Source organism: Thalia democratica, chromosome 3 (genome assembly GCF_965202585.1).
Source record: "Thalia democratica chromosome 3, ktThaDemo2.hap1.1, whole genome shotgun sequence".
NCBI classification, from domain to species: Eukaryota; Metazoa; Chordata; class Thaliacea; order Salpida; family Salpidae; genus Thalia; species Thalia democratica.
The window spans coordinates 25,633,463-25,777,641 of NC_139167.1; the positions used below are offsets into that span (position 1 = coordinate 25,633,463).

The 144,179-nt window shown below is 26.3% G+C and overlaps 4 protein-coding genes across 10 annotated transcripts in view; 3 read left to right on the forward strand and 1 right to left on the reverse strand.

Moving 5' to 3' along the window:
- LOC145832135 (uncharacterized) overlaps window positions 1–2,625 on the forward strand; it is a 3,980-nt gene extending 1,355 nt beyond the window's left edge. The window contains exons 4-5 of the mRNA XM_082939492.1: window positions 86–396; window positions 2,476–2,625. Of these exons, the coding sequence (XP_082795618.1) occupies window positions 86–396; window positions 2,476–2,625 (461 nt within the window). The remainder of the gene's footprint in view (window positions 1–85; window positions 397–2,475) is intronic.
- A 9,439-nt stretch (window positions 2,626–12,064) lies between these two features.
- On the forward strand, window positions 12,065–19,345 carry LOC145832136 (uncharacterized). Its single transcript, XM_082939493.1, has 11 exons — window positions 12,065–12,152; window positions 12,210–12,623; window positions 12,941–13,126; window positions 15,940–16,082; window positions 16,266–16,407; window positions 16,609–16,728; window positions 16,787–16,881; window positions 17,213–17,459; window positions 18,016–18,063; window positions 18,268–18,312; window positions 18,870–19,345. The coding sequence occupies exons 1-11, from the start codon at window positions 12,074–12,076 to the stop codon at window positions 19,343–19,345; spliced, it is 1,995 nt and encodes a 664-aa protein (XP_082795619.1). The 5' UTR covers window positions 12,065–12,073.
- A 2,111-nt stretch (window positions 19,346–21,456) lies between these two features.
- On the reverse strand, window positions 21,457–118,798 carry LOC145831733 (protein lap4-like). 6 transcript variants are annotated; one of them, XM_082939051.1, is made up of 38 exons: window positions 118,653–118,798; window positions 116,308–116,431; window positions 114,512–114,629; window positions 111,832–111,910; window positions 111,495–111,584; window positions 109,123–109,318; window positions 104,211–104,355; window positions 99,239–99,441; window positions 96,586–96,745; window positions 93,691–93,807; window positions 93,289–93,425; window positions 91,934–92,057; window positions 91,330–91,476; window positions 90,107–90,213; window positions 89,412–89,533; window positions 88,745–88,815; window positions 87,386–87,426; window positions 85,309–85,479; window positions 80,564–80,683; window positions 78,871–79,032; window positions 75,793–75,966; window positions 75,285–75,439; window positions 74,806–75,103; window positions 70,936–71,046; window positions 67,921–68,100; window positions 67,468–67,584; window positions 63,929–64,013; window positions 63,574–63,704; window positions 33,395–33,475; window positions 32,980–33,060; window positions 31,820–32,026; window positions 27,515–27,784; window positions 26,705–27,211; window positions 25,556–25,714; window positions 25,009–25,186; window positions 24,587–24,674; window positions 23,911–24,021; window positions 21,457–22,237 (listed from the first exon to the last, which is right to left on the reverse strand). In XM_082939051.1, exons 1-38 carry the CDS (start codon window positions 118,697–118,699, stop codon window positions 22,117–22,119), a joined length of 5,535 nt encoding a protein of 1,844 aa, XP_082795177.1. In that variant the 5' UTR covers window positions 118,700–118,798; the 3' UTR covers window positions 21,457–22,116. The 6 variants fall into 6 exon arrangements, with proteins under 6 accessions (XP_082795177.1, XP_082795176.1, XP_082795178.1 ...); XM_082939050.1 differs by having other exon boundaries at window positions 33,389–33,475; XM_082939052.1 differs by having other exon boundaries at window positions 23,852–24,021; window positions 33,389–33,475.
- A 22,853-nt stretch (window positions 118,799–141,651) lies between these two features.
- Window positions 141,652–144,179, forward strand: part of LOC145831381 (nucleolysin TIAR-like) — an 8,949-nt gene continuing 6,421 nt past the window's right edge. Inside the window, exons 1-5 of one of the 2 annotated variants that reach the window (XM_082938627.1) lie at window positions 141,652–141,789; window positions 142,071–142,186; window positions 142,529–142,647; window positions 143,015–143,213; window positions 144,162–144,179. The exon at window positions 144,162–144,179 is cut by the window's right edge and continues 6 nt beyond it. In XM_082938627.1, coding sequence (XP_082794753.1) covers window positions 141,683–141,789; window positions 142,071–142,186; window positions 142,529–142,647; window positions 143,015–143,213; window positions 144,162–144,179 — 559 coding nt within the window. In that variant the 5' untranslated portion in view covers window positions 141,652–141,682. The remainder of the gene's footprint in view (window positions 141,790–142,070; window positions 142,187–142,528; window positions 142,648–143,014; window positions 143,214–144,161) is intronic. The other variant, XM_082938628.1, reaches the window with a different exon arrangement.

Consider the following 144,179-nt stretch of genomic DNA (forward strand, 5'->3'; position numbering starts at 1 on the left):
AACATACAAAATATCTGACAAAGTGTATTTTAAAAAATATAAGATTTTTACTTTAATAAAAAGCACAAACAAATGTTCATTTCAGTTTTCGAAACCACTAAAGAAAAGAAAATCCAGAAAAATAGTAAAAACAACTATTACGAATTAGACAACGAAAATCAGAAAACCAAAATATCAATAAATGAAACTTATGCAACTGTTGATAAAAGCAACAAAGAAGGCCAGTCGGTACCAGAAACATATGCAGTAGTAAATAAAAACAACAAAAAAGAACATAATGATGTAACTAACAAGGAAACGTATTCAGTAGTCAATAAGAGCGACAAAATGATTAAACCATCAGATAGTGTTTATACCGTAGTTGAAAAAAATAAAAGTGAACCGGAAGTGTATGCCGTTGTTAACAAACAAAAATAAAATGAAAACACTTTTCATGATTTGTAAATTATTTAAACTTGTTTTAAGGTTTTTAACAAATTTTTTACATGATAAAGTTTAAGATTTAAACTGAAGCAAATACTCTTATTTTTTTTCATTTCTAATCCTTTTAGTTCACTGTTTATAATAAACATTATAAACTTGTAGACTTTTGTGTTAAAAGTTTTAATTTAAAAATTTAAGCATATTTTTTTTAACAAGCTTAGAATATTTTTTTTAATTGTTATTTTCTTAGATTAAATACTTTTGTTAAATATAAAATTGTAGCTTTCAAAGAATAAAATATTTTATAAAATGTTTGTAGCTTGCGTTTCAAGTTTCTGTTTGAATTAATACAGATTAATTCAAACTTAACCCTTATTTTGTCTATTTTCGATTGCTAAATGCAAAAATTAAGTTGATATTTACCTTAACTTCAAACTAGATATCTGAGTAAAAAAATATGCATAGTAAACTGATTTTTTATTTACATCACTAATGTTTTGTCAGTTTAGTAAAATAATAAAAAGTGCAATATTTCCTTTTTTTTTCACTTAAATGTAAAAACTTTCGACATCAAGTAAAAGTCGTTTAGTAAAAAAGTAAAACGTTTTGTTTTTGTGTTGAAACAACGTTACTATTTTTTGCGAGATTAGAATTCTTTAAAGTTTATTTTAAATTTTGATGTGTTTTAGAATGATTGCTTTTTTACAAACTTTAAAACAGTAATATGAATAAAATGTTCAAATTGAATATGTTTTTAACGTAGATTAATATAACTTTTTCAAAAAACAAAAAGTTTTAAAAATATTTTTGGTTTCTAGAACTGTGAAAATTCTAAATGGTAAAACCATGTGTATTCATTATTTAATTACTATTTTTTGCGATGTAAAAACTCTTTAAAGTTTATTTTTAACTTCTTTATTTTTAAGAATGATTGCTTGTTTTTAAACTTCGATACGGAAATAAGTAGTAAATGTTCAATTTGAACAAGTATTTTAACGTAGGTTAATATTTATTTTTCGATACAACATTTTTTTTTAATTTTTGGTTAATAGAGCTGTAACGATTCTTAATGGTATTACCATGTATATTCAATGTTTTTTTAAAATGTATTATTGTTATTTATATATTATTAATGTGATATGTTTAAAGTACTTTAAATAATAGTAACAATAATCATAATAAAAAAAAAAGTATTGTTGTTTTATAATATGAACGGTATGATAAATTTCATGTAGTTTAATTAATAGTAAAAATGTTTAAGTATCTACCGTTAAGTGTAATTTGTTTATGAAATTAAAAGAAAAAAATAGCACAGTTTTTTAATATGCTCGTTAAGCGTGTACTTATTTGAACAATAAAATCAACTTTTTCAATAAAATGCTTTGTTCTTTAAAACTCTTCAGTTATGAAAAATTCCAAAAGAATTTCAACAAAAATATACGATGAAATTTAGCTTTAAATTAATATATAAATATATTTTTAAATAACAAAAAAAGCTAATATTAGATCAGCAAAACTTAAAACTACTTTTAATAAAATTTTGAAATAATTTTTGTTTATAAATTACTTTAAAGACATCAAAATGCGTTATTTTAAAAGATTTATTAAGTATAAAATTTATAGAAAAAATTTGTTAATTAAGATCACAAAACTCGTTAATAAAGTAGAACACAGAATGTCTGAGAACTAATAAACATTTTAAGTATACTTTGAATTAAACTGTAAAAAAAATGTGTAAGTTAATTATACGAAGTTAAAAGTTTTTTAAATCAGTTTAAAAAACATCAACATTTTAATAAGATAATATTAAGCACAAGAAAAATGCAACAACTTATCTAAATTACGTATACTGATCTGAACTTCATTTTTACTTTATAAAAAATTATTGGTTTAATAAACCAGGATCAAACGTTTCCCTTTGCAAGGATAAACGTTTTCAAAAAACAAGTGTGTTACATCATGTGTAACTTTAAAAGTACCATTAATATTTGTCTTTTAATTATTCAAAAAAAATAAATAAAGATCAATACTGTTTAAAAAAAAAAACATCAGGTGGTACTCCATTTGGGGAACTTTCCCAAGTCTGAAACCTCACAACAACACATCGTGTGGGAAAATCATGAAGCTGAAATCTGCAAGCAAGTGTTCACCAGAGCTACAACAACAAATCAACAAACCCAGTCACGTGATCACAGTCACTAGAAAGAACCCGCTGTCTGTTGTTGATAAAACGCATTAGACAAATACTTAAAATAAATAAAAATTAATAAATAAATAGATAAAGTTTTAAATACTCTCTTAGTAAAGTATATTTTACTTTGAACAGCAATTACACAATCTGATCTTACCAGCAAACAGTAGCTTTGTTGAGAAATATTATAAGCGTTTGAAGATCACAGCTTTCTTTACTAACGACAAACTGACTGAATGTGAATAAATCTTGGGTCTCTGTTTGTCGAGAGCTAGTGGTCTGATGCTTAAGAGGAAGTCAAAAATTGTTGAGTTTTCTGAGCTAAATTAAAGTATTTGTAAAGTTTAACAAACAAAATGTTGTAAAACTAGTAAAACTACAGTAAATTTTTTTTGAAAAATCTTGGAGTTTGATTCCTGTAGCTGTAACCATTTAATATACTGCTTTTGATATTTAAAAACAACAAAAACAGTTTTATAGACTGTGGTTTAAATCAAAGTTTTTAATAATTCTCATAGTATCTGAGCTATTAAAAAAATAAACTGTTTGTATCCTATTTTAAAACTAACATAAGTATGATTCGACGAAGTATGTGTCTAAATTATTCTAAAGCCTCTGTTTTAAATATCACACAAACAATGTCTTATAATAGAACTTGAGCTACATTTCTTTCAATTGGTAAAATATAGTTTACTCCAGCAGTAACAAAAATAAAACTTGCTTTGTTTTCAGGTAGACTAATTCAAAAACACTTACAAAATTAATTCAATTAAATATTGTTTTTGAGTAATTATTGTTTTTAATTTTATAACAAACCTATAACTAATTTCAAACATTTAAAGGTTTATATTAGTCTACAAAGTCTAGTATACAAAGTCGTATTCATTACTTTCTCAACTTCTTTCTTTGCGTTCTCAAAGTGGGTTTGAGTACACACAACTATTTTTTTTTAATTTTATAAAATTATCTGCGTGAAACAATGTTTAGCAGGCCGCGTAAATTAAAAATAAGCGTGATAAAACTGAACATAACTTTTTTTAGTAAACTTTTTATAAAGCAGATTTTGATAAACACCTTTGCATAATAAAGCATATCGAAATTATACTCTTAATTATTTTCGGTTAGCATAAGATGTTTCTTATTTTTTTTTGAAAACAACTTACAGGCCAATTATTTTCTGTTTGCAGGCTCAAATAGCTCACTCATTCTTTATTAAGTTATTGCAAAGCTTAAAGAAAATATTGCTAAACACTACAAACTGCTATAAAAATTACTTAATTTCCATGAATGGATTCATTTAATAAAAGAACTAAATGACTTTTGAACAAATAAATGATTTGTTTTATTACATTAAAAAAAAATTCTAATAAAAATTTACATAGCAAAGTAAACAAGTAAACATGTACCTAAAAAATTAGTACTACACGAAATATAGAAAAAACTTAGTTAGTGATTTACTTTATATAAGTAACTAGAAAAAAGTGAGGTTTTAAAACAATCGCGAAAACTTTGATAAGATATTGAGTATATAAAATAGAAAACAGATCAATTTTGTAGTTTTTTTTATAAAGCGAAATTTTAGAGACAACCAAAATGTTATTTTTTTTTATATTGTAAAACGCATTATTTATAATAAAAATTAACTCTAAAACTTTTGTTTTCTATTTCTATGTTTTAATTAAAAAACAAACTAAATAAAATAGTAGAAACTTAAATAAAGGTTTTCAAAATATGTAGTAAAAGTGCATTTTAATAATAGCATTAAGTGGTACTTAATTTTATTAATTTATTAAAATTTAGAGTAAAAAACATAGCTAAACAAAATATATATCAACTATTTTAGATTTTAATCTAGGTATCTTTTTTTCACAGGTCTAAAATCTAGGTAAGAACATTATTTTTTTAATGAGCTTTCGAAAATGAAGTAAATACAAATAAAGTAATAGCGAACAAATGTTTTAAATTTCTAAAAAAGTACAAAGTTTTGCTTAAAGTAGACTACTATTGTTTTAAACTATCAAAGTCTTGCTTATTTTTTTTACTTCAGCTTATTATTACAAAATAAAACCAGCTTTAAAAAAAGTTTTAATTTCATAAGGATTTTTTGATTCATGTTATTACTTCGATTTTTTAAACTTCATTTTATACAGCATCAGATATTTTACTTTATCAAATATAGTGTAAGTGTTTTGATATTCTTCATAAGATAATAAATTTGTATCTTTTTTTGTTTATCAAGGCACGATTTTCAGCTAGGTTTTTCTTTTGTTAAACAATTGAAAATGTTTCACTTTCGGTTTTTGAGGTTTAACTTTTCTTGCATTCAGGAGTCGTTTTTATTCTTTTTATAGTTTTCACTGCTTTTGAAATCTAAAATACTTTTTGTTTGTAATAATCATAATTTTATATAGCATTATACAACACAGCAGTTTAGGATTTTCTAAGTAAAAGAGTTTATATAAGCTTTTTTTTTATAACTTTGCATTTTCGAACGAAAAATAGTGTTTTAAACGTGTATTATGAGCAGTTTATTTAAAATATAAATTAGTTCTACAAAAATCAAAAATTTAAAATTTAACTATTGTCTAGTAATTTCGTTGTTTTGTGATTCAAAACACTGCTATCTTTAGCAACGTTAATGTAACTATGTTGCTAACTTAAATATCTATTTAAGAGCTTTAATTGTCTATTGCGTGCTTAAAATATCCGGCTTCAGTCATGACGGAACTTATTGCTTAAATATTTAGATTCTTGTTTTTTACACTAGTTTAAACATATAAGCTTAATTTATTGAACAACTTATTATTGTAACAATAAGTTTTGTTTAAACTTAGTGAAATTTTATTTTGCCATATATCTTTATTGCACAATAAAAAAAAGCGTTCAAAAATTTAACAAATAAAGAAATTTTGTACAATTAAACAGATATAGAAATGTATTTTTGTAGAGAATTTTGTGTTTTACATTAGTTGAAATGCAAAATTCTAACTTTTTAAACAGTTCATTATCATAAAATTAGAATTTAATTAAATTTAATAAAAAGTTTATTTTGTTTTATATTGTTTACTTAACGATAAAAAAAGCTCAAAAAGTTTGGTCTAAGAGCATAGTGTACGAAAAAACCTTATGGTTATCGAGTTGTACACCACATATACATTCGTACACCACTTAACATCGAGTCTATGATATTTACCATGTAAATTTAGTACTAATAATTAAAATTTAAAACAACTTACCTGCTTCCTGATAAATATTTTTATGAGCTGTTTCCGAAACTTGGCTTTCTGTTTGTAAATATTAACAACTAAGTTTAAAAAAAAACTTTTAATTTAAAACTATAGTTACTATATTTATAAGGTTTTAAAAAAAATAAGTTTAGAACTAAGTATCAGTTTTGTAAAATTGATAAAAATGAATAGAAAATAAACTCAGGACAATAAGTATGGTATTTTTTAAGTTTCCTTAAAATTATTTAGATTAAGAATTAACCCTTTTATAAATTATTTAAATGTTATTAAAATTATCTTATTACCTTCATAATAAGTTTTATAAGCTTCGTTTGTTTTTTCAACTGGTTCGTCTAAAAGTAAATGTTCACATAGTTATTAACAGTAATAAAAGCTATAAAAACCTTAAAAAAAAACTAATCAAAGTATTAGCTTAAACTCTTACAACGAATAGCAACTAATAAGTATCATAAAAATTAGTTTTAATAAAATTTTCAGGTAATTTTAAATTAAAATTCAACGTATAACACGTTTAAAACGAATAAAATAATTAAGCTTGAAAACATAAACGTTACCTTCATCATAGTTTTGATAAACTTCATTTATTTGTTCAACTGCTTCGTCTAAATATAATAGTTAAGATAAATTAATAAAATAATTAAGCTTATAAAAGATCCACCGATTGAATAGTTACAAAAAGCAGCCGCTTAAAAATATGCTTAAAAGTATCAAGAATTATTATAAAAGGATTAGAATATTTTTATCATAAGTTTTAATTAAGCTTATACATCATTAAAAATTTTAAGAACTTTTGAATTAGGAAATATTTGCCCATAACAACAATTGACCTTTTATACCAGATTTTGTGCAAATATAATGTTTTACACTATTTAAAATAAACCTTAATGTTTTAATTTTGATTTCCACTAGATTTTTGCCTTTAATACAAAATTTTTTTCAGCTTGAAAACACTATTAACTAGCTGAAGATTAAATTGTTTATTGAATTATAAAAATAATTAACAATCTTTGTTTTTCTTATAAAATTTCAGCTTCCAGACTAAAGCAACGATGGCAGCAATTACTAGCAAAGACACAATTGTTCCAACTGCAACTGAACTATTATCACTTGTTATTTTGAGCGGTTTGTAATTATAAGGCACTGTGATCCTGATTTTTAAAGGAATTTCTAGCGGTTCGTTTGCAAATTTTTCTTTTTCTTTTACTTGTATTGTTGCGTCAAATGTCATGTTTTTGGTTATTGAATCCTGGAAATAGAAAACCAACTAGATGAACTACAAAATTGTTGTTGAGTTTTTACGTATTTTAATTCTTATTTGTGGTTTTAAAAACTAAAGAAACACTAGCAACAAACTAACTTCTACAAAATAAATAGAAATCAACTGAGGGTAACTTAGATCGTTTTTATTTTCAACTGTCACTTCTGTTTTGATTTCTTCTGATTGCGAATTGAAACTTAAACTTGAGTTACTATATTGTACTTGTAATATTGTCGCATCGGTTGCCACTGGTTTCGACTGTATTTCAAAAGTACAACTATTGTATATAGAACCTGCTGTCCAATTACAACTAACTGTTGTTATGTTTTGATCAGAGAGCCTTGGGGGAACTAAAAAAAAAGTGTAATGTTTGATAAACTACCGCATTTACACAATTATAGTTGTAATTATTTTTTTAATAAGATATAAACCTTTAATTTATTTTACGTGTTCTTGCAAAAAGTATCGATTTTTAGAGAAAATTCTTCTTTAATGTGTATAGTTTTAGAGTTATTTAACTTTTTTGATGTATCATTTTAATTATGCTTTGATTGCGCCTTTTCAAAAGCATTAAAAAATAAGCTTTAGTTTTCCTTAAATAAAACTCACATATAACATAGAGTTTTTGCTTTGGTGATATTCCTTTATTTGAATTACCACTTAAGTAAGAATAATCGGAAATTGCCTGACAGGTTATACTCTTACCATCATCTTCAAGTAGAACAGGTTTATCATAGTATGTATAACTCTGTAAAAAAATTGTTAAAATGATTCGATTATCAATACAAAATATTACGTTTTTCTTTTGATTTACTATTATAAATTATTCAGTTTAGAGTAAAATAAAAACATTAGAACTTTAATCTAAAGCTAATAAAAGAAAAAATGAATAATTTTTTGAAGAGTATTTCTAAGACTAGAATTTTTTTAATTTTCCAAAAGTAAATCTTTGTTTAGAATACGTCTTAATGTTTTTTTAGTGTTTTTGAAATATAAGTAAAAAAAATTAACTAATATTTAAGTCATTTTTTATTAGTGTTGCTAGTTGTAATTAAGCTAGTAATGACACCAAAAACACACAAATCCTATATCAAATAGACAAACAATAATACTTTAAAATCAGACTTGTACGACTAAACAGTTTAGCAATAAAAAATGCTCTGTTTCATCTTAAAGTCAAATGTTCGACTAATTTTTGACCATTTATTTTACCAAGTGAGCAAATAGTTCTTATAGTTATAACAAATGTAAAAACGTATAAACTAACTGCAGACTGTGTAATGCATTCGTCACCAATGCAAAACTTTAAAAGTTTAACAACAGGTACATATGCATCGTACACACAAGTAATATTCAGTTCCTTTCCTTCTATGACGTCATAATTTCCAGTTACTCTTACATTTGTCGGTGCTGTAAAAAGTTGTTATAAATATAAGCTACCAGCACAGAAAAGAAAAACAAAAGATTTATATATACTTTATTGTTTATAATTTCTTTATACTTATACATATATATGGATTTCATTGTACACAAATAAAGAAATTTAGTCCTAAATACAAAAACTTAATTATTTTAAGTTAGACACAACCTTAAATAAGTAAAATATATTTAATTAGATGGTAAGTAAACTGTACAATGATATAAACCTGTCGTTTTTAAAATAAATAAGTACTTTTTGTAGGCACTTTAATAGATATACTGTAAGCACTAGATTACAATTGTTATGAAATTTCAAAGCTTTTGTTTAAAACAAATTTAAACAAGTGATCTTATTTAAAGCCTATCACGTATTTAATGAAAAAAAATTAAAATTATTTTTATGTTGACTAGACTATTTAAACTACCTCCCCAACATTCAAATAAGTATTCGTTGCTCCATGAAGCGTTTCTTAAACATTCAGTATCAAAGTCAGATATATTATCTTGAGTATGATTCAAATCATACCCATCTTCATAACTAAATACTCCGGTGTCTTTATAATTAGCAGAAAATGAAGCGACTTTTAAAAATGGAACATTTGTTTTGCACTCTGTAAAACAATAATCTTTTCATTAGTTGATTGAATACTAAAGCTATGTGGTTATTTAATTTTGTGTGCTTCTATAGATTTTCAACGTTTTTAACTTCATATAAACTTTTGTAGTTTTATTATTTGATAGGTTAAGTTAAAAAAAGGAAATAGCTTTACAAAACTTTTTTTTTTTTTCGGTTATTTTAAAATAACCTGAGTATTTTTGAACCTACTTTGCTATAAACCTTCGGTATAAAAATTTTTATTTTTATAATTTTTTGTTAATAATGAAAACTAATTTTTTAAAAGACTATTGTAATGTTTTTGCTTACCTAAGAAATTGAAATCGTTTATTGTACAGCTTTTGGTCGTAGTGTAATCGTTCAAGGAAAACTCCAAGTCGAAAGTTGTGTTCAAAGTGGCTTTTTCAATCAGATGAAAATAAGAAAATATATAGTTTCGACCAACGTCGATGTTATCAACTTTAAAATGTTCCGAACTTTTCGTTTCATAATTCGAGTTGGTGAAGCTGAACTCTGTGTTTTTGTTTTCTTGCTTAACTGTCCACTTGAAGCTCTTAACAATCGATTTGTCCGGCATGAATGCATACAACAGGAGACCTTCGAAGCCGCTCGCGTACAAGTTATCAACCTCGTTGGAAATTATTTCTAAACTGAACTTGTCTTTAGACCAGTTGTTTCCACAGCCATCTAAAAAAACAAAATAATTAACTAATAAACATACAAATCATAATAAACAATAAACAAAAACATACAAAAACATAAATAATTTTAACAAATTTACTTTAACCTGGAGTCCTAGTAGATACTGCTGCAAATGTGCAACTAGCTGCAACAAATATCAAAACAAAACTTTTTAAACTCATGTTTTAACTTATGTAAAAAAAAGTGAATTGTAGACAGTTAAAGTTAAAATGTTAAGTTAAGTAAGAATGAGTCACTGCATTTTTGACGTAAATGTATTAGATGGCTTACAAAAAACGTTTATTCAGATTCAAAAATAAATTTATAAAGTCATCATTGAGAAATAAAAAGGGTACTCACAATTTTTGTAATCTTAAGTATACTATAATCTAAATTATAAAATTGAATTATCCACTTTTTTAAGGTTATTTTCTGAAGCACAAGACCGAACTTGAGGACCTATCGAATGAAAAATGCCAATGTAGTTATGTTTTTAGAGCAACTTAAGTTTAATAGTTTGCATTATAAAGAATTATAAAAAAAAAAAATATTTGAGCAAGGCTAAATTTGGATCAAACTATACATAAACAATTTAGTTTTTGAACTTATTACCAGAAAATATTATTATAGTTCAATTTTTTGTATGAAGATTCAAAATGTAACAAAATAAATGATGATTCTAAAAACAATCAAGACTTATACAAACGTAAAGTTTAGAAGTATGAAATTTAATTACAACAAAATAACAGTTTAAGAGAAAATGTTTACATTTTTAGTGTTAAGATGCAGTTTAATATTTTATTTTACTTGAAGTAGTCGCAACTTTTTCGCACCGAAAGCGGGTCAAAAATAAAATATTTATTTTGCACACCTCTATTTAAGTTTTTAGAACAAAAAAAAAACAGATTTTTGGGAAATCTTTTATATTTTCTAATTAAAAACTATAACTGATACAAAAAATAAACAGATTTTAAAAACAAATTTTAAAGACAAGTTATGAGTACGAATTGGCTTTAAGTTTATTTAAAAAGCTTTATTAAAATAAAACAATTAAAGTAACAAAAAGTAGCAACTGTTTTCGTAATGATAAGTAACATTAGAAACATTTTTCACGTCTTAAAATTACGTTGCCATTTTACTTAAAAAAAAGGGTAACTAAAAATGAGGTTTACAAATATTTGTCGTTATAATTAAAAACTTTACTTTTTAATATTGAAAAAAGGACTGCTTTTTAAGTTTGGTCATGCTTTTAAATTCTAAGATAAAACAAAAACTTTATAAACAGTTTAGGTATAAAGATACAAGTGAAAACATCTTAAGCATAAATAACTATAGTTTTGATGTAATTGAACCTACTTGAATTACTAGAAAAATAAGATTATACTTATTAGACTCGAAAAGCGGCCTGTTTGGTTTTAATGTCGAATTTGAAAACCCGTTCGTTCAAAATTGACACCCAGCGGTCGACACGCACAAAAAAACATCTACAACAACATTTAGGACTTAAATAGCGTGTTATTGTACCAAAACACTTGAACTGGTTTAAAAAGTGTCAAGTGTAGTTTTTATAACCTTTTTAGGAATTTAGCTAGATAAAAAAATTATTTCTAAGTTTACTTGTTTTAGAATAAGTTATATTTATGTAGCTTATTTCCTCATAATTTAATAGATTTACAGTTTGGTTCCTTAAGTCACAAATAACTTTTTACAAACAAAGTTATAAGATCCTTTTATGTACTTAAATTATAAGTTTAAACATGAAGCTTTTATCAAAGTCATACGGTTTTATAGTTTTATGCAACTTGAGGAGTTGCAATAAAACTCAATAAAGAATTTATAGGCTTAAGCTTTAATATTCTATTAGTGAAATTTGTTATGCTGTTGGTTTAAAAATAGATAAAGGTAAAATTACAAATACAAACACATACATATATAATAGATAGTTCAAGTAGCAATATTTAATTTAATAACAGTTTTTAGATTGTATGGTAAAAGTAAATTTGTTATTACTTGTGTTAGCATTTTTTTTTTGTCACAGATTTAAAAAATGCAATAATTTATTTTAAGCAATCATGTTTTAAAAGTTTGCGCAACATTCAAAATGCAAATCATCAACAGTCAGTTTCTCTTAATTTTTTAAACGTAAATGATACGGTGACTCATTCTAAGCTTAACTTTGCTTGCTTAAGCCTAAGTTCGACGTTTATTTCATGTTTTTTGTTTTTAATCATTACAGTATGAGATTGAAACTTAAGTGTTTTTTGTTTTTATTTGTAGCTGCATGCACAGTGCCAACAGACTGCATCAGAGTCCCAGGTTAGTTTTAATTTTATTGTTTTATTTAGTTTTATTGTACCATTTTTTATTTTTTAGAAAATTGTGGAAAGAGTTCAGGAATCGATGGATACCTCATACAAGGACACGATGGTTACGACGAAACGGTTTGGGCCAGTGGGTTAAAAGGAGGGTTTTATCACGCGTTCATGCCACAAAAGTTAAAAGTTAGACAGTACAAATGGAACATTTATCAAAATGGAAGTAAAGAGGAATTTTTCTTTGAAAGTCAATACAATTCTCCAAATAATAAATGGTCGTGGAAAAAAGGAACAAAGTCTACATCGTTGTACAAAGTTGAAAATTATGCTGACGACGATCAAAACTTTATATATTCTTATGTAGAATTAGTTAAAAAGTCATCTGAAAGTACGAAAATAGATATTGAGTTCATTATTATAGACGATAAGTTAGTAGAAAAAAGTTGTGTAATAAGCAACATTACGTTTAGAGGTGAGATAGCTTTAATATAAGATAATAATTTCAAAACAAAAATACTTATAGTAAAATAAAGCATGATTTTACGAAACTAAGTCTAAATTTATATACTTATATTTTTATTGGTAATAATAACAATTAAATCAGTATAAATATCAAAACCATAAACTGTAGTTAATATTTAAATTTTTATTAAAACCTAATTTTATTCCCAAAAACTTGTTTTAACAAGACTTACAACTAAATCGATTCAGTATAACTAAAGTAATTGTTTACTAGTATTGGTTTACAAGTTATTCAAAGTTGCATACTTATTTATACTTTTTTTACAGACTGCACAACAACAGTTCCTTTTCTCAAAGTAGACTCTGTCTCTACCGATTTTCAATCCACCGGGTATATTGTTTGCGAAAAGGGTCGTTTTATCAAGAACAAAGTTCAAAACTTCAACAACCACAGAACTGAATGTTTAAGAAACGCTTCATGGAGCAACGAAAATATGTTCGAGTGTTGGGGAGGTAAACGTTATTTTTTTTTTTTTTGGTTTTATAAGTTATAGTTAGTTTATTGGTATATTATTAGTTAATTATTGTTGATATAGTTGTTGAAACTCAGACTTAACTATAAATTAACAAATGACCAGAATAAGTTTTAAAAATAACGATTTAGATGGTTTGCATTTCTAAACTATATAATATAGGTAACATAAAAACATAAAACTTTGTTTCACTTTTGTTTATTGTTTATAATAACTACAAAAAGATTGTTTGATGTTCTAACTAGTGTTAGAAGAAAAATTTATCTGGCTAATATCAATAATGAAAGCTCGAAAAAACTTTAACCAAGTTTTTTTTTTTTTTAAGTAATAAAAGTGATTTTTTAGGTTTTTTTTTAATAAATATTTTCAGTTTTATTTAATCTCTAGTTTAATTAGTACTTTTCTTGTTAAATGGTTTGACTTATATTTTTAATATTCTAGCCTCAATTTTTTTTCAAGTTTAAAATATCACTTTTATTTAGTGATGTACCGGACTCTGATTCAACCTTTTTTTTTCAAATTAGAATCCGGCCGTAACCGGATACGGATTTTTTTTCTAATTAAGATCCGGCCGGAACTGGACCCGGATATTTTTTTCAAATTGCAATCCGGCCAGATCCGGAACCGGATTCTTAATACTCTAAGTTATTTGTAATGTAAGTAGTATAAAAACTACTATGTACGATAATGTAATTTTATATAACTAACTACCAACTAAGTATAATTGTGTGAAGTTTATCTATTATGTGTTATATCTGACTATATACTTTTGAATTTTAAAAACTTATGGTTTAAAAAAAATTTAGACTAAAAGTACTAATGTGCTGCTAAAATAATTAAATAATAAGAAAGTTTATGATATGTTATTAAGGTCTAGTTAAGATTAACAGTTAACAATAATAGCTGGTATGTATGCTAATTTTCTGAACAATATTTACATTTAAATTTTATTAAAATTGAAAGAACAAAAGAAAAACTTGAAATTGAAAGAACAGCAAAAAACTTCAGATTGAAAGAACAAAAAAAAACACTAAAATATCTTTTTTGCTAAACTTATAAACTTTTCATGGTTTTTGGCAACCAGAATATCACCTAACTTTAGCTAATATCAGGGTTGCCACTCTTTGATTCAAAAAACTAACCTGAGTGATTATAAACTTTCCTGAGTCAGAATGAGGTTTTGGAAAACCTAAAAAATAATTACTTTAAGCTAATAATCAGTAGAACAGCTAGCCACAAGGTTGAACATTTTAAGTAATGTTTACATTTAAGGCTATAGGGGATTAAACACTTTTTTTACAATTTGAATTTATTTTTTAGAATACTATCTTAGCTACCAGATGCTTTTTAAAGCTTTACAAAATTCAAAGTAGTTTTTGAGATATAAACGGTCAAAGCCGGAGAGAGTTCCATAGGGACCTAATGGAAGGCGCAAGTTGAAAACGCGGAAATATCCATTTCACTAAAAACATATTTCCTAAAACATATTTTAGGTTTTTTAAGATAGGTACCTCAATTTAAAAAAAAAAACTTTCCTTACACAGTTTAAAAGCTTTCGAGTGTTGGAATTTCAAATAATTAAAGTTTACAAATTTAAGGTCTAAAATTCAAAAAAAACACGTTTTTTTGAAAAATTCTCAAAATTAAAAAAATTTCTTACACTTAAATGATTTAAAATTTAGTAAAGAGTAAACTGTGAAATTTTAAACAAGATTTCTTAAAAAATGTAGGAGGAGATAGATTTTTAATGAAATGGTTTTTTTTTTCGTCTTTTTAGTTTGCACCTTCTATAAGAAAGCTATTGAGCTGGCTGGCTTTGACCCCTTGTATCTCGAAAACTACTTTGAATTTTGTTAAGCTGTAAAAACTATCTGATAGCTAAGATTAAAATCTATCAAACAATATCAACTTGTAAAAATCAAGGACCCCCCTACAGCTTTACCAATCTAAAATCAATTGAAATCAAGTTCTTCAACAAAACTAACTAGAAAATTACAAAATTTTGAAAACTGGATCATCTCAAACTCATTGAAAATCTAAAAGAAAACTAGCCTGAGTTTTTCAAAAAATCTTAAAACTAGCCTGAGTTTTTATAAAAACTAAACTAGCCTGAGGCAACCTTAGATTTTCGAAAATTCCCAAAAATTTTAAAACTAGCAGGGTTGCCACTGTTTAAGTCAAAAAAAAACTAGCTAGAGTGAGTATAAACTAGCCTGAGTTTAAAATTACTTTAATCTAATAATCAGTAGAACAGCTAGCCATAAGGTTGACAATTTGGTAGTAAAGTTTTTAATTTTACAACATAGGTAAAGAGTTGCATTTCTGAAATGTTTGTTTCATAGTTCAAATGTAAACAAATGTAAATTAGTTACGTGTATAAAATGAGCCAATCACGGTAGGTGTTTAATTTTCGAACGTATTTTCTGACAAAAATGACTCTTTTTAATTTACATAGGGTTTTTTTTTGAAAAAATACTTTTCTGTATGCTCTTTTTTACTAACTAGATCCGAAACGGCCGGATCTCTGTTAGGATACGGCCGGACCCGGATTTTTTTTCATTTCAAGATCCGGCCGGATCCGGATATCAGACAAAAATGGCAATATCCGGCCGGATCCGGACCTGGATAGTGAGTTCGGTACATCACTACATTTATTTGACTTATAAGAAATAGAATGAGGCAGTTAAAATAGAATATTTTTTCAATTTTAAAAATAATAGGTCGTTTTTTCTCTTACTTGTTAAAATTTTAACAAATTTATATACTTTATTAATTTTTTCTTAATTTTGATAGCTCCGAGCGACGTAACTGTAGTAGGAGATTTAGACGTAAGAAAAGGAAACACGTTTGAAATATCTTGTTCCTATGGTCTCGCTATTCCAGAAATTACACATCTTAAATATTGCGTTGATGAATTTTGTTCAACACAGCCCATTGTAAGTTTGCTAACTTCAATTTCTAAAATACAAATAAAGTTTTTCGTATTCTCAATACTATAGACACTATTATTTATTTCAGATTTATTAAAAATAAAGCTTTGAGAAAGTGTTAAATAGTTGTACAATAAGAGTATCTAAACTAAGTATTAAAAAGAACGTTTTTACTTTTTTTATCAACAGAAAACTATGCCAAACTATTTAATGTCGGTTGATCTTAAAGATGACGACAAAAATGTTACGTGCCAGCCTCTATCCATGTTTACCAACTTAGATGGATATCTAAACGAAGGAATATCACCAGTGCGAAGACTAAATGTTATATGTGAGTTTTGTTAGACTTTTTGTGCTGACCTTGAATTAGAGCTTTTCCTACAAAAAAAAATAAGCTGAAAAACAGCTAGTACTTTTTTCTATCTGTTTTTTTTTCTTACAAAATACAATGTTGTTTTTAGTTCGTTCGAACAAAATAAAACTTATACAAAATTTTTATAATAATCTTTTTTTCTTGAAATTTTCTATACAGTGCCTCCCACTTCTAGCCTGACAATGATCAAATGCAGTTGGAACGTGGGTTTGAATAACAACAAATGCATCTTTGAAGTTCAATCAAAACCAGAAGTAAATGATGTTACAGTTGAAATAAGTGAGTTGTTCAGTAAAACAAAATAATTAAACATTGTTCACTTTTTTTTGGTTTACAGGTGACACCAGTATCAAAAATATTAGAACAGAAGTGATAATGGGATATAAAAACTTGTCAAATTACGCACAATTAGTCGCTATCTCGTTTATAAAAGTAAGATACCTGAACTCTTTGTAGCTAATTTTAATAAAATAGAACAATTTTATTTATTTACTAAAAAACACAATATTTCGGTGAGTCTAGTTTAAAAACCCGTTTTTGAAAAAATATATAACTACTCAAACTAAAGTTATTGTGACTTTCGTCTATTAGTCAAAAACTTATAATAAAACTAAGTAGATTCCTGAGCTTAGCACCACAGAACTATCTAAAATCTTGTTTCATTACTTTCTTAGAAAGCGTTGTTCATAGATCTAAACTACTGATATTTTGTTAGATAATAGACATTTTTAGTTGTTAAGAAAAACTTAAAATATAAAAACAGGACACGATCACCAACAATTTAACGTTCAACGCGACTGTTAGGGTCAGGGAAACCACAAAGTTCCCAGGAGAACCCCTGTACATTCCTGCCCAGTTTGTTATAACTGTACCTGATAACTACGCTCCTCTTAAGTCATCTAACAATCAAACACCACTGGCAGTAGGAATAACTGCATCTATACTGGTAGTACTAGTTGTCGTTGTTCTGTTGGTATGGAAGCTTAAGAAAAAAAAGAAAACAGGCTCAGGTGATTCTTAGATTTTTTATGATTTAAATTTCATTGAAACTATGTTTAATAAATAACTACTACTGTTACTATTAATAAAAAAAATTTTAAAGTACTTTTTTAAACTTGTTAAATATATATTTTTTAATTTGTATTCGTAAATTTAAAAAGTTTTGTATTGCTGATCACAATATCATTTTTTTAGAAATTGAGTAAAACTTTTTGTAGTTTGCTTTTAGTAAATTCAACTTAAACTTATAGTACTAGCAATTACTAGTAATAATAAATTAATATATACTTAATTATGCTTTTACTTAGGAAAAAAAAGCTTATTAAATTTATAACATTTCTTTTGTTTTAAATAACTCGTATTGTTAAAACGTTTGTACTGCATGTTGTTATATTACACTAAAAAAACAAAATTTTGATAAATAGTTATGATATCGTTATACGTCACTATTTCCAAAACATCATAGTATGATTTTTTTATTTTGCATTAACTTTGATACTACACATTTTTTCAACACTGTTAGCATGTTATAACAAATTTTAGAAAGTAATATATAATTTTTTTAAGATGATGCACTAGAAAAAACGAATGAGTTCTATATGAGTTATGGCGAAGGTTTTGAATTTTGTTATCTAAAAATTAATAGATAATGTCTTCTTTTTACTAAATTAAATTTTGTAGAACGTCATCAAATATGATTTGATCATGTTTATGTTCAGTGTTTAAAAAGTTTTTAAGTTGTCGTGTTTTATTACAGATAACAAACAAAAATGTTCATTAAAAGAACTTAACATAATTATTTTTTATTCAAACAAACAGATATACACGTAGCTGAATCGAAAGAAAACATCTTGTACGAAACAAGTGAGTTATGAGTCATTGCTTCTACTTTGTTTTTAAAAATTTAAAGCACTGTTATTTTCTTGACTATTGATAAAGAAACAATAAAAAAGTGTAATACAACTGACAAATAAAAGGAAGTGCTTCTATTAAAATATAAATCAGTTTTTTGTTTTTAGCACAGTAGAACTTTTTTAAAGTTGCTTTAACTAAAAATAAAATAGTTTAAACTAGTAAAAGGTTAAAATGTTAACTAATTTCTTAACTTGCTTAAACTGTAAACTTAAATAATTTTATAACAAAAATTTTTGCTTAGTAAACTAATTTGTTGTTATTTAAATAAGTAATGTGTATAAAAAAACATTTTGTAAATAATTTTTTATTGTCATCTATAGGACAAAAGACAACTAAAAAAGTGAATTATAATTGGCCATTTAGATTTTCAAAAACTTTTTTGTTTTTTAAAAGCTTTCTGTTCTAATATTTAAACTTTCTTACAAAAATATAAAGCAGAAATCTGTTTAAAAAAATTTAATCTTTTACATAAATTAAATTTCATAATCAAATATTATTTACTTTAGCATTCGATGGACCAAACCCCAAGACCAAGTCCTACCGAAAGAGCAAAGCGAAGAAAAAAGAAGCGCCTCCAAAAAAAGATCAACCTCTAAACAAAGATCAACCAGTTCAAGATGAAACATACGCGGTGATAGAACCAGAAAGTGGAAAGCAACCGGCAGTCGTTGAAGAAACTTATGCTGAGGTGTTCGACAGCTTGAATAAGACTGAGCAGCCGAAGAAGAAATTCAGCACAGTAGTTGAGGAAGTGGGAGTTAACATGCCAGTTGAAGAAGAGGCATATGCCGTAGTTGAGAAGAACACTAAACTAGTGCCATCCAAGTCGAAAAAGCAAGCTGCTGGGGCTGTAGAAGATGAGACTTACGCTGTTGTTGATAAGAACACCAAACTGGTACCGACTAAATCGAAAAGAGAGGCAAAGAATGATGTTGTTGTTGAAAGAGAGCCGGAGGTGTATGCGACTGTTAAAAAGGACTAAGTTTATTTCTTCTTTTTATATTTGTTTTACATATAAAAGGAAAATTTATAATTTAACTGTTGCTTTTTGATTTTTGTATTTTTACATTTTCGCTTTAAAAATCTGTTTTTTAGCGAAATCTGTAAAATACATATTTTCAATTCTTTTATGATTTTTTTACATTAAACTCATAACTAAAATAGAAGGTTATAAGTATTGCTGTTTTATAAAATTTTATTAATAAAGTCTTATCAACGTTTATTTTATGAATTTACCTTTAATTACTATAACTAGTTGTTAGTTGGTTTCGTCGTATAGTATTTATTACAAATTTCTAAATGTGTTTGTGTTTTTCAGTCTTTTTAATTTATAAACCTCAGCTTGTTATCATCAATATTTGATCGAAAAAAAAGTATTTACAATATGAAATTTTTACTTTACTATACTCTGTTTGTATACTCCCCTATGTTTAAAGTTTTTGATACAGATATAAATATATAAACAATGATTTAATTTTTTTAACATTCCAAAACAATTTAACTGAATTTTTGCTTCTTCATCCATTTTTGAAAATTGTTGAATGCTACAGTAAAATTTAAAATTTAATTATTTTAAGTAATGTGTGAGTGATTTTCCAATGTTTTTGTTTACCGGTTTTAGCTGTGTGATTGTTTTAAAAACAAATGTTTAACATCTAAATAATGTATTATTTTTAAACAGTACTATAGACAATAAAAAATAAAATAGTTGCTTCTTTCATTTTTATACTATATTCAATACTCTAACAAAACTTAAACTTGATTATTTGAATACTTGAAAGCTGTTACTTAATTTTTTTTCACCACATATTTGTATTTAAATTGTTCTGTTTCGCTCTACAAACAGTAAGATTTTAATTCTATATATTTTTAAAAATATAAAAATATCTTTCCAGTTATTTTTTTGTAACTTTTTTTTATCTTTTTTGTTGATTATTTTATTTTTAATCATTCTAATTATGTTTACAAATTAAATGATAATCAAATATTTTTTGCAAGAAGCTTAAAAACTGAATTAACTTTAAAAACTTAAACTTAATCTATACTCGTCATTTGTTTGTATATGTACAATTAAATCAGAATAAATATTGCATTTATAATTTTTCTTTTATCTAACTTGGATGCAAATTATAATACTTAACCGGAAGTAAAATACTTAGAGTATAATTAATTGTTTTTTAATATAACTATAAGTTAGTAAGTTACAATGCAAGTTTTCCATTGAAAGTAAAACTAGTTCACAAACATGTATGTTCTGTAACTTTGTGTATGACCATAAATAAAACAATTTCTATTGAAAGAGTTCAACAACTTGGACTAAAATTAACCAACATTATGACACAATTACAACTTGCAAACAATTTTACAGCAAATTTAGACTTGCAGTAACCAATTGTGTCGCTAGTACAACCATACACTTAAAGTTTCTCAATGCGTGTTTAGTTTTACTAAACTATCAAGTGAAACAGAGCTGTTTTAACCTGGTAATTATATGGTTAAAAGCAAATAAACCAAAACTAATATCGATGATTATATGAAAACCAATTTTTAAGTTCTTACTAATAAATTTTGTTTTAGATTCTAGTAACAGTTTGAAAACTTTTTTAGCCGTCATAGTTATTTACATTTTCTAAAAGTAATGTCATTAAACTGAGTTGAAACCTTCTTTAAATCTATTAATTACTCAAATTTGAGTTGAAGTTCGATTTTAATTGCTTTTGTTTAAAAACTTTACAAGAGAGCGTCTGTTAAAACAATATCGATAGTTTTAAAACAAAACTTGCATTATAAATTAAAAGATCGTGAATCTTCTTACTCAATAAATTGTTTGAAGTCAACAAAGAATACAACTCTATTGAAACTAAAATTTACACGACGTACAAAAAAGTTGGTTCTAACAGTTTTAAGAATCAACTTAATATCCTGCTTTGTTTTAGTCATAACGTTGAATTGAACCAACAGTTTTATATACCTCTCTGTTAGTAAAAGTTTTGTTTTATTTAAAAAATTTCTTTTTCGTTTAATCAATTAAAAACTTTATTAAAAAGCAATAGAATTGTTAAATTAGAAAAAACGCAATTAACAATCATAAAATGAAAAAGAAAAGTATTTCAATAAGTTTTATATGAAAGATATAGCTGTTTTAGCAAATACAAATTAGCTCAAAGAAAAACTATTTAAAAAAGAAAGTACAACTAAAATGGTGAAAATACTATCTAAAAGTGAAAACAAAAAAATTAAAACTTTGAAATAATATATAGGCGCAAGAGAAAAAATATTAAAATAATAAAGAACAAACAAAAAAGGTACTAAATCTATCCCAGCACCTTCTAAACTAGATCAGGTAAAATAAAAATAAAAGTTTTTAAATTTCAATATAAGTAAATCAAAAGTTGAAGATTTAAAAAAAAAAGCTATTATCTAAAAAGATTTAAAAAAAGCAAAAATATTTTTTTTCAAAAAAACTGTTTAAAAATTCAAAACTTTTAAAATAAACTTTTTTATTCAAAAAAAAACAAAATCAAGGTGAAACATATTTTTGCACATCTTTCCTTTTTAGTATTATTTATTTTAGCTGCAACAAAAATATTTATTAATAAAAAAACGAAGCAGCAAAAACGAAAGCACATTATGACGTCAGAATAAACCCTCAAAAATTTCCCTCTGATGTAACAATGGCGGATGCTAAGGAGTTTTGAGGTTGCCAGTGGACCCCATATAAACTCCCGTTTGATGTCGGTTGCCGGGAAACGTTTAGGGGTTGTTCAGGGATGTAATCGTGACGTCACTTGACTGACTGTGACGTTGCTGCATCATCTTCTCCTTGGTGATGACCATCTGCGCCTGAAGGGCCTCCGCCTCCAATGACTTGAATCTGCGAGACAATAAAGTTTAACCATCTAAAATTATTCTAACTTATACAAAAATTGATGACAAATTTAGATGTTTCTGGAATATAAAAATGTTTAATTACTTAAAAAAACAAATTTAATTACAAATAAACTGTTTTATTTCTTAAATATTTATCAAGTTTTAACTAAAGAAAATTTTAGTCAAGATTTAAACTAATTTAGTGCAAACAGTTTTTTTAAATTTTAAAAAGCAAAATGAGAAAAAATTTAAACATTTTTTGGTTTATTGGTTTCTGTATGAGAGAATAATCAGCTTTAATTAGAAGACTTTTATAACACAAAAGTTTCAAAAAAAATCTTTGGTTTTAATATTTAGTCAGTTGTTTGTATATTATTCTTAGGTTTTCGCGATGTTTAATTCCATGTAATTTTTTTTACTAAAGTTTATAATTAAAGACAATACAGACAAAATTAATTAATCTTCAGACTTTTTAATTGATTATTATGAAATAAGAGCATGTCTCGAAAGTAGTTGTCTGCTAGGATAAAGTGATTAAGTTTTTATGTGTATTAACTTTTCACTTCTGCTAATTGAAAGTTGGATTAGCACATGAAACTGCAACTTAATACACTATTTTATCAAAAACAAGTAAAGAAAGTGTATAAAGTATTTAGGTAAACTGTATAGAAAGTAGCCTGCAAAGATAAAAAGCAACATTTAATTACGCGGTTATAGTTCGATATATAGCATATTCGATAGATGTATAGCAAATTTGCTTATATTTGTTTGCAATAAACAAATTTTCAGTATACAAACGATGATTTTTAAAACGAAACAGAAAGCAAGTGAAATAGCCAAAAAGGCTGAGCGTAAAGGTCAGTTGCTACGTAACAAAAAGTAGAAACTTGGCCTTGGAACAAATACTATTTAACAAAACTTAAAAGTTATATGATCTGGTACCATATGGGTTCACTGAGGAAACAAGGTGCTAAAGCATGTCAAAAAATACACTAGTTTCAACTTGTGTGTAACCCTTTCTTTTATTACAACAGATTGCTATTAGTAGTAGTACAATACTTATTCATTTATCCGGTAGCTTTATTATCCAGACAGTTTAAGTCGAGAAAAAAATTCAAAAAAATTTCAATATTAAACACAGACATTTTTGTTTGACACCAATATATTAGCTAAATATATCCGGTAAAATGCTTATCCGGACATGTTTATAGAAAAGTCTATCCTAGCATGTTCGGATAAGTGAATAAGCACTGTAGTAGCAAAAGGAAAATCACGCATGAAATTTACACTATCAAATTGTAAATTTGTAAATCTCAAGTATTCCTTTTATCAAAAAAAAATTCTATGATCAAAGCTTGAAAAATGGCCTAAAAATGAAACTGTAAGCGAATGAGTGTCACAACAAAAAAAAAACCGCTAGCCCTTTTTATTAATCCCGTTTAACGTTTTTACGGAAAGTCGCTCTCGGTAGTAGTATAATGCTCTTTAAACAAAAACAGTGAAAATATAAGTTTTCAATAAATGTCATAAATTTCATGTATGATGTCATAAATGGAACTCATTGAGAAAACATGGCGTCAAAGCACGACGAAGATGACCCTAAACTTTACACATTAACCCCATTTTATTAGATTTTACAGAAAGTCGCTCTCGGTAGCAGTATAAAGCTCTTTAAACTTTGCCATCCTCTGCTGCTTCCTCTTCTCAGCCTCCATTGCTCTTCTCTCGGAAGGCGACAGAGCTCTCTCGATGTTGTCCGCCGATGTGGAGGAGTGGAGTCTCGATGATCTGTAGAGTTCAAATATTTTATATAAAAAAACTTTTTCGCACATTCAAAAAAATTACAAAACGTTTTACAACTAAATTTGACACTTAGTAAGCAAATGATAGTCTGCGAAGTTGGTTAACACTGATAAATCTTATTATGAAGTACAATTAAACAGATAATTTCTTTTTATTTTTTTTATAAACGTAATGTGTAACTAATTATTAAAACAGGGCCATTAAAGAGTATTAAAGAATCAAACGTTTTATCTTTATGACAGATTATAGCTACGACAAAAATACTGTTTCACAGGTGCTGACTAACTTTTAGGCATTAAAAACTCACACGTGGCTGGTAGACAGGTTTTCTACGTATAAAACAATTAACATGTATTTAAAAAAAAGTTACCTCAAATAAATATAGTTAGTAGTAATGGTAAAACTCTTATTGTTAGAATTTAAAAACTCACCCTTGGCTGGTAAACAGGTTTTTTACGTATAAAATAAATATCGTGTATTTAAAAAAATCTCAAAGTAATATAGAAAGTAATAGTTGTAATATTCTTATTAACAGAATTTAAAAACTCACGCTTGGCTGGTAGCGTCTTCGTTGTCGTCTTCGTCGTTGATCACTGATTTTCTCAACTCGTCACGTGATATCGTGTTCAGCTTCTTCGCTGTTAAATGAAATTACTTTTCAACAAAGAGCTTTGATCGTATAGAATAATATTACGTTTTGTTTTGCTTTGTATAATTTTAGTTTAAAACTTTTAATACGTTGTAAAAAAAGAAGAGCACAAGTACTTAATATAAAAAAATCACTGATTTACATGTGTTTAGGACTTGATCTTTCATATCTGGATTTCCCAAAATGGGCAATACCACCCCCTAGTGGTGATTTTAACTGCCAGGGTTGTTAATTAGTAAAGCGGTAAAATTTAAATTTTTAGAAGCAAATGGGGGCAATCAACAACAAACTTTTTAAACTTAACAAAAACATCGAAAACGAACCTTCTTCCTGCCTCATCGAGTTCAGGTCCTGATCGCTCACCAGGCTCACCTTCTTTCTGTTGAGGGAATTACCTGAATTTCTGTTGAGGGAATTACCCGTGATCGACACGGACGAGCTGCCGTTGCTCGTAACAGACATGACGTCACTGCTTCCCCTCCGTGAGCTCAATTTTCTTTGCTAACAAAATATTAAAGGTCAATTGCTAAAGTCTATTTAATATTAAAACAGTGAACATTTTTAGAGCTGTAAATTAAAGTATAAAAGTTCACAATAGGGAGACAAAAGGGATATTAATTACAAAATTTAAGCAAATACTTAAATTTAAAATGGAAACTGTCCAAGTTTTACAGCAAATATAAACTGACAAGTATTAACTTTATTTTAGTTGATAATCCAAAAGACCATTAATTGATATTTTTAATAAATTTGTACAACAGCAATTAGGCAATATGTACTTGATGGTGAATCAAAAAACTTTACAACTGCAAAAACAACCAAAAGTACACACACGAGTTTAATTGTTTTGTTAATGTACTATGTATAAACCTGATTCTGCTGCTGAATTTCCTGCTCAAAGTACTTCTGCCTGTCCTTGAAAGACATCCTCTGCACGTTCACGATGGCCGGTTGTTCCACCTGCGGTGAGGTGGGCGATTGGACGGTTGGTGAGGTTGGAGTGGTTGGCAGGTCGGACTGAGAGTTCTTCTGTTTGGTAGTTAAAGTTAGCGTGGTTAATGAAGCGTGTTAATATTGTGGTTGGAAATCAGTACTTGAATACTTTTGTTGAATAATTTAGTTTTTATTTGAGTATTTTATTGGTATATATTGAGTTTATGTACATAAGTGATTTTAGTTTAATATATAAACATAATTAAACTTTAAGTTAAATGTTGTAACTTTCATTTCACACTTTGAAAAATGGTTTTTTGTTTTATTCTTAAAACAAAGTTGTTTTAGTTAGATCATTAAAAATAATTTTTTAAACATTATACAAAGCTGAAATTAGCCTTCATTACTGAAGTTAACATGCAATTAGTTAAGTAAGTTAAAACAAATGATAAATTAGATAAAGCTTGAAGTATTTTGATACCTAATGACTCATGCTAACCGAAATAGCATATAACTTTGAATTCACACGTATGACTAAATGATTTAGTTAATCAACTTATTTTCAATTTTAAAACTTTACGTCATAGCTTTGTTGCTTTTACAAGTTTTTTAGAAATAGTTTGAAACACTATGGACTTTTTATAATATATGCCATAAAATTAAATATTGAATAATTAACATTTATCAAATGTTAAAAAGAAAAAATATTCAAAAAATAAAACAATAAAAAGAAAGCAGCAAAAAGTTATAAGTTTTTTTTTCCAATTGTATCAAAATCTAATGCCAGTCGTTTAGTCTAATTTAATTAAAAGAGTTAAAATAAAAAAAAATGACCAAACTGATTATAAACACAAAAAATCAAGTAAAAGGGAAAAAATATTTCTGTGACCCAAAAAGGAACAAAAGCAGAGCAAATTAAAAACATTCACATAACAAAATTAATTTACAGAAAAGAAATATTGCGTCAAATACAATGTAAATTGTGAACAACTTTAAAACTATATATTATAAAGTATAAAGTAGAGTAAAAAAGCATCAAACGCTTTCGTGTCAAAGGATGAACATTATACTTTTTTTATTAACAACCTCATCATCAAACACGTCATCCACTGCACCTCCTACGCAATCCGTCTTCCAACTCATCACGAACGAAGACACAGAGTGCGCTGGTGACATCTTCGAATGCTGGAACTTCTCCGATTTCTCCTTAACGCTTTCGAACTGATCAGTGTTGACGACCACTTGCTTTTCAGGCTCGCTCGGTGGTTTTTCCTGGTGCCGGATGTAATTTGCCGACTTCTCCTTGACTGACGCGAACTGATCCGGTTGGACGTCCAGAGGTTGCTTCTCAGGTTCACTTGATGGTTTTTGCGAATGTTGAATGTACGTCACTGACTTTTCCTTGACGCTTTCAAACTGGTCTTTACTGACGTCCACTTGTTTCTCAGGCTCGCTCGGCGGCTTCTGTTGATGCTGGATGTACTTTATGGACTTTTGTTTGACCGATTCGTCGAGGTCGACATCTAAAGGGGGTCTTTCTGTTTCGCTGCATAAACTTGATGTGGCAAAGTCCTCTTCGGTTATCGTTGAGATCTAAAGGAGAGTTTAAAGAAAAAAAAGTTAAATGAATAAAATAATAAAGACAGAATAAAAGTCTAACAGGTAAAGATAAAAACAAACTGCAAGAAAAACAACTATGAGATTAAAAAACCTCATAAAAGATTATGTTTCAAATGTTGTATAGCTTTAAAAATTTTTGACATCAAACAAAAAAAAAATTTGTCAAAAAATCTAAGGAAAGAGTATATTTGAAAGATTAAAGCAATTTAGTAAAGGTTAAAACGGTGTAGAAGTAAAGATAGCAGAAAGATAAAAAACATAAAGTAATCCTCTAACTTTGTTCGACTTTACTTTGGGCACCGCCGCGAAGTCCTTGTACCCTATGCCCAGCTTCAGCTTCCGTTTCGGATGAGTGACTTTTGCGCACTTTGCGCCGTTTGCGCCATTTTCAACCTCGGCTTGGGCTGGCACGAACTTCTGCGCCGCGGTGGGCTGCTTGATCCTCCTGAGGAAGAGATCTTCCGCTTCCTTCCTGCTTTCCTCCACGTCCTCCTCTTCCGACTCGCTTGATGAGGAAGAGTTTTGGACGGGAGGCCACGCCGGCAGCTTGAGAGTGCAAAATTCAGAAATGAGAAAAAAAGTAGGATGAAAATATAAGTGATTAGAGTTAGAAACAAGAAAAAATTTAAAAAGTTAAATATTAGAATACAAGAAAAAGGAGGCCACACTAGCAGCTTAAGGGTGCAAAAGTATAAATAAGAAAAGGTATGCATAAAGTTGAAACTTTTTTTGAAGATCAGTTGATAGGAGAAAATTGCAGAGGAGTGTATCCACCTACCAAAGTTGCATACTTAAATATAGAAGCCACTAAATTACTAAAAACTACTGGTTAGATCAATAAGGGGAAAAATAAGTAAAGATAAACAAGAGCATGTTAAATAAATATACAAAAAATTAAAACGAGGTTGGAACAAAAAAAAGTAAGAAAAGAGCTTTGGTAAGAAAAGTATTTAATAGCTAAAAAAATATATTTAAATCTAATACGCACATTAAAATATAGGCGTAAAAATTGAATAAGCCTTAAACTTAACTTAAAAAGCTAATTACCAGAAAGTTGGCAAAAAAATAATTCTTATAAAATTGAACATTAAAAATAAAATACTAATACATAAGAGAACAACAAATTAGCAAGGCAGGAGTAAAAGGAAGAAAGTTTGAAAATTAGTAAAGATTCTCAAATTAAATGTGCACGCTAGAACGTAGTTAAGCCATAAGTATAAAAAGCTTAGACTAACTAATTACTAGAACTAGAGAAAAAATGTTTCTTTAAAAACTATGCATAAAATATCGAAAAGGTTGCGTTGAACGTGTGAACAATTATCCTTGCTGCATGATGATTGCCGACCGCAAGTTTTCAAAACCAGTTAGACCAGTTAATTACATCAGAGAGCAGCTACAAACATTAACTAACAGACACCGTAGGGTGCTAGTCAACTTGTAGTAATACGTTTCAAGCATATATATATATAATCATAGCAACTGCGACGGTGCTAGTCAACTTGTAGGAACATGTTTTAAATTGCAGCAACTGCGACGGTCGTTAGAAACAAATGAATAGGTAGAGAATGTTAGCAAAGGTGTTGTGACTGTTTTGTTTTATTACAAACGCTTGTACTTTGCAAAACGTTGAAAACTTTGTTGCATGTACTTACATTTTAAAGCAAATACAAACCGTTAAAAAGCATTTGTGAGCAACTACCTACAAATGTATAAATCATATAAAAAAGTAAAGCATCTTTAAGTGTAGTTAATTTTAAACTTTACTTAAAATATGTTAAAAAACAAGGTTTCAGATATCATAAAGGCAGCACAATCAATCAATCAGTGTTTACTAAAGTTGGTAATACGTATAAAAACACAACCACTTTTAAACATTTCAATCAAGACAAAGGCTTGTTGTAAAAGTTACAGTATTGTTAAAGTAAAAGTAGGATTTGAAAGAGATGTTGTAAGTATGTTTTTAAATATTATAATCCATTAAACGATGTTACATGTTTTCAATAAAAAACGATAAAAACAATAAAAAATTAAGCAGTTATTTGCACAAAATTAGACTTTTTATCAAATTAGTACAACAAACTCTCAGGATTAATTAAAACTCAAGTAAAACAATCACCAAGGTAGAATAATAAAAAAATTATACTTTTCTAGACATTAGACAAAATCGTAAAATATCAATTGTAAAAAAAGCAAGCTGACTACATCTCACGGTAAGTAGTAGAGCTTAGTTTATTTAATAATAACAACTAAAAGTGTTTCAATCAAAAATTGTAACAAAGTTTCAAGGTAAATCTGAATAGCAAAGTAATTACACAAATGATACAAAAAATATATATTATTTACAAATTAGACAGACAAGAAACGTAGAATATTAACTGTAACTGCAGCAAACCAACTAAACTAAAGTGGCTGAGTTATTTTAATTAGAACAACTGCGCTTAACTGCAGCATATAACTACTGCATAATAACACAAAGGTGTGTTGCGAATTCAAACTATGCGGATATGTTCTCTCATGAAAAGCTGTTGAAAAATCGCATTGTTTTTCATATATGAGTTCATCAAATAACTTTGCATGCGACAGAAGTTTATTGAATATTTATAGTTTTTCAAGTAACGCTGATCGAACAATGTTAAATTCAAGTTGAATTCTTTATTTACTTGAAATAGTTTTTATTCTTTTTATTTCCTTGTGATTTCTTTTCATTATACCACTTTTATAATATTTCTCAACTATAACAGTGTGTTAATGTTATTTATTTTATAATTTTCAAGCACTAAAAAACTAAATTGTGTCATAACTTATAACTAGTAAAAAAATTGAATTTAAAAATATAAACTAAAAATTTTTATTCATTAAAACACGCTAATTAAATTTTATGTATGTTTTGAAACATTCTTAAAAATCAAACTTAAAGTTAGTTTAAAAAAAGACTGTTTCAATAAACAGAAAAGTGAAAGAATTATGATCATTAACTACTAATTTATTCTGTTTATTACTTGTTTCAAAACGTTTAATTATAACTTTTGATTACATGTAGGTATTTTAAAACAAAATATGATTAATTAATTTTCTAGCCAATTGGTTTTATGTATCAGTTTTTTTTTTTTTCAAGCTTAATAAGTTCTTTTTAAATGAATGTTACATAGAAAAAAGTAATATTTTTACTAAATCAAAAGATGATAAATTAGTCTTCCAGTCCAGTTAATTGTACTGTTAGTTTTTTCTGTCAACCTTACAGTAGTGTTTTAAAGATTAAAATAACTCCTCTAAAAAGTTGGTTTAATTACACAAAACAAATGACAAAGTATTTTTTAATCTAATTAGTCTCTTTATACATGTAAAATACATACATTTATACATGTATATATGCAAAATCTTTTACCTCACAAAAACAGAAAAATTTTAAATATTAAAGAAAGAGATGACAAATTAGTTGTTTCAATCAAGTTAGTTTAATGCTGTCATCGTTACAGTAGTATTTTCTCAAAAATACATAAAAACGAGTGCATTCTCAACCGAAACAGAATGGATGACAAATTAACTGTTTCAATCCAATAAAGCTCATGTTAGTTTAAGGGGTTTATGAAGTCCATTCATATGTAAAGACATATAAACAAAAAGTGACAAATTAATCGTTTCAATCCAATTAGTCTCATGTCAGCATACAAATGGGACCCAAAACCTTGTGTCTGTCGGGAGACTTGGACTGGTTCCTCGACCGCCTTCTGGTCCTCGTGGGTTTCGGGGCCACGGGCGGAGGGGGGCCAGCCGGGGGACTTATGCTAATTTTGATGGCGCTGACGTGGGTCACCGGCTCCTCCTTTTGGTGGGATGTTTGAAAAAATAAAACATCAGTTTTGAATTTTTTTAATAAACGTTATATTTTTTTACAAAAGTCTTATATTAGCAAAACAAACAAAAGTAGTGCAAAAAAATATTTTTTAAATATTCTAAAGCTTTACAGCCACTTCTAAATTAAAAGCACATGTGTAAAAACAAAAGTTATACTTTTTTATTAATTATGTTTGAAATCTGCTTTATTCTGCTAGTCTAGAGAAGTTTTTTGATACAAGATAATGTGATATTGCGAAACTAAAGCTAACTATTATCAGTAACTACAGTTAGTATAAATCAATCAAGTTTGTAATTTTATAACCTTGTTTAAACTACGTACATAATGTTTCAAAACAATTTGCACAAAATTAGTTTACGTAAACTGATAAGAAAAAAAAGCTGTTTAGTCAGTATAAAATAAGTTAAGATACATATATCGTGCTTCATTGTTTACAAATAAACAACTATCAAACATAAATCAAAAACTACATTAACTAGTTTTAGTAAGTCAATAATATGTTTAGAAATTCTTTGCAAAAACCTATACTTTATTGGAAAAGTTAGACTTATAGTTTTTACGGCTAACAAAAATAAAAACTTTCAAAATAAAACAACAACTAAAACAATAATCTGCTAAATAGAAACAAAATTTATATTTTTCTATGGCTAAAACTTCTTTTATATACTCCATTATTTTTATACTATAAAAATAAATTAAAATTCTTAATAAAAAATAAAACAAACTTGTGAGGCCCTCGAAGGAGTCGCCGACAGCTGCTTGTACGTCAGAGGCTTGACGTCATCGTCAAATGGGGAGAAAATCTCCTTCTTCACGAACTTCTTGGTGGGCGTTACATTTTCCTCCTTGGGTGGCGATGGTGGTTCCTCGGACGCTTCTTCCTTGGGCGGTTCCGGAGCTGATTCTTCGGCTGGTGCCGCTTCTTTTGTTATCTGTTGTTTATGATTGTTTTTTTTAATTTATTATCTAATTGTACTTATATATTTTATTTTTAATTGTTAATTGTTTTTTATAACTTGGTTTCTTAATTTTGTTTATTTATTAATCTCATGCTGAGGAATTGTTAATCTTTAGCTTTGTTTTACAGAGAAATTGTTATTAAAACTTTCATAAAACGTTGAATAAGTATTAGAAAGCTCATGTAGAGTCGAAAACTTAAAGAAACATACACTGATGGTACTTATTTGACATATGAAACTTGTATGTAAATTAATCATGTAACAATTTTCAGCAATAAAAGTGCAAATATTTGCAGCAATTAAAAAAAGTCAAAAGGTTAATTTTTTAAAGGCTAAAAGTACGTCTTAAAAAAATGCATGTTTCATGTCAGGCTGTATAAACTTGTACTGGTATTTTCTAGAACAAAGTTATAAATAAAACATAATTAATATAACAGTGTGTTTTAAAACCTGTAAGTTCTACCTTTGTTTTGAATTAAAGCTCTTAATGACATCTAGAGGTGTAATAGTATTCTTTACATTAATTTTTAAACTAGTAATTCTTAAATAGTTAAAATAACATGTTTCTTTGTTGTTGTTAAACTTAAGCGTTTTAACAAATTCAAGTACAAAATAAAAAAGGTTGCAAATAAAGATTGTATTTGTTAAACTACAACAGCATTTAAAGTATAAACAAATATTACAACTTATATTTTTTTTATAGTCATGGTTCTGCTTTTTTATAAAAATGTTTTTAAACAAGCTTAACAAAGTAACCTTCTACTAAAAAACAATGTCAGTTTAAACCAACTATTTTTTAGTTATAGGTCTTTTATTTACAATAAATAAATATAAAAATAAATTTTAATGCAAAAATAAAAAAATAATACTTTATAAGTTTGAGCAAAGAAATAAGAACACTTTAAAAAAATATGTTCTAAACGTACATTATCTTCAGCAACGGGTTGTTTTTCAACTTCAACATTTGCAACTTCTTTTTCCGCTTTTGCTAGTTTCTCATCCAATTCCTGTTGTTTTGTTAAGCAAATTCAAAAACCATTGCATAAAAATCAGGTACCCCAGATAGTTATTAGTAATCAACAAATTTTGTAGTAGTTGAAATAACATTTTATATATTGTTAATGTCAGCCTTGAGTTATTACAATTGTAGTAATGAAAACCTTAAAGCTTTAAAAAAATTTAAAAATTGTTTAAAATCAAAGCAAAAAACAAATAAAACTCGACTAAAAAGTTTCCATAGTTGAAAAATGAAATGACATAAACAAATACAAAGCATTTTAGTTTTAGTTTAACTGTACTATTAGTATTTGTTTTATTAGCAATCATGAGACAAACGTTTACTTGATCAGCATCGTCTTGATCTTGTTGTGACGTAACAGTGTCTTGTTGTGACGTGACGCTGACGTCATTTTCCTCGGCGGGCTGTTAGCAAGCGAACAAGCGTTTAATAACAAGCAGTTGTAGTATTTATAAATAAACAAGCAAAAAAAAAAACACTGGAGCTTTATAACTCTATGCAAGATGTTATTTTGCTACATAGTTAAAAACCAATAAAAAAATTTCAGGTTAACTTTTTGTTTGATTATTTGCATGTTTGTAATTTAAAAATCATAAAACTGTAAGTGTAATAAACATTTATGTAAAAGATCAATATTCAATATTTAAATCCACGTTTTGTCAAGTAGGTATTAAAAAAAAACAATTAAGACATAAAGTTTTTAACACAAAGACTTACATAAGACTTGCTTACAAGTAAGCAAGAAATTTATGTTGATGTAATTTTTGGGATCATGTTATGGTTTGTTAGTCATGTTTCGTAAAACAAACGACCACTTGGAATAAAATGTCAAAAACATTCTAAAAAAACGCTTAGCATAAACATTCGATGAATTTTTAAAGCAAAAATAACCGAATGTTTTTGACATTTCGATTATACTTTCCTGAAAATGCATTACAGATGAGCAAGGAAAAAACCAAAACAATTCATGAATAATGAAAGAAAAAGTGTATTTATGTTTATGTGGATGAAGAGTGTACTTAAACTCTGGTCTAATGGACAAGCTGATATCCCCATGTTTTAATGGGTAGGGAAATAAGTAAGTTTACTGGCGGAACACTGATTAATAATAAAAACAGTTTGTTTTCTATTTACCAAAACAATTTATGAATAATTCAGGCATAGAGTATATATGCCTTCATATCGTTTAATGTGTAGAAAATTTTACATTATAAACTTTGTTTTAAGAGTTTAGTTTTAAACAGATTACTGGTTTTTATAAAACTTTTGCAAATTTTTAACCAATAGTTAAGATGTTTACACAAAGATGTGTTGAAATAAACATATCTAAAATAGTTAAAAAAAAAATTAAGTCACTATAGTGTTAATCAAGTAAAAGACTTGAAAAAAAAAAATAGATTAAATCATTTGATAATAAAAATACATCAAAAGTACTTAGAAAAATTTATAAATGCAAAAATTTAAGTACCTGAAATTTTCGTTGTAATACTGTTTTACTTATAAAACAGATTTTTGAATAATTAGCAAAATAAAAATCGATTTAAAACTTTTAGTTTTCAAAATGATAATGTGTTAATGTCATATATATATATAAAGAGTATGGAAACGTAAAACTCTTCGAAAGTAACTTCTAGTATAGCGAATAAAAGTAGCATAAGCAATAGTTAAAAAGAAAAACTTAACCAGTTATAAAGCAATAAATTTGTTGAGTAACCGAAATAAGGGCCAAAATTTCGTTCAAGTAGGGTAAAAGCTAAAAGAAAACTTTAAAAAAGATGCTAGTTCAAGCAAGGTCAAGCTTGATAAAACTCAGAACAACAAATCGGTGGTTTATTATGAAAACTTTTTTTTAGCCTCAAAAGATTTCATTATGCATTTTTGTGTTATACTTGGAACACGGATCACGACTTGTAGCATTAATTTGAAACAAATACGTTTGAAGGCTAAAATATTTTTTTAATCTGCAAGAAAAGAGTGGCAAAACAAAAGTTTTAGCTTGTTTTTTGCCTTCGAAGCGTTCTTTAAAAAACATAAAAATTTGCAACGTGAAACTTAAACAAAATTCGTTTGAAAACGGTTTAAAACATTTGTCCTCAAAATAACCCGGGGTTTCGATGAAATTTTTGCAACAACTTCCGCGGCTTCTTTTCAAAGCAAGAAAAACGCAATCAAAATGCAAAAAAAAAATATTTTTCTTAAAGCGTGGCTGAAAAGAGCTATAACAAAATTTTTGAAATAATTTCTGCGATTACAAAGAGCTTTTTGCTTTTTCAAAGCAGCAAAATCGAAACGCAGCAGTTGCAAATCACGCGCGATTCTTGAAAAAAAAAAACCAGCTGAAAGTTTGAACAAAAAAAAAACGAAACCCGGATCTGAGCGTACGGAATACGAAACAAAAAAATCGATAATCATTTTCGTTGCAGCCTCTCGCGCGATTCGAGTCTTTGTAAAAAAACGACGCAAAAAATAAAATCGCAAAAAATAAAACGCAGACGCGATGGATTGAAAGCGCGATCACGGTACGAACTGGAATGGTGCAACAAACAAAAAACAATGAAACATGAATAATTCAATTAGAGCTTTGTATGCGACGGCGCATTGATTTTTTCGCGCAACTTTTATTTTTCGTTTTGAGCGCGCGCGCGCGTTTTGAAAGATGAATTTCCAAGACTGAAGGCCACCTAAGTTTGCAAAATAATAAAAGCAACAAAACTCTTTTTCAGTTAATGTTCGTGCAAAAATCTTAAAGTTACGGACCAATGACCTATTTCATGAAAATCGTGGATTCGACCACCTCGTACTTTAGTATTTATTTTTCAACCCCGTACGTTTGAAAAGGTTGAAGGCCACCTAAGCTGGCCTAAACAACAAACAATTTTGATTACAAAATAATTAACCTGATTGGTGCTTTGTAGCTAACGACTTATTATATGATTTTTCCCACTTTGCATTCTTGATACACAGAAAAAAATCATTTAAACACTAAGGTTGGTTAGTATAACTTTCAACAAGTAATTTTCAAATTGTGATTGGTGCTGTGTAGCTAATGACTTATTTCTGATTTTTCCCACCTACTTCCGTGATATCAAAAAAAAAATATTTTAAATATCAAAGTTGATTAGTATAACTTTCAACAGTTATTCTTATAAAGTTAAACAAAAACTAATTACGTCTATTTCTGACTTAAAGCCAAAGTTATAAACACTAATTCAAAATAGACTTTTATTTTGGAGCTTGTAACGCACTAATTTAATTTTTTGTTAAAGAACGCGAAACCAAACAATACAAATAAAGAATCCAAATACAGACAAATCAAGAGTTATAAACCAATTAAAAAGAAAAGAAAAAAAAAACTAATTAATTAACTTAAAAATTAGTGAGCAATTTACGTCATAACTAGAAAATTCCAAGTTTTTTGCTCTTGAATACAAAAGTTAGTTTATTTCAGTTGAGTTGTATACTAACAAATTTAACTCTGAACTTAAATTTATATGGGTTTTTTTACTGCTGAACAAGACTAATACTTGTTTAAAACATTGAATTTCTGAACATTCAACTAACTATAATATAAATCACCCTAACGATTGTTCAAATGGTTAATTTACTGAATTTACTGAACATGAACACAATTATTTTAGCTTTAAATGGTCTCAAGTGGATGAAATTATTCGCGCTAAAAATTTTTAGAAACAGTTCAAACTTGAACTTGATTTTCTGTATTTTTTACCGCTAAACAAGCCTAATCCTTGCACAAAACACGAAATTTCTTCTTATCTCATTCTAATGGGATTCATGAAAATAACAAGACAATTTTACTTGCATTACCAGTCTGCTAATTACATTAGCTAATTAGGCTTGCATTTAAACATTTAATTTTTAAGTTTTTCTGTTAAACAACTTGTAATTGCCTTAAGCCAGCTTGAAAAAGTCTCACATCAACTTGTTTTTATAGTAATTAAATTACAGTTTGTTTGTTGGGTAATTAAGTAAAACAACGTTTAAAATGTTTAATACGCTTGGAACTTTCGTAACACACTAATAGAATATTAAAAAAAATATTCACAGTTCTCTCTTAATTGTAAATAAATTTGAAGGGGAACACCAAACTAAACAACTCGAAATCCTGACTCTAAAATTTTCTTTGTTCTCTAAAACTAAATCAATTAAAAACTTAAGTTTTTAGGAACTCCCTTACAATGATTTCAACAACATACCAACAAATAAATTTTTTAATTAAAAACAGTTTTTGTAGTTTTAGTTTAGTAAAAAAGTAGGTTTTGTTTGTTGGGCTAGTTCCATAAAAACGTCGTTTGTGAGTTATTTGCTGAGTGATTTTTCACAAAAGAGCTCATTTCGCATAACAGGTCGATTTGCGCATAAAAAGCAGCAAAAAGTTAATCGAATTTTTATTGCTGCAATTTGGTTAAAATCACCGAATGAGCCAATATGTTTAAATTTTTTTCAAGCTCTTTGTGTACAGAGTTTAACATTTTTTTCGTAGAGTGATTTGATAAAAAATTTTAAGGTTTTATCATGATATAGTTAGTCCAAACACAATTAAGTTAGTTTACATATCAAAATTAGTTTACACGTTAAAGTCTGAATTAAATTAAATATTGGTTTATTTAATTTAGGTTAATATCTAAGCACAGTTCTAACTTATAACAAAACGTTATTTAGTCTTTTTTTAAGTTCTTACTTTAATGTACATCACTGATTTTTCGCTAGTACAATGGTAGTTTGAAGGTTCTTTTGAAAAAATTACAAGCAATTACCAATCTCAGTTTCAATCATGACATTTACAGAGAAACAAAACTAAAGGTTGTGCGGAAAACTTAGAAACATGATCTTTTCAATTATCTTAATTATTACGCTACGCAAAAGGACAATTTATGGTACAAACAGATATCAAGATCAAACTTAAGCTTTGACATTTAACAGCAAAAGTAAAACCACACTGAAAATAGCTAGTTTGGTGAAAAAAGTCATAAACCTTTACTACTTAATTTCCTCATTTTTCCTCTAAAGTAATTACTTCCCATTATCAGCAAGAATCAGTACTTACAAGAGCCTTTTATTGAAAATAAGAAAAAAATACCGCATCTACTAAGCTTAAATTTAAATAAAGACATTTAAAGAACTTAAAAATTTTTTTTTTGAAAAACTTTTGTTTTGACGAAAACACTCACAAATTTAACTACTTAATTATTATGACGTCATAAAATTTACCTCTTTCTCCTGGTTAGTCATGCCGTCGTTTTCAAGCACCTCGCTTGCCACATTCACTGTGAACTCCAGCTGCGAGATGATGTCGTCCACGTAAATGAAGTCTTTTTTCTTTCTCCTTTCAAAACTGGAAGACTGGGACATTTGCCCGTTGTAGTTGTTTTCCATTTCTTCTGCTTTTCCTTGAGAGCCGTCGTTTATTTCAACTTCATTTGCCTCGCCCTGAGAGACAGTGTCTGATGCCCCGTCTTGGAACTTAACTTCTTCGGCCTCGATTTCTTTCATCACTTTTTCCACTTGCGCCATCTGTTCTGCAGTGACCCCATGTTCACCTTTGCGCACGTGTTTCTTCTTCTCCCGACCAATGTCAGCTTTACTTTCAGTCATGCCAATGCACACTTCTTTGGGTGCTGTTTCCTGCGCATTGTTTTCTTCAACGGTTTCTTGTTTCACTACAGTTGCGTCTGCAGAACATTCTTTGCTTTCAGCATCAACTTGAGCTGTATCGTTATTTTCTACTTCATCTTGTGAGACTTTAACTGCATCGTCTGTAACTTCGACTTTGTTTTCTTCGGCCAGGCATTTTTCTTCGGCCTCGATTTCTTTCATCACTTCTTCCACTTGCGCCATCTGTTCCGCGGTCACCCCGTGGTGCTCGCCGTTGAGCACGTGCTTCTTCCTCTCCCGGCCAATGTCGGCTTCGCTCTCAGTCATGCCGATGCAAACCGTGCTCTCAACAAACTTGACTTTAGAGTCGAATATCGACTGCTTCAGCGTGGAAGCCAGGTTGCCCGCTTCGGTGCTCTGAACAATGGTGGCGTCTGAGTCGACGAGGAGATTAGATTTCTTGTCCTGATCGTCTTCAACTACCGACTCTACCAGCAGTTTGGACTCTGCATTCAAACTCTCGTGGACTTCTACCACAGGGGAGCTTACTGACGAGCTGCCGGCTTTGTTGTTTTCCGCAAAGTCTGAGAGGCTTGATTCCAGAACTATTTGCTCGCTTGCTGCCTTTACTGCGTCCACTGCAAGAGCTTCCGGTTCGGTTTCGGTCTTTTCCTCCAAGCTGTCCGTTTCGACTTTAGTTTCGTCTTCCACTGAGCTTTCAGAAGAGATTTGGATTTCCGGAGTTGCAACTTCTTCATTGGTTTCAGGAGCAACATCGTTGTTCTCAACAGCTTCGGTAACAGGTTCTTTTTCCTCTACGGCCTCAGTTGTAACCTCATTTTCTTCAGGAACTTCAGGAGCTTCTTTTACTTCATCGCAAGTTTCGTCAACTGTTTCATCTGCTGGCGCAACAAGGCTTTCCACCGTCACGTCGGCAGGAACCTCTTGGTTATCAACGGCTTCGGGGCTGACCACAACCTGCACGGGTGACTCTCGAGCATCAGCAGCTTTATCATCAGATACTTCTGTGGTTTCAGAGGAGGCTTCGTTCACTTTGTCGGAAGATGATTCAGCAGCGTCGTCAGTTGAAACTTCATCCACATTCTCCTTGATCTCGGCATCAAAGTTCTCCAACACCTCGTTGACCTCTTCTGATTGGTCGTTGGTGATCGTGACGTCACTGTTCACGCTCGACCGATCGCCGCTCGACGGCGTCGGAACTTCCATTGTGACGTCACCGCAGACGGTCGACGCGACCTCCGACTCGGCTACCACGACGTCATCATTTACGCCCTCAGATTGTGGAGCGTCTCCTTCCTTTGGACAGTTTCCGTTCGTCTCTACGATTATGACGTCACCGTCGTCAACTTTCTCCTCGACCTGAGGGGAGTTTTCCCCCTTGTTGTTGCCGAGGGTGACCTCGGAAGGAGAGGTGATTACGATCCTGGGAGGTTCGAGGTTGTTTCCCTCTTTGTTTTCTCCTTTCTTGCTCCCCTGCTTCTTCTTCTTTTTGCTCCCCTTGAAAGATCCCCTTTTGACCGACCTGAACCCTTTCAGAAGCCCCTTCTTTTTCGGTTTTTCCCCTTGAGCGGGGTAGGCCTCCCCGTTTTCGATCGCGGGGCTTTCCTGGGGTTTCACCTCCTTTTTACTCTCAGATGAAGATTTGTTTCCCATTTTTGTGATTTTAATAAAACAACTAATTAATAATAAACTGTAAAAAGGTTTACAGTAAATATGAATTCTTTGATAATTTTTAAAATACAATATAAGCTTAACTAACCAAAGTAGCTTAGGGCACGAATTAATCGATAAGTAGATCAATTGATCAAAACAAGAGTCTTGTAGGCAAGCTGCCAAAACAACTCACTGAACAGATTACAAGGATATATGATCATTTAATAAAACAAACAAGTTAATCTAATAACAAGTGATAGTTTATAATTAGCTTGGCTGGGATACCAAATTACAAAAAGAAACAAACAAGTTGGTGTAGTAACAAACTTAACAAGTGTACGATTGTTGACTTGGCAGCATTCGAACAAAGTAAGACTTTTAATTAAATGCACAAGTCATAAAAGCACTGTGGTTGAGTTACAACAATACTTGTTTAAACAAAGCGAGCATTCAGCTTAATTAATGCCATGAGAGCTGGTCTTGAACAACAATTGTCAAGTTAGTTATCTCATCTTAAGTTAGAGTTAATTTACTAAGTCATGTTCAAATTGTATGAACATATAAAAACTCTTATTCAACAAAAACCATCCTAGCTAAACTTAAATGTAAAGTTAGCACTCAATGACGTTTTAATGGAATATAAGTCTAATTTCGTACACAAAGCTTTAAACAATCATCTTCAATTTACTTAGTTAGTTTATCATATACTTTTATAAATATAACAACATGTAAAAACTGTCAAAGTATGAAATTCCAAAAACAGTTTATTAAAACTTCCTATCAACAAAATTATTATATCAATATAAAGTACAAGCTAGTGTTGTCCAAAATTTATTAACGGTTTAAAATTTTCAAGCCGCTTTTAAAACAATAAAACAAGTTCTGTACACTTAATCTCTATCAATCTATGTAAAAATCTCATATTGTGTGTATATATTTAAAAACTCAATTGCAACATAGTATATGTGGTTTCCGCTCCGTTTCACTACACAAAAAAGCTCATTTATTTCAATAATGAAAACCCAAACCGCTCAAACTTCCTCGGTTAACCGAAAACTTTCAGCCTTTTTTATTGTCTTATCTGCCTAATCTTTTTTTTGCTCTACTGTCGTGTATTCCGAAAATAACTTTTTGAAGCGAGCAGTGTTTAAGCGTATCGATTTATGAGGCGCATATACGTGAGTGCGTGTATATTGAAACAATTAAAACTTTTGCTGTGTCTAGCTCGGATCACAGCTTGTATGTTAAAGTAATTTTACGCAGTGAGTCTTACGTGAACAAAGAGCATTAAATGCAAATTGAAGTACTATTTTTTGTCAATTACGCATGAAAATATTCTTTTTTTGTCATAATATAGGTAGTTTTTGTTCCACTTACGTAAAAATGTTTCTAAAGTATAACAAAAACAAAATCAATAAAGTTTAGCATACTTTTTAGTTATTGTTTAACCTCGCTTTGTACTGTAAAACAGTAAACCTTATCGTATTGCTTCAAAAAAAAAACAACAACTAAATACATAAAAATTCTAATTTTTTAGCTTTTATTAAACTTTAGCAGCAACTAAAGGTTGCCTTAAACAAGTAACATTTACAAACGCTGATGATAAAATCAAGCCCTGAGAGAATGACCTTTAACAAGATATAATTCACTTTGAAAATATCATTGCAGTTAACTTTCAAAACCTAACTTTTACCCAGTTTGATATGTGTTTATTATTTATTCATGGCTAAACAAGTACTGTCCTCGCATATTCCAAGTAAATAAATGTCAAAGTTTTTTTTTAACTTCTAAAATCAATATTTTATACTCCTTAGTAACGTAAAACCACAAATAAACAATAGTTTATTTTTTCTTTATCAAAAACTTTTGTTTACGGTTTTAAATCTAACCTACAAGCTAAAATCTATAATCTAACAATGAAAATAAAAACTATTTTCTTTAAAAATAACACTTTATTTAAGCGAATAATTTTCCAGTCGGCTTAAAGTTATTACCCTGTCTGCACATTCAACATAAAATTTATTCGATGTCCTCAAGGAAAATAATCGTGTTGCCGGCTGAAGTTAAGACTTACTCTAGTGACGTCATAATGAAAAGTACCGCGTGACGTCATAATAAGGGAAGACAATGAAGTTCGAGGCTTGTTTGTTGGGGCGCAGCAGCTTTTTGCTACCGCTGCTGCGAAAACACTTGTTGCCGTTCAAGTTGTGATAAGGGATAGTGGAAAGAAAAATTCATTTGTTGTTTGGTGGTTATTCTTAAGGAAAATGTGAGCCAGCTGTCAAAACTCTTACTTATCGGTTTTAATGAAGTTTTTTAATGAACTAGTTAGTAAAATTTTCACATTATCTTTAGTTATTATTACATAGATTTGTACACTAAAACAAAAACTATATTACTTGTAAAAGTTGTAGCTTATTACTTACAAAAATCATTAAAGAGCTAGTTTGTAAGTGTTTCACATGATCTTTAAGTGGTTTTAACCTGGTTTGTATTGCAAAAAGTTGAGTAAGAACTTTATCACGTATATGAACTTGGGATAACAAGCTGCTATTCGAGTTTCTATTGCAAGTTTGCTATAAAAAATTTTACTTTTAAGAATGTTTAAGTGTTGTCGGCTGTCATAACTATAACACATTCAAAAACTTCTAAAAATTCTCAATAAAGATAATTAACAACTTGTTTCAGTTCATAACCTTAAATTTTATAGTTCTAGAGTTGTAGTAATTATGTCTTTACAACTTTTCATAACATATGTACAACTCCAATCACAGGTTTACATTATAAAATTTTCCATTGTCATTAGTGTTGTTACTTTTTAAAATATAATTTAAAGACGAAACAAAGGCTAGTAAGTAAATATGTACAATGTTGTATTTGAAACATAGTACTTGAATAAAACAAGTTAAGCAATAAAGCTTTCATCGTAACGTCAATAAAAAGTATATTAAAGCTGTCAAAACTGAACTTAAAAGTGGCAATTAAACATTGAACCGTGAAAAAAAGGGTCGTTAGTTTAAGTGATTAGTGGTCAGTTTTTTGCTAGTTTAAAAATTGCTGTAAAATTTTTGTTTTAAAGTTTAGAAGGTTTTAAAATTCATAAGAAAATTCAAATATGTCAATAAAAAATGCGAACAGCTGCTATGTAATTTTTCATTCTAAAATATAAATTTCACGTGTGAAATAAATAACCTAACTAGTCATAAAAAACTAGAACGCAGTAAAATTTTATGAGAATAATGTCTTCAGTTACAGTATTTCGTTCATAAAAGAAAGCTGCGATATAAGTGTCATGTTTTAAGAAAATATAAAATTATAACTAATATTTATTGTAGAAATATAAACCAGACACTAGAATTTTTATCTCTTTACACTTCTGTTTTTAATTTTTAAAAGGTTTTATAAATAAAAACTAATCTGACTAAAACAAAACTTCAAATAAGTCTGTGAGTTTTTTATTAAAAATGTGACTACCTAAAGTACAAAACTAACAGTAAGACAAACTTAAAAAACACAATAGATCATTGTTACTTCTAATTATATATTTTGCTAAAGGTTTTCTGAGACTTAAACAAAAACATTAGAAACTTTCTACATTAAAGTTACCAAACAGCCATAAACAAACTAGTACTTGTGAACGTGACTCTAACTTGCCGAAATTAAATTAATTTAAAATAATCTTTCTTTATATACTTTATTTTACATTATATAAATTAAATTTAGAAATATAATGTAAAAAAACTATAATAAAACTAGCTGACACAAAGCTTTCAAACAGTTACCTAGACAAATTAATACTTGTGAACGAGAATCTTGCCAAACTAGCTCTCTCAACTATCTCGCGCCTTCCTCGCATGATTCCCAGCTTGTCTTGTGACGTCACAGTTAGAAGTGCGCTATGACGTCACAATGCGAAAATAACCGCGAAATGATTAAACTATGTCTTGTCTGCTGTCTGAAGAATCTGTTCTTTTATTATCTCATGATTCAGTTGTTTTTATTTGTTGTGTTTTTGAAAAAAAGTTGTTATGATTAATTTAAATTAAAGATTTTTTAATTGATTGCAAAGCATCTTCAAGATCTTTGTTTTTATTAATCTAGCAAAATATCAAATAAAAATAACAGAATGTTCAAAATTTTGTGAAATTGTGTTTGAACGACACATGCAAAATTAATTATGTTTTTTGTGAGCATATGTTTATTTTTTCTTAACAAAAAATGCTTTTTTTTTTTTTAAACTTTAATTATTTTTTGATGGCAAATTAATTACAAACGTTTTGTGCAATCTTTAATAGTTCTCATTGTTTTATTCAAAAAAGATTGCACGTAAATCGATTAACAGTTAGATATAACCATGTTTTAAACTTTCATTTGAGCTTCTTAACAGTAAAATTTAAAAAAAAAACCTTTAATAGGTTGAAATTTTCTTTATGAATGTCAGTTAATAGTATTCTAATTAAAAAAGACTAACACTGATATTTGTTTAATTAGTTTAATTAAACAACAAAGTAAATCAATATAGTAGCTTTTTTTAGGTTAACTAGTAGGGTCAACAAATAATTACATAACTTTGTTGCATTTGTTTAAATATATAAAGCAAACGAGTTTACGACACAAGTTCAATTAAAAGTAGCCAAAAGTAAAAGCTTATGTCAGTTACAAAACACAAAGCTTGTATATATATTTTTAAACTAAATAAAACTAAAACATATAAGGAAGCTATGCAGTAATTTTTGACCCTGTAATTTAGCTAAGTAATGGCTGTGTGTTTTTATTAAATCAAACAGAAATTTTGTTATTGAACTGTTTTTTTTTCTGCTTTGTATAGTTTTACTACAAAACACTTCACACACTTCAAATTTAAACATTCAAAGTTTTAATAAAAAAAATTATACTACTCACATATGAAACAAACTTAGTACAACTTTAGGCATTCACAAAAAGACCTAAAAATAGCGTTTAGCATTTAACAAACAATTACATGGACTACTTCATTGTAGTGCAACCATTTAGAATAATAACTGACCACACACGCAACATAAAACTTATTGAAAGTTACTTGAGCACAACTTTTCTACGAAAACTTTGGTGACAACTGTGATAAAGTAAAGAGAAAAGCGAAGAGTTTAGAAAGATTATTTTTTCCCAAAATATGGAAGTATCTTGTTAACTTTTCAAGTATTTTCACGGTTTATAAGTGATCATTGTCATAAAAGGAAAAAAGTTCATTCAAAACAAGCTTCTTCGAAGTAATTTTTTAGCTGAGCTATTTAAAGTATTTGTTTAAAATAGTTAGTGTAATTAAAAAGAAGAAGTTTATAACTAAAAAATTTGTATTTTGTTATTTGACCTCTTTTGAATCTCAAAGCATTATTTTTTGCTTACCTAGATTATTTATTTTTGATACAACCGCATAAAGTTAAATGAAGACTAATATGCTTTCTTTAAATTTCTACTCAGCATTAAGATGTTTCAAATGACCTATTTTATCTTCAACCTAATTTGCATACTAAATTTTAATTCACATTTCATTTAAAACCAATCTCGCTAAACACCAGGCCTGTTTATGACTCTAACAAAAAACAAAAATAAAGTCTAGAAACGTTTAACAGAAGGCCTGAAACAATTTTGTTTTAATATAGCATATTACGAAAATTTAAATCTAAACAGTGGTTACATATTAGTTTTTGAAGATACTTTCATACCAATTTGGCTAAAAAAATTGTATCTAAATAATATACACAAGCAAATGTTACTTTGAAAAGATAACATCATATAAAATATGCATTAAGCCAAAGATATTGATCAATATGTTTTATAATATGCACATTAAAATTACTACATTTGATAATGAATTTCTTAATTAATAATATCAGACCTCTATAAAATTTTGTACCCTAAAGTAAATTTTTTGCATATAACGAAAAAAGCTTTGCAGAAAAGTCATTTCAATAACTAATTCAAACGCAAAACCACATGAAAATACATGACACAAAATCATTAGTCTGATGGTGGCCAGGTCATCTTGGCAACAAGCTCATTGTGTTGCAACTTGATTAATTATTCAGATATTTTGATAGATTTTACATGAAATTTGTTGTGTGCGGTGAAAGTTTATCGATTTGGTTTTTGTTGATTTTTGTAAAGTTTGTCCGTCATAACTAATTCATTTAAATTTTGTTAAGTTTGTAATTTTGTTTTTTTATTTTTATAAACTGTGAAGTTTTTGGCTGAAATTGGACTGCATACATTAAACAACTGTTGTAATACTAACTTTATTGTTTTTTAATGTATTATACTTTATCGCTGACTGGTTTCTTTAAGATACTTAAGTTATTTTACTACAAGTGTACAAAAAATGCTAACAAAGAGATATTTTTAATAAAGTTTAAAGTCTTAAGTTATAAATAAGATAGTTAAGTAATAAGTAGATGTGTTTTTGAACTTTTAATTTATTTTGGTATAAGCTTGTTATAAAACTTTTTATTCATTAAGTAAAGGTGTAGTTTTTATTTTCATAAACTTATAAGAACTTATCATAGTTTTGTTTAAAACAGATTATAAATATATCATTTTACATAGAGTAATGTTTATGTTAATACTTTTACTTAACACAATGGTTCTAGCCATTGTTTAAACAAACATAAAAAATTAAAATTTTTAAAACAAAAGTACTATACACATTCATAAAAATAAAATATTTTAAAATATAATACATATCTGTCACTTGTATTATTTTTTACCAACGTAACACTAGAGTATTATATTGTATACACAAGCGGTTTGCCGTGAATAGAAAGAAAATGTTTTAAAATAACAAAGCTGTAGATGGCCATTGTAATTTTTGGTAATTTCTGTTTACATTAAAATTTAAAACTTATATCTCTACTTACATCAGTATTAGGGCTGAAGCTACTCTAATAATCAATCTATTCTCTAACAACTCATTTTTTATAGTTAGTACCAAATTAGAACAAAAGTATACTTTTATAAGCTGTAATAAAATACTAAAAACATTTTAGAACATTTATTTTTTAATTTTATTGTCAAGCAAAATACACCCATTAACTCATTATCTTACAGAACTAATAAAAAGGTGAAACAAAAAAGAATGTTTATAGTAAATTATTTTCTTATAAGTATTCAAGTAAGTTATAGGCCTAGTTTCAAACAATACACCATAATTTCATTTTAAACAAAATAACATTAGAAAATAATTCAATTTTTTCAAAATTATATCTCAAATTACATCAAGTTTGTGGTAAAAGTTTTGTTGTAGCCTAAGTTTTTTTCCCATAACGAAAAAAAGCTTCTTTTTTTAGTTTTCGACAAACCACAGTCAAATATTACATGGAAATAAAATCTGAATACAGCTTAATATTAATTTACTTGTAAGTATTTTTAAATTAATATTGACAATTTAAAACTCTTAAAGAATATATCAGCAAAATTCTAGTTAATCTTTAAGAAACAAAAACAGTTAAACATGCTCAGTTAAACAACTTCAAAAAATAACAACACAGAAACATTTCTGCTTTATTAAACTTAACTTTCAAAATAAAAACTATACAAAGCTTTCAGCTTTTAATCTTTATAAACTAACAGTCTAAATCTTTTGTTTTTCTTATATAGTATTGTTTTTGTGTTCAGTATAAACACAGTGTTTTAATCATTATGCAACTTTAGTAGAGCACATATTTAAACTGACGCAAGTTTGAAAAAGTATTATCTAACTAACTTCAAAGAAAAGATTGCATGTTTCAAATATCATTGTGATTAATTTGTGTTTAAAATTTAAACTATAACCTATAAGCTGGTTATATTCAACTGTTGCAAGGCTTTAACACAAACTAATTGTTTTATAGCTAATTAGCAATTTTTAAAAAAGCTTATTCTGCTAATTTGTGTAAAACTGTAAAGTGTGAAATTAACAAAATTTCTGCAAACTCAAAAAGCTAAGATTGTATAATCCCAAGTTTATTTTTATTAAGTTGGCATACCAAATATAGTAAATAAAACACTAGAAACTTTTTGACTTAAGAAATCATAAACTTAGTGTTTTTAATATTTTGATTTTTTAATTAAACAACATAGTTTTAAAATAAATTTTTATAAACTGAAACTTAAGTTTTATAAAAATAAACGAAACTGTTTTAATAAACCTTATATAAACTTGTTTCATAAAGCTAACAAATTACCAAGACTTATTTTTTCAATTTTCTTTTAAAACTCAAAATATAACTCTTTTAGTACAAAATGTTTTTAAATGCATTACAACTAACTTTAATAACTTTTCTATTTAACAAATCTAATTTACAACTACCTATTTTTCAACAAAAAGATCCACTATAAAATTTTACCAGTTTAAAACTAAAAAATGAGACAAACGAAAGAGTCGTCTCACTCTTACGCGTTCGTTTCAAACTAAAAAAAAATATTGCAGCGCGCACCAATTTTTTACAAACTTTTTTCCTTTTCCACCGCGCGCTTTTTTCTTGTTATTACAACTTTTCATACTGAAACGTAAAACCTCGAGTCTTGGGTTACGGAACAAAAGAAAAAGCAAGTCGCTTCAAGTGTGTTTGTAAATAAATGTTTTTTTTTTTGGTGAACGCTTTTAAAATGTTATTTTTCTTTTGATATTTTCCCTCATTTTGACAGGATGCAATTTTTAAACAAGTTGTAAAAAAACTGGCATTTTTTAAATGTATTTTTGGTATTGAGTTTTTTTGGAAGGCTTGTTTCGACTAACTTTTGACTATCTATTTTAAATTGACATTGACTTTTGCACATTTTCCTTTTTTATAAAGTTTCATTTTTAAACAAGGTCAAACTTTATTTTTGGCATAAAAGATATAAATAATCTTGACATTCGATTATTTTAATTATTGCCAGAAAAAGCTTTTATTTAATAAAAAATACTAAACTTGAGCATAGTAACTTCTGGAAACTTAACAAGGTTAAAAAAGTTTTCAAAACATAAAAACAACTACTGTTTGAAATTATATATAGTTTTTTATACACTTGGAAGACTTAAAGTTTCTCATAAAGACAAAAAGTCACAAAAAAGCTATTGTATCTAAAATAATTTTTGGTGGTAAAAAACTGAAAAGTAATTTTATTTAACAAGATTTTGATATTAAACAAATATTTCAGTTTTATTCAATGTTTCAAACGAAATTAAATAAAGTAAAATTTTTGACTAAACTAAATATTTTTTAAAACAAAAGCTTAGTTTATAAGTACTCCAGTAAATACATAAATATAACTTAAAATAGTTTTTTGCCAATTATTTTTGTACATTTATATGTTTAGATAAAATAAGGATACGACAAATATTTTAATCAAACGGAATATTTAACTTAAAGTTATGCAATATTTAAGCAAGCACTTTTTGTAACGAAATTAGTAAGTTATACAACGCTTCCAAAACTTTGATGTACTTTGAAGCGTTGTTAACTTTAAAGTACAAGTTATATGACAAGTTTTTTTCTTTTGGCCTTTTCGTAGCTTAACTTTTGAGTTTTAACAAATAACTGAAATAGTTAATAAGCAAGTATTTATAGAAAAGTTTATAGAGTCTAAAGACTTGCACTTTGTTTAATAAGTTTAAATCACAAAGGAAGTAACTAAAAGTAAAATGACAAGTTATTCTTCCTTGGCTTTTCAGGGGCTTAACTTTTAAGATTTTTACATTTTTTTAAGTATTGCTACATTAGGGTAATTACTGTGATGTACATTTCCTTTGTTTTAAGTTTTTATCAATTTTTAAACAAAACTACTCAAAAAATGTCTTTTATTAGAACTGTTAAGTAAGTAAAGTTAGAATAAACTAAAAGATGGTATTTCTAATTAAACTAGTTAGTTTTAAAGTTATGAACCACCTTATCGAAAAACTTATTCATCTAACTTTTTTTAAACTTAAAACCAAATGAGAACACAAGTAGTCATCAAACAGTGAGAAACTTGCTTTACAGCACTTAAAAGACGTGGGACTTTTTATTAACTTGAAACGACAATAGGAAGCTTGTCAGATGAAGTGACAAGCAGTTATCAAGTTCACACACTACTTGCATTTGTATAAGTACATATGAGCGCTCATTTATTACTGCCATGACATGCTCATTACTATCTCATGCATATGTTGTTTACGGTGGTGAGTATTATAAAATTTTAAGTGTTTTGATAGTGTGAAAGTTTTGTAACTTTTTAGTTGCTGATAGTAAATTAACTAATTAAAAATATTTTGATCGCTCCTGAAAATGACAACAGGTTAGTAAACTGAACATGTATCTAAGGGTTTTATTGTTGCAATTTTTAAAGAGTTTTATAGTTTTGAAAGTAAAAGTACATGTAAACGTGCAAAAATTTAGTTATTAAAAAAACTTAGTAAACTAATTATACCAGTTTGAATTTGTTCAAACAAAAGGTTTAATTAGTTTTTTAGTTTATGATATGATTAATTCTTGTTTTTTTCAGTACAAGCTTAATTCATCTTGCAAATTAATACAATTCACTCATCAATTATCTCATAAAGTTATGATAATGATAGGGGTATTGTATGGGAGAGGCTTCATTTTTATGACAGTGAGTTTAAACTCGGTAAAGTTGATTATTTATGAGAAATGAAAATTTTAGATAAATGTATTAAACTTGTCTTTTTTTATGTATAGATATAATATGTAGCTTTTGTGGTTAAAAGTATTTTTTATTTCAACTTTAATGAATTGTTAGCTAAAAGTATTTAAAAAACAACTCTGTAAGTGTTTGCACATACTTGAAGTTCTTAAATTTTACTAAATAATGAATAAATTTGCTAGCAAATAGAAAACTAATTGCAATTAATTAACTTATAAGGTGTGTGAAAAACAAACACAAATGTTTTGAGTATTTTGACAAATATAAACAAACTCTGCTGATTATTTTACGTAAATGTAGTGATTGAGTGTAAAATCGTTACTAGTTAAATTCTTAACTTTAAATAAGTGTTTAAATATTGTCTACTAAACTTAAATTATTTGAAAAAAATATTGTTTAATTTATTTTTCATTTTCTTGTATATGTAAAAACAAATCAGTTTATTTTTCTTTTTTAAACAAACTTAACTATGTTTTCGTTCTTAACCCATTTTTCTGTGAACCTCAAAAAAGAATTAAATTTTTTTAAAATAAATCTAAAAATAGATTAATTTGTTTATATTCTTAACCAAATATTAACTTTTGCTTCAAATGATAAAGTAAAAATACTTTAGCTTTATTCTGTTTTAATTTTTGTCACACATCCTGCATTTAAAATACAGCTGAAATAAACTAAATAAAACTTGAACCTAAAATAACTCTAGACTATTTTTCGTTATCTGCTTTTCTTCCTTGATAAAAAACAATAAAAATAAATTTAAAAACTTTTTATCTAAGTAGCTGTCTGAAGCACATGCTTTTACCAGTTGTTGCTTTCTAATATTAGACGAATCTATTTGCAACAGTTACTTATGTACTTCTAAATAAATTCAAAGAATTCAAGGAGAATGGCATTATAAGTTTCTACCACCATATTTAATTTGATTATTATTCAATATGAGAGAGTTTTAACCTAAACTATGCAGTGATAGTGAATTAACTGAATTACAAAGTGTTTTTAGGAGTATAGCTTGCTTACTAGTATACCTTAAAATAGTTTCTAATCAAAATTAGATATAAATTAATAAAAGTTTAAATGCATTTAAAAAAAGCATGTTACCGTATTTTATACTTATTAATTTTAAAACATTGTTGTAGTATAATAAATTTGTAGTGTTCGAAACGAAAAAAGAAACTTTACCCGAGTTGAAATTATTAAGCTTAAAAATTTAAATTAACAAATTTGAATAATTGTCAGGCTGGAAACACAATCTAAAGACGTAAAAATCCTAACAGCTGAAAATAGATAATTTTTACGCCAACTTTCAAGTTAACAACTACGCATTCAGTATAGATTTACCTATAAGCTCTTGGCTCAACTTTGCAAAAATAATTGCCTATTCTGCCTAACAAAACAACATTTACAGTCGCTTTAAAAAGAAATAATTTGACTAGTATTTTCCTTCTTTTATTATTTATCTAAATGTTTTTTGTACCACTACTTAATACCACAATGAACTTATGTTCTGTGGCTACATGATTGGACTTTTAAACATCTCATGATGTTTGTAAACAAAATAAGAAAAATGTATGCTTTGTACACTAAATTAACCTTTGAACTTTAGAACAAAGGTCTTTCGACTGGTATACTTGAGTAATTAAGAAAATTATTAGATAACAACAAACCGTTTATTTATATAATGAACGAGTTTATTTTATTTTAGATAAGTAAGTATTTGTGCTTATTTTGTTTGAAAGTTAGTTAAGGATAAATTCTTGTTTAACTTATTGATTATACAAGATTAAAAAACTGTTATCTGAAAAATTTAATCCGAGCAATCCTAAAAAACCTAACAACTACTTTTATGGGTTAAATCAAAATATTTAGATTGTAAATAATAAACAAAGGGTTTTTGAAGTCAAACTGTATTATAAAGAAGTTTTATATACAATTAGTTATAAAACATAAAAGTTTTACATTTCTTTGTATCTTACTAATGTTGCAAAATATTTCAAGTATAATAAAATAATCCTGTATAACACAATAATGTCACGTATATTGAACAAATGTCATTTAGATATTCATATAAACCACGTATGAAATGCATTTGTTTTAGATTAACCTTAAGCTTGAAGAACACACATCTACCGCAGTAATCTCAAAAACATTTAAGCAATATAAAGTAGCTTAATTCCTTACAGCTATAGACATAACATACTAACAAAAGTTTTTGAATAAGTTTGCTTTTCAAGATGCATTATTATTAAATTTTAAATAGTATTGACTTTAATTAGTTTGGGTTTTAATTTAATAAAAATTTAAAGTCACATGTTGTTTAGTTAAAAGATAGAATAAAACACTTCAAGTTAATATAACTTCGAGTACTTAGAATAAAACTAATTTAAGAAAATGTATATATAACTGCTTAAAATAAAATCTTCAATTAAAGCAGGATAAAATGCTTAAACAATTTAGTAAACAAAACTAAAACGTAACGAAAAAGCAAATACCGTACGCTCTCAATTTTCTTTGGAAATAACAAAAACAAATTAATCCTAACAACAAACAAATATTACTCAAACAGGCCACTTACACAAAAAGGTCCCTCTTTTACGAAAAAAAAAACGCAGGTTAAAAGGAAAGCTTTTCAAGTGAGCTATAAATAGAACGTGTATCGATTTTTCACTTTTCCTTTGTAAAATCACGTCTGAATTGCAAATTAGCTGCGGTTTATCTGATTTTCCAATGCGAAAATTAACCTAGCTGATTCTTTAGTATAATAACGTTTTGAAATTTTGTAATTTTTATTACGTTTTTCTACTAAACCTTTACTTACAACAAGTTAGGTTTTTTATTTGTAGCTGTTTTAGACTCTTTGAATGCTGATACTTTGGTCTATACGCGATTAGACTTGATAGATTAAGTGAAAAAAATTGTATGTTAAGTGAGTGATTTGAAATTCTAACCAACTGCGGTCAAAAGACATATTTTCCTGAACTTAATTCGAAAGTTCTTCAGTCAATTTGATTTAATTTTGTCAAAGCATGGATAAAAGTTTTACTTTAGTAGAAATTAAGGTCAGATGTTTATAATAGCAAACTTTTAGTAATCCAAAGATAACGTTTTGTGTGTTGTAAGTAAACTTCGTTAAAGTATTAAAAAGTTTTAAATTTTTAAAATTAGAACTATAAAGTTTTGAAAATCAATCACGTTTATTTTTTATTTTAAATTTTTTTTATGCTAAATTTTGTTTCATTTTAAACTAGGATAAAGTAAACAAATTTGATTAAAATGCTCTTATACTTTGTATATATAAAAGCTTCATTTTACTCATTAGTCATCTACTAATAACACAATTTTTAACATGAATAAAACAAAGTGTATACTCAATTTTTTTACGATTAAAGTACTAAACATTTCAAAAAAAAGATAACAAATTCAGTATTTTGATATTACTCAAATCAATAAAGTTTACTGTTTTATAACTTTAAACTAAACACTTCAAAGAAATACTTTTGAAACCACTAAAACTCATTAGGAACATATGGTGGAATATTTTGTAAACTAATTAGTCAACTTTATCAAGGAAAAATAAAATTTTCGATCAATAAACTTGAATGTTTCAAATCATGAGCAAATTCTAAACGAGCGACAACAATTATAATTCAATCAAGCCCGTATGTTGGGCTAATTTGTAGGTTAATAATTTAATTTAAACTCATGAACAAATAGATTTGCAGCGATATTTAAGAGTGAGTTAAAGTGAACTGTAGTACTATTAAATAAAACACATATTCATGGTTTAATAAAGACAATTTAAAGCATAAATGATCTTAAAATGTCATAATATAGAATAAATCCTATAAAAAATTTTATGTTTTGTAGTATACTTTGAAAAAAAAAAGTTTATAAAAAAGTTTTTTTCATATTAAAATACTACTACTTAACCTATACTTTAAGATATTGCTTATAAAAAAATATCAAGAACAAAAGTATAACAAGAGCAAAAATAATGATTGCTCATTAATATCCTATGCTTGGTAGATTTTAAGTTGAATCAGACATATTAATCACAATATTTTTATCTACCTAAATCACATAAAAATAAATCAAAAAATAAATAAAAGTTTTGATAAAAATAAAAGCCCTGGTGTATTAGATAAAGCATGGTGAATATAGACATAAAAAATTACTTTAATTTACTGTTTTTTTCATTAACCTTTGTCTAAAACTAACTTGATAAAAAAACAAATAAATATTAGTGTTTTATAAGTAATCCATTTTGTTTTCAATTATCATATGTTGTTAAAGACTAACAACATTTAAATTTTAAAAAAGACAACAAGCAAAAAAGACTTGAGATATTTTTCACTAATTTAGAACAAACAAACTATTTTAAATTTGTAAAGTATTACGTTCTAATAAAAACATATTGGTAAATAACTAATGTATTCGCTACATATGGATGAATTTACAAGTTAACAAGTAATCTATCTCTAAAAAAAACACAAAAAAACGAGTCTTTTTTTTTATCCTTAGTTTATTTCATCCATAATTAATTTTGCGTTTCTTTGACGTAGGTAACAAATGACATTCAAATAAGTAAATCCTTTATAACAAAATAAAAAAAGCAATGTAATTGAAATCAATAAAACAAACTTTAATAGTCAAATCATAGTTGTATATTAAGTATTAGGAAAATGTTTATTGATTTAAAGAAACAGCATGATAATTTTCAGCTATAATACTAATGTGATTCTGAAAACAGTAAAATGGGAATATTTTATGTTTCATCAATAATTTACGTTCCAATGTGCACATATGCGCGTGCTATGACGTATATTCGAAATATCATTTTAATGACTCAACCTCAAAAAGCTTTTGTTCTTTCATTAAGACGAATTGATGCATTGTGACTAACAATAACGTTTTGTTTTATTTGCTTAAACTTGAAAGCATTAGCTTATTAGGAAATTGTCTCTTGGGGGATTAAAAAAGTCTGTTAATTTATTTTAATCATTATATTCTCTGTGATGAATTAAAATATTTTCCTATTGTTTTGAGTTTATGATGGGTCTAAATCAATTTATGTTCTTCTTAGTTTATACAATAAGTTTTTCAAGACACACAATTTCAAAAAAGCTAGATATATTTCGAGCATAACCGTTTGATTTAAAACTAACATAACTAAAGAACAAAATGCTCAAGTAATAACGAAATTACTTAAATCTGTTTGCTTCTAGCAAAATTAATAGACTTTTACAGTTTTTTTTTTAGTATACGAATTATCATATGAAGCTTAACACGCGCTTTGTACTTTTTCGACTGAGGAAAAAAGCAGAAGTAGAATAAGTAAGTTCATATTTTAAATTATTTATAAGCCGTAGTAGAAAATCGCTTTGAAAAAGCCACAAGTTTTGAATTTATGCCTAGGTTTCAGTTTAGCATCAGCTTTTAACAGTTGCTTTAGCGGCTTTTCATCTCACTACAACTGAGCGTACAAAAGTAATAAAAACTTGTTTTCAAAGCTTAAATAAATCATTAGCAATAATGAGAACCAGTTTATAAAATAACTTGGTGTCTTTAACCGGTAACAAAGGTACTTTAAACTTTTTGAAAATGTTCTATGTAACTAAAATTGGTTCTTTTTAATCAAATTATCAAAGCTAGGAACAAAAAAATTAAAACAGTAAGTTTATATATTTAGTAATTCATAAAGCCGTACTACAAAACCGCGCACAAAAAAAAAACTTTAATTTCCACCAGTTTCATTTCAAACTTCACCGCTGCATTTAGCTATACTAAAATTCATAAGATTATTTAATTTTTTAAACTAGTAACAATACAAACAAAATATATATATCAAATATTTCATACTACAAAACCAATATCAAAAGCAACAGTTTACAGTACCATTTCAAGTTTGACTATTACTTTTAATTTTATTAAAGTTTATTTGTTTATTGAAATTTTTCAATCTACCAATAAATACACAACAAAAATAATAAGTTTATATATTAAACATTTTATACTACAAAACAACTATCAAAACAAAAATTTTATTTATTTTTCGTCATTTAAATTTTAATCATTACTTTTAGTCAAACGAAAATAAAGTAAAGTGGATACAAAAGTACATAATAAAAATTATAACAAAATAAAACTAAAACTACAAAAAAAAAATATTTAACATTCGTATATTCTACAACAAAACTAGTAGTAACTTTTGTTTCAAACAGTATCATTTCAATTTTGACCATTACTTTTAGTTTTTATTGATTAAGGCCATCTGGTACACAGAGAAACTAGTTTCCTTTTGTCTGCTTGACTTGTACTTTTGTTTGACATACAAGCTACTTTCGTGTTTTCTTTACTAAAAACTTACCTTGGACGAAAATCTCATGTTGTTTTTATATGAAATAATGGATTGAAAGAAGTATTGACAGCTTAGTAAATACAATGTGTTCCATTATGGAACGTAGATAAATCTATAAGTTGTGTTTTTGTAATGATAAGTATTACAACAAAAAATATTAGTAATAGATATGTAACATAAATAAAATGTTGTTATAACTAGTTTTATCAAAATAAAAAAGTCTTTTCTAACAAATTAACGCATTTTCAGTAAAAATACAATGCACTTTAAATATGTTTTCATTCGAGTAGTATTGTTATACTTTTTTATTAACTAACTTGACAAAAATAAGTTATCTAATAATAAAAAAAGCAATTTTTTGTGTAAACAATCAAAGTCTTTGTTAAAATTAAATTTAGAGTTCATACTACAAACCAAACAAAGAATAAACCATAAAGCGACAAACTTCATTTAAAAATACCTACTTTTAGCGTATTATAAGCCCTTACAAAGACTTTAAAAAGAAAAAACTACATAATAAAAAGTTATAAAACTATAAGCTTACAAACACTAACAATAAAATTAGAGCTGACAAACTCAACAATGAAACTTTCATTTTGTACATACATATCAACATTAAACTACAAAAGCAAAAGTATAAAAACATACAAACAAAAGTACATGTACTTGCAAATGTAAACACCAGTAAAAGTAATTATCTAAATAATAGAACAAATTATATTTAAAATTTAAACAAACAAAAACTGCTACAAATTAATACCTGATGCAACATATAAACATCTACAACAACATTTTTGCTTCAATATTAAAACTTCTGCTGTCTAAACACACTTAACAAAAGTACAAGTGGCACTTGTACACTTCTAAACAAACTTTTCTCTCTATATATCTACATTCACACATTCACAAATGAATGATAACAAAAACCGGAATCTTGCAAAGTGTAAAAACTTCAATCAAAAGAGAAGCGATGTACCAAAAAAAAAAAGCGAGAAAAAAAGAAAAAGTCACCTCACAAATTCCAAGCTTCTCATTGGTCCATTTTCCAGGGTCCACACTTGACTCCTGACTATCAAGGTTCCTGAACAAGTAATCAGGAAAGTTTCTGTCGGGGTGACGGGTCCTGGTCGAGATGTTTCCCATGACAACGTTGTTGTGGTGACGCAATAGCAAAAAAGAATTGTTGCTAAGCAAATCGTGATAGATGGAAGAGAAGTTTTGAATGAAGTAGTAATTACTATGATGTCATAAGCAGTCTTGTGTATGACCTTCGAAATCGATAAATATATATATATATATGCATACTTGCGAATATACTGACTGTACTGCAATAATGGAAGCGCATATCAAAGTCTGTAGTCTTTTCAGACTGATTTAGACAAATTACTTTGCTATGAACATTTTAAAGCTCGAACTTTTTTTTTAAACAAAAGTTGTGAAGTAGTATAAAAAATGTCATTTAAGTATATATATGAAGTAGTAAAGTATTTATACTTTTATAATATTTCTACGTTTACTCTGTATTTAACAAAAGTTTGAGGATTTCGTATAAAAATTTTTTTAAACTTGTCAAGCTTAAAATCCAAAATGTATTTTGATTAGTTTTCTGAAGTCATATGTATATAATAAAGGTAAATATAAAAATCTGAGTGTTTACATGCCGATAAAGTCAGTGTTTTAACACAGATTTATACAGATGACTTTATACTTTCGAACTATCAACTAAAACTTGAACTTTCGATATTTCTAAGCTATTTTCATTTAAATAGCAGTTTTGCATATTGCTTTTGAAGTGTCCTTATGTGTTGTACTCTACTGAGTAATTATAAAAAACATAGTGTCGATATTTCCACTATAAATTGTTTATATACTGTCAGTTTCAATTTGAGCTTTACATACTCAAAAACTATTCTTGCAAACAAATCTGACCTAAAAATTTCATTTAGTCTACTTGAATATATTTACTTATACACTATACTTGGCAAACCTGGCACAAAATAAAATCAATACACGTTTGTTAGAGGTGTCAGTGTTTTCACACTTAACTTAACAACGTTTTACGCATGAACTGCTTGAACTTTTCAACTTTGCAAATTGAATCGCTACGTCATTATGTGTATCCTGTTCTTGTTAGCTAGCTGCATGGCGTTTAAAAAACTCTTTGTTGTTTTTACGCAAATAAACTTACCAACTGAGCTGTACCTTATGAACACATTTACTTTGTAGTAGTTAAACTCATAACTTGAACTATAGTTGTTTCTGATTGGAACTTTTCCGTTTTTTCAATTTTTTAATTCTTAAGTATTATTTGTTTACATGTTTATCTTGATAAAAATGTTTAGCTAGTTATTTAAAAATTGCTAAAAGGTTAAAAATTTTACGTGTTGATAGTATTTTGTTTGTACAATAGATAAGAAAGTTTCATAGTTAATCTTTAACATGTTATAATCGGTTCAACTACTCACGAACAACCTTTAATAGCCAATTTTGTTAGAAAATCGCAAAAAAATCACTTTGAATTAAAAATGCTTTGAGTTTCTACATAAACAATTTTTTTGAGTGTATAGCTTTATTTATCTATAGTAATTGTAAACTCATTCTTTACTGATTGTATCTTTTTGTTAGTTATGATAAAGCTGTTTGATAACAAATTAAAATGTTTTCAAAGCTTTTGTGGAGCACGATTTTTTTTCGACAAAGCCTTAAATGTTTGCATTTGATAAAGTTTATTTACAAAATTTTATCAACATTTTCATCACGTTTTTACCAAAAGCTGCAAATAAGCTGGGTTTATAACACAACATTGAAGAAAATAATGTTTTATCAAAAAGATCATTCTAAAGCTTATCAATTTTTTTTTAAGCGAGTAAAAGTTTAATAAAACTCATTACCTTAGTATAACTAAACAAAGCAACAAAAAAGCATAACCCCAAATTAAATTCACATCATAAAAGATAAAATAGAACCGCAAAGCTATAAACATCAAATAAAACAAAAAAGTAAATGAAAAATAAACCAACAGGCTGACCGTAAGAGTTGTAAATGGTCAAGAAGAAAATTTCTGAAAAAAAAGTAATCAGATTAATAAGAATTATTTATTCTACGCTATTCATACTTAGTACTTACTTGTTCTACTTTTTGTACAAATATAGTGATACATTTTGCGTGTATACCTAAGAGGGTTCAATCTAAGTGAGCAGAATTTTTCAACTAAACTTTACTACAAAGCGTTTAAAAGTTATTGACTAGCTTTGGCACGACTTCAAAAGCTGCTAAAGTCTAGCGAAGTTTAGCCGATTTAAAAGTGCAATATTGAAGTTTTACGTTAAAAAGAGAGCATGTAGGTACGAAACACCAACGTAAAAAGTGCTGGATCGTAAAGCGCGTGAAATTTCCTTATAAAATATTGATGAAGTTTTGAATATAATCTATAAATAGCATGAGTGCGTACGCCGTTGTATAACTATAAAAGGTATGCTGTAGACTTTTTACAGATTGTATTTTAAAAAATAAACTATAGACTTTTATTAAATATTTATTGAAAGACGTGTCTACTAAACGTAAACGGATTTGAAACAGATTTTGCTGCTTTAAACTTCTATAGTGTAGTAAATAGTACAATCTACATAAAAGAGAAGAGTTATACCTGTACTCACTGCTTAACTCTGATATGTAAATTAGTAAAACTTTTTTGTTGTTTTTAGTCGTTATCAAAAATAGTAACACCGTTTATAATATGTCGCCAACATTAAGAGATTTCAATAAAACACTATTTTGAAAGTTTAGTGACGTATTGAATGTTTCACAGCGTAAGTTCTTGCTCATTAAATATTGTTAAATACTTCCAAAAACTATCAGTTACATGGAGTAAAGGTAAATTGCATGATAGTTTATGCCGTTGTATAAGTCTTAAAGGTATGCTATAGACTTTTATACACTATTTATAAAATATATACTGTAGACTTTTATGAAATATTAATTACATGGCACGTCTTCAAGAGTAAAAGCTTTTGTAAAACGGTTTATTACAGCATTATATGTACACAATGAAGTAATAGACATATATTTCACATAAAACAGTGTTACCTTTAATTTGCATGTGGCTTTTTTACATAAGTCGGTGATACTCTGGTATTGCTTTTAGTTATCTATCAAAATAAAACTTTATATTCTTCCGCCAACAAATGGGGATTAAATAAAACGCTACTTTGGAAGTTTAATGGCACTGTATGAATATTTTAGAACGTAAACGGCATGAAATTTTTATTATCAAATATTGATGAAAATATTATTGCTAAAATAAGCTGGGAAACTTTGGTATTGTAGACTGATGATCTCCTAAATACAGTCTTTTTTGGTGAGAGTTTTTTTTGGTGAACTAATACAGGGTTCGTGCGCGAAATTTTTTTCATTTAGCCTGACTGAGACCAATTTAGCCTGACATTTTTTCAAAGTAAGAAAAATCCCCTTTAGAAGTCATTTTAGGTATTGGGGGTCTTGATTAGTATTATTGTAGTCTCTAACTTCAACCAGCTTTATCTCAAAAATATTTTAAGCTTAAAAAACTGCAAAAAGCAACTCATAGCCTAGTTACAACTCAATAAAATAAGACTAAATTGTGAAAAAGGTGATTGACCTCCCTATGACCTTAACATAACAAATTCAGTGATAAGTTTTAAAATAAGTGTTATATCTAATCTATTACTAGTGTAAAAATTCAGTGTATTTTACTAAACACAATTTTTCAATTTAATTAAGCACTAAGTAAAAACATTATAACCAGAAGATTTATAATAAAACAACGTGCATTGTGGTGTTTTAATAAAATTTAAAATAAAACGGATACACGAGTGTTAAAGTAAGTAAAAAATGTTTATAATAGTATTTTGACTAATAGTTATAATTGATACATAATTATAAATCCTAAACTCTAAATTAATACAGTGATTGTTGATGTCGTATCAAATTTAAAAAGGTTACACTTAAGTTAAAAAAAACCTTTAATATTTTGTTCTTGTAAAGAAAAATGATTTATACCTAAAACTTGTACTCCCACAAAACTTAGTACTTATGTCTTAAAGCTAAGTTTTAGTGTTGTGAATATCTCTAATAACTTTAAATAAACAGTAAAATATATATGAATAAACTGCTAAGAGTTTTAATCTAAAAAGTGTTTGGTATAAAGCCTTTAAATTAGAAATTAAAACAGTTCAACCAACTAAGCTCTGAAAAACATAGCTGATGTAAACAAATTCAAACAAACAGTTAAGTTGTTGAACTAAGCTGTAATGTTTAAACTGTTTTTTTTTTTTTTTGGAATTTTCATAACTATGATGTATATAATCTACTCAAAACAAAATAATGAAAATTCTTATTAATTTAAAGAGATTCAACAAAAGGTTTTAAGCATTTATTTTTACAAATACTGACTGATTTTGTCTTTGATAACTAAATCTTTATTTAGAAATAAATTCACATCTCAATTTAATCTTAAAAAGATTTCTCAACTTTTTTCAATCAAAATTTTTCAAGCATTTGAACTGAGAAAAACTGAGATTTTCAAATTTTTAAATAAAAAAACTGATTTAGCCTGACGTTTTTCAACTTTTTTCAAAAAAACTTATTTAGCCTGACTTAGCCTGATTTAGCCTGACGCGCACGAACCCTGTAAAAACAAAAGCATATTTAAAAAGCAGTAAAGTTTTTAAAATGTTACTCATAGAAAAACAAAATTTGAAATTTCACAAACCTTATAAAGGTATTTCCTCGGTAGCATTAAATTAAATGTTTACAAAAAAAAATAATTGAATTAACGAATTTTACTGAGTATGGTAACATTTACAGAAGGTGTCTTTGGTTTACCAAATTAAATAAACAAAAAAAATTGTATAAATTGCAAAACATCACGAGTTAATGTTTTTTTTTGCGGTGTACCTTCAGATAAGCTTCAAAAAGGATAATAAAGTTTAGATAAATTGTTTTCGAAAAAATTTTCAATATATATTTTCTTTTTTTTATTCTTATTTTTTTCTTTTCTTTCTTCTTGGTCCAATCAGCTCAGGTTTTGAAGCATCCAAAACCAAAGTACAATAAACACGATAAGTATTAATTGTTCACAAACTCAAGAAATTTTTTTTGCAACACGAAGATAGAAAAAATAAAATTCAAAATTAAATAAAGTACAGTAATTTAAATTTATAGTACAACAAAACATCAACAAACCTTGTTGTCTTGAAGTTTCTTCGCATCCGGTGATTCCCCTTCAGCAGTGACGTCATAACCCCGGCAAACGACAAACGTGACGTCACTCTTCACCCCCCTCAAAACGTTGACCGCTTCCCTGTGGCTTAGTCCTGACATTTAACAATAGATTGTTGGTTTGTTATGTATTTGTTATACAAATTAGTGTATGTTGTAACATAAACAATAAAAACATCAAAAAAAAAATTAATAAAAAAAATAAATTTTGGGTTTTAAATTAAATGCAGAGTTATATATATTAATTCAAATCAATATTAAGTTTTTCATTCATAAACTTATACTAGTATAACAGTTATTATTGTTCTTAAAAGCTCACCCAATAATGATTTGTTGTCAACTTCCAAGATTCGGTTTCCAACTTTTAATTGTTGCGACTTGTACGCAGCCCCTTCCGGTTTCAACTGTACAAAATTATTACTTGTTTTGTATTTAGTTTTTCTATGACAACTTTTAGAATAGGTAAAATAGATTTTGAATTCAAATTGTTTTTTCCTTTTTATTTGACATTTACAATATTTGACGTTCACTTTTCTGTTAAACTGGGTAATATTGTTTTTTTTTCTCTTAGTTCAAATAATTTTACTTGAGTAAATGTCATAAAAATTTTACTTGTAATTAGAAAAATAATAAATTATATAATGTTAGACAACTATAAAAGTATTATTTTTTAAATGCTTTTTCAGGTATGTTTTTTTATTTTAACATTATAATTGTTTTACAGTATTATTTGATGAAGTAAAGTCAATACTCAAATAATAAGCTAATATGTTGAAGAGTAAGAAATAGTTATAAATTACCTGTAGAAAATATAAAACTTTTATTATACTTTTAAGTTAACACATAAACTTTTTAATTATTCACAGTTTAAGTTTCTTTAACGTTAAAGAATTTAAACAGAATGCTACTAACAAAACTTTCAAAATTTCAATATATGACACAAGAAAAAGAATAAGTAAATTTTAAAATGTGTTTTATTTACATTTACCAAAATAACCCATTTTGTTTTATGAAATCGTGCGATGAAAAATGTCTATAATGTTTATTAGATTTTTGAGTTTACTCAAACCTACTATAACGCACATTATAAATAATTTTAAATTTCCAAAATAAATAGCTAAAATAAAGCTTTCAAAAAACAATTTGGTTGAAAGCTTGTAAAATAAATTAAATTAAACTGTAAGTACTTTTAAGCGTTGTTTTATTTCCATTATACACAATCAAAATTTAATTTAAATCACGTTTGAACTTTATATCGTTTCTCAGTTCACTTGAACCTATTTCCGTTAAGAAAAACTTACACGAGCCAAAACCGATAGAAGTTGACGGAAAAATTGTATAAAGTTTAGCCCATCGCGTAAATTAAAACTAAGGTGTTTTTGAATACGCCTCCGAAAATTTAGTTTGTTTTATTTAATAATGTAAGTACTAAATAAGAAAATAATTAACAGTAGTGAAAACTGATTAGGAAAACCTATCTTAGTTTGAATATCCAATAAAAGTTTAAATCAGTTAAAGTAAGAATACTTGACGAAAATTATTTATCAATAACTATTTAAACAGTTTAATTTTTTATAAGTATATAAAAATTCTACATACGTACATTAAGACTTGATCGTCATAAAAATTTCATAGAAAAATAAACAAAAGAGCATTAAAATTGTGATTTAAAACAGTTTGTTCGACGTTTTATTAAGTAGTTTAAAACAGTTTGAAAATTTACCACGTTTCTTATAAAAACTTTTTTTTCTTAGTGTACATTTGTAATTTTTTTTTATTTAAAGCTTGTGTAAAATAAAAACTAGGTATTTTTTCTCTAAACAGATTTAGATGTGTTTACAGTTATATTTAAAAATCTTTAACTATTAATGCCATATAACTTTTTATGAATCATTATTTTTTGTTTGTATCAAATTCACTAAAAGAATAAAAAAATGCTATTACTTTATTAAATAAATTTCAATTTGCTGTTTTCTGTGGCTGATTAGTTTAAATATTTAAAGTGTAATCATCAAACTTGATAATTAGTGCAGACTTATTATGTGGGACTTAATAAAGTTTGGTAATTTTGAAAACGGATAAAAAGTTTGTAAAGATTTAAATGAAACATTTTTCTTCAGCTATACAAACAAACACAGTTTGTAAAAAAAAACACAACATTTGCATTAAATAAAACGTCAGCCAATTAAAGTGCAACTTTAAACTCTGCATAAAGCTAATGACATGTTATTACGGTCTGTGCTTGCAATAAAAAACTTCAAATTAAATGTTTGTCAACAAAATGGCAAAAACGTCACAATTAGATATTACAATCTGTAATTTACTTGCAATTTAATATCAATTACATTAAAAAGGCCTCTGTTTCGAATATAACATAAGCTCGTTTGTTTATTTAAATGACCATAAAACCAAACAAATTGGTTCATACATCGCGATATATAAAAATATGCACGTTTCCGCTTGAATTTTGATCAATAAACGTTATTTAATTTGTCCGGAACATGTTTTTGTTTTATTACTTCATTAGATCATAAATGTATTTTGATACAAAATTATTTTGACAAAGTGAGCTCAGTATGTTCCTGCAAAATTCCGTAAAACGAAACAAATTGTCATAGGATAATAAAAATAAACAATATTATGTTCGGGTAAATTGTTTTTAAAAAATTTTATTTAAAACTTCTAAACTGTACTTTTGTTTCATTGTGTGACGTACAATTTCTTTTTTCTTGCTTTATTTTTAACCGTAAAACTTACAACTTTACATAAAACGTAAAATAAAAACACATAAACTTCTCTGATAAAAATTGCCACCACTTTTTGGAATTTTTTAAAACAAAACTTAAAGACAACCGTGAAATCATTGAACATTTAAATATAAATAAAAGTCTTCCGTTACATATTTTGATCATTAAAACAATTAAATTTAGCGTAAAACCTCAAAATCTAATTTACGTTATGAAAATGTTTAATATTAGCTATGTATTGAAGTTTGTAGAACATTTTTTAGCTGATAAAAAATTAAAGTCGTACCTAGTTAGTTTTTCTAACTATTATGTATACTTCTTTAAAAATACTGAGTCCTATTTTTTTAAAAAAAGTATAAACAAATAGTAAACACCTATTTAACTTAGTTTTAGATTTTCAATTTATTTAATGCTTAGTTTTTATTTTTAGTAAGGTTTTTGCAAGGTAGGCATGTTCAAATACATTTTCGCTCGTATTCTGAATTTCTGTTTCGTTTTGTTTACAAAACCTTACAAAATTGAAAAAAGTAAGGTAAATTTAGTCTTAAATTCATTCTGACAAATACTGATAACAATATAAAATATAACCCTTTTTTTAGCTCAAAATTATTATATATAAATTATTGTGCTTGTAGTTGTTTTTTTCATAAGCATATATTACCATAACAAAAAATCGTGACATGTATACATTTTTAAAATAAAGATTCAAAAGAGTTAAAAATTATAGTTATAAAGTTAAATAAATGTATCTCATTAAAATAAAAACAACAAAAATTCTTACACGAAATGAATTGATTTTATAAAACTTTTATGTTACTCTATTTACTTACTTCAGTAAAGATTAACATACGAATTTTTAAGTAGCTTCGTTTTTGTAAATACTTTTGTGTTGTACATAGTTTATTAAACAATAATAAGACCTCAAAACATTTGATTTCTAGGACTATAGTTACTTAAAGAAACTTAATTCTTTTAAAATTCGGGTAAACTTTCATAAAACAGTCGTAAACTGCAGAGCAAAAATTTTTATATTTTGCTGTTAGTTTAAAAATCGAGATTTTGTATTTTAGTAGTAAAGATAATATTTAAGATACACAAATAATAAACTAACGTTAGAGATGAATATTCCCATGTCTTTACTGTTGTCAGGGTTACCGGGAAATCCCCCCAAACCTCCCCTGATGCTGAGACCCAATTTCTCACCAGGTTCGCGAACAATGTGCACTTCCTGTATGAATTACTTAAAGATAAGATAAAGTTTAGATGTAAAATTTACAAAATTTACAGTTCAGCCTTGAAACTAACTTAATTTTTTTTTACTACGAATTTGTGTTACCAACAAAAAAATTGTTTAATTCAGAAGTACTTCTATACATTTTTAAATACAAAAAAATTACTTTTTTTTTTTTAAATGAGTTAATTTAAACCAAATAAGAAAACATTTCAAAATTATTTAATTTTTTTTAGAATAAGACTACGTTTTAGTTCAACCATCGTATCAAATTTAAAATACAAAAAAACGTTTATTAAACCCTACAGAATAAAAACGCAAATACAACCAAACCTTCATGTCGGGGGGCGGGGGGTCGTGGCGGACCAGCATGACCATGTTGTCGTTGTTACCGCTCAGCAGCGCCTCCACCGCAACGTGGTGGGTCGCGTGCCTGAGGTCCACGTTGTCGCACGTGAGGATCCGGTCGCCCACCCGCAGGTTTGAGCTCGATGCTGCTCCGTGCGGTTGGATCTGAATAAATTTGTTAAAAATTTAAAGTTGTTTTTAAACTAAAATAAACAATTAAAAAATGTAAAAAAATTAACTTATTTCTTAGATATAAATTAATCATGTTTTTATTTTCTATTTAACATTCTGTCTCCTCAGGAAAGAATATCTGAAGTATTATTTTTTAAATAATTGAAATTTAAAAGTTTTTATTAACATCAACATTTAAATATTAAAAATTAACTTGATTCCGAGATATAAACTGTTAATGTTTTCTTTTTTTATTTGAATCTGGATCTGAGTGTATCATATTTTTTGAAAAAGTTTAAAAATAATCGTTGTGTATTTGTTTATAAAACTGTTGTTTAACTTATTTATTGACTTTATACAATTTATAAGTACATGATTTTGTATTTATTTATTAGTCTGCCGCCTACGCGAAGGTCGGAATTTGATTCTGCACTGTGCGGTTGAAATTGTTGGTAATATGAGAAACAACTAGATATGTTAGTTAAACTATTCATAAAGTACTTTGTGTGTCGAGTTAGCTGTTAGTGTGTGTTAATGATGTGTTCGATTTGTTTGTTTTATCTGCTTCTTAATTGCTGGGTTTAATAAAAACATTTTAATACACATTAGAAACAGTCGCGGGAAGCAAACTTAATTTGAAATGTGTCATTAATATTTCTTTTTACTTTCACAAATTGTTATACAACCCAATGCTATAAAAAACAGTGTTGGGTAACAGAGTCAAGAAAGCAGTATAATGGTGATAAAAACTTTATAAAATAAACATTAAAATCTTCTAAAACTTCCCACGTCAATATAACTACGTTTTACTGCCCCATAAAAACTTTAAACATTTTTACCGAATAAAACTTCATGCATTTAACGTAAAAACATATTAATTTCCCCTAACTAGATGGATCCATAAAGTTCATTTAATTATGTTGCAGCTAATTAATTTTGATTACTAAACTGTTTAAATTTTCAACTTTGTATATTGTTTATAAACTAATACAAATAAAACTTATAATTTTAACTTTATATACTTCCAAAAGTTTTAAAAATTTTACTCTACCACATGCTAAGTATTATAATTTCAATTTTATTAAAGTTTTTAAAATTGATAAGTTGAATTATATTAATGGTTTTATGATTTACTATTGTAAAAGTATATATTCTAATTTTATTACAAAACACTTTAAGACAAAAATTATATTATTACGATTTTATACAGCAATAAAAATCACTTATATAATGTGAGAATTAATTTTCATGTTTTATAGACTACATTTTACAATATTTAAATTTTTATTAGATATTTATTCAATCAATTTATTGCTTTATAAACTGATTTATCGTTTTATTATTTAAGTTCTACTTTGCATGTAGCTTTGAAATAGATAAAAGAATATCAGCCGAAAACTTAAAAAATAAAAGATTTTTTTGTTATAAACATAAACCAAACTTAGTTGAAAATGTTATTTCGTTTCTATAAAAGTATTAACTACAAAATATGTTTCAAACGGCTATATCAATAATACAAAAAAGTTAAATTAAAATTTTTAAAGAATCTTAAGAAATTCATGTTATAAAACTATACAAAGTTTGGTGCTAATGTTTAAAATGTTTTTTTTAATTTTAATTTAATTTAATTGACTTATTACTTTACAGACTAAGTTATCGATTTTTTATTTAAATTACATGTAGCTTTATTGTAGATAATAATAAATCTGCTTTCGACTTAATAAACAAGTGATTTTCAAAAACATAAACCAACTTAGTTAAAAACTGTAAAAAACTAAACACACTTTAAACCGTATTATCAATAACACAAATGATATAATTTTGAGTTTCAATTTTTTATTTCTCGTCTTATAACTATAGAAAGTTTAAAACTAGTATTTTGAAAACTTGTTTAAATTTAAACATGTTTTCTATGACATGTTTAAATTTAAATAAATTAGGTCAAAGTTTATAATTATATATGTTTCCGATGTACAAGAATAGTCTGAATATTATTAAATTCAAAAAATCTATATCTTTCGAATCTAGGGCAAAAGTGAAACTTGTAGGAATAGACAACTAAAGTTTAAATTTATGTCTTGATAACAGTCATGGTAAAATAAAAATGACTGCTACTAAAACAAATTAAAATAAAATAATACAACTTAATCTAATTACTTTGAATTTTTCTTTGAAGTATGCACCTGTAATCAATTAGTTTGCACAACTTTTGTTTACTGTAAACAAAAGTTAATTAAATTATAGTTTATTTAATAGATTTTTAAATGGGTACAGTTCAATTAACATTTATTTAAAAAACTTCGGAAATTTCGGCTTTAGTAAACCAAATTAATGGTTATTTGCTTCAGAAATGTTTTAAAATTGATCTAATTCATGAGCTTAGTAAAGAAGTAAAGTGTACGATTTTCAAAAATTTATCCATTAACAATATTATAAAGTATACATTAGTACTTTATACTTGTATTAAGCTCATACCAAGTTTGTTGCCTTGGAAACAATGATTGCGGATTCACCAAAGGGGTGACAATCGTGTTAATAAAATTATAATTAACTAATATTTACTTAAACATATTAATTATACGTTGATATTTTTTCTAATATAATATTACACAAATGAAACTGAGTGTTAAATTTATAATTTGTAGTCACCTTGGAAACGATAATTCAGGGTTCATTAGGACCAAAGGGGTGACAATCGTGTTCATAATACCAAAATTAATTAATATTTACTTAAAGATGTTAGTTTTATGTTGTTTTTTTTTACTTTTAATAACAAAAAAGCCAATCTAACCGAATACAAATGAAACTGAGTGTTAAATTTATAGTTACCTTAGAAACGATGATTCCGGGTTCGTTAGCGCCAAAGGGGTGACAGTCGTGGTCCGACCCCCCAACAATGGACATTCCGAGCTGACCCACCGTCCTGTCCAAGATGACCTCCTGTTTGGAAAAATTAATTTATTATTAAAAAATAATTTGAATCGACCAAAACTTTCAAGTAATAGATATACAAATATATTTTAAGATTATTTGTTCTGTCTAACATAACCTTCCGCTTGAAAAGATTTTGTTAACAAAGTTTGTCAGTTTTTCTGATTGATAATAGGATTACGTTATTTGTTCTGTTTATAACGACCTCCTTTTTAGAAAAATATTTTAATTTAAACAGTATACTTTAAGTTGCAAACATAAACAAAAAGCAAAAGACTTTTGTGAGTAAACTTATAAATAGTTAAGTGCTTTTGTGCTTACTAGTTTGAAAACTGTAAAAATCCCTTGTTGTATGCAGTAATTCTAAAACTAAAATAACAACCTATTAAGATTATTTTTGAAACATTTTATTTATTATTAGTCATTAAGGTTGTATTCTAAAACAACATTTCCTTATTTTTTTATTTATTTAATTTTTAAACTTTAGTTGTTTTTTGCCTTTTTGTCTGTTTGGAAATTTTATACTTTTTTAGTCACGTATTTTAGAATGAAATATTTGTTTCAAAACAAAAAGTAACAGCTTTTTAGAAATTTGTTTTTTAATTTAACAACTAGTAATTAAGTTAATATCGGTAATTTTTGTTTTAAGGTTATAAAAATAACACTTATTTTTGGTATGAAATTATTTAGTTTTGCATTTAGTATAAAGAAAGTTGTTTCCCATATTTTTGATTACTGTTGATTTACTCGAAATCTAAGTATGTAAACACTTTTGGTAAGTAGATTTATTTTAGTACTGAATTAATATGTAAGTTACAATATTTTTACATTACAATGAGTCTTTATAATAATTTAAAACAATACTACTTTTCTCAGCATTTTGTTAAGTATTATTTTATACAGAAGTTTTAAAAATTACGAAAAGTACAGTGAAACAATTTAAGTGATGAAATTAAAAGATATTTTCATTCAGGTACTTTTTAAATGAAACAAATTTCATCTAACGAAATGAATAAGTTTCAATTTTTTACTTTGTTTTTTGTTAAAGATTGCTTTAAACGTTTACTTAAGTTTTAGTTTTTACAGCTCACTACCAATGTTTTAGTCTGGCGTTTTAAGAAGTTAAATATATTAAGTGTTAGTAATCTTTCATAGGTTTCTTTGTAAAAGGTTTAATGGTGCTTAAAATATTCTCATGCTCTTGTAAAATTTAATGCAAAAACTTTTTTTAAGAAAGTCTTTTTTACAAAAAAAAAACACAAATACGTATTTACCAAAAATTTAAAATTTATCTTAAAACTTTACACAAAATTAAGCCAACATAACTAATGGGCGCATAGTTACAACTAAGAATTAATATAGTTGCTTGTTTTATTAGCTAATAACCTTTTCTAAGCTATATAAAGTTTGATATAAAATATTGGTGCGAATAAATTAAACAAAGTAAAAACTGGAAATAACGTTTTAAATTCAGCAAAGCTTGGTTAAAAAAATCGATTATAAACTTGCATATTGTCAGTTTATCAACAAAAAACTTTCAACAGTTTTTATATAACGTTTTGTGACACAAATGTAGGTTCAAGTGTATTTTCAAAAAAATTCGAAATACTTTTGTAATTCCACTTGTGTCTAGCGGTAAAGTATTTATTATTCTACCATTTATGGATTATATTCAATCCGTTTTGGTGAAACTGTATAAAGTTTCAAATCATATATGAGACTAAGTTATTATAGTTGATACTGTTATAGTTGATACTGTTATAGTTTTTTTAAGATAAAAACACAGCCATTGTAGACATAACATGTTGTAAAGTTTTTTTTTTTTTTTTGCATGTGTATATTATACAGTATTAGCCCGTTGAAATTAAAGTAAACATAAAGTTAGGTTGTGACTGGTTTCGAGTTGTACGTTACGTTTATCAGTTTTATGCTATTATACCGGTAGATTGTTTTTTAGTTCAGATTTTTTAAATCAGTCAATAATACTAAAAACTTACAAAACTTTTATTAAACATCATGTAATGATGAGTTGATATATTTTTTCTTATTTATCTAATGTACGTAAAATTTAGCGTGATTCTGTTGATACCTCCTACATTAACAGCTCAAAAATTAAAATTGTCAAAGTTGTTAAAACTACAACAAATTTCGGATCAGCCAATGTTAACACACACTTCATGTTTATAAAAGTTTGGAAAAGTTTCATAACACCTCTCACTCTAACGTATATGTAATTATAAGTTAATAATGAACTATTGCAGAAAATGTTAAATATAAGATTTGTTCATATTATTTCTAGTTCATATTATCACATATTACTAATACTACTTGTTTGAAAATATTTTGAATTAAGTTTCAAAATTAGTGTCTGTCAAAAATGAGAAAAACTACAAAGTTCATTATGAACTACATAAAAGTTTGGAAGAGTTTCATAATTCTCTCATTCATGTCTGGGTAATAATCATGTCTGGAATCACCTATAGACGGCAGCTATCGATTTTATAATCTTTTTACAAAACAATGAACAACTTGACTCAACGCACGCGTCTAAGGGTTTGGAATGAAAATATTTTGTGTAAAAAGTCAGTTTAACACATGTATGTGTAACGAAATTTAAATACTGAGTTCAGAATTTTTGAGCTAAAACTTGGTATTCTATAACTGTTGGTAGATTTTACAAGTAAGCTCTTTGTTTTAAGGAAATATAATTTCGTGAATAATTTGTTAGATAAAAATAAAATTCCGCAGTGAACCTCAAATAAATCTCGTAAATTTGTAACGAAAATTTACATATTATGCCAGGTGAAATAAGTTTTCCGGTTTATGATTATGGATTAAATAAAACTTTTTGAAAATCTCTCGATATATCAAAAGATAATTTACAAGCTAAACATATTTTTGATGATACAAGCGCGGTAAAAGCTTTAGCAGAATAACTGCTTTGAGAAACTGCTGAGCAAGATGATCATCACACATATAAGATTATGAAAAGTATAGCTTATTTTAAGATTCAACATAAGTTGTATGTGTCGTTATTCAGGAAAAGAAAACTGTTCTTGCGAATTAAATCGATATTATTTACATACTAAATATGGTTCTTCTGCTAGAAGTTTATGAGCACTAAGACAAAAATTCACTTTTCCAGGTGAAAGGTGTCACAGAAAACTTTTACACCACGTTTTCAAAATCAATTTACATGCAAACATTATTTTTCCATACTTGTGTGATTGTACGTTATAACTGCTTGTTTTCCTACAGCTTAAAAAATGACTTGTTTGAAAGGTTTAAAACGTTATGTATGTCAGTAAGGCAAAATAAATTGTAAGTTGAAATTAAATACAGACAGTTTGTAAAACAACTCGCATAACCAAGTGGAAACTTTAATTTCTAGTTTTCTTTAGCTGCTTTATAACTTAAAGACAAGAATTCTGCTTGGTTTGTAGTTTATTTTTGTCGGGTTATTTAAAGTTTTCAGTATTTACTTGACAAAACACGCAGTTGTTTGTATGGTTAAAGTAAGTATTTAAAACGTTTTCTTACCTGTAGATATATATGTGTGTACAGCAGCTTACTCAGAAACTTTCTATTTAGTTTTGATAGTTCAGTTTAATGTATTTTGCTTTAATATACACAAAAAAAAAATCTCACACACACTTAGAATATATTTGTCAATAAAAACTTAGCTTAATTAAAGATGTTTCTGTTTTGAGTAATGTAAAATTTTCCTGAGAACATCAAGTACGATTTGTTTTTAAACAAATGACAAACCTCCAACATTCCGCACCCACTCGGGCTCACCAATCTGGGGTTTTCCAGCAACAAGGAACCCCCTTGGAAACTTGAACCCCTCGATACCGAGTTTGAGTTGTTGCAGTTTCCCGATTGGCTGATCAATGAGGTCCTCTTTTCCGGTTGGCTGATTATCAGAGAGTTTCTGTTGTCCGATTGGCTTATAATGGAGGTCCTCTTTGCCGCCACCGGTGGCGATTCAAGTGCGGTTTTAACGGGACATTTGGGTGCCGGTTGGTCGGGTTCATCTTGCGACGGATCTTCGAGTTTGACGTCGCTGTAAGATGGTGTTATAATAGTTTTACTCATAGCTCTTTTTCGATTTCAATATTTTTTACCAGTCTATGCTCACAGGTAAACTAATTTATTAAATTCTTACATTTTTAAATTTTAAAAAGTATTTAACTATGTTTTCAAACAATGTTTGTTGAAGTTTCACAAAACATGCTAACACCAACCTCGGTTTGACCGGACTTTCAGGCTTGCCGGGACTCTCTTCTTCGTCAGGTCGATTGTGACGTCTGACGACAATGACGATTTCTCCTTCAATGTGACGCAGGAAGGTGGCCGCTTCCTCGTGCGTCAGCGATGACGTCATGTCTACTCCGTTGATCTGTAGAAGTTGTGATTAAAATATATATAGTATAATATAAGTTGTTTAAATGCATCCCTTAGATGACAGTTTTTAAATAAAAACCAAAGTCAGTTTTGTATATATTGAAGTGTTTTTCTTACGCTGTGTATTTGAATAACTAAATATATTTATGTCTTCTTTTTTGACTGATTAGTTAATTTATGCTTTCTCCTAAATTTTTACGACAACTTTTCTGATAAAAGTCTTCTATGACTTCTTTTATGTGAGAACAAATTGAGAAGCTTGAACTCACATTAAAAAATCTCAAGCAGATTTAACAAACGAAGCTGTAAAAATTTCAAGTTGATCTAAAAGTTAAAAATTAAACGAACCGACAAAAGCTCATCCTTCACCCTCAGCCCGCTCACTTCGGCCATCCCTCCTTCCACGACCCTGCTGACGAAAATGGCCTCGCAGTTGTTCGGATTGAGGGGGTTTCCCTTTCCGCCCGCCACGCTGAGACCCAGGTCCTCGTCATCGCGCTTCGTCATGTTGCACGTGAGGATCTGAGAGGATGTTGAATCAGTTGAATTAATGATTAGATTGTAACTAATTTTGTTGATGTACGTATTTTATTTTAAACAGCGTGATTTTTTTCGTGTTTTTTTTTCGCCTCTTTTTCATGTGTGTTTTAGAATAAGTTTCCCAGGTCAGTGTGGGACGACAAACTTGCAGTAATAATAATTATTAAATAAATTGTTCTCAGAACGCAAATCGCTAGTTTTTGGTGTCAGTTTCTTTTTTTTACTTATGACTTTTTTCAGTGCACAACGTAAGATTTTGTCTTTTTTTTTACTTTTTGGTCCATGATTTTTATTTCGAATAAATACAAGTATTACAATTATTAACTTATTTTTTTACTTGACTTTTTAGTACAGTTCTATTTGCAGATGTTCAATTTTTTTTCCTATCTGAAATTACCAAAATTAAGAATTTATTAATTACAATAAAATATATTATAGTAGACAATTTTTTTAGTTTTTGTAGTGTTCTAGTTAGTCAGAGTAGTTAAAGTATTTTATTGAAAAAGCTTTCAGTGCTTTACGTTAAGCTTTAGTTTTTATATTTTAATATTAATTTTCTTATGAAAGCAGTGTTTTTTCAGCTCATCCAGTTAATAAAATTTTTCTTAATCTTAAATAATAAATAAAAACTTTAAAAACTGAAAATATATATATATGTAGGTATAAAATTATTTAATTTTCTAATTTAAATTTTTTACACCAAACCAAAGCTTAATTCGTGTTACAAACAAATAAAAAACCTTGTAAAGTTAATAATTCAAGTTTCAAGGTAGTGCAAAAAATACATATTTTAAGTTTAATAAAGATAAAATGAAAGTAGAATTTACAAACGATAAATAAAAACTGAAATTTCGACAAAAGTTTTCAAAGTAAAATGAGTTTTTCAAAACCCAAGTTTTGCTTAAAGATAACAAAAAAAAATATTCAAAATTAAAAAAGGTCTGTTTATTTACCAACAAAACTAATTTATTTTTTGAATATTTTAGAAAGTTCGTTTGAATACAAGTTTGAAAAATACTATTAAAATCTTAGTTTACATAGAATCTACAAAAATAATTATTTACGGTAGAACTCCAGTTTAACTTAAAGATTAAAAAATATTTAATTAAAAAACTTTTTTTTTTCTTTATTATTTAACACACCACATTTTTTTAATTTTTGTTTTTGAAGAAAAACTTTTGTTAAAAAGAGTTCTTATCAAACTTTATTAGTTATTTATTTTTTTTTTTAATTTGTAAAAATAATTTAAATAAAAAAACGGTGTGTATTTATCCAGATTCAGAAAGCTTGAAATTTTAATTAGATTAATACTTATATTGTATTTTAAAAGAGACTAAAATAAAACCACCGTAAACCAGACCAGTAAACAAAAGAATGAAGAAAAGTTTATACATTCTAAAAACAGTTACACCAATGTTAATTAAGTTACGAAAAAATCGAAACACTAATTCAATTTCAATATGTTTGTATTTCTACTTTTTTGCGAAATACAGCTTGAAACTTCTAATGGCCAAATGAAAGCTCGACAGCATCTTTATGCGGAAAAAGCTTTAAGACTTTCTTGATGATTTTTTTTATTTTAACTATTTTTCTAATAATTTACCAGCTTAACTATACTTGCTTTATTTTGTATAACTTTTTATTTAAAAGTTATTTTTACTAAACATTAAATAACAATATTTTTTTAAAGTTTATTTAAAATAATTTTAAATACTGACTATACATATTTTTCTGGTACACTTTTTTCAGTAGTCTAAGAAACTGCGATAATTTTAGCTATAACTTTTTCTAATGAACTACAAAGTAAGTTGGTTGATATTATAAATTTTACCTTTGGTTAAGTCATATTTTTTAGTTTATTTCTATCAATTTATGTATATTTTATTGGTAAAAAAGGCTTTAGTTTTTCTTGCTCTTGAAAACACTTTTAAACTATCTACTAGATTTTTTCTCCTAGTATACAAGTTTATAAATACTTATACAATTAATATTAATATTAAGGTTAGAATTTCTTTTTTTATTTAACTTAGCAGATCTAGTTGGTTGAGTTACAGTAAATTCATATAGTTATTACATATAACATTATTTTTTTTTAATGTTAGTTTATTGTTTTAGTTTTGAATGATTAAACTTTAAACAAGGGACGGTTTTCTCTGACTTTAAATAAGAAGTTTTACACAGTTCTTACTGTTAGACTTAATTGCATCATCAACCAACTCTAGTGGTGGGCTCAAGTAATGAGAACACGTATTTTTATTTATTGCCTACTTACTTTCATTTGTCTATAAGTTAATAAGTGTTGTTTTCATTATTTTGATGTTTAGTTTTACATGTTTGTCACTAACACCTTTTAATTCAAAAACGCTATTGTACAAAATTTGCAAACCTTATTTCCGGTATCACTTCACTATTAATTCACTATTAATTACTTACTTTTACTCGGTAAACTACTACTCTTTACTGTTATTTTCAATTACGTCACCAACCTTTCCTCTAGTGCAGGGTTACCTAAAAACTTTTTAAATGGCCCCCTTTAAAAAAATTAAAGCTGTGGCCCCCTTCAAAAGGATTGCTCAAAAAACTACTATCAAAAACACCCAGGACCTTTTTTGCTTTTCATCAAAAACTCAAGAATACATAGTGTAAGTTTCAAATTATGACCTCATGGCCCTCCTGTGGCTCCTTTACTGCCCATTGGCCCACTTTGGGAAGCCCTGCTCTAGTGTCACTGCTAGGTTCAGGTGATGAATACACGTTTTTTGTATTTAATACTCTTATATACTTAATTTAACATGTTTAACTAATATACTACAGTTATATTTCACAAGGCTGTTTACAAGACTTTCAATACTGTTAATTACTAAAACAACTTGTTACGTCACCCACCTTCCCTCTAGTGTCGCTGCTGGGTTCGGGTGACGAGAACACGTCTTTCTGCTTGGCTTCGCTCGCGTGTTCTGCTTGGCTGACCTCGTTCGTCACTGATGACGCCACCGATGACGTCACCGACTCCCCCACCGAGTTCTCCATACCTTCTTCGTTGGTTTGCTGTTAAAATGTATATTCGACCATTGACTTAAAAACAAATTTGACAGAGTGATCTATCCAAGAGGGATAATAAAAATTAAAGTTTTATTATTTTAAGAAACACAATGTTTCACTGAACAGCGGATTTTCCTTTTTTTTTTTCGTTGGTTTTCTATTATTTGTATATTGAAATTTTTTTGTTAGTTTAATGAAAAGTTTACAGTTTCGACTTCGATACTTGTTTGCTGTAAATTTTTAACTAGAATAATTAAAAAAAAACAAGTATATTGGTTTACTTGTTAAGTTTACACATTAAGCAACTTTTAGAGCAACTTTAAAAAGTAACAGCCCACAGAGTCTTTATTAATTTGCTGCATGTTGTTTACAACTTAATACTTGTCTAGAAAATAAATAAAATTTTCAATGTTTTTGAATTTGACACTAGTTTTGTTCATGTAAACCACGTATACACGTTGATGCTGGCAAGTTTTTTGAAAATTAGTGCAAATTTAAACAACCTTACTTGTTCTAAATTGATTGTATAATAATTTCAAAACTTTTGTGTTTGTTATTTTTAAGTTTAATTACGTTGAAACTTTAGTAAACTATTTTGTTTTGAGTTTTGAGATAATTGCTTTATGTTACTTGGTTTTTAATCGACCAATGACATTAACATAATACAAAAATATTCAAAAAAAAAAAAATTTACTTATTTGCTTCAGTTAACTTTAAAAAATATATATATTTGCTAAAAACAATTAGCTTTAATATACGTTTGTTCCAAGTTTGTTTACTTTGAATGTTAATTATGTAATTATAAACCTTGAAACAGTTTTTAATTTTTTATATACCAAAAAGTTAAACAAAATTACAGAAACCAATCTAGCTTCAAAAACACTTTGAACTTTACAGAGTGTAAACAAAAGTACAAGTATAAAAGTACAAGTGCTCTTATCTCTGCTCGTTTGAGATTGTTCCCAACATTGCACACTTATCTGCTGCAAACAATTGGAGCTTACAACCTATATCAATGTTCGAAAAAGATGCAAGATATTTTTTTGAAAAAAATCTAAGCACTATGAGCCCTAACCCGGTCTGAGCTATGACGTCAGATGACGACAGAAACTTCTAATCTTATAGTTTTAATGCCTTGATATTATTTGTTTAATTATAATTATACAACAAGTAGTTATTATATTTGAACCATCACATCTTGTTGATTGATCAGTTATTTTTTAAATACTTAGTTTATTATATTTACTTTATTGATTTCATTTCTACAAAAAATTACCTATTCTTCAACACCCCTCCTACTCAACCTTTTAATCAACAATTTGATTATTATGTTAATATCATTGCTATAACTATATATTTTACACTTTTATAATTTATTATACTATTATTTTTATCATAAATACGTCACCTATTCTTCAATAACCCTCCTACTCAACATTTTAATCGTCAATTTGGCCACAGTGTTATAAATATAAATTTTACACTGTTATGTTTTATTATACTCATACTATTATTTATACTTTTATTATTACGTCACCTCTCCTTCGATTTCCCTCCTACTCCACCTCTCGACCATCAGCTTCACCACGTCACCGCTCCTCTTCAGAACTTCCACCGCGAACGAGTGCATCGCTCCTTCCATGATGACGTCATCGACCTGTTGTGACGTCATGGTAAACTTATGATATTTAAATGATTTGAAAAATTATTTTTATTACTAGTTAACAGTTTTTAAATGCTGTGATGTCATAAGTAGTTTTGTAACTAAATATAACATAAACTCATTCCACGCCTACGGTCTACTTCGTTAACATTTAAGCTGTCACCATATACTTGGGTAATTTGTACGCTATGACGTCATAAACATGTTAACGTTAATTTTTTATGAGTCCCGCTTATAACATCCGCTTTTTAGCATCTTTTTTGTCATGTGCCACTGATTTTTAGGCTTTTGTAACTAAATAACTGTAAGCTTTTCAACGCGCAAAAAAAAATACAATCAAGCATAAACGATCGGAAAACATTAACACCAAAACAACCACAAAATAAAGTTTTATTTTTGTGTATGTTTTTGTGGTCGTACGAAGTAGTAGTAATGTTTACGGTACACTGGTCTGTAAAAATACAGCTGCTGTTGTATGGACAATGTTTTAAAATTTGGTTTTCTGTTGGCATTAAAATCTTTTTGTACTGTTTAAAGTGTTTTCGTGTTTGCAAACGTGTTAATATTAAGGCTTGTATTGTATCTGTATTTACTTTTTAAAACTTAAGTATTTTAACTTATGTTTAAATATGTAAGTTTACGGTATTCGACATAAATATACAGTATAATAAAATATATTGTATGGACAAAGCTATAAAAGTTAGTCGTAAACATTTGTAAAACTTAAGGTATTTTCGTGTTTCTAAACTTATTAATAATTGGTAAATATTATGTTTTAGTTAACATTAAACTATTCATAGGTAAAACTGAGTTGTTGTTGTTATAATTCAAAAATTTAAACTTACGGTTTCGAAGTGTTTTAAAAACTGTTTTAAGTCATAAGACAAAAAGCAAAAGAACAAGATATACACGATTCAAAGTTTAGCATTACGTTTTATAAACTAACATTTGCTTGTAAAACTATGCAGTTTTAATGTTATTACAAAAAGATATAAGATAAAGTTAAAGCTTAGCTTTTGGTAGTTTTGTGTAAAAATGTAAAAAAATTTATTAGTAAGAGTTTTATGTTAGAAACACACTAAATTACTTTTAAAAAGTCAATCTTAAAAATATTTCAGTCTTTATAATCAGATAACTTTCTGTTTATTTAATGAGCTGTTTTTTTTTCTCAGTAAAGAAAGTATTTGCTATTTGTCGATTGTTTCAGTTCAGTTTATAGCATTAAACTTGAGTTAACATGGCGTTAATATACATACAAGTTTTTACTAATCAGGTGATTAAATTTATAAATTAATTTAAAAATTGTAACTAGTATATGTTTGGTTAGCATCTTTGTACTTTTTTATCAAATTGTATCAGAATACTTGAGTTTCGTAAAATATTAACATATAACAGATATATATAAGCTATAAAAAGTAATACAAGCAAATAATAACTCGATTTATTTAATGACCTGAGGTTCAAATAACTAACTTTAAAATAAGATAAGTTTTTTGTAGTCATACTTAAAAACACTTACTCCAATTTGAAAAATCTTTAAAATATTTTTCTAATTTCGTTTAGCTTAATTTTATTTATCTTGATTTTAAAGGTTTACTTATTGTTATAAATAACGCGTTTTTTGCAAACAAATGACTTTGATTTCTTGTTTAATTACGCTTGTCTTAGTATAAACAATATCTTTATTTTTAACTTTTAAATAAAAGCTTCAAATAAGCATGTAAGTAAGGTACTGCTCTTCTTTTGATAGAATCTTTAGTACCTTTAACTTGTCTTTTTATTCTGATTTTTCGTTATTGCAACATCTTAGATAGAAAAGATATTTCACTTTTATTCAAGTAAATTTACTATCACTTTGGGCATTTTCATAATAAAAAAGCTTAAACTAACCCAACGTACTAAACTTCTTTTTTTAATAAATTTCATATGGTTTTTATTTGTTTTTTGTTTAGTAATATTTATAATTGCTTTCCTGGAAAGAAAACTAAAAGCATTTAGAACAACTTGCAAAAACAATGCTGTTTTTGTTTGTTTTTATTTTTGTTCAAATAAATTTTTACATTTAGTCCGTAAAGTGAAAGCTGCAAACATTTAGAAATACATAGAACAGTTAGAAACATGTAACCAGTGTACTTTTAATTTAAATATTTATTTTTACTACTTCATTGGTAGTAAAATACAAACAATCGGATCCGCGTGAGATGTTGCGACTTTAAAATGTATTTAAATTATATATTCTACTCAGGTCCTAGACCGACCCAAAATCGTTCTTTTATAATGTTTAATTGTTATTTGAACAAGAAAGTTGATATATATATATATATATATTAGCGCTTTTTATTATATACTGATTCAGCTGAAGTTAAAGACAAACTTTTTTTTGTCTTTATGAAACGTATGTTCTGGAATTTTTAAAATCGTTTTTTCCTAATAAACTATTTAAAAGCCCTTCAAGTCGGCTCTTTAGAAAGTGATCAAGTTTAAATAATCACCTTGTGTTCTACATACACATATAAAATATAAACACTTCCTTGACAGGAAGTTAAAAATACAGATCAGTATGTATGCGAGTTGGATGTTGCTGGAACAACTAAAAAGCAGAACTACTGTATTTATCTTAGTCACGTCTGAAAACATTTCTAATTGTTTGTATTACGTCACAGTGGATTGCAGAGTAAAAAACGCCAAAAGCAAAATTACGACTTCGGGCGCCTTAATTTTTTAGTCAACAAACTTTTTTGTAGTTGTACCAACAAAAAAAATTAAACTAACTTAAACTGCTTTTAGTTTTTAATATTTGGAAGTGTATCAATATTTTAAATTATTAAAATAGTGTTTTATTTGTTATCAACTTTTAAATTTGACTACGCGTAACTAATTAAGCCAGTTGAGTTTACTATCAGCCAAATTTTAATGTTTTAAAGTTGTTGATTATATTTTTTTACAGTTTTAAATACTTAAAACCTTGTTAATAATTAAATTAACAGTTTAAACTAGCAAGCTAGTCTAACACGTCATAAAATCAGTCTAATTTTATCTTTTAGTACAAACCCATCATTATAATCTTTAGTTATCGAACGCTTTATTTAGAAATATAGATATATTTTTCAATGCTCGAATCAATTACCAAGGCATCAATCGTTTTATTTAAGCCGTCATCAACAAAGTTGAGATGTTTCGCGCGATCAATAACAAATAATGAGCTTTACCACGAGACCATAAAAACAGCATTTGATACAACCTACGACCGGTTTCGTCCTTAAAGTGGACGCTTCAGCACATATGTACTTATGCTGGCTTGATTAGATCTCAACAGCGGTTTCTCGCGACTATGCCTGCCTGATGAGTCATAATAAGGACGAATCCGGTCGCAGGTTGCCTCGGATGCTGTTGTTGTTGGTCGTGTTGTGAAGTTTTTAATTACAATTGTTTTTATCCAAACAAAAATTGTTAGGTGTAAACACTTCCTTGGCAGGAAGTTAAAAATACAGATCAGTATGTATGCGAATTGGATGTTGCTGGAACAACTAAAGTGCAGAAGAAAACTACTGTATTTATCTTTGTCACGTCTGTAAATTATTATAATCTTTTTTGGATTACGTCACAATAGAGCTTAGAAGCGCGCGAAACCAAAGCTTTTTTTGAGGTACAAAATGTGTTTTAGTAATTTTAAACAGCAGCTTTCTACGTCTTGAGGTTTTTAAATTCTTTTAGTTAAATAGTTTATATTAGAGCTCGCTACGAAATCGCATGCTTGGGGAAAACTGTTCGCAGTTATCCTGCAATTACTTAAGGGTTATTTAGTTATATGTGTTATCAATTTTAAAACATGGCAATAATTTCAAACAAATCGTTACAATTAGCTTTATGTTAACAACATACTTAATAAAACTTAGGCGATATGTGAAGGAAAAACCTCAATAACTTTAAAATAACAATTTATCTTGTAAAAGTCGTCAATGTATGCTATAATTGAAAAATTAAACTTTTAAGTATTAACGAATCAATTGCAAGCAATTTTAAAAGTACAATGATACCCAACGCCTAAACTCACAGTTTTACAAATTTCAAACCAACCGCAAGCATCATGTCAAATTCTAACCGACTTGTGTGAGTTTGTACTCGACTACTGTTTACGTTTGATTTCGAATATTTTTAAAATCTCACTTACAACTGTATTGTATTGTATTTACTGTAAACATTTAAGCTTAGGTACTATAAATTTTCTTATTTTTAAACTAACCAATCTCGAGCAACTTGTTCCAACCTTACTCGTATTAAATAACAATAATCGACTGTTTCAACTTTGGTGACATAAATTATCAAAGTTTTGTATGCAAAGTGTCAACAAACCAACGTTTAACTTATAGTACATTTCAATTCTTTAAACATACAGTTTTTTTTTTAAAACTAACCGTTAATAATTTGTCCCCCAATCTCAAACAATTAAAAACTTTACTATACAGTTTCAACTGTGGTGACATAAATTATCAAAGTTTCGTATACAAAAATCTCAAACAAACCGCAAGTAGCTTATCAATATTTAAACATATACTTCTTTAGACATTTCAACTAACTTTACTGAACGGAAACAATTAAAAACTTTAAACAGAACTAACCGCAAGTAGCTTGTCCCCGACCCTCAACCCGACTTGGGCGGCGGCACCGTCCTTGGTGACCCTGGATATGAATATTGAGGGGTCGTCCGTGACGAACGGTTTGGACCCGGACCCTCCCGCGATCGAGAGTCCCATGCCCACTCCTTGCTCCTTCTCCAGTACGACCTCTAGCTGTGAGATTTTTTTAATTTCAATAAGACGCAATATTTTTTGTTAATAACACTAGTTATATGTATATTTAAATTGTAAATATTTAACTTTATTAAGAGACCCATTCCTACGCTCTTTACTTTATCTAGTACGACCTCTAGCTGTTAAGAACATACATTTTTATTACCAATTTTTTTAATACAGAATACCTAGCCGAAAGGAGATTACGCTTCAGCTAAACTTTTACATAAATCTTTAGTAAGTTTATTGAATTTTGCCGTTAAAAGTTAAAAACTAGAAAAAATAAATAAATATATATTTGTATATATATACATTATATAAGTTTATATAATCTTTATATTTAGCTATTTTACATTTTTGTCTTTATAAATTACTTTTAAAGTTCTCGCAAACTGGTTAACTTTATTTTATAATGGACAAAAAATTTGTACTATAAGAGAATAAGTATATCAGTAATTAATTCTGATTTTTTTTATTAACTTTTTTTTCATTTAATTTTCTAGTGTGCAGACAAATAAAATGGTATGTAAATATTTGTTTTAATCAAAAAGTAAAAGTATTTAAAGTTACATTTGCTTAGATACCACAGTAATTTTTTTTTTCTCTTTATTTGCATTTACCTACTTTTGCTACAATTATGATTGAGTTTTCCTAAGGATTTTTTTCTCTCAAAGCTATTTCGTATTTAGCAAAATAAAGTTTTAGCTCTTATCAATACAACAAAAGAAAACAATAATTTGATTACTCTAAGTCGTACATTTTTTGTTTTTTATAATGTTTGTTTTGTAAAACATCGCGTAAACTTGTTAAAGCAGCGGTTCTTAACCTTTTTTTCATGTCTTACCTCTTTTTGGGTGATTAAAATCAAATTTACCCCTTTTTAGAATGTAATTACCCAATTTACCCAAATATACAACTTAATGTTTAATTTGAGGGAAAAAAACTATATTTTTAGAATATTAAGCTTATTAAATATAAAAAATCGTAAAATTCAAAGAGTTTGTTTAACTTTAGAAAAATACAGTAAAATACTAACTTACGCACTAAAATGACAATTAGTAAACATTAGTTTACATAACCTTTAATAAAGAAAATTTACCCCCTTAAACAAGGGAATTTACCCCCAGGGGTTAAGTTATTCCTGATTAAGAATCGCTGTGTTAAAGCAACTTAAGCAACTTTACAATTTAAATTATTCTCGTAAACAAATAAAGTACGCGATTAAAATGTTAGAGAATAATTTATATTAAAATTTTATCTAATCAAACACAAGTTTTGAAAAACTCATATCTAATTGATACTTAAACAATCAAGTAACTACTTTTGTAATTTTTTTTTTCCTTGCGTACAAAGTAATAACTGGGTGTTTAAAACAATTTTTCGAGTAAAATTTTAATTAAAACAACTTAAACTGTACAAGTAAAAACTTATTAGTTTAACATAAATGTGACAAGAAAATAATAAATTAAAATCTCAGTGCGTAGAGGCTCTTTAAACAAAAATTTTAAAAATATAAATGTTGCAAAATTTTGAATACTTGTGTGATTCTACGTATGTGAACTTTAAAACAAATGTAATCCATTGAAGCAATTAATTCAACGATTTATATTCCTATGTATTGGATCAATGTACGCACAAAAACTTAAATTAAATGCAAGTTAATCGATTAGGGTGTCAAAATGTTACAGTTTTATATCAAAAATCACCGATAACTGCGTCAGGATGTAGAAATATTACGTCACGACAAAAAACTAACTTAACCAAAAGTAAGTAAATAAATTAAAAATTTAAATTTTGAAAATTTAGTTTAACTACATTTAAAACACAAAACAGTCAACTAAGGTGGCAAAACTACAATTTTGTATCAAAAAAGTAAAATAAAATATAAAATACAAAAAAAACTAACTTGATCCAAAAACATCTCGGTAGGCTTGCTTCCTCCGTTTTCTGATAAAATAAAAAAATTATCGCAACAACGTAAAAAATTTTCGAAGTTTGTGAATTTACTCTTATTTGAAAAAACATTACAAGTTAAAGCAAAATTTTGATAAAAATAGTAAATATAAAAGTTAGTTTATCTAAAAGAAACCAAAAAGCACGTTCTTGTTTTAGCTGCAAAATTATAGCAGCCGAAGTTTAAAGAAAAAGAAAAAATATCGCAAAAACGTAAAGGATGTTTAAAAAATTTTAAACAGTACTTACTTTTATTATACAATAAACAATACAAATTAAAACAAAATTTTTATAAAAACAGAAAATATTAAAAGTAACTTTATTTAATAAAAAGCAAAAACCACGTTTTTTGCAAAACAGACGCAACCGAGTTCTTTACTTTAGTTTTTTTACCGTTTAAGTTAGACTAAAACAAAAACTTGTTCAAAATCTTTTTTTTTAAACTGACTTGTTTAAAAATTCTCATTTTCTAACAGGATCAAACACAAAAGTGTTTTTGTTTGCAATTTAATCAAAGTCAAGGATAATCAATAGAAAGAAGCGGTTTATTTGGCTAACGAGATTTCGTAGACAAGTGCAACAAAAATTTTAAATCTATTTCTTTTACTTTTTATCAAAACATTTCAATACTTTAAATAATTTTTTATACTCTTTTAATTTATAATTGAAACTCATTTGAATTTGTAACAAACGTCAACATTTAGATTTGCAATAGAGTGCAGTTCAACTGATGAATTATGTTTCAATAATTATGTAGCCGTTCTAAGCTTTAGATAATTTTAAAGATTCTAGTTTTTTTAGACTCTTTTTCTCGAACAGGATCAAAAAAAATCATTTTGTTTACAATTTAATCAAATTCACTGCCAAATCAATACGGTACTCCCTCACGAACTTTTACAACTCAAAAAGATTGATTGTCAGAAAAGTTTAAAAAACTTAATTTGACCTAAGTGTTTTTTTTTGGAATAAAAGCCTGTCTTTTGTTGTTACCTATTTGAGTTTTAGAAAGGTAATAAACTTTTATAAAACAACATCACGAATGTGTAAAAAAAAAATTAGTACTTTAAATATCTTTTTCAAAAAACAACCTTTGATGACTTTATTTTTCTTCAAAAAAGAATAGTAACATCATTTTTCAAGCATAACAAAAAAGTACTGAACTTGTTGTTAATTTTAAACTTATGTTTTAACTTCGGTAAAAACTTTAACTTTTGTACACACTTTACCAAAGACTGTAAGGTTTTAGTTGCTTTTAATTTATATATTGTTAACAGAAATAACTATTAAAAAATACATTGTTATTAAAACTCACGTTCGATCCTCTTGGTTTCATTCTTCTTCAGCAACTTTATAATCGCATCTGGTTTGTTCGTGTCGTTCAACCTTAATGATTTATTTGTTCATAACATGTTTTTAGTTTATAAATTTCTAAACCTTTGACCTTATTATTTTTCTTGTTTCTTCTTTACAAGATTGTTTTTTTTTATATACCAACCTTATTTGACTTGTTTTACTTTTTTTTTAATATTTATTATATATTTTTCGTTCAGCCTAATTAGTTTTATAACATAGATACATTTATTAATATATGTTTATACATTAATACCAACCTAGTACCCCTCTTCTAACGAGTTGTTCTGGTTGTACATAAAATTTACTTTAATTTATAATTTTTTTTAACTAGGGTTTCTCTTTTTTTTTCAAAAATTCCCTTTAAATAAATTTAAAAAACTATGGCCCTCTCCAACAAGATTACTCAAAAAAAACCTTTTAAGAACTTTTTTATATTTGCTCTTCATATTCAACTCCAAAAACTCTAGTGTAAATTTCAAATTATGTGCTCATGGCCCCCTGTGGCTCCTATACTAAGCATACCCCCGCTTAGCCCCTTTGCTGCTGATGGTCCCTGAATATCTGTCATGACCCCCAAGGGGCCACTTAGTCCGCTTTGGGAAACCCTGCTTTAAACGCATACCAACCTTATGTCCCTCTTGTAGTGTGGAGTGTCTTTCCTGTGCAGTCTAAGCTGATCGCTCCAGTCGTGTGAGGGTGTTTGTTCAGACGCTGAAGGATGAAAAGATACTCCTTTTTCCTCGTAGTACTAAAAGAGTATTGTAGCTTTTATAAGTTAAGATATTCCCTTTCTATATTACTTTTAATTGATGTAACGAAATAAAGGTGGAAAAAATACTAAAAATTTATTGATTAGTTTGAAAAATACATGTTTAGATTAGTTTTAAATTATTACAATAAATATACTTCCTCATTCGGTTTTTTTATTAGTATTTTTTTTTAAAGATATGAAAATATAAATAAATGCATAGAATTTTTTGTTTCAGCTTTTAGTTGTTTTACAAACTTGGTATAATTTTTTTTTAAACACTGTTAGTTATTAAAACATGGCGAGCAGATTCTATCTATATAAATCTTACTCTTTTTTGATTTCTCTATAAAATATTCTATTTTCATTATTTTACACATAGTTTTTAACTAAAAGAAAAATAAATTACAAAAAATAGCATACCAATTTCTCAAAAATATCAATTAATTTTTTTAAAGAAGTTCTGCTAACCTCTGCAATATAATCTTCAAATATTTTTGATAGTATGTCTTTTAACATAGTTTTTAATAAAAAAAGGGAAACATTGAATATTTTCTCAAAAAACTTAATAACCTCCTCAATATAATTTTCAAACATTTCCCCCTCCACTTCGCCTAATTCGTCTTCATTAGGTGATTCTTCTATTAGGGGATTTTTTTCTTCACAGCTCTCATTTGCTTCTGTAAAGTATCGAAAGTAAAATTAAAGTTTTAAATATATCAAAATTATCATATTATATTTATAAAGTAACATTTTGTAACATTTGTTTTTTTAATACTTTCGTTTTCTTCTTTATATATTGTATTTAATTAGCATCATCTAATTAATGAAAATTTTTATATGTTGACTTTGGTAAAGTATTTGCTTTTGTTAAATATAAGAAATAAAGGTTATAAAGGTAAAACTTGAAACTATCAAAAAAACTTAAATTTAGAAACATTAAACTCGATAAAAAACAACCGGAAGAAAACTGTTTACATAGACTTTGTTTAGACTGGAGTTTTCTCATTACTTTTTTATGTTACTTATGTATATCATGTAAAGCAGCACTTTGTGGAAATTGACTGAAACAACGGTTTACATAAACCATTTTTTTAATTTGAAGTTGAAGTTTCTTAACTACATCTCACAATTTTTACCTCATCAAGTTTAAATCAAAGTTAAAATAAGCTGCGACTTGGCTGCAGTTTTCAACTAGTTTTTGGAGCCAATTTTAAGTTATAATTGAATTTTCATTTACGGTTAGTTTAAACTTGCTTATAATTGTCAATTCGTAACAGTTCAAGGAAATTTAGTCTAGCTTTTGGATGCACAATATCACAAAAACACAACTAATCAATACAAGCGTCGGCTTAATAAGTTTTTAAGTAATTATCACAAAATTAATCAATTTCACACAGTGATTAGCGGTACATTGTCATTTTTTACGTAAGATGTAATGAGGAAAACAAATTTTTTGTGCGAAATTCTTGAACTTTTTTATAAATTTCAATCTATGATGGCCTGGTAAAAATAGTTTTTTTAAAGAAACTTAGCTAATTTATTTACAAAAATAAATGTTATAATAATTTGACATAAGAAACTACTTATTTTAATTTTCTATTGGTTACATACCAGTATTCTAACTTTTTCCATGACTTTTAAGTATATCTTTTCAGAATGTAGTTTAAATGAAACACTGTTAACTATAAAAAGTTTAGAAAAACTAAACTGTGTTATAATTTACTTGTTAAATGTTCAGAACAATAAGTTTTAATTGCCACTTATTTATACTATTTATAAATTTAACAAAATACCTTCTTGCACTTCAGCGAATGCGACTCTCGATCGTTCTTCTTCTCTATCATCCGTATTGTTATCCGCATCCCGATTATCCGGCATCAACCTCGATTCTTCGTTTGTTTCTTCTTCGTCTGATGGTTCCGATATGTTTTTCAGGTTTTCTGGAATAAAACATAGTAGTTATTAAACTGTTCTGTTTACCAATTAAACTAATGTTTGTTTTTTTTTTAATCTCACGTTAATAAACAATATTTTCTGTAATTAATCAGATTATAAAGTCTTACATTCAAACTTAGTTTAGAAATATAAAGTAAGTAATATCTAGTCAAGTAAATACGCAAGAGTATTAAAAAGTTTCCCAAACAAAAGGCAGCAACTGAACTCAAGTTGATGTTTTTTTTTTGAGGTATAACCACGGAAACATTTTTAGAAAATTTAACTATCATGTGGCCGATCAAAAAATAAAACAATAAAGTTATTAAATCATTTTACACTAACTGAACGGGTTTTTTTATTAACTTTCTCTGGTTATGATTATAATTCAAAACTAAAAAATCTTTAATAAACTATAAAATATCATAAATACTCATAACATTGATTAAAAAAGTTTACACTCACCGGATGGTTGTTTTTTGAACAGTTTGCTCTGTGCCGCCATCTGACGGTGTTTTTGCACGATTGAGGATTGTTGGTGTCTTTTCGAATCTTTTGGGTGAGGTGTTAGGTGGCGTTGTAGGCTAGACTGTAAATAAAATTGATATTATTTTTAAATTTTATGGTTAGTTTAAGTTTTTAGGGTAGGGACTTAAAATGGTTAATTAGCTATTAGTTATAGGGTAATATGAGTGGTGTTAAGGTTAAACCGTAGAAAATAAGTAGCTAATTTTACATATGAAAGTTTGTAGAAGTTTTTGGTTAACGTTTGAATCTCGAGATGAGGCGTCGTAGGCTGGACTATAAAAATCAAATACATTGCTATATAATATTTCAAAACAATTAATACAATATAGTATGATAAAATACAGGATGGGGCAAATATGTAGACTAGACTGTAAAAATGGTTAATGATTACTAAGACTTAGTTAATGACTCATTGAATACTTAGGGATATGGCGTTAGTTGGCGTTCTAGGCTGGACTGTAAACTTAAACAATGTTAATAGTAAAAAACATTTTTTGATACTGACTGAAATAAAGTTTTGACTAAGGAATAAGTGGTGTTTTGTACTTTGTTGGTAAAAATATATAATAATATAATTTAAAGTATCAATTTTAAACGGACTGTAAAACTTTTTACAAGTTAAAACTATGAAACGTAAGTAGAAATGGTTTAAGAAGGCGCTGTGTAGTTTGTTTGGGATGTTTACTCAAAATAAATAGTTTTTTACAACTAAAAATGGGCGTTAGGTAGGCTTGACTTTTGTTACAAAAACAAACAAGTAAACAGTTGAGACTTTTAAGTTTACAAGGCTTGATAAATAATTTGAAAAATTGTACTTATTTTTGAAACTAGTCTGTAGTAAAGTGTGCAAATAGGAGGATGTTAGCTTGCATTATAGTAGCAACAAATAAATCAAAATCAAACTAATAATTTGCCTTACCACGAAAACCCTCTTTTTCATACAGTTATATTGATTAAATTTAAATTTAAAAAAAAATTGATAACCTATTTAAAAACTTTTCTGGCCTTTTAATCAAACTATTGCACATGTGTATACTTGTGTTGTGTGAATTAAGCAAAGAAATAATTTTATACTCGGCAATAACTAATAAGATTATAAGCTAAACCAAAGGTACAAATAGTATGATCTAAACTTATGTTGTAATAGGAGCAACAAAAACTAAAAGTTGTACTAAGTCCACTCCAAAACATTAATTCTCAAGCTCTGTGAGCTGATCTTCTTTGAATAAAGACTGGGAGATTTATAATAAACAAATTAATTAGAAACAACAAATGTATAACTGAAAACTAACTCCACCACCAAGACCCTCTTTCTCAAGCTCTTCGAGCTGATCTTCGTGGAAGGTGATCCTCTTGGACGAGGGATTGGGAGTGTGGATCTCGCTCAGGTCTTCTTTCGTTTCGCTCGCTTGTCCGCTCCACATATTTGCTGGTGATCATTTTATTTGATTAGTTTTTTTAAAACGTTGAGTTTTTTAATTGTTTTTTTTTTTTGCAACATGAATACTTACAGGACACTAATAGTGATTTGTCAAGACTTTTTATCTTTGTGGTTTTTGTGATAAACACTTTTAATACAATAAATATTATTTAAAATATTTTTTTAATTAGACTGTCACAGCTACTATGAAGACTTGTTAAGAGTCTTGTACTTTTTTACTGTTTTAGTTTAAACTAAATATCTAAAAACTTACCCAAACTACTGGTAGGTTGTTGTGGTAGCAAGAAACAAGTTAGGACATTAATTCCGTTTATTTCATCTGATTGAAACTTTATCAGGGGTTGAGACTGGTTCTCTGATAACCACAAGGCTGTAAAATAATATTTTCTAATTAAAATTTTAAATAAACTACCAATATAATCCACGATATACAAATTAAAAATGTATATCTAATAGTTAAATTAAAACATTTTGAAGCTGTTTTTTTTTAATAAGGGTAATTTAAATAACAGTTTGTACCCAGTTTTTACTAGAAGTTTTGTAAACTAATAAGGTACTTTTCTTTAAAACCCTGCCTTTTGATTTTTTTTTGATAAATATTTAAAACTGACTTTCGGCAAAAACTACGATGCAAGGCATTACAAGGAGTTATGTTTTACTAATGATATTGCCTTATTTTTCAAATGTTTCTACAACTTATGTGATAAGCAATGGTAAGTTCAAAAAATATTTTTTGTATCATTTTTTCATATATTTTCATATTTTAGTTTAAAAACCAACACTCTGCAAGTGTGTTTAATTTAAAACAAAAATTTAAATAATCGAATCATAGTTTAGTATAAATTCTTTTTAATTACTCTCAAATTTAAAACAACTTTTTTTTTGTATTGATTTTTGTAAATTAGTCTTTTATAACAAATTTTATAAATTAAAATCCTATACTCATACATTATAGTCATTATCCTTATTCTTTTAACTCTTTACTTACCAAAAGTTTGAAATTGTTTTAATATTTATTACTCGAAAATAAAGCTCTGTGTAGATTTAAAAACGTCTGTGTAATAAAAATAGAATGAATAGTACATAAATAAATTTAATAACCTTTTATTTCATTACAAATAAGTTTTTATTAGCATAAGTTTTTATTATTTGTATGATATTTTTTAAAACATTTTGTCGTTGTTATGACTAACTTTATCACTATAGATTTACAATCGCAGACAGTAATTGAATTTAACTCAATAATCTTTATTTACTTTTAATTTTACGACGATAAATATTTAGTAGTGTTATTACAAAATATTTTGTTTACTACTAATTTTACGACTTAAAATGTTTGAGAGTGTTATTACAACAATTTTTGTTTGTATTTTTTGTAATAACACTACCAATTTAGTCTTGGTAAGCTATCAACTAGTATAGGTAAGTGTTAATTCTAAACGCTTCTCCTTACTTGTATAGTAAGTTTAAGTTGTAGTAACATTGGACAAAACATAAAGCTAAGCAAAAAATGCTGGATTGACAGTTTTAAATGTTTATAAATTTATTTTGGCATATCTTACTAGTTTGTTTACACAAAAAAGTGTTATATAACACTACAGGTCGTAAAACTTCTACTATACATGTATGTAAGCAAACAAATAAAACCCTGCTTTGTTAGTAAAAAAATTTCCAGTGTCAAAAAGATTTTTTTTCAAATTTTTTGTTTTATTAAAACTTTTATAAAAACTATATTTCAGGTTACACAGGCTAAAATAATAGTTGTATAAAGGTTTATTTGAAAAATGACTTGTGTTTTTGTACTAAACTGTGTACAAATTTTACAACTTTAGATATAAAGTTTTCATATTGTTATATTTTGTAAACATTTTTAAAAATATTTTTAACTTTAAGTAAATACGAAATAAGCTTTTGTAAACCTTAATAAATATAGTTCTGATAAAAGTTTACTTTTATAAAATTAAGTATTAATACCAAGTAACTTTAATTTTAAAAATGATCTAATATTATACGTAAACAATATATAAACTACATCTTATTTTCTCACATAATAAGTTCTAAAAACTGTTATCATTCACACATTTAGAAGTATTTGGACGATAATTACCGTATAAATTGAATAAATAAACACTTTTGTTTACAGATATATTGTTTACTTGGTCAAACACTTTGAACTTATTCTTTACAAAATATAGGCTAAAATTATTACAAAAAACTTTTTCAATTTACGAAAAAACTTTTTGTACTACTTTATTGAACTAGTTTAAAAAACTTAAATGTACAGTTTTGATAGTAATTGATTATAAATCATTATGGAAATACAAACAATTGATAATTAAAGTTTTAGGACTAGGTTTGATGTGTATATTTTTAGATGATGTTTAATACTTTTAACGTACTTTGTATTTTTAAAACTGTAAATTAAATGATAAAGCGGTGATAAATCTATTTCATTAAATTCTTTTTAAAGTTAGAGTATCATATTTGCTTATTTCGCCGTTTTTATATCACCTAAATACGTAGATGGTTTCTATTGTTACTAAAACCTAAATGGATTTCTTTTTTTTAAGATAATTTTATTTAAATTTTAGATATACTTTAATAATAAAAAGTTTTGTTTTGCTTCTGTTTTTAATATTTTTTTGAGCTTTTAGATGTCTTTAGCAAAACATATTTAAAAAAAAAACATAGCCTTAATATCCTTGTCATAAGTCATTTAAGTTTTAAAACTGTTGTTTCCTTAATCTTAAACTATTTTTTACAAACGCTGCATATTTGTATAAAAGTATATACATTGTTTAATAAGTATTTTAACAAAAAAGACTTAAACTTTTTATCTTTTTGTTATAGTTTGTAAGAAGCAATAGAAAACTCTTCAGTGGTAAAGCTACTAATCTTATAACTACTTTTGGTACGTTATCCCTCTTAAAATAATAAAAACAAAGGTAATACGACGCATAACTCGGTAGCAAATTACTCAAACACTACTATTACTTATATTGAAGTGATTTTTTTTTTACTTTTCAACTTAAGAACAGCGAGTGATAATAGCAGACGGCCAAATGATGATTAGGGAACATAATCGATTTGATATTTTTGAATACTAAGTTATAAAACGTCAAATGTTTTAAACTACTATTTTGTATACCTTTCAGTTTAAGAACGGCTAGTGATATGGGCAGGTGGTTCAATCTGTTCCCCTTCACGTCGAGAACGTGCAAGCTCTCGCAATCGCCCAGCTCGTCAGGAACGTGTTCTAATTGGTTCTCCCGCACGCTCAGTATCGTCAGTTTCTTGCACTGGCCGATCTGGGAAAATAAATTATTTTGCTTTAAATACGGATATAAAAACTATAACGCTAATTATTGACAATGAAAATATTTGAAAACTGTCCACAGTGCATTTATCACGCTGAGTATCGTCAATTTCTTGCACTGACCGATCTGTAAGAAGTGTTGTACTTAAAACTATAATTTACAGTATATAGTACATGACACTCGAAATACTAGTAAAATGTGCAGAGTGGGTAGTATAAGTTCGGTTTAATGATATGCTGGATACTATATCCGGATCTGGTAGATCACTAGCGAAAATATGGTCTCAAATAATTTAACAAATACAAAAAATCAAAAAAAAAAACAAAAAATAAATTTGTCAGTTTTTTAATCAATCAAACTTAAAGTTGCTTGTTCAGCAAAAGCGTTTTTGTTGTTTCAAAAACATAATATGTACAAAATAACAACTGATTTGCTAATTGTACATAAAAATGTTTTAAGAGTATTGAGTAATTTCAGCATTCAACACATCATTGAACTTTCTATTTATACTAAAAACAATATAGAATTGATTAATTTAACTCGATAAACTAAATATATCCAGACTATATACATCATATTTTATAAGTTTTATGCATAGATGTAGAAGTTGATTTTTTTATTACAGAAGTTTAATTATTTTTTCTTGATTTGCAGCGGTTATGTTAGATTTTGTTTTTATACTTTTCACCTAATAACTTTTAAATTTGTTTTATGCTAACTCGCTTTTGTAGTTTATAGTTACTCTACAAAATACAAAAAACAAACATGTTCAAAAACATAAACTAATAAAAAAAATTATAAAAACCTAAAAACTAGTTTAATACATCAAAACTAGTATGTTATCAATAGTGTTATATTGTCTTATAGAATTCCGATTACTTATTATCAGCTAAAAACAAGACTTTTTAAGAACTCAAAGAAGACATTTTGTCAAATCAATTAAATTAAAGTTGCCACTGTCTAACATATGTTATTTGTTTAGCAGGAAAATGACGTATTGAAAAATAAATTAAATATTAATCAGTAAGTAAGCTAATACCTGGTGCTTGACAGATAATATTTTAAACAAGTATTTTATTTAAGAAGAACAAAAAATGCACATATTAAAAGTTGTTCTTTATATTTATTAGATCATACAGATTTATCTTTGAATAAAAGAAATAAATATGTTTTAGTTTTTGTATAATTAGTAATATAGCTTAATGTTTGATATATAAAAATTTATTAGTTCTGACTTTCAAAATAATAAAGTACTGTTATTGTGTAAAATTTAAATCCTAAATCAAACACCAAGTTCGTTTTTTTTTTAATAAAATTTTTAATTTTTTATAACTTTATTTACAGGTATTTAAGATCAAAAAACTTAAAATCGAACTTGCTGTAAAATTATAACTATCTTAAACTCCTAAAGTATTTTAACAACTTTTAGATCAGATTATTTTCTTTGAAGTTTTCAAACATTTAGCCTAATTGTTTTAAACTTTATCAAGTTTGTGGTACACCTTACTTTTGTGGTTACTTCTCAATGTTGTGGTAAAAATCTAAATAAAGAAATTTACAGCAGCTTTATAGTAGACTTAAACTTTTACAAAATACCTAGAGATTTGTTTGTAAAATTATACTTTTAAACTTTTCAAATCTTTTACCTTTTTAGCATTTACAAAGTCATAACTTGAAAAGCTAAGCCTTTTTTCTAAGAGATCAAAGAGAAGTTGAATTGCATTAATATTATTTTTATACTAAGTATTATTGTATATAAAAAATTTTGTAGTAAAGTATTTCTTTTTGTTTATTAATTTTGTTCGGAGCTTGTTTAAATTGGTAAATATTATTAAATTTAGTTTCTACATAAATAGTTTGTAAGTAATCAATTTAAAGTTCTTATTTGTAAGTTTAGTTGTTTAACCAAACTACTTAAACTATAAGTCACTTGTGTGATAATAAATTAATAAACCTTTTTAGAAACAAATAAGAAAAGAATTAAATGGTACACATGAACAATATTCTAAATTGTTTTTTTTTTTTTTGATCAATAACTGTACAGTCATGAACATGTTAGAACTAAATATATATAGTTGTTATTACTTCCATGGGAATGAACTAAAATTATTCATTCAATTTATACCAATATTTTTCAAGTATTTTGGATATATAACAAATTATTTAAACAGTTCTACAACTTAACACACTCAGCATCTTCTGCGTATAAAGTGGGTGCACGACTATTCAAATTCTGACAATTCAGGTTCTTAAGAAAAAATTGAAAGGGCCACAACTAAAAAAGTAATGTATATTTTCAAATATAAAAAAAATATTTAGATCTTATTAATATCTACAAACCATTTGAATTGTCGGAATTTGAGTTGTCTAAAATTGAATTGTCGTGTAACTGATAAATACATACATAACATTAACATTATTTAAACAGTTTTACAACTCAACACACTCAGCACCTTCCGCGTATAAACTAAATACCAAACCGACCTCTTTAGGAACGAACTGAAGTTGGTTCCTGTCCACGTTCAGTGAACTCAAGTGTTTCAACTTCCCAATGCTGCCTGGTAGTTGTTGCAAGCAGTTCTCCTGCAGCATGAGTTCCGTCATCTGTTGGCATCCTCCTATCGACTCGGGTATCTCCTCTATTCGGTTCTGATCCAGCTTCAGGATTGATAATGACGTCATGTTTCCTGTGTGATTAATATCAAGTTATTTGTTTGTAAAAATTTATTTATTCGTGTGTACTTGTTATCCTCTACTCGGTTCTGATCCAGTTGTATTCGTAAAAAAAGCTGCATAGTTTTCTGTTAATTAAAGTTTACAAAGTTTTATTTACCAGCTTTGGTAAAATAAAAGATATAAAGAAGTATTTTTATCCATTTTTTGTATAATCATGGTTGATGCCAAAATATTTTTTTATTTTTAAACTTTTAATTTACATATTTTTACAATTATACACTACCTGAAACTTTATTTTATTGTGCATTCTCTCAACAGAATTGATATTTAGCAAAAAATCATGTTTTTATTTTTTTCAACTGGTTAATACTTATTTTTTTATTGTTTTTTTCATAATCGTCATGATACCTACTTTTAATATTACACATATATATATTGTAACTCACCTAAAGACGCATTGTAGACCAAATACTAAAAGTTAATAATTTAGATATATTTACCAATAAAAAATTAAATTTTTTGATTGGGTTTTATCAAGATAATTAACTTTTATCTTTACACTTAACTTAAATAGTTTAACGTTAAAAACGTTTACGTTTTTGTTTTTTAGCATTATATTTATCAAAATCTATCTAACTACTTCATGTGGCTTTATTCTTTTGCTTAAGTAAACGTTTAAATTCCTTTTCACACAATCTTGATCTTCAACGTCATATTAAAACAAAACATTATAGTTTGTTATACATTTACAAACGTTAAACAAAAAATGCAATACTTTTACAAAAATTTGCTTTACTACTCTACGTAGCCTCAATTCCATGCCACTACTAAAAGCTAATGTATCAGACTTTTACTACACCCACAGGCTTTTAAGTATTTTTTCATTCACAAACTGTCATTGATGTTTTTATTCTGACTGATATTAAAAGCAAAATTAAAATTCTGTTTAAAGTTCATTCTTTGTCTGTATACGTTTGACCACTTCCTTTTATAAAGCTTAACTAAAAATAAGTTTAACATTACTGGTTTGATTAATTTGAACAAAAGACGTTAATCTTTTAATCTAAAACTTTTTTTAAATTGAGATTTGATTGTTTCGTAAAGTTTTTTTATGCTTTAGTCTCAAAATATTTCGAAAACTGAATTATTACTTTAAGCCTAGCTAAACCATAACAATTTGATTTAAAACAGAAAAAAAAATTATGAGTTATAAGCTTCGTACAATATTTTGTTTGAAAAATTCCGTAAATGGCACTATATTCTTTTTAAATAAATTTTACTCTGACTTTTAGCTTTTTTTGATTTAGAAACAAGTTTTGAAAGCAAGACCTCTTATCATTAATAGTATTATATATATATATAATTTACATTCACTATTATATATGAAACTATTTTAAGATAGTGTAAAAAAACGATTGTAAACATTTTTAGATAGTTTTTTTTTTTGAAGTTAAGCTTACATACTTTAAACTAAAAAAAATATTGAAAGTAAACCAATTAAGAAAGATTTTTTTTATATTTAAAAGCCTTTTAAAAAAGAATTATCACCTTTATCTTATTTAACAATATTTTTATATAAAAAAAAATATCAACGAGATTAATAATGTCAAGTTGAATATTTTTATTCAAACGTTTTTCAATGATTTTCATCAATAAAAAGTGCGTCACTGTACTATAGCGATTAAAAAACCACAAAAAAGAATTATCCAAAGACAGTTTTCCTTCAAAACACACTTTAAATTTTTATTTATACACATTAGTATTTTGCTTATAGCTTTTAATTGATAATCAACTGCAACATAGAAAACACAAAAGTTATGGCTTGTTGATAAAATTTTTAAACCAAGAAAATATTAACTTGTTTTTATATTATTTCTCAAATTATAAATTTATATTAAAAGCTCTATGTAGCTTTTATATATCAGAGCATAATTGTGAATAAAGTTATGCTTTTTTAACTGTTGTATACATTATATTACAAATCTCTAAACAAAATATTAAAAGTAAAAGAGTATTTTTTTTCACTATTTATCAATGGAAAATAATTTAACCATAAAGCTTTAAAACTAGCATAGCACTTATAAGTTTATTTTTCTTTTACAGTGAAAATAAACAATGATTTAAATTCAACTGAGAGAATCTTATTCCATACAGTTTACGTCAAAACAATTCTTCCTTAAAATTTAACTAAAACTAATCTTATTAGTTATCATTTATTTAAAAAACAAGTTTAAATGTATTTTTAATCCAGCATATGGCCTTTATGCAAAACTAAATTAACTAGTTAACTTTTGTTTTGTCCAACTAAAAATAGTGTTTATAATCAATCATTATTTATGTGTCTGCATAACTTAATAACCATGCAAACACATTTTATTTTTAGTCACAAAAAATTATTTAGTCTGTTTCCATTTTCAAACAACATTAAAAATTTCTAAAATTCCAACGAAGAATTATTCACAGTTGTGAATTTTTATTAAAGTTGCAAAATCTAAGTATTAATTGGTGCAGAAAAACAAAGCCAGTTTTCATTTCAATACTTAAGAGAAAATAATAATAAAATTTGTATTTAAACAAACTTAAATTGGAAATAACCTGGCTAAATACCACAAAAATAGCTTAAATCACCAAAACAGTTGCTTTTTTCATTTTATCATATTGTAATTTGATTGTGTCGAGTATATATTTGCATTGATTCACCTATGCAATGCAGAAAAACTTAGCTACAAAAAATCAAAACAATTAGATCATGTGAAGACGAGTTAAAGTTGTTGCCAAGCAAAGAAACAAGAACAATTCAAAAATATGATAGCATTAATACGGTACAATATATGTCAAAAAAAAACTTATATTCGTTCTTTTTAGTGTATGTAATTATCAACAGTAATTTTTACAATAAGAAAATTTAAATTAAGAAAATATGAAAAGTACAGAGCAATAAAAGCAAACATGTTATAAACATTTTTGATCTAATAAAGTTTTAAGAATGGTTTTGAAACTTTTTAATAACCCTTTTTCTTAATTTGAAACAAAAAATTGTGTTTTAATAAAACAAAACTTAGATGTTATTTTTGTCAAAATAAAACTAAAAATACTTTTTAATTGTATCAAAATATTATGTGAAATACTCAAAATCAAATAAAATATATTTTCAATCGATATTTAGCCAAATGAAACCACAAATAAAATTAAACAATTAAACGAAAAAATTTCAAAAAAGTGTTTTATTAATAAAATACCACATTAAATTTATCAAAATAGAAAAAATAAATATAAGTTTTAGCCATTTAACAACCACTAAACTCAGAAAACCAAAAGGAAAAGTTAATGTTTTCAAAACTCGGACACTATATTAAATAAATTTAGTTAAAATTTCTGCAAAATAAAAACAATTTTATGTTATAAATAGATTAAATGCTAAAAATAACAATTATTTGAAGTCTCTGCCACACAAAAAGACGAAATAATTTGACCTGTATATTCAAAATTAATTGTTCAATTAATAAAATCAATTTAAATATTTTGTAGTTTAAATGAACAAAGAAGCACTGAGTTTATTTTAAATTATTGCCAAATAAAAACATGTTTTTAAAAAAAAAGAAATTAAAAGAGAAAAAATAGCCAAGTACAAAAACAGATTTGGATTTTTATGACAAGCAATTCTAGTCAAAATAGCTGCCAAGTTAAAACAATGACACTGTGGCAAAATTTTAGCGACAAAGAGACAAACAGATCTCAAAAAAAAAACCACAAAACTTTGAACAATCAAAAAAAAGCGGATGTACAAAAGCTCTTTTAAATTTGACACAAAAACAAAACTTTTAAGTGGCTTTTTAAGCGGATTATGACAAAAGTCGAATTTTTTTAACCGCTAGAAGAAGTAAAGATCATCTAATTTTTCGACAAGGTAAACAGTTTAAGTAAACTAAAGTTGTAAAAATAATTTTTGTTGTACTAATTCGTTGTTTTACTATCATTTGAGTTTTGTGTGGACACTACACTTATTTTAAAGATATCTTAAAGGCTTTTAAATTGGTACAGAAAGTTTTGTAAAGGTCAAAGTTTCCTAACTAACTTAACTAAATTAAGCTTATCTAACTGATTTATATTTAAAGGCATGTATTTTGTGAATTACACACAAACTAACGTATAATTTATAGTACATAAGGTTTTACTGATAAGAACTTTGTAGGTAGTACAGCTAAAGGTTATAAGTAAAATAAATTCAAAATCTTCATTTATTAAAAGCAAATTTTCTAAATAATGTTTCACTGATACTATCTATCTAATAACTGTAATTTTACACTATTTTACACAGTTTGCACATTTACACCTAATATTTTTATCTTATCTGCTTTAACATTCATAAATCTGTAAAACATTGTTGAACAAATTTAAAATTACACCTTTTTCTTTAAGTTTAAATTAGTTTTACATACTTACAACTTTTTATAAAATGTTCACTTTTTTATGGACCCGAGTAAAAAAAGATATCAGAACTACCAGAAAAGGTTGCATAAAGTTCTGAATAAGAAAAAACAAGAATAAATCATAGACTCCTTGTAGAAAATTTAATAACGAACTCAAAACCCTAATTTACCCATAAAAACTAACCGATAGCTTCATGTATGTTTTGCAAAAAAGTTCCAGTAATTAAAATTTTCAAATGCATAAAAAAATATTTTTATACTTTATGGCTCAGTAGCAAAGCGCAAGTTAGAAAAAAACACTACTGAACTTTCACACAATATGTTACAAAAACAACTATAAAAAAACAAACCGATGGTGTCAGGGATCCGTTGGAGGAAATTTTGTGAAAGAGTGAGGTCTGTGACGTTGGTGAGGAGTCCCAATTCGTCAGGTACGAACTCCAATTTGTTGCTCTCCACGTCAAGACACACCAGCGATTTCATCTTGCCTATTGTCTGTATTGAAAGAACAAAAAGTTAATTAATGAACACGTGTATATATGAGCAAGTTAAAAAGACTCGTTTGTTAATCTCTATGTCACAACACACCAGTTAATTCATCTTTCCTATTGTCTGTCAAGCAAAAAATAAATACTTTCAGAAAAAAAAATCTCTAGAAATTATATGAAATAGAAGTATTTCGCTTATGAAACATATTTAAAAACTTTGCTTTGCTATATTTTCTTTTTTGTTTCTTTTTAAACTTATGAGTTTTTTTTATTAATTAGGTTCTTTTCTGTCAAGTAAAGTATGTGTAAAGTGATTGAACCAAATTTGTAGTTGTGTTTCTCAGTTATCTGAACTTAAATTATAAACTTTGTGTCTAAATAGACTTGTAACTTTAATATTTGTTGTTTTTTGTAAGTACCTTATACTAATACTAGAGCTTCTATAACAAATATATTAATAAATTTTAGAAAATGAATACACTTTTCAAGAAATTTAATTGTTTGAAATTTAAAAATTATAGACGGCTAAAACTTGGCACTTTAAGATTAGCAATTTAGAAATTTAGAATCTTCTAGGAAATTAGCGTCTAGACAAGGCAGTGATTTCATTTTGACTATTTTTTGATAGAAATATTAAATAGTTTTAAACAATTAAAACCCTTTAAATAAAGTAGAATGTTTCAACAGTCGTAACATTACTGACTTTAAAGTTAAACTTGGTTCTTTTAAATAAACGAAAACAGTTACACACATTAAGTCTAATATTCAAAAGCTTATATAACTATTCCTAACTATTTTTACAATAAAACTCAGTTGATTAGCTCATTATACAGCTCGGTTTACTTTAAACTGCGTTTTGGTTATTTAAAAACTTAATTGAAAACTCACCCTTAGCAAACTCGTTTAAATAATCAAAAATTTTATAAAGCATCTTTAATTTTTTTTTGTAAATGGCAAAAGCTAAGTTGCAAACGTTCCCAAAACTAATTTTAGTATAGTTTTTCTTGTAAAATCTATTTTTGTTGTTTAACTGAAACGCGGTTTTACCTTCATCTGGTATCTACAGAACTCCAGGGAATAAAAATTTTGTAAATTCTGTATTTATCTTTTTATTTATAGACCAATAATTAGTTAATAGCGCAAAACTTCACTTTTACGTGCTATTTGAAAATAATTTAAGCAAAAAAAAATTGTACTGGCATTCGCATACTAAGTGCTAATAAAAATTAATTTAATGTTTAAGCTCATTTAAAGACTTTTGCGGAAGAAACAAAATTTTAAATGTTTCCTTACTTAAAGCTAAATTTTGATCAAATTTATGCAACATTTTAATACGGACTACAAAAATTATTTAGTTAGTTTCAGAAAACTTAATGTAGTGATAAATAAATAAAAATATGTGTATAGGTCGTTAAATATTTAACAGGAAGCTTAAAAAATATCATTTTTGTTTAAAGTTATTTTATGTGATATTTTTTACTTAAAGCCTAAATATTTGTTACTTGATACACGCTGTAACTTGACCAGTTTAAAAGGTGAGAATTTTACGGCTTTGTGAAATAATCAGGTTTACATTTCATTTGCATTACGTCATAATGAGCGTTATGACATTGGTCGAATTCCTCTGATATCTCAAACGAGTGTTTTGTTACTTTGGTATGTTTATGATATGTTTTGATTTTTAGAAAAATAATAAAAGATCTCAACTTTTTTAGAAGAAACTATATTATAAACTATAAATAAAATGTTTTAATAAACAAAATAGTTTTTCATTTAAGCTATAATATATTTAACACTTAAATTGGATTATCCAATTTTAAAAAATTCTAACAAAATATTGAATTTGGTAGGAAAAAATATATATCTATAGAGCTCTAATTAGAAAATTATTTATAATTTCAAAACAAAAACTTGGCGATCAAATTTTTTAATAGCATCTGTTTATGAAACATTAACTTATAAGAACTATTGAGTTACTCAAGCAAACCCACTTTTCCCAGGAAAAATTAATCATCAAAGTTTCTTTTTTCTCCGATAACTACCTTTGTATGAAAAGTACAGCCGCTATAAATTTTTAATTAAAAAGTAAAAAGTTACGCTTTTATGGCGAGCGAAACTTTACACTTTACTTTTTGAGAAATTTTAACAAAATAATTTTTCATCTGCGTACTTATCATTTCTCTGCAAGCTTTCATTTATCTTTGTCGAACATCGAGTATAAAATTTCAACACTGTTTGAATTTTGAGCTTTTGCTTTTTATTTTTTTGAAAAACTTCTTATTTAATTTTTGCTTTTCTCGAAATATTTTTATCTAATTAACATTGTAGAATACTTACTTTTATACGAATAAAAATTTGGTCTTTTTAATTGCTAAATATAAATATATAGTTAACAGTTATTAATCATACTAGAGAATTATTTAGAATTTTACTGAAAAAATAAACATAGTTAATTATTTGATTATCCATTTAAAGAGCAGCTAGAATCTAGACCAATATAAGTTATAATATTTTATGTGTAAGATATAAGACAACTGTCACTTACTATTACTGATATTTATTTTTAAAAAGCACTATATGGAATAATAAGTAAATATTTTTACTTTCTTATGTGAAATATAATTTTTGTTTTGCTCAAAATATTTTTATATTTGTTTCACTATATATATAAACAAGGTCAAAAACATCACCCTAATTGAGTTTGACTTTTTATTTTGTAACATAAGAAATACTAGTTCTTAAAAATTTCGATAATTGTTAAAGATTTTTTTTTTATTATAAAAAGAAAAACACGCAATTTATAATAATAATTCAATTAGTTTCATATGTACTAAAAAATTCATACTTTTTTTTTTGTAAAACGTTTTTGTGGCCACATTTCACTAAAAACAGTACAAATAGTTTAAATTCTACAATATTATTTTTACTTGCGATCATATAACTGTTTTCCAATCATATAAATAAAAATTTTATTACACATAAACATTTTTTTTATTTATAGATTGTATAATTTTAGTTATACAACCCACACGCGTATTGATTTTTAAAATTTCCTTTGAAAAATTCAAGTTTACGTGACCTTTGCTTTTAGATGGTGCTTTAATCTTGTTAGTTTAATTAAAAACTTTTATTTTTAAAATAGAATTAATGCAGATGTTGCTAAAGATTTTTTTTTTGCTTTATATGACATTATGTTTTTTTAATTTGTTACAGTTTGCAGCTCATACTTAGAAATTAAAGTATTAATTTTTGTAGCTATAAGTTTAAATGAGCTTGAAGTATTTGTAGTTTCATGAAAAAACTCTAATAAACTTCTTAAATTTCTACGAAAACATATGTCGCACGAATAAAAGTAGCTGAACTTTTGAAAGGCCTTAATGTTCTTAAAATTCTTTTAATAGGATTAAATCTAGTACATAGTTTTTTATTGAGTTTGTTAGTTCTTTGCATATAGTATGTATGAATACGCACTAACTTATACCTTATGCGTATATAAAGAAAGTTAAATTAAGATTTTTGCTTTATTTTTTTTTGTAGTTTTATGTATAACTAGTTTTAAATATATCAATTTTTTAGACTTTTAAAAGTATTTTAATTAGGTACTTAATTGTCATACTAGAACTAAAATTCTGTTTTATTTAACCAAGTTTTGAAAGTAACAAGCTTTTAGTTCTTTAGCGTGACAGAAATTCAAGTTATTTTAATTTTACAAACATATGCAGACATTTCAACTTTAATTGAAAATTAGTAAAGTCTTCAAAAAGTTATCTTAAAATATGGGAAAACTAGATATTCAAATGAATTTTTTTAGTAATTTTTTTTCTTTTATTTTTTCACCATTTAAACTAGTTTGTAAACTTTCATTTTATTTTTATACATTAGTTCGATTCATAAAGCTCAAGTTTATAATAACGCTATTTAATTTAAATTAATAACGATATCTAAAGTGCTACGGCCAGATAAACATAATTTGGTCTGTATGTTTATATCAACAGTACCAGTGAGTACCTTAATTTATTACTACAAATCTCTATAATAAATAAGGACAGTAGTTAAATGCAATATTCGAATAAAATGGCTTTTGGTATTTTTTAGTCTTTTGTTTGGCAACAATAGAATTCAGCTGTTAAATTTTGAGTGGTCTCTTTTTATTTTATTCTGTTCCATTCAACTTTTATAGATTATATAGTTATTCCCAGTATTGGAAATGTTTTAAAAAGCATAAAATTTTCATTCTGGCCAAAAATCATTTCTTGAATAAAAACTTATAAAGACTTTTTGTTTTGATTGATTAGCTATTCTTACTTTTAAATTCTGCAATTATTTTTATTTAGTGAAACATTTTTACCACAATAAAAACATCTTATTTGTATCAAATAAAAAAAGAGTTAATGGTTTATAGCTTTTCTTCTGTATAGATTTAAAATGCGATACTTTTAACTAAAAACTTTCACACTCATTAAGTACATTAAAAAGCATATCAAAACCAAACTTTAAAACAAAAAAAAATTATTATACAACAAATAAATAATTACTTCAGGTTTGTACGTCACATGATTTTAAGCAGTCCAGGCGGGTAAGTAGCAAAATATATTGTATACAATTTTGAATAAGACAAAAAAATCAAACTGTTAGTTTATCTAATCAACTCTCTTAAGTATGAATTCCAGATGGATGCGGTCAAGCCAAAAATTATACAGTCTAAGGTTTTATACACCAAAATAAAATATATAAAAAACATTATAAATTTTTATTTTTATAATTTTTAAATTACCTCAGGTATGAAAGTGAGGTGGTTGCCGTCCAGCCACAGCTCCTTCAAGTTGGTCAGCAGCTCGATGGAGTCGGGCAGGACGTCGAGCTCGTTGGAACCGAGGTCGAGCTGCACCAGGGAGGTGACGGTGCACAGGTTGTCTGGGATCGTCATCAGCAGGTTCTCCCTGCATTCCAGGTTGAGCAGGCTCCGTAGTCTGAAAATTTAACATTATTACGTCATAAAAACAGCTGTTTTCTACGAAATGTTGTAGCAAGTAATTCCTCATTTATCTATTTATGAGGAGGCTGCGCAACCTGGTGAAAAGATACGATGTTACGTCATTTGTTGAAAAACAGCTTCGAAATGTGGTAGCAAGAAATCATGTATTTATCTTACAAGGAATGTTTACTTTTTAAACTCTAGTTTAAAGATGTTAATTAGAATATGTAAAAGCATGTGGTGTACGGCTCTATTTTTTTATCGTTCATAAACAATATATATAATTATTTAAAAATGTTATATATGGTCATAAGGAGGTTATCCCTGCATTTGACCCCGTAATCTGGAAAAAGAATTTCATTGTTGTAAAATTTTTGTGCTATAATACTTATAACTTTTGTAAAAAAAAAAATTCTGCGCAATTTGGTGGTAAGGTATGATTTTGTAGAGTGTTTGGTCATAATGTTTATTTTATATAGTTCTGGTCTTCCATACATATTCAAGTTTACAAATTTGGTTATGGGTTGAGGATGTTACGCAACCTAGTGGTAATTAAATCGTTGTAATAGTACTGCTGCGTCACAAAAATTGCAACTATTTAATAAACTGTTGTTGGGTAGGCACCCTGGTGGTTATTCAAAGTTATTGATAGGTTAATAAGATTATAGTATGTAAGAAACAGTACCTAAAAAAACTATTTTATTAAGTTTCCAATTTAAAAGTTTAATTTACGCATTCTTATATAAAGAACTGTGGCAAAAGCCTAATAGTTAGAAATTTATAATATGTATGGTGTAGTCTAACATAAACATACTCAAATACTTACTAGTACTTTTTATTATAGTACAATGTTAGTACTTTTTAAGGTAGACTAAAACACCTTTTTTAAGATTATAAAAAATTTTATATAGCTATTCTTGCGCAATAAACTACACAATTTAGTTTTAAATGTTTAGTGATTTGTAGAGGAGTTATTTGAAAACAATTAAAATGTTTGAATTTATCGGTAGATAAAATTATAAGCACATTTATAAAACAGTTTAAGTATTGACTAAATAAGTCAGGTTTATGTGTGGTTCTGTTAATTATAGAAAACATACTTATTAATTTACTTTTATATACCATTATTGTCAAACTTTAAAGAATGTGTTACAAACTATTTAATCACATTTACAAATTTATTCTTGGTTGTATACAAACTTTAAACTTATAAATAGCTGCTAAAATAAGCTTGTTGTTAAGTTTCGCATTATATGGTAGTTTTTTATGAATGGCAAATCTTTTAAGTTATAAATAAAGACCACAAGTTAAAGCCTTAGATAAAGGTTAATGCAATAACCAATGACATAAGTAATCACAAAAGCCTTTTATTTCTACTATAATAGTATTTTCTTTAAAACTTCTTAGCCGTTGTTTATTGTAAAAACTAGTCTTTTTATCAATAAATAACTTGTAAATTTTAAAGTGTTCAATAGACAACGTAACCTAATGACTGATATTTTGTAGTTTTAAATTCTATGACTAAAATAATTAAATAGGTTTATGAGTAAGAATTACTTAAAAGTTTGAAAACTTAGCTTAAGCTGATATACTAAAAAATATGCTTTTTTATTTTTAGCTATGTTTTAAATATAAACATAAGCAAAAAAGTAGGCTTAATTAAAAGACTAAATTAGATAGTATATTTATATTTAAATTACTTTTATTTCTTATTAGAACTGTTTATCCTTTTTAGAAGTTGTTTTGTCTAGTAAAAGAATGAATATTTTTTGTTACAAAACATATAAAACATACATTTGCTTTACAAAGTGTATTTAAATAATTAACTGTATACCAAAAAACTAGTTTAGCTATTTCGTTTCAAAGGTGTTTAAAAAACTTAGTGATTTGTAACGATATAGTAGCAAAACTTCTAATTAGTTTCAAGTAATAAAACAATTGAACAACAAAACAAAAGTTTTAGTCTAACATATTCATGTAATTGAAATTGAAACAAGTTTGTTCTTTGATTAAAATGTAATAAAACTTAACTTTGTCTAAAAAAGTTTTAGCATCTTTCTCTTCAAACTACAAAAACTGCTAAAATATAAGTATAGAAATTACATACGAATTTAAGTTTTTAAGATACTATTCTAATAAAATTAATAATACTACAAAATTCAAAATCTCACTTTCCAAACTGTTGTGGTAGCCTCATTAATGAAACGTCATTTAGGTTCAAATGTTTCAGCGAGTCTAAATTACAAATTCCGTCTGGTAACCTGTGATAATAATTATTAAAATAAAAACAGTTTATGTTTCATGTATCATTAAACACACTTTTATAAAAAATAAAAATAATCTTAAATACTATTGAAAAAATAGCTTAAAAACTTCCTTCAATACAGAAAACAAAAAAATGTATAAAAAGTTTTCTGTTTATAAATTTAGAGACTTACAACGAAAAATTAGCTTCAGTAGCATTAATATAAGTATTTTAGTTTTTAAAACTCTTTATTATAAACTAACTTAGTTAAAGGGTTTCCACTCAAATTTAATACTTCTAACATTCTGCAGAAGCGAATAGATTCTGGTATTTCTGCTAAATCTGTAACAATATTATTTGATTAAAACTTAATAAGTTTTACAATGCTTTTATCAAACTAGTTTGTGTTTCTTGATACTATCACTTTGACACTTATTTACTTTGTATTTGAAATTTATGACTTTAGGTTTTAAATTTATTGACAAGAAATGCAACTATGTCTTAAATTAAACGACTTTTGTTTTTACTTTCCAGTAAAGTGTAACGATTTTTCTTTTATATACAAATTTAAAGGATTCTAACTGAGGTAATTTTGATTAAAAAGTTTCGCTAACTTATAAACACTAAGTTTAATTAACAGTAGTGTTTGTTTGTTTTGACTATGTCTGTAAAAATACATAAACTTGGTTACATATTAATCATTACTTCATAAATTAATAAAAAGTGTTGTTCTCGATTGTGTTTACTTATTAAACTTACGTTTTTATGCAAATATACAGCTAAAAATAAACTGGCTAAACATTTTAATTTTCATTTTGCTTTAAAACTAAAATCACTATATCGAGAAATTTAAAAGTATTGTGGTTAGTTAACGGCTTAAAGTACACATATGCTGAACCCAAGTCAATTATTAACTGAATTATATTCATTTCAAACTTTAAAAGCTTAAATGTAAAAATAAACATTCATTCGAGTTAATTATAACTATCAACTAAATAAATTATCAGCTTATTGCATAAAAGTTTTTCGTTAAACTTTATTTCATTTTTGCAAGGATAGAGTTTAAGACTGTTTAGATTAAAACGATTATTAAGTTATTTCTATTTTAAACTTTGAAGCATTACAATTATGGTTAAAGGATCTGTTTGGTTATTCGTAACCTTTAAATAATAAATACATAAACATTGTGTTCTGAAAACGTTACACTACAACTTAAAAAGATAACGAGTTCATAAAGTTGAAGCAGTATTTATCTAAATTCAAATGTGTCCAAAAAATTTTATCTTTATTTGATCACAACTTTAAAAACACTTTTCAACAATAGAGCAGTTTCAGATAAGAAACCGTTCAAATAAACTGTTCATGTTCAAAAGTCTACCTTTTGTTTAAAGCGTTTTGTTTTACTGAGTAAATATTAAATTGTAAAACATAATGTACAACAAACTTATTGATAATAATATGCAGTTGATTACAGAAAAAAAACTTTTTGTGCACACTTCATTACAACGTACACAACAACTTTAACAAAACACTTTGTTTTTGTAGTTTAATTGACTTTCTTAATTTAAATTGATCTTTTTTATTCCCTTTTGTTTCATACTGTTTGAACAACATTTCTTCAACAGTTGGGTACATTTTGATAAATAAACTGTTCATTTTTTTGTTAGGTAGCTTTTTGTTTTTGTTAAGTAAATATTTGTTGCAAGGCATAACAAATTACATCACTTGCTTAAAATTGTGCATGTTTCTTTAATATTTAATGAGTTTTTAATTATTCATGTTAAAACCAATTTCAACAAAAATTGTAACAACAAGTAGCTATTCAAAACCAAGTAAATAAAAGATAACATTGTTACAGTTTTATTTTCTTTCAAAAAAGAAAGACCAGAAAGTAGTTTCACTGTGCTTATGAGAAAAGATAGTAACAAAAATATTTCTAAAGTGACACATAAATTTTCAAAAGTTTTAACTTGTACAAATGATTTTGGTAAAAAATTATTTACTGTTTTTGTTTGTAACTTTTCAAAAACAATCTAAAGGGTTTTTGATAAAAATATTAATAGAAGGTTTAAATAAAAAAACTATTAAAACTAAATTCATCAATAAACTTTTCAAAACCGCAACAAATATCCACAAATATATTGAAAAAAAAATGAAACTAAATATAATATTTGAATAAAAAAGTTTTTACGTAATAATCCATATTTGCAAGCACTTTGATATATCGAACAATGTTATTTCTTATTGATATTAAAATCAATAAGTATATGAGTTTTGAATTTCATAACACATTTATCAATGTTGCGGAATGCTTGTATATAACTGTCGTTCTCAAAATTATGAAATATTTTAGAACTTACGATAAAATACTTTTCAAACAAGACATAAAATGTTAATTTTTTTAGCAGAAACTATTCTTATAGTAGTTTTAAAGTCTAAAAGGGTTCTAAAAAAGTTAGGAGCTAACAAAGGTACAATTAATTTTTTGTACATAACTTAAGCTAATTTTCTATATCCACTGGTTTTAGTCACGTTATGGATATTGAAATCAAAAAATTCAAAAAATTCAAAATTAAAGTCAATTTTGAAACTAAATGAAGCTTAATTGTTATTAAAAAAGAATCACTTTCAACAATTAGTTTTAGTAGCAAATAGATTTAAATTGATTACAAGTAACAAACATTTTTATTATTAACTATTTTTTAAAAGTAATAATTTGTTTATGTTTTATACTGTAAACAGTTAGAAATGTTTTTAAAAAACTCTAAATTAACAGATTTGTTTCCCCGAAAAGCAGAATAAATTATATCGTCTGTATACCTATCCTGACAACACTTTTTTTATTTAGTTGTGCTCTACGCAGTATAACTATTTTAATTCAAGCTATTTAGTATGTGTGCACGCTAAAATAATAAATATTTCTGTTTAAGATTAAAAACTAACCATTTTTGCTGATATCAAATTCGATGAGGCTGATTAATTGTGAAATTTCATTTGGTAGCGTCTGAAGGTCATTGTCACTGAGACCTAGCTTCATCAGTTTGGTTAAATTGAAGAAATTCTGTGAAAAGTTTACATGAAATTAACTAAAGCAAGTAAAAATTTTGCTGACAATTAAAAATTAATTCGAAATTAAAAACGTTTATCGCCTTAACAATCAATAATGACAATTATGTTATCAATAAGTTAAGTTACGTTTAATACTAGCAAACACTGTTTAAGGCAGGGTTTCCCAAACTTTTCTGCAAATGGCCCCCTTTAAAGCAATTAAAAAAGCCATGGCCCCCTTCAACAAGATTACTCATAAACTACGATAAAAAACACCAAAAACTTTTTTTTTGTTCTTCATCTGCAAATCAATCTAATCTAATGTAAATTTAAAATTATGTCCTCATGGCCACTTGGCCCACTTTAGCAAACACTGTTTAAGGTCTCAACATTACATGCTTGTTTATCTTGAACTTACTTAATTTTTATCCGCATCATTTACTTGTTAGTAAATTTAGTGGCAGCATTGACATTTAAACAGAACAAACCAACACAAACATGATCAATATATTCAAAGAAGTTAACAGATAGATAAGTTTTTCTTAATTTGCACACTTTTACGAATTAATATGTTTCAAACAGTACTCACACTTTAACAAAAACAGTATTTTTAATAGCATAAATTTTAAAAGACAAGCATTCTACTATCGCTTAGCAATTTAGATGCTAATTGAATAGGCCAGCGTTTAAGGTTTATAATAAATGTAACATAGCTTTTTTCTATAAAGTACTATTTAAATGTTTCAATGTAAGTATGAAAATAAAAATGAAAAACTTTAAAAAACAGTGTGAACTTCACAAGCTAATAGCTACAACTTTTTAACTTTAAGTATATTTAATTTGTTTTAATTTTTAAAACTACGCTCAATATTGGTTCTACTTGAGTAAATATGTACAAACAAAATGTTTTGTATATTTTTATTTAATTAGAATGTTAATAAAATTCTATTAAAAAATATAGAACGCTCTATTAAATTTTGATATACAGAAAAATAGGACAAAACGTCAAAACAAAATAGCAAAACTTTTTTGTTAGAAAACTACGTGTTACTTATTTAGTTATATGTAGTTAAGCAGCTAAAAATAATTAAGTTAGAAACAAAACTTTACAACTTGTATTATAAATTACTAGTTTGAAACTTTGCAAAGCTAATTAACATAAACACGTTGAAATTAAATAAATATAATTAAATACAACAAAAATAAAAAAAATATTAAGATGTTTTTTATACTTATTTTATTTGCCAATAATGAGCCTAATAACAAATAAAATGATACACTACAAGTTAGTTAATAATCAAAAAATAAAATAATCACATAAACTTGTTCTACATTCAGTTTTAAATTTACATAGGTTCTTATCAACGTGTAAACTAAGTAACTCAGTTTACAAAACTCATTAGAAGATGATCGTGGGAAAAACTTTGTACCAGCCAAAACTTTAAACTAAACAATATAGAGTGGTAAGAATAATTATTTTTAAGCATTCAATTCAAAACAACATTATTTTCATCACGTATGTGTAATAGAGCAATGTTTAACAGAAAAGATTAGTAAATAAAATGCAAACTATACACCGAGTATAATCAAAAGCTTTACTTTTCTTAATGCAGTCACACTATAAAATGTTATTTTAGTTATTAGAAAATTAAAACAAAAAAAAAATTGTTCTTTTAAATAAATAATTAAACCTTTGAAAGGTCTTTTATTTGGTTGGCGTCCAGCAGCAGTTCCTCCAGGGAGTTGTGGTATCTGTACACCTCATCAGGAACCACTACCAGGTTACTATGGCGTTTGTCTATGGTATCAACTTGTCTGTTGAGAAATATATTTAATTAGATTAATTGTCAACGGTCTGTAAAACAAACACTTAATATTTTAATATAGTCAACACAATCTGTTTTTTTCTTACATTGAGAGTTAAAATATGGAAGTTTTGTTACTTATTAATTGTATAGTTGAAATATATGGCAGGGTTTCCTAAAGTGGGCAATAAGCAGAAAAGAAGCCAAAGGGGGGGGGGCTATCTTAGGCGTTTTTAACGGTAGTTTTTTTTGAATCTTGTCGGAAGGGTTCTTTTTTTTAAGAGAACCTAATGAAAAATAGTCTAGGAAACCCTGATATATCGTTTCAACTTTTTTGTAGTAAATATTACTGAAAAAAAAGAAAGTTCATACAGTATAAACAGTTCAATATATGTAATTCTTTACAATATTAATTATGTGTATGCAGTAGTGTAGAAAAAAGTTTTTAATTTACTTTTTAGAGCACTACTAGTTTATTGTGGTGTTGTCAGTGTCAATGCCGGTAAAGTGTTGGTGTTAAAGATTTTTCCAAGTGAAAAAAATAAAAGTAAATCTATTGAATCGGTTAGCTTACATTGAGAATGTATAAAGATTTTACTATTATATTACCTTTTTTTATCATTTTTTTCTTATTTGAGATTTTTAACACTACTATATTGCTTCGGCCTTTGTCAATGGCATCAAATTGTATATTAAAGCACTTTTTTTTACTTTTTTTTAGTAAATTATAAAATAATTAACTTATTTTTAACCAATATAATTTTCTAAGGTTTTTGATAGTCTCTACATTTCTAAACATTAAATAAAACAACAACTATATACATATTTCAGAAAATAACTTAGGTCATTTTATGGTACGTTTATGTTATAAAAAAAAATTATAAAAAAAAAAATATTTTATAACAAAGGGCTGAACACATTTATATAATGGTTAACACTCGTAAGCTTAATCCTTTCAAAACAAGGACAGTTTAAAAATAGTACTCCTTAAAAATATATTTAAAATTTTCTATAGCATAAACTAGCAGTACTATGTTGATTAAAACACCAATTATCAAGAAAAAATTCAATGTGTCAACTACAAGTTTAACAATTTTAATATTTAGATAACAAAATAGAAATAAAGACATTATGGTAATTTATGTTGCTTGTGCCAACTCAAGCGTTGCTACTTAAGTCTTTTATATAAAAGAATTTATTCAGGGATTCCAAACTCAATTTTATAAACGTCCCTCGGCAGAAATTAAAAAAAAATAATCGTTCCCCTTCTATAACACCACACTTTAATAGCTAATTGGCTGTTTACTTTTACCCCCCTACTAGTTACTGTCTCAAAGGAGTCGCTTACTTCAGTAAATTTTAAACTGTTTGTTTTTCACAAATATAATAGGTTATAATATTTATTGTTGTGTAATAAATATAAGTTAACACAAAGTCTAACAGAAATAAACATTTTAATTAAAATGTTTTAGTACGATAAACTAAATATAAAATGTTTTCGTTGTCTTAATATCAAAGTACTTAGTATTTTCTTATTGCAATGAAAATCTTACTTTTTGATATTATCTATTCATAAATAATTAAACTTAAACCTTTAGCTATAGTCATAACATGTTTTTAAATTAAAGCTTAGAAAAGTTAGATAGATCTTTATATAAAAATTAAAAAGAAAGTTGTTCACGGTAGATAAAAAATTACAGTTTACTTTTTTCTTTTTTATTAAGAGTAGTTTTTTTGATTAAATTAAAACAAGTGTTTCATGTTTTCTAAAGAGCATCTATTTATGCCTAATCTAAAACGTTTTTAACTATGTATGTAAGTTTTAAATTGAGTATACAAAATGTTTTAAACAGTCGTTTTTATGATAAAAATGTTGTTTAAAAATTAAGCAACTTATTACTAAAACTAAAACTTCTTTAAAAATTTTAATTTAAATTGTAATTTTTTAATCATAAAATGAAAGTTAACTTAAGTTCCAAAAATAAAATATTTAAAGCTTTATAAAAATAGCTTAAAGGAGTAAAAAAATATATAATTACTATAATTTAGTTTTCTTTAAAACACTGTGCTGCTTTATTTTTTGTCCATTATAATAAAAACTTTATTTGTTGATACTAAAAGTCTAAATCTGATTATTTTTTCTTTTTAAAGTAAATAACAAATTAGACATATTCTTTATTAGTATTCTAATAAATATTAAATAAATATTTTTTATCTTAAAAAATATTAACCTGTTGCATCTAAACGAAGGAAAACATTTCAACAATTTGAAAGGCATTTTTTTTGTGCTTCAATAATATACAGTGTTTTGCAATCCAGTAAAATAAATGACTTTTGGCTTGATTTGATGAATTTTAATAAAGATAGTTCATAGTAAAAAAACTGTTTTGTAGTTAAAATTTATATAATTTTGTAAGACAATGAAACAGTTACAATTTTTTTTTTTATTATAACTTTAATCTTTAGATTAATCTTTTTTTCATTTTATTAATATAATCTTGCAATTGTTTTATCAAATAAATTTAAGCCTTTTTATGCTGCTTTGGACGATAAAAAGTTTTTTTTTTCTATTAAATTGAAAAGTAAGTATCAGTTTTAAACAGTAATCTTGATTAAAATTTTCAGGTTAGTATTACAATGTATGTAGGATTTTGTTTAGTATTATTTCAAACTTAGTTTTAAACTTTTAAAAAATTTTAATCATTTATAGTTTATAATACTTTTATCTAATTTTGTAAAAAATGTTATAATATTAAACTCAAAACTACTTTTGTTTGAATAAAAAATAAAAACTGTAAACTGCATCAAATTTCTTTGTGTTTTGCATTGGTTGCTAAGCAAGCTACTTTGCACTCAACAAAAAAGCTCTAACTCTGCTCAAACCATTTTCTAATCTCAAGTAGTTTTTTGTTATAAAACTAATTCTAATATTTTTTTTCTTATTTTTATTTAATAAAATTATTTAAATTATGCCTTTTTTTTTTGTTTTCTGTTTAAATTGAGCTATATTAAAAAATGCTTTTATAAGATACTTTATTACAAAACAAATTTAGTTTGCCTTGTGATGTATCAAGGTAGAAAATTTACTATTTTCATACTATTCAATTAAACTATGATACTTTATAATAAATATATAAAAAATAAAATCAACATTTTATAAAATCACTGTTTTTTGATTTATTCTGAAAAAAGTAAGCCACCTCCAAACTATAACATAAAACTTCAGTCTGATAAAAACTAACAAGATATTGATAGTTAGACTATAAGTGTTTCAGAACTTTTAACTAATAAAATTTTGTTAGATTAACTTTTAGCTTAATATTTAATAAAATAGCAAGTTTTAATTTTTTTTAAAGTGATTAAAATTTACATTAAGAATATTTTTTTAGTCAAGTTTTCTTTTTTAATTAACACTACTCTGCTAACATAGTGTAACAAGCTATACTAATTGAAAATAGATTAAACAAAAATAATCTTAAAGTTTTTTTTGTTGAATTAGCTAATAGTTCAAATTAATTTAAAATAAATGCTATATTAACTTTAAAACTTAAACAAATAATCAAACTTGGAAGAAACACAATCTCTACACAAACACATAACTACCACATAGAAGAAGTACTTATTTTGAGTTAGCATAAATGATTATAAACTTTAGAACTTAAAAAATTATAAATAGTAAAAAATAATTATGAGATAGCATTTATTTTGAAATGCAGTTTTATTTTAGGGTTGGACTAAATTGGAGGCATTTAAATAAACAGACTTTTTTGGCTTTTTTGTTTGTTTACAGTTCAATACCCTAGTCAGTTTTTTGTTTCTATATTTAGCTACCCATGTTCTGTAATAAAACCTTTAAAAATCAAGTATTATAATTAAATTATTTTAAAGTAGTATTTTAGAAACTAATTATTGCAAGTTTTATGTTTAATTTTTCAAATTGTTGCAAGACTTCATTGCATTGTGACAAACTTAATTAGCTTGTATTGTTTATGTGAAGTCAAGCATAAAGAAACCTTATTAGCTTGCTATAGTAACCAAGTAAAATAAACCAGCTAAATGTATACACGATTTTAACAAAGTTTGTTGGTTTTATAATAGACATTTGTCACATTATTCAAAATACAAAACTGACATAAAAACACAAAGGTGTTACTTATCACAACTAAAACATTTTAGAATAATTTTTTACTTACTCGTTTTTTTATTAAACAAATATAAAGTAAAACTTATCAATAAAAATTTTATTTTATCAATTTCTTCAAAATGTATACGTAAAAATCAAATGTTCAAACATAAATAAAATAATACTTAAGGTGTAACTGGAAAGCTGACAAAGTCCACTGAAGGGGTGTAGGTATAGAGTTTCCATAACATTTTGTGTAATTTTTGTTTCTGTACTATTTCTTTGACAAAAAAATGTAAAACTACTATAAAACTTATAAATAAATAAAAAGAGATGACTTTGTCTTATTATTTAAAATAAGAACATTTTTGAAACTATAATACTGCAAGTAAATTTGTTACTTATGGTTTTTTTCAACAGTTTATGTAAAAAACGTACAATTTAAAAAGCATTACAAACTTCATAAACTTTGTAAAAGTGGTCTTGAAAATTTGCAATAACTGCAAACGTTTTGAGTTTTAAATTAATTTTATGTTATTTAGCACCGACCGAAGCATTATGTAATGTTTATATAATATGTTCAAATTAGTCTTGTATATAAATAATAAAAAATAAAGTTTTTTTTTTATCTATATTAAAATAGAAAATTTTTTAAAGTTTAAAAATTTCACCAGTTTCCATGGTTGGCTGATAATTGTAAAAATTTATGATTAAGTTTAAAAAAAATTACCTGATTACTTTATACCTACCAGATCAGGGGTCGGGAAGCTTCAAAAATCTATGAAGAATTTTTTAGCAAAAAAAACAATTTTAAACAACTTCAAAAAATTTAAGGTATAATGTTAATTGAACGACAAAAACAACGCTTAAGAAATTGGTTCTAGGACCTGTTGTATGAAAAAAGTTTTCGGTTATAAAAAGTTAATCACGAGACACGACTTTTAATGTCTTGTCTTTGGGTATAAACATATATTTAGACTTGTAATTTAATAACGACTAATTTCTAGCGATTAATTTTTGCTTAATTTAAAAAAGTGTTTTTCTATCGATAATTACAATTATTTTAAATAAATTTTACATAAGGACTTGTTCTTATAAAGTTTGCTCTTTGATTTCCAAAAGCCTGCCAACCTTTGAACTAAACAAACACGTAAAACTACTTAATTAAAACGAACTTTAGTTTTTGTACTTTCTAGCACAAAAAAGCAAGAAGGCCGTCAGTTTTGAATCTTAATTTTTTATTTGTCAGTGAGGCTACTTTTAAAGTCAAACTATAAATCTTTTTTGAGTTATTTTTTTTAAATATTTTTTATAACATTTAAGTTTTCTGCATTAATCGAGAATATCAAGCTTCTATAAAAAGCTAATATTAAATAACTTGTTTTATAGTTTCTTCAAAGGTTTAAAAACACATACTTGGTATTATTTTATATAAAATGTGAAATTACGAACAGATCAAAAAAAGTTAAACACTTTTTATAAGAACTTATAACAAAGTCAAAGAACGCGTTTTAAAGCAAAAACACACAAAAATTAAGTTCAAAAGTTTTTTGCCTTTTGAAATACGGCTTTTAGAAGCACAAAAATAAAAATTTAATATTAACAACTTAATTTATACAAACAGACTTTCTAATTTATTAAGAGTAAAAAACTAATTTCTGAAAAAGTAAAAATTTTCATGTGTTATTAATTTCATATGGTTTATGAAGTTTATAGCTATCATAAAAATACTAAAATTATTGTCAAATACGTCGTTTTCAAGTTAAAGAAGCGTTTTTTAAATCTTAAAAACCAATGTTATTTTAACCAACTTTAATCAACTAAATTAAATTTATATTTAATAGTTAAGCAATATAGTTAACATTATTTACCAAGACTAGTAGTCATTACCTATACTTTTGTTTATATTTTGGTTTGTTAATTTAATAAATGTTCTTAAACTTAAAAAGCTTAAATTGTTTTTATTAAAAGTAATCAAACGTTTCAGTTTATTATAAATAACTAGTAAATAAAATAATAAAGAAAAAAGATAAGTTAACTAGTAAAAACATATAAATGTAATATCATTGGATAAAGATCTTAAATAACAATTTTTAATATTTATGTTTGAAAAAAAAGTAATTATTAAAATGTCTTAGATAAACATATACAGTGTTAAGTAGTATATTTTAGACTTTCAAATTCACAATACAACATGTGAAAGTTTTTAACCGTGTTCAAGACTAAATCCTTCAAAAAAAAAAGAGAAAAAACTAAAAAATGTAGACTATATTTGTTAATATTAATAAGCATTCATTTTGACTTTATAAAAATCTATTTCAAGTGTAAATGAGAGGTTAATTGCTTTTGTTTGTTTCCTAAGCGACGGTATGTTTTTATACAACCTAAAGTAAGTTATACTTTCTCAATAAGTACTAGAATGTTTTAAAACATACAGTTTTTATGTAGCAATAGTTGGTTATTTCAAAGCCGTAATAAAAACTATTCATTAAATAAAATCATAGTAGTAAAGTTATTCGAATATAAATATCAAAAAAAGTAAATCTTAAACATCAAAACATTTGTAACTTAAATACCTTTAACATTAAAACAATAATAATTAAAGATAAAACTTTTAGAATCTACAAAGCGTGTTTTAGAATCTTAGATCACTCTTTAAGTATAGTACATTTAAACGCAAAGCCCGCATTTTTAATAATTAAAAAAAGCAGACAAAAAAATGATCTATTTAAATAAAACACTTTAAAATTTCTTCTTAAATTAAACATAAGTACATATAAGTATTTGTAAAATACTATTTCATTGCAGTTTTATTTTCAAAAGAGTTTTTATTTTTATAATAACCGGCTTGCTAAGATTTTTATAAGTCTCGCCTGCAGTGATTTTTTTTGGTTTTTTTTTTGTGCCCACTACCTTAAAAAGTTACCCAACCCTAGTATATACGCACAACGTTATGCAGAAACAAACAAAATTATATTTTATATTTCAAAGTATAAGTTTTACTTATATACGAAAATACTTTGTGTTTCGTTTGTTTCATAAAAGTTTATAGCTTTAATTTAAGTAAAAAACTTTGAAAAATTTTGTATATTTATTGAAAAAAAATAATACTAAAAATTAAACATTTTTATATAATTTTTATTTCATTAAAAAGTAATATAGAAAACTAAGTGCTTCTGTGAGTAGTTTTTCTTATAAAAAACATGCGAACAGTTAAATAAAAACTTAAAGGTTTTTGTATTTTACTTTGTTTTGTATGACGAACTTTAAAACATTGTTGAATGCTATGTTTAAATTTTTAGAAGACTTTTTGTATTAGATTTAAACTTTATACTTTTCTTCAGTATCAAATTTTTTTTAAATTTGTTATGTTAAAATTTGAAAATCTTACAACATACGTAAAAATTGTATAATGTTGTTTATAACTAAAGTTAATTTAGACTCTATTTATTGAATTCTAACTAATGGGTGTGGTTTTTCATATTTTAAATTCTAGTCTATTCTTAAACTAAACTTTAAATTTATTCAAATTAAATTTACGAAAAACTTTACAAATAGAACTAAATGTCAAAAATGACATAAAACTTTTTTTTTTAAGTTTAGCAAAAGGCTTCTAAATGTAGCATAAAGTTTTACTTTTTCACTTGAGAGTTGAAGTTTATTTTTTGAATAAGAAAATAGTAAAAAATTCTTTATTTTATTTTATTAAATTTTTATTCGTATATTTTTACTAAATTTCTTTATACATCACAGAAAATGTTGTTTTAAAATATTCACCAACAAAAGATTCGACAGTTTTTTTACTAACCATTAGAAAAAGAATTTCTTAAAATAAATTTAGCCTTACCTTTTAATTTGTAGTTAATTTATAGCTAATAATTATTTAGGTTTGTATAGAATGTTATACAATAAAAGTTTTGTTAAAGTAAAAAATAGAATTCAAAAGTATTAAGGTGGTTTAAACGAGCTTAATTTTGTTTTTAAGTGTTTATTTTTAAAATTTCGCTATTTTTACCTCTAGTTTATATAGCTTTTAAATACAAACTTAAAAGCGATAGTTCTGAAATTAAGAGAGCGATTAGGAGAAAAGTAAAGTACTTCCTTTAATCATTACTTGTACTAAAAAGTATATATTTGATTAGTAAAATGCTTTATGAAGTCGTAAAGAGAATATGAGCTATTATATGTTATTTACTGAACTACAAGTACTAAAATGAAGATTAGGATTTGCCAAACGTGTTGTCATAGTTGCCCACCAGGACTTGGAAGCATAATAACTTGAAACTTACTTACGCAGAAAACGTTGAAACTTAAAATATTTTTATTTCGTTTCTAGTTTTTATTTTACACATTTAAGTATTATCAAATTTTAGTCTAGATCGTTAAACTTTGAAATGTAAAACTTGCGGCAACCAGGTAAAACAAAATGAATAAAATCATTTTCATCAACCATTACTTGTAAAAAGTATATAGTTGATCAGTGAAACGCTATATGATGTCATATAGAGAATATGAGCGTGTTATACAAGCCCATTTTAATGCTATTGACCAAATAATTCTAAGTACTAAAGTTTAGATCAGATTTTGCCACACTTACTTTCATAATCGCCCACATGGCAGATTTAAAAAAAATAATTGCCCCATTTTATTATACATCGCCCTTTTGTTACTCGATTATCCATTTCTTTTTTCGAACCCTTGCTAGTAGCTGTTATCCCTGTCAAAACGGCCCCCAATGAATAATGATGCCCAAATTGGGAAATACTGATCTAAATGAATTTTTTTTTTTAAATTGCAAATGATGATTTAGATGAATGACTATTGACAAAATTGTAGCTACTAGATAAACGACAATATTGACTAAATTGCAAGTGCTAGACAAACGACACTATTGACAAAATTGCAACTCCTAGATGGATGGCACGACCATTAGAGACGTTTTAACTCTACGACTCTAATTGGTTGTGCCATAAATCTCGAAGCGCCATAACTGTCCAGTGCCGAAAGTTATATAAAAGCCATGAAACTAAAATTACAATTTCAAATTTCCAAGGTGTTTTTGCATGACAACACGATACGAAAAAATCTCTTAAAGAATTTAAATTTCAACAGCAGTAGCAACTACATGTTTCACGGCAACATGAACTCAAAACCGCATCGTAGTAGCTACTAAAAGATGTAGACACTATCTGTTTTTAAATTCTGACCCAAAACTTACAGCTTTTAACACCTAAATTAGTTGCGCAACATGAAGTTTAAAACCTTTAACTGAAACTGTGCATTTAAAAATTACTAACATACATTTCATATGTTAATAAAGTTAAAAGCGCTTTTATCTTTTTGCCACCGCACTAAAATTAGCACTACACGAAACTTAAAGTCAATACCCAGATAAACCCGTTTGTTGCGGATTTAAAGCATCAAATTACTCGGAAGTTCTTCCACCATTTTAACATCATGCTGCTTCGAACTTGCAAACTTTAAATGATGAATTTGTACAACTCATAGCTGCTTTTATACTATAATTTCTTTGTTTGTTTTTTCTCCGACGTGGCGTGATTAGAACACGGAAACAGGTCCAAATAAGTTTATGAAATTGTTTTTCTTTGTGCTTGTAGAAGATTTTCATAAAATCGGATGATGTTTTTTGTTCTAAAGATAAAAATAAATTTTCTTTGAACGAGAAATAAAAGTTAAAAGAACTCTAAGAAGTTTTCATAAAAACGAGCTTAATAAATACAAAAGAACTTTGTTTGTACGTAATAATACAGCTTTGAAAAAACTTTGAGTAGATTTTCACAAAAACAAGCTGATTATAAATAAACAAACAAAAGAAGGCTTCCTTGTTTAAAAACATCTGTTCAATATACGATATTTACAAATTACATAACAAGTTTATTTATAAAGTGAGCACAAAAAGCTATACGAAGATTCTCTTAAAAAGTAAACTTATCAAAAGAATAAGAAAAACATTTAGTTTAAACGTTATAATAAATGAACTTAAAAAATCTTTCTTTTAATAAAGCTCAACAAACGCAAAGCAAAAACTTTATGTTTATCGTCTGTAATACTCAATTCTATTTCGACTTCCTTGTTTTTTGTCACTGAACTTTTATACACTTTTGGTAATTATCACAAAACTAAATTAATTCAAAAATTCTAGTAGCTTAATTAAACTTTATTCTTATAGATGTACGTAGTTAATAACCAGATTTTTTTTAATTATAAACTAATTTACTTCTATTTTCACCCACAAATGTTTAAACGAGCTAATCTGAAAACAAATTCAAAATATTTCGTATTAAGTTTTATCGTCAAAGATTCTTCAAGTGTCAAAATTTAAGTTTGTCATATTTAATTTGATAGCCGACGGCGTAAGAACGTCATTATGCGATTGTGTAATGCCTGATAATTGACCGATTACACGTAGCGTACTTTAATTTTTCTTAAAGTTCGTTTCTATTTGGTTTGTTTTTATTTATAGAGTCAAGTTGTATCATAAACTATATTAAGCTAAACTCCTTTACCCAGACAAATTGATTAGGATCTAGTATAATTTTCTTTATTTGGTTTATTCTTTCAAGTTTTGTAAAGTTAAATTATATTTAACAAAAACTTGCGACAAGATTTATTCCAAAACACTTTTGTTAAGCAAACTAGTAAAGTATATTTCAGCTAACCCTTATCAACTACTTTTGTTAGCAACTAGCTTTAGAAAAAATGTTGAGTAAGTATTGATAACAAATTATACGTGTAATGTTTACTTACTTAAAATTTATCTTTAAACTATGCATTAACAAACAGTGAATAAAAACTAGAGAAAAAAATCAGTACGAGTATTAAACATAAGACAGGTAGTTTTTACAAAAAATTCCCGATTAAAACCTTAAACATATTTATTTTATACAAATACAAAAGCACTAAGTTTATACTATACCAGGGGTCGGCAACTTTTTTAAAGCCACTGGCAAATTTTTATACAACACATAACTAGCGGGTCGTACATGTTTAAGATAATTTTGGTAAATCTTAACAAGATCGACTTTATACTAAAAATCCGATAAAGCACAAGTTAATTGCATGCTAACTATAAAATAAAATTCCTATTATAAGTTTTTACTACAAAAACATTTTTCAAATAATACAGTACTTTTTAGCCGAAAAATACTTTGCGAGCCACTTGTTTTTCAACTGTGAATATTAGTTTACTTCATAATAAAAACAACTACATATCACAAATACTTAGCAAGCGGCAAAATAATGCTTTAAATTTTAAACATAGCACATTTATTACTCGCGATACAAACTTAGCGTAAACAAATTTCTCAAAAATTTCTCAGATTTTAACTTTATTTTACAGTAAGGCGATTTTGCGATTAAAGAGGCTTTGAAATAGAAACAAAAATTTTTTTTGGATGAGCATTTTTACAATTAAGACAAAAGTTTAATTGAGTTTATTACTTAACAATTGTTGCTAAAGCGATGATCACAAGTAAACATGCCATGAAGATATCTAAAAATTTATTGTTTAAACCTCAATATATGAACATTTTTTTATAAGTAACTTTGAATCTTAATAATTAAAGACGGTTGAATTCCGATTGGGCGTTATTTAAAATTCTTACCCTCGTCAAAAAGTGTTCCTTAATATAAGTGTCATATAAATAAACCATATAAAAAAACTTTAGTAAACCTTGTTACTTAAACCACGATTTCTTCTCATTTAAATAATTACAACCTTTTATTTAAACGACAATAGTAGCTTTATGATATCACAAAATACCTGCTTAAAAACTGACTTTAGTGTTAATAATATATGTTAAATAAATTCATAAATACTGAATTTTTCTTTTTTTTTCTACTAATTGTTGATCGGAAGATCTTTAAGATACACTTAGTTATACACCTGTTTACACTCGGTTACTTTTACTAAAATGCTTGATTGTTGATTTTTTTCTCCTGTTCGATAAACTATCTGATTAAATTTTTAAACAAGTTTCAGCATGGGTCTCGGTATACATAAAACTTAAATAATCTTCAATAAATTATTTTGTGTATTAGCAGTCCATAGTGAAAGCTTTATTTATTTTTGTATACTTTATTCTATTGTTTATTTTAATCTATTTAAATTATTTATTTTAGTTTTAAAAACAAAAATTTATTTGTTAAAATACACTTAACGATTTGCACAAATACACAAATTTGGATAAGTTAATAAATAAATGCTAATGCAACTTTACTAAACTAAAGAGTTTTTTTTCATAAATATTCTCATTTTTAAGAACATAAAAAATTGGGTCTTAGAGCGTATCAAAACTATTGTAATAATGTAACTATTTGAACTTTTTTGATGTGTTCTTCGTACGCGGAAATTGTTTATTTTGTTTCCGCATTCGACAATTACGCGACAATAAGAAAAAATAAACAGCAACTTTGTATAAAAGCCTTGTTCTACCATAAAAACATTCATAATTAGTTTTAATCAAAGCTTATAGTAGTATTTAAGTTTTAACTACTTTTTTTTAATACAAGCAAGTATTTCAATAAAAGCTGTAATGCATAATTTATTCTTCTTGTTTTTAAACAAGGACTGTAGACTCGTTTTGTAAACAAAACGTTTGTCGTTGCCAGGGTAGAGTTTAAGAATAATTATTTTTACCATTTAGAAAATTATTTAATAAATATTGCAGTTTTGAGTCTCAGACAGAACTTAAAACAATACTTTAAGTGTTAAAAACTAAAACTGCTATTGAAAATAATATAGTTGCTAGAAAAAACAAATTTTGAATACATATTTATCAGACTCGACGTTATGTAGTTATTTTTAATGTTTTATTTATCGTACGTTTAGTACATTTAACTGTATGAGCTTTATTAAATTGTATAACTTTAAAATAACTGTTAATAGAACTTTTTTTTTAGAAGTTTTTAGCTTTTGTGTAGGTTATTTTTAAGAAACAATGGTCTATGTCACAATGAAGTCACGGCACTTCGAGATTTATGGCACAACCAATTAGAGTCGTAGAATTGAAATTTCTCTAATGGTCGTGCCACCCATCTAGTAGTTGCAATTATGTCAATAGTGTCATTTACTTTATAGTAGTTGCAGTTTTGTCAACAGTGTCATTCAGTTAGTGTCAAGTTAGAAATAGATAGTTTCTAATTGTTTTAGAACGGTGTTTACTTCATCTAATTTGTGTTGCTGTTAAATGTAGTTGAACCTGCTATTACAATTTTAATACTTCAATAGCTTTTTTATTGGATTGTCATGCAAAAAAGAGGCCTTAGAAAATGAGAATTGTAATTTTAGTTTAATGGATTTTATAGAGTTTTTGGCACTTGACAGTTATGGCGCTTCGAGATTTATGGCACAACCAATTAGAGTCGTAGAGTTGAAACGTCTCTAATGGTCGTGCCATCCATCTAGTTGTTGCAATTATGTCAATAGTGTCATTTATGTATTTATCTAAAAGCTACAACTTCGTCGTTAGTGTCGTAGGTGTAGTAGTTGCAACGTGTCAATAACACTGTTTATCTAGTGATTGAATTTTATTGATTAAATTTTGTCATTATTGTCATTCATATAGTAGCTGAAAACTTGTCAATAGTCGCAAGATAATAATGATATAATGTTTTGTGTAGTAGCTTTTAATAATACACTTTAGCAAGTTAAAAAACTTTCTACTGCATAACTGTCTGAAATTTTTTAGGTACATAAAAGTAGTAAAACATAATTTTAAATAATTTAAAATTACCAGTAATGGTAAATCTTATCAATTAATCCAGTTCTTTAATGTGTATCAATATAATTTAAATATACAGGTCATGGAACCAAAAATTTTTAGCTTTTTTTGTTGTTCAATAAACCAACAAACTTAAATCCTGTTTTTATTGACACTGTAGAAATTTTTCCTTACATTGTGAAGCTAACATGAATAAAGAAATATTTTATACATAAAAAACTAAAAACGAAGTACTAATTAAAATTACTTATTGATAGAAAAAGCATATTCAATGTTATTCAAATAAACTATTTAGTAAAAAAATTAAATTTTAACAAATATTTTTGCATTTTTGGAAAAAATATAAAGGCAGACATGAACAACTGTTTTACAACTTAATGAGAAAAAAACACAGTCACCTCTCACAAACTTACGCACACTGTGTCCACAGTAAAAGTGTGTAACGAAACTAGAGGTAACAAATATCCCTACTATATTGGTGTTTTTCCTTTAATGCGTTTGAATAAGTACAGTTTAGGAACTTTTCCACTTTTTTTGAATAAAAAATAAATTTATTCAAGTTGTATAATTTTGCGAGAAGTTTTTAAATAAATTTTTTTATGTGTATATAAAGTTTTTTTTTTTTTGAACCTTGCCTACCTACGATTAAACTTGTTTTGCATGGTGTATTAGAAAAACACCTTTATCTAACTTAACTAAAATTGAGAGATTTATTGAGCTTTATTAAACTTTAGCCAAAATTTTTTTGAGGAATCAACCATTGTAATTTTTAAGTCTAAAGGTACAAAGTAGGGCTAAATCATCTAAAACATAAAAAGCAAATCCATAGGATTCAACAGGTTCCTTATGGAAGGTACAAAATAAAAATGCAATACTCTCAATTTCATTAAAAGTCTATTTCCTCCTATATTTATCATAATATTTACTTAATTTTTTTTTAAATCTTTCTTACATTATTGATGCCAAAACTTTAAACCTTTTTTTTTGTGTTTTTGGAGAATTCTAAAATAAGTAACTTAACAAACGAGAGTGCGTAACCAAATGAGTGTGTACGTTCGCAAGAGGCGACTGGATGTGATGTTTTCAAAAGTTTCTAAAGTTAAAAATAAAACCTTCGAGTTGATAATTATTCAAAAACATTTTATCAAAACACTTTTAATTGGATAAATTTGAATGAAAATTTTCCCTTTTTCAAATAGTGCAACTTTTTTAATAAAAAAGTTTTAATTTTCTATACAAAAACACTTATAAACTTAGTAACTTTTGACGTAGTTCTTTAAAATATGACTAAACTTTACTTGATATCAAAAAGTAAACATATACATGCGAGTTTTAAGTAAAATATTTTAAGAGAAACCCATATGCAATCAGTTTTTTATAACGTTTATTCAAACTTTCTCAGGGGTCGCACAGGAAACATAAAATCAGCCAAAACACGCCCTTGGTACTATTAATAAATTTTTATATAACTGTTCAAAGTATAGGTTTAATTGTTTGCTAACAAAAGATCCTAGTGAAGTAACTTCACAGGAATATAAATAAAAACAAATTATACAGTAATCTTCCTTTATTCTACCAACATATGTTTCTGTGTGTCAACGAATCAACACACTTCAACTGGGTTCTGTAAAAAAATAATTACTGTAATGAGAGAATAGAAGCATAGAATAAAGTAGGTGTTTACATGTTTTCATTAAAATAAGATATTTTCTACAGATAATAGTTATTAATAGGTAAAATACTTAATATTAAATCCGACTGTTATAAAACTATATAATATTTGTGATTATTAAGTCTAAAATAAGTAAAGTAAGCTAAATTACACAACAAAACAACAAATCATAATATAAACAAACAACTCACGTTAATGGGAAAGATAACTGATTTAAATTTTATTGTTATTAACTAATGAAAAATACATTCATTACAACTAATAATTACGTCACATTGTAAATGAGGTTATTTTTAATTAAATATTTAATTTAAATATATAACTTAAATATTTAACTTAATTTAATTAAATATTTAAATAATTTTAATAAAATATTATTTTAAATTAAACAGTTTAAATAACCTCATTTACATTGTGACGTAATTATTAGTTGTAATGAATGTATTTTTCATCAGTTAACAACAATAAAATTTGAATCAGTTATCTTTCCCATTAACGTGAGTTGTTTGTTTATATTATGATTTGTTGTTTTGTTGTGTAACTTAGCTTACTTTACTTATTTTAGACTTAATAATCACAAATATTATATAGTTTTATAACAGTCGGATTTAATATTAAGTATTTTACCTATTAATAACTATTATCTGTAGAAAATATCTTATTTTAATGAAAACATGTATACACCTACTTTATTCTATGCTTCTATTCTCTCATTACAGTAATTATTTTTTTACAGAACCCAGTTGAAGTGTGTTGATTCGTTGACACACAGAAACATATGTTGGTAGAATAAAGGAAGATTACTGTATAATTTGTTTTTAAAACTTTATATACCTTTTTTTAATATGAAAATTAGATATTATTTTTTTATAATAAAACGATGCTAGTTTTAGTTATTTAACATGTTTCTATAAGTACTGCTTGCTATAGAGTTAATAATTTAAATTTATGTGTTGATAAAAGCAAGATAACTTATTATTCAAGTTTTTTAAAACATGAGGTTTGCACTCAACATTTATAAAATTTGTTTTTAATTTAGATTTTTATTTCAATTGTGTTACTAAGGAAAATGTAAATCACTTTTTTTTTTTGCAGAATTGCGGAAGGTTTCATCAAATATCAATGCAACACGTACACTTTTGAAAACTATTATGAGTAATACAAAATATGAGCTGAAATTAGATCGGTTTTATTAAAACAGTTTTGTCTAGAAGCACTTAAATATTTCTGCTTTTAAACCAGTCTTTGTGGTCGTAGTGTAATATGTATTGCGGGTGCAATATGTATTTCGGACTTTTCAAACTCGGTCCACGACTCTGATCAAAGAATTTAAAAAACTTTTGAAAGGCTACAACTAAGAAAGTAATGTATATTTAAAAAAAAACGCAATAATTTTTTATTAGTATCTAGAAATATTTTTATTTATCTATAATTTTAAATAGTTTTTGAGTTATAGCTAAAAGAAGTTTTAATATAAAGTAAATTTTAAAAATCCCAATAAAATATAAAATTTATAACAAAGGAGTTAAATTTAAAATGTGAAAAATATTTTATTCTACTTGGTGAACAATAAAGCAAACTGTTTCCATTGAGTATGACTCGATATGTTTTAAGTACTTATTTCAATTATAATATATATAATTGTCCAGGACATGACGTTAAACTGTTCTGGTATATGACTCTATAACCGAAAGGTGTTTTCGTGCACCGGGTCCTTGGACCAAATTTTTTGAGCGTTTTTGTCGTTCAATACACAATATATATAAATATATATATAATTTAAACTTAATTTAAGTAGTGTACGACTCGGTAATTGAAAGGTTTATTCGTACACCAGGTCCTCTAATTAAACTTTTTGAACTCTTTTTTTTGTTGTTTAATTAATATCTTATTTCAATAAAAAAAAATTAATTTCACTTTGGAGTCTTGATAGTTATCAACAAGTGTCTTTAAACAAAAAGTTGAATGCTGAATTCTTACTATAGGCGCAAATACTGTTACTCATTTTGCACTGAACCATTAAATTTCATCAATATGAGAACATTCTGGAGTTTTTATTGAAAGGAAAAATGGATGTTTTTTTGAGGAAATTGAATACAATTTGTCACCTTAAAGCAATTTGAATAACAATTTTTTTTCATGTACCATGTTTAACAGTTCTGAAATATACAATTTCAAGGTTTTTTTAATCTTCGCTAACTAACAATTTAATTACTTTTTATTATAACTAAATTTTTGCTAATTATATATTTAAAGTTTTTGAGTTTACTCTGAACAAGGTTTTAGTATACTTGTTTTTTTCTAATATTTAAGTAAAAATAAGTATTTAATGATTTTATAGAAATAATTATCATACCATAATTTTACTTTTTGATTTGTTCTATTGGTTTTATGAATTGTATTTTGCATCTATACAATATTTAAGTAGTTAAGAAAGTTGCCTTTTACTTAAGCTAATTTATATTTTTAGTAAAATTTAGAATATTTTTAGTTGAATAAAATTCAATGAAATGATTGAATATGAAATAATGTTTCCTTTAAAATATTAAAGCAAGTTTTTTTTTTAAATTATAATATACATTTTAAATGTTCAAACTCAAATGTCAAATTAATTCACCTTGCTTGCAATTCTTCAGATATTAATCATCAATAAGTATGTTGGTGAAATACTGATAAGGGTTGATAAAAAACTTGATTTTGACAACTTAGCTAAAAAACCTAGAAAATCCTGGAATTTAAGAAATATTAAAGAAAAAAACTGGAATTTTTGAACCTAATACACTCCAAAGACCTAGATTTTTAAGCAATTTTTCATGTAAATTAATGAAATTTAGTTTGACACTAAAAAGTTATCAAAGTTACATATTATTTTTAAATCCCTAAATATTTTCTTTATAAGCATCTATATTTTTTAAATCTAAAATAAACATTTAAAGAAGCTTAACAGTATTTTTTCAATTGTTATACTATTTAAAATAATTTATACCATGAACTACTTTTTAAACTTCATATAGACCCAAAAACTTGTACTTTTTAAACCTGGAATAAATTATCTTAAAGCTTAGGGCATTCTTACTGATACAAAAATAATAAACCAAAAAATTTTTTAAATCCATAAAAATTAAAATGAAATTGTCTTCAATAGTTGAAGAGACAACTTGATTATTATAAATTTAAGCAGCACTTTGAAAAACAAAACTTCGAAACTTTCACAAAAACTTTTTAGTTTTATACTGTTTTTCTTTTTGTTTATCTACTAATTATACTTGAATAAAAATTTTTATGCTTACCTTTTTATAAGTTTATAAATTTGTGGATATTTATAAATATTTCAAATATAATACAACATTGTATAATTTTTCAACAAGATTGCCTAAAAACTTGGGAATGCCTGGAATTTGACAATTAAGTCAATGAAAACCCTGGAAAGTTATAAAACTTTCAGGAATTTTATACATGTAAAAAGTATAAATTGAAACTAATTAAAAAATATCTATAATATACAATATTTTTTTTAGTTTTTCAAGGTTACCACACACTCAGGATAAATCCAGATATTTTGAATTTTTTGAAAGTTTTAGGACAGCTCAGGATATTTTGAATTTTGAAATCAATGGAGTTTTAAGTTTTTTAATATTCTTAAGACATATTTTTTATAGATTTTGAATATGATATATTTGATATAGTTTCAATATTATGTTATTTTATTACCAATATTGTGGAAAAACTAGATTTTTATTAGTTTTGAAAAGTTAAAATAAACATTTAAAAGATTTGAAACAACTCAGGATATATTAATGCCACTCAGGGACAGTTAGATTTTTTATTATAAAACACAATTAAAGTAGCATTACAGTATCTTTTCTATACTTATATACTATTTAAAACTTTAAATTTATTTTATACTAAAGTTACTCTGAAAAACTTGCACTTTCAAAACCTGGAAAAATTTTCAAAAAACCTTTTGCAACTTTAATTAAAATAAAAGCAATAAAAATAATTAACATTAAGAAGGAATATTTTGTTAGTTAAATAAGTTTACTTAAAGTAAACAAACAAGTATTGTTACTAAACTAAAAGTCAAAAGTTTAACAAGTGTCAAAATTTTAAAATAAAGTATTGTAGATTACAAAGTCTTTATAAAGTTATTTTTATGCAAGTTTAGTTTTATTTTAAATTTCTTAGTAAATTTCTTTTTCTAGAGTAGGGATCTGCAAACATTAAAATTTTTGTTTCAAATAGTTTAATATATTAATATTCTCAAAAAAATAAAATTAAGTTTTAGTATTATCTAAAAAGGATAATCTGTTGCCTAATTTCTTTTGTTTAAAAAATTATCTTTATATATGTTTTTTAAAGCACGTAAAAAATGTTCCTTTTTTGGCCTGCCGACCCCTGATCTAGAGATCTAAAAAGCTTCTGTGAATAGTTCAAAACTTTGTTGTACGACTGATAAAGCTTAAAAGTATTATTTCATTGTTGAAATATAACCGTCATTGATAAACATATAATAAGTTTACCCTCAAAAGGACAGGATAACTTGCATTTTCAAAATGTAAAAGAATGACACCTGGAAAAAGTTTTAAAAATACCAGTGGCCAACCTTACTGAAGCTTTTTAGCAAAACTCTAGCTAATTTAGATATTTAACCTTGATCCTATGCTAGTTTTTTGAACTTTAAACCTTAGTTAATTAAAATGTATTATTATTAAATCTTTATGTTATTATTTTGATATTCTTAAGTATTTATGTTTGATAGTTTTTTTGTCATACTAATGAACTTTTTTATAATAAACTCGGGCTAGCTTTATCTAACTCGAGCTGGTGCATATAAAAACTTGTTGAAAACTCTAAACAATAGAACTAAGAGTACAAATATATTAATATATTTTTTACCTCTTCACACCAGACCCTTTATCATTGAAATTGAAATTTTATGCAAATAAATAAAATTTAAAACTTATTGAAAAAAAAAAAAGAAAACATGAAATTTTGAACTTTTTTTTTACATTTAAAATTATAAAGTTTCGACATGGAACAACTACTATATACAATGAAATCTTTATTTGTTAGAACAATTTTCAATTAGCATTACAGTATCTTTTTATTGATTTTGTGCCAAAAAATAAATTTTGCAACTTTTTTGTCCCTGGTCCAGATTTTCAAGTATAAGTCTTTTGTGGGTCAGACTTATTTTAAAATGTAGCAGGCTTAGTATTTTTTAATATTTGTACAAAAAACGTAATAAAACACTCTTTTAGTCAAAATGTTATGTAAAAGCATTTTTTTTACAAAAATTAAAATATGAACACTTCAGTATAAACCACAAGCTAATATCTCTAGAATATAAATATTTATTTATATTTTGTTTATGGTAATTTTAATTTTAAAATTTAGATATAAATATATGGATACAGTTTTTTTATTTTCAACTTTTACAGAAATTTAAAATTTGGCATATATAAATCTTCTTCTTCATTTTTTATTAAGGATCATCATTTTATAAGTTTAAAAGAAATCACATGTTGGAATTGCTTTTAATTGAAATATAAATTATAGATAAAAAACAAAAAGAAAGTGTCTTATATCATGTACTCTTTTGAATTTAGTTTTTCATGTGATTTTATTATATTCTATTAATTCTTGTAGCTGTAAAATTTTTGATAAGATTGATTTAAGATTAAAGAATAAGGTAGACTGTAGACTATTAGTAAAATAGTTTACTTTTTCATTTTTGGTTTGTGACTTCTTTGAGTAACCTATTGTGCCCACCAATTTCAATTGCTTGTACTTATAAGTATTTTGAATTTTCTTACAAGGTTGTCAATAAACCTAGAATCTTGGAAAAACCTGGAATTTGAGACATTTAAAAAACTGCAAAAGCCTGGAATTTTGATTAGATACAAGAAATCTATCATTTAGAAAAAAAAATGTCAAAAAACACATTTAAATTAAAATGAACCAAAAAATTTGTTCTTTAAAATACCTTAAAAAGTTTTCTCAAATTGTTTGGCAACCCTGTATTAAACAGTTATATTCACCTGATTGATAGCTATAATAGAACTCTAAAAGTAAACCAACTTGTAAAAAACAAAATATTTTTACAATATTTTTTTTGTTTAGAAATTTATTATTAAAATGATGTTTTCAGTCTTTAATTTATGTTGAACATATAACAGTTTTCCTCTGAAAATAAACACATTAAACAATGAAAAATAGTTGTACATTTTGTTAATTACCAAATACAAAACCCATCTTTTTAACAAAAGTTAACATTAGCTCTTATATAAAAGTTTAAATTCAAAGTAAGTTTTTTTACAATTTGATGTTTTCATTAAGTTTTTAGATACAGTCTTTTTTGTAATTTTTAGTTCAAATACATGCACAAATATTTGAAAATTATAATAAAATTTATCAACTTATAGTTTTTTTTAAACTAGAAAGCTCAAGCTTGTAGGAAACATAATTTAATTAGTTTACAAGGTTGCTACACACTAAAGATGTTTTGGAGTTTTTGACATCTCAAAATTTTTAAAAACTCAGGCTGACTCTAGATAGTTATGTTTTTTTATAAATAACTCATAATAGTTATAATAAGTTGGAAAAGTTAAAGACAAATTTATTTGGTCTAGTTTCAATATTTCGTTATTTTATAACTAATTTTGTTAAATGATTTTTAAATTTTTAAGTGTTAACTACTTAACAAGCTGTATATTTAAATAAACTAGTTCTAAGAAATATTAAAAAATATACCTACTAAATATTTTAGCCAGAAATTAATATTAGTTATTAATTTTTCCTGTTGCTTTAACTTACTTAATAACTTAATAAAACTTGCTTTATATATCATACTTCTTCAAATTAATCCAATAAAGTGTAGATGATTTTTTTATGAAAAGTCTATCTGTGTTAAAGAACTCCTAGTTGTATTTAATTTTTATTCAACAATTTTGTGTTATAATTTTTTTTACTTACATCATTTAGAACTTGAATATCTTGGTAAGAAAGGTTTAAATTGAAAAAAAAAAAAACTTTTTGTTGTAAAAGCAGAAAAAAAATTTGTATCCATATTCAAAATTTAAGCATTTAATTTTAAAATTGTTTACAGGTTAATTCAAACTGTTATTGCAAAGAGTTTTTTGTTTTATTTATTATACAAATATATGTGTTCAAATTTAAGTGAGCGTTTTTTACTTAACAACTAAATTAACATTACAAGTTTTTAAAAACCATTGATTTTAAATTAGTTTATCATTTCAAAAAAATTGTGCTGTTTAGTTTCACACCAAATTTTATTTTAAATTAATTTTAATTATATTTAATATAGTTTACATCACATGTTTTGAATTGAAATGTATTTGATGATAGATTCATTGAAAGAATGTTTTAAACTTAAGTTAAGCCTATAAATTATCAAACCAAGAAATTCTAACATACAAGTAGTCAAACTTATGCATCTAAACAGTATCATAAAAAGTTGATCATAACCAAAAGACCATCTTACACAATAAATATTATTAGAAAAAAAACTTATTTAAAGAAATCAATTTATATATTTAACTTTACTATAGTACTGTAATGATATTTTATATGAAAATTCAATTTAAACAGCCGTACCGTAAAATTTAATCATGTTCATCAAATGTTGTTATTAAGGGTATAGGGGGATCCTCCTTGATTTTTACAAGTTGAGCTTATTTTATAGAGTTTTATCTGAGCTATCAGACATTTTTAACCTCTTGAAAAGTTTCAAAGTAATTTTTGAGATATAAACAATTAAAGTCAGTTTCTAATGGAAGGCACAAACTAAAAACAAGATTATTTTACTAAAAGCCTATATCCTTCATTTTTAAAGCAATCATCTTCAAGTTTTCACAGAAAGTATATTATTAAATTTTTAAAAGATTGAATGCCAGATTTTTTTAATTACAAAAATAAAATTTTTCATAAAAAAAACTACCTTTTTTTGTCTAAATTTTTTTAAATTGCAACATTCAAAGTCTTTTAAACTATATAAGGAACGTTTCCTGAAAGTTTGAGGTCTCTACCTCAAAAAATAAAGGAGAAGATATGTTTTTAAGTGATTTATAAATTACAAAAAAATTGACCCCAAAAATTTGCGGTCCATACGTTTATATTGGAAGCTTTAAATGTTTTTAAAGTTACAATATTTCAAAAGTTAAATAAAATTGTTTTATTCTATAAAAGCTAGCTTGTAGTTTTGTACTTCAAGCTTTCATATAAGATCCAATGTCATTTTTAATTAAGAAAAAATATCAGACCTTCCTATGCCTTTAAATCATTTCTAAAATGAAATAACAGTATAATCAACATTAATAGACTATTAACTGGATAGTGTTTTTTAATAACAAAATGAATTATGTAATGATAATAAAATTTGTTTATATAATCTGTTTTAAGTATAAACAGGGTTTGTGTGCATCAGGCTAAATCAGTTTTTTATTTAGAAATTTGAAAATCTTAGTTTTTCTCAATTCAAATGCTTAAATATTTTTGATAAATAAAAATTGAGAAATCTTTTTAAGATCAAATTGAAATGTGAATTTATTTCTAAATAAAGATTTAGTTATTAACAAAAAAATCAGTCAATATTTGTAAAAATAAATGCTTAAGACCTTTTGTTGAAACTATAAAATGTTTAAAGAATCTTCATTATTTTGTTTTGAGTACAATATTTATGTCATAATTATGAAAATTTATAAAAATAATACAGTCCAAACATTGCAGTTTAGTTCATCAACTTTGCTGTTTGTTAATATTTGTTTACATCAGCTATGTTTTTCAGAGCTTAGTTAGTTGAACTGTATAATTTATAACTTAAAGGCTTCATACCAAATACTTTTTAGATTAAAACTCTTAGCAGTATATTCATATATTTTACTGTTTTTTTAAAGTCATTAGTGGTATTCATGACTAAAACTTAGCTTTAAGATATAAGTAATAAGTTTTGTGGGAGTACAAATTTTAGGTACAATTTATTTTTTTTTACAAGAACAAAACATAAAAGTTTTTATTTTATTTAAATGTAAGCATTTTAAATCTGATACGACGTCAACAATCACTGTATTTATTTAGAGTTAAGAATTTATAACTATGTTTCAATTTTAAGTGTTGGTCAAAATACTATAATAAACATTTTGAATTTTAATAAAACACAACAATGCACATCGTTTTATTATAAATCTTCTGGTTATAATGTCTTTATAAAGTGCTTAATTAAATTGAACATTTGTGTTTTGTAATATATATTAAATTTTTAAACTAGTAATAGATTAGATATAACACTTATTTTAAAACTTATCACTGAAATTGTTATGTTAAGGGCTAAAAGAGGGAGTCAATCACCCTTTTCACAATTTAGTCTTATTTTATTGAGTTGTAACTAAGCTATGAGTTGCTTTTTGCAGATTTTTAAAGCTCAAAATATTTTTTAGATACAGCTAGTTGAAGTCAGAGACTACAATAGTAATAATGAAGACCACTAATACCTAAAATGACTTCTTAAGAGGATTTTCCTTATTTGAAAAAATGTCAGGCTAAATAAAAAAATTCGCGCACGAACCCTGTATAAATAAACAGTACTTTCAATATAAATCAATAATTTAAGCTTACTATCTGATATAACAATTAAGTTTTCACAAAATATTTTGTGCTAATAACTTTTCATTTACAGAATCTATTTATAAGTAACATAGTTTCATCATGAATCCGGATTCAAATGTTTCAAACACTCTTTACGTGGGAAACTTGAACCCACAGGCTTCTGAAGGGCTCATCCACCAGCTGTTTGCTGCTATTGGACCTGTCAGGTTAAAGAAAATACTTTATAGTGTCAGCTAATGCAGCTTATATTGATAAAAATTTATTTTTACAAAAATAAATTTTAGTCATTAAGAACTTTATTCAGGTGTGTTTAAAAAAATAAAGCATTTTGCATAAATAATAAGTATTTAAATCATTCTTGATAGAAAATTTATACACATTATTGCCTTTTGAAGTAGTTTCCAACCGACATGCTATTCCGACTCTTTGCCAATAGTTTTAATTACTGTTATTGTAAGAGTGTTTAAAAATATTTTCATTATTATAGGTCATGCAAGATGATTTCCAATTTGAATGGATTGGATCCATACTGCTTTGTTGAGTTCTTCCAAAGGGAACACGCGGTTCTTGCACAAGGCTCCATGAATGCTTGCTGTGTATTGGGTCAGTGGTTTATTTTTAGAGTATAATTAGTTATAAGGGTAACTTAAAGAATTAAAATGTATATATTTGGTATTTTTTTTGTGATTATGTTACAAGATGAAAATTGAGCAAGTTAACAAGTTCATAAAGTTAAAAGAACATTTCATATACAAAAAATTAAGCATTTAACACAGATTTATGATGTTTTTTTCTTCTATATCAAATTTCTTTAAAACATTATTTAATGAAAGCACCATAGCATTTTTGAACTTGAGCCTTTTTTCATGCCATGTTATATATTTGATTTAAAAAAATTTAGTAATTTAAAGCAACCAAATATGCTGTAAAGTCAATTTACTTCAGGCAAGGAGATCAAAGTGAACTGGGCCACTCAGCCGGGAGGTGCCAAGAAGACTTTTGGCCAGGGACATCAGATTTTTGTGGGCGACCTTGCCCCGGAGACCACTTCTGAAGATTTGAAGGTATAGACTGGTTTACCTATTTGGTTATATAAATTGTTTGTAACTTAAGAGCTGTATAATACCTGTATAAGGTATAGTAATACATGGTTTGAGAACACACTTCTTTTTACTATATTGTGACAAAATAATAAATATAACTGATGTAAAACTAATTTTAAATTTGATAATAATCTTAACTAAATGGGGTTCAAAATTTCAAGAAATTAACAGTACTTTTTCTAATTAAACCTGTTGTTTACCAATATATATATTTGGTAGGGTAGCTAAGACAATTTTTTAAAATACATTTATAACTTTTATATTAAATTAAACACAAAGGTCTGCTATGAAAATAAAATTGCAGATAGTATTATTTATTTCGCACTAGATCTACTTTGGCAAGATAGCAGAGGTTGTAGACGCTCGTGTCATGCAGAACTTTGAGAAGAACAAGTCCAAGGGTTACGGATTTGTTTCATTCAACAACTACGAGGACGCCAGGGACATTGTTGAGAAGAGATCAGTTTTGACTGAAGCTCTTCATGGAAGATCCCTGAGGTGTCATTGGGCCTCAAGGAACAATGGAGGTCAGATTTTTTATTTTTGTAGTAGTTTGTGTCTTAGTAAGTATCAGGGACAACGGGTAATGATGCTATAGGAGTGCAGATCAAATGCAATTCTTGATATTTTAGAGTTCATCATGTAGAATGAGAAAAAATTGACACACATTTTAATTTGAGGTAGTCGGTTCTGCACCCCTATGACTTCATCACGTGCTGCTCTTGCCAAAAATACCTAAATACAGTATTGCTTAACTATTAAATTGTACCATGACAAGTTAAAATAAAACTAACTTAAACATAACTAGAAAACTTGATTACTATTACGAGATTATAGTTAACATTTGTTTTAAACCATAAATAACTCAACAAGCATTAAATTTGAAAAGTAAAACAGGGTTGCCAAAAAACCTGGAATTCTGGAAAAACTTGAGAGTTTAAAAATTTAGACAAAAAAATGGAATTTAAGAAATTTTGAAAAAAGAACTGTACTTTTGAACAAAATCACTAAAAAGCCTGGAATTTTAAACAATTTTTAAGTTGTAAAATTTTAATCAGACAAGAAAAATCTACCATATGGATTAATTTTTATTGTCATCATAACAAAATTAGTTTATATTAAAGAATACATTTAAAGTAGTTTTACAGCATCTTTTGAATGTTGTTATACTACTTAGCATAGCTTTTAACCTTAAACTAAGCTTTAAACTAAAAATGACCCAAAAACATGTAATTTTAAAAACCTGGAAGGACGTTCTCAAAAAAGTTTGGCAACTTTGTTGAAATATGCCTGCTATTTTTGTAAAGACACAAAACAAAACTGTATTTGAATATTGAACAAAAAAGATAAAGTCTCAAAAATTTATGTTATTGTTTTGCATATATATAAAAATTACACATAGAAGTTAGTATTTTTTTTGTTTCTATTGATTTCCTTTCAAAGCAAATTTTCTAAAAATGAAAATTTTTCAATAGGTCAACAGTACGGAAAAA

What these genes read in the sequence shown, in the direction of transcription:
- LOC145832136 (XM_082939493.1), top strand. Translation starts at nt 12,074, where the DNA reads ATGAGATTGAAACTTAAGTGTTTTTTGTTTTTATTTGTAGCTGCATGC. An exon ending in AGACTGCATCAGAGTCCCAG is followed by an intron (nt 12,153 to 12,209) that starts GTTAGTTTTAAT and finishes TTTATTTTTTAG; the next exon opens with AAAATTGTGGAAAGAGTTCA. An exon ending in AAACATCTTGTACGAAACAA is followed by an intron (nt 18,313 to 18,869) that starts GTGAGTTATGAG and finishes TATTTACTTTAG; the next exon opens with CATTCGATGGACCAAACCCC.
- LOC145831733 (XM_082939050.1), bottom strand. Translation starts at nt 118,699, where the DNA reads ATGCCTTTCAAATTGTTGAAATGTTTTCCTTCGTTTAGATGCAACAG. An exon ending in AGTGGAAACCCTTTAACTAA is followed by an intron (nt 111,585 to 111,831) that starts GTTAGTTTATAA and finishes TTATTATCACAG; the next exon opens with GTTACCAGACGGAATTTGTA. An exon ending in TGGGAATATTCATCTCTAAC is followed by an intron (nt 64,014 to 67,467) that starts GTTAGTTTATTA and finishes AATTTTGTACAG; the next exon opens with TTGAAACCGGAAGGGGCTGC.